The 144,179-nt window shown below is 38.7% G+C and overlaps 2 protein-coding genes across 9 annotated transcripts; one reads left to right on the top strand and one right to left on the bottom strand.

Moving 5' to 3' along the window:
• Window positions 1–2,688: 2,688 nt before the first annotated feature.
• ATP2B1 (ATPase plasma membrane Ca2+ transporting 1) lies at window positions 2,689–62,637 on the bottom strand. Of its 8 annotated transcripts, none has more exons than XM_085046334.1 (22): window positions 62,498–62,637; window positions 35,945–36,355; window positions 30,866–31,063; window positions 29,777–30,031; window positions 29,571–29,696; window positions 29,051–29,194; window positions 26,183–26,221; window positions 25,676–25,837; window positions 24,113–24,327; window positions 22,684–22,926; window positions 20,079–20,320; window positions 17,147–17,384; window positions 16,106–16,285; window positions 15,930–16,017; window positions 15,516–15,622; window positions 13,463–13,654; window positions 13,048–13,261; window positions 12,709–12,920; window positions 10,754–10,861; window positions 8,721–8,903; window positions 8,334–8,492; window positions 2,689–4,137 (listed from the first exon to the last, which is right to left on the bottom strand). In XM_085046334.1, the coding sequence occupies exons 2-22, from the start codon at window positions 36,147–36,149 to the stop codon at window positions 3,826–3,828; spliced, it is 3,822 nt and encodes a 1,273-aa protein (XP_084902460.1). In that variant the 5' UTR covers window positions 36,150–36,355; window positions 62,498–62,637; the 3' UTR covers window positions 2,689–3,825. The 8 variants fall into 8 exon arrangements, with proteins under 8 accessions (XP_084902460.1, XP_084902480.1, XP_084902441.1 ...); XM_085046354.1 differs by lacking the exon at window positions 62,498–62,637 and adding an exon at window positions 62,260–62,388 and having other exon boundaries at window positions 8,334–8,420; XM_085046315.1 differs by lacking the exon at window positions 62,498–62,637 and adding an exon at window positions 62,260–62,388.
• Window positions 62,638–62,735: 98 nt separating this feature from the next.
• Window positions 62,736–64,041, top strand: LOC146443525 (uncharacterized). The gene is made up of 2 exons (XM_085046396.1): window positions 62,736–63,571; window positions 63,890–64,041. Exons 1-2 carry the CDS (start codon window positions 62,790–62,792, stop codon window positions 63,933–63,935), a joined length of 828 nt encoding a protein of 275 aa, XP_084902522.1. The 5' UTR covers window positions 62,736–62,789; the 3' UTR covers window positions 63,936–64,041.
• Window positions 64,042–144,179: the final 80,138 nt, after the last annotated feature.

Here is a 144,179-nt window from a genome sequence, read left to right on the forward strand (position 1 = left end):
AATAATTGTATAGATTTGTAGAAGACTGTGTTAGGTGTACCTAACAGTAGTAAAGAGTCACTGTCTAGTGAGCTACCTTTTACATGCTGTCTTCTTTCAGTTGTCGAAGCCCATCCCATCATTTTATAAGCAAACCCTCATCTCTGAGCATAAAGGACAAGTAGTACCTGTAGGAGGCTTCTGTTTTAGACACTAAGTTATATCTCCTTGATGGATGCTGCAATCTCTTGAGGAAGGTGGTTAGGTATTTCTGAATACAGTTCAGGGGAGAAGATAAGCAGGAACAGCTCTAAGGCTCTTTATTCTGGCCCAGAATTTCTCATGACATGGCCCTGAATAAGCAGGCTTAACCAGTCTGGAGATAAGTAGGAGCTGGACCCTCCATGCTGGCCAGGCTCATCCAACCAAGTTGGGGTACTTCACTGAGGGCTTGAAATCTGTAAGATCAGAAGAGATGCACTGCTGGGGGAGAGGGTGCAGGTGGAAAAAAGCAGGAGCTCTTTAAAAAAAAATTATTTGCATCAGAACATTAAGATATTCTACTTTAATTTATGTTATGCTTAATATGATCTGGATTATTCTAGAACTCTGCAGAGGCTAAAACTACTAGCAGCAGAAACTGAACTTTTCAGGCTTTTGGAGTAAATTTCCAACACACTCAGCCATACACAAGTTATTCTTCCATGAATATTACGTTTGCTTGCTTACTTCAAAACACACTGGAAAACTTCCTGTTATTCTAAGAAAGCCTCTAAATGTGGTTTGTTGGTTTTTTTTTTTTGGCTGCTTGTACTTGCTACAACCCCCTACATTGACCCACTCATTTAGCATTAAGGCATTTGTTTCCATTATTCTCTCCAGACTACTCCACGATGCAGCATTTTCTTCTTCCTATTAAGACCAATACAGAAAAAATGAGTCCTCTTGTATTACCATTTTCACACCTCCTTCAGAGCCAAGATGAGGTGTCATAACATTTGCCTTATGCACAACTATAGTAGACATCCCACCCAAGAAACCACATTTTAAGCCACTCCCAATAGTAGTTAGTCTAGAAATGAGTTTATGTTCAAAGTTATTATTGCTTGACCATGAACACTATATACCATGACCTCTTGAAAGCAAATGAGCTTAAAATTGTAGCAAGAGCTATTTTATAGATTTGGCATGCATTTCAGGTTTAAATCAGTACTGTACTGACATTCAAGAATTTCAGTCCCCATACAGACTGAGATGAACAGCACTTTTATTTATTTCAGTTACAAGAAAGACAAGTAAACCTTACAACCAGAAAGGCAATGAAGGCCTCATGAGCTTAGTGAAAACCATTTCATAATCTAGGCAACGTCATGATTTCTTGAGATCACAAAGAAAGCATATCCCCCCTCTTAAAACAACTTTTCCTTATTTCTGCAAGGAAGTTTCCTGTAAGAACAGCACAGATGTTAACAGAATCAAGAGGGACCACTGATGTACAAAGCCTACATTCACCCTCCCACCCCCCACAAAAGGCTTAAGTGTAGATTTTATTCCAAAAAAGATAACATGCAGTCATGATCACATCTAGAGAAGAGGGGAAAATTAAAGTCTATTTTGAAATGAAGTCAAATTATTACTCATTAATGGAGGTAAATGGAGATACTTTTTCACACGGCAGTGTACTTCACAGGGAAAGAAAACCCTCCTTATTTTAAGCCAATGCTTATGACTTTTGTAGTAAAGAGAAAATAGCTTACATAAAAACTGATCCCCCTACCAAGCACTCTAGATAAGAACTATGATGTAAGAAAAGTGCTAGAAACATGTGGGAGAAATTACTATACAAAGTGTCAAGTGCAACCCCCCACCCTCGACCCCTTGCCTAGAATTCAATGTATTTACTGAAGTACAATAGAAAAGATGGAATTCAGGAGTGGTTGACAGTGGGATACAGTGCTACAGGTTGAACAATAGCCACTAAAGGACAAACCCGAGCATGCATGTACCCCACCACAAGGGCAAGATGTGCTTGAGCTTCCCAGCCTGCTTATTTCTGCTGTTTGCTCCTAGTATTATCTCCTTCCTCATTACCAACTTAATTCTTGCAGTCCTTTGAAGGGACCACTTCTAAAAATGTCCATAATTCTGAATTATTCGACAAAAAAACTCACTTGCTATTTTAAATACAGAGCTGGAAAAAGAAAAGATTACAACTCATGTCTTCTGTTGCTCTTCTAAGTATTAATGGCCCTATAAAACATGAGGAAGTACCAGATCAAGTACTGTTCCGTCATCCTTCGCTGTTTGAACAATACAGCTGAGGCAGACCATAACTTCTTCAGTCAATCTGTAGTTGGTCAGTTCTGGTGCATTTCACCTGTGCTTTATGTCAGTTCTCAGTCCCCCTCACTTAATCAGTCAGGGATACATTTATTACACAGTACTCACAGTAAATCTTGGAATTTCAGGCAGACCTATTAATTTCCCAGGAGTATCCTTTTGGCTCAGTGAAGACTTTTGAATACCTTAACTTACATTCATTCTGGAGGCAGCCACCATGATTCCATCTACCTATAGAGCTATTTGGAGTTGGGCTGTTACCATCTTGAAATTCCAGTTTAAAGTCAATCAGTAACACAAAAGAGTACTCTTCTGTATTTCCAGTGAAGGAGCTGAGAAAAAAAAATCTGTAAGAAACCATTGCTGCAATTTTATTTTAACAAAAGGGCAGATTTATTCATGTTTACAAACAAGTTTCAAAAACAAAAAGGAGAACATGTATGCTACCCACTAACAACCTTTCAAAATGCCAACAGCCCTCATGCTGCATGAAGGATTCTATAGATTAGAAAAAAATCACAGTTCCACTCACAGTTCACCAAGACAGCACTAAACTAACATGATTAGACAAAAACAAAGGACTAAGATTCTGATGTATTTTGATTTAATCCATTTTGCCCGAGATAACAGAAATATTTCAAGCAAGTTCCATCACGTATTGATGTCCTGCATTAAACAATCCTACTAAGTTCTGAACAAAAGTTATTCATTAAGTTTCTCAAAATTTTTAAAAATTAAACAGTTGTTTCAAAACCATTAAGTAGTAAATGTATTTAAGAAACTAATCAGGACAGAGGCCATAACTTCATTAGAACACCACTGCTCATGTTTTTTACAAAGCATTAGTGTTATCTATTTGGCTATTAGTAGTAGCAATTTATCTACAATATTTAACAAGGTAAATTGCAGGCAAAATTTAGTACAGTTTCAATAGAAACACCCTTTTCCTGAAAATACAGCAGTATTTGAAGGACTAGTTTTTTTGGTTTTTTTGTTTTGTTTTTTGTCTTCTCTGCATCATTTATAAGGAAGCTTCCCATCTATGAACAGGAACAAAAAAGTATCTACAAACCTTGTAAACAGATCTGTATCATTTATAAACATAAATAATCCAAATTATTAACAGCCAACAGCAGAAATTAAAGTATCAATTCAATGATCCAGGGCCTCCTTGCCCTTCCCAGCTTTCCCCTCAGAAAAGGATCATGATAAACTAAAGCTCTGCTAACACACTGTTCAGGACCATTCTTAGTACAACAGATGATCCACAGGTCACTTATGCTGAGTTACTGTTCATCTGTCAGAGTTCATTATTACTCCCACCCCCAGAAAAGCACCCTCCAGTCTGGCAGAAAGCTTTTTTTAAAAAAATAAATCTACATTCGTACAAGTGTGTCTTCTGTTGAAGTCCAAGACAAGAATATCATCTTGTCCATCATAATGTGTGAAGAGACCCAGTTTCAATTTCTTTACAATGCAGCTAGTGTGTTAACATTCAGCTTACAATCAGAGTGATGTTTCCAAACTATGTAGTGGGCTCCCTGGGGATGAAGAGGTAGCAGACTTGTTCTTGTCTGTTGTAAGGTGAATTCCACTGTCAACCGCATTGTTATTTCTATTGGGAGAGGGAGGGGGACTAGAGTTGCGTTTTGTTGGAGCATCATCTTCAGCATCAGTATCATCAATAAGGGGAATATGAGGCTCGGAGTCTTCTATTCTAAACTCAGGATGCGTCATAAAATTGTGAATTGAACTTCGTGTCTCAGGTTTCTCTAGCCCCTCGTACAAGGAGCTACGAAATGCATTCACCACTCGGATCTGTAAACGAAGGAAAAACATTGTTAAAATGCTGCAGATTTACTGGTAATGGCATGGTTCTTATGAGTTTGAATCCACAAACAGCTAGACATGAGTGAATCAAATTTGTATGATGCAGTGGAACTTGCAATAAACTGTAAAAAATGAAGAGCGTTTCAGTAGAGCACTGCCAGTCTACACAGTAGGAATAAAAAATGGTGAAAGTACTGCAAAAAGCTGAAGGGCCCTAAAAACTCAGGTATGGCACTAGAATTGTTGAATGGGCTAAGCATTTTTCAGAAGTGAGGTCAGCAAATATTTACTTATTCACAAATTAAATAAACCTCAATGAGTGTTTTATTGAATATTTGGGTGAGATTGGAGGGAGGGAAGGAAGGGAGAGGCTGAAAATAAGTTACGGGGTAATAGGGTCACTAATTCTCATGCTAGGAATTAGGATGTCAACTGACTATGAAAAAGCCAAGCAAGTGTAAGCCAATGTCACAATGAACAAACATTTACGAAGTCATGCAAAAAAGGATACCGCTGTAACAGCTGTAAATATTCGAGTATATAGCCATTTACCACGCTAGAGAAAGCTCCTTGGTGAACAGTGCTTTGAAAACTTAAAACCAGAACTAGGAAATTGAGTACTGTAGTGCACAGTTTAGTAGCCAGGACAGGTTGTAACTTTGAAGAGATTACTTAAGTAGCGCCAAGTTTGAGAAAAGCAGGATGATCAGCCTTTGCTCGAGTCTTCAATTTACATTGAATTCATGGATGAAATTCCCAGGCTGAGGACTGTTTCACGTCTTTTTGTTGTTCAACTAATATTTTTCAAATCAGAAAGCTAAGCTAACAGAATCCATAAATAAACCTTTCATAGTTAAATTAGATAAAGTACAGCTTTGTTTTGCAAATAGCGCATGTCCAGGTTGACTTGAATTAAAGCTTCCCAAACTATTATTTGAATGATGAAACCAGCTGCCCACGCACCCCTTCTCCCATGCCCCATGTTTCCCTGACCAACTAGAGAAATTCAGGATTCATTCTTGAACTGATAAAACAAGTAAGACAAGGCAGAAGTCAGTGACCCATTTGTCCAACACTTTTGCCAAGATAAAGTTTCCCCCTACTGTTGATTCAATTCTCAACATCCCTACCCTGAGCAAGTCTCCGGCAGTGTCAAATAGTGTTAAACAGTAAGCAGCAGAGCAACTCTGTAGTAAACAAGAATGTACTGTTACAAACAGCAAGTCAAATTTAAAGCTTTTTTTAGCACGTCCAAGATGACTTGTTTCAAGCTGAGAAATACATCATGACTAGTGCTTCCAGAGTTCCTCAATATTTTAAAAAAAAAAAAAAAAAAAAAAGTGTGACTTCCAGGTGAAGGAATGAAGCTGGAAGGTCAAGCATATCAAGAGCAGAGACTTCAAAACAGCTAAGATACACCAAGGAAGTTCACTGTAAACAGAAAAGGCTCCCCAAAAGCAATGTGTTAAATCAAATTGGTTAAAGAGAACCACTGCACATGATAAAGTCTAGTGTCCTGACTGTGTTCTTTGACCTCTAGAAAAAGTGTTGTTTCCTCACCTCTGCTCCCTCAGACCACTTGCACAAAGAATTTTACTCCAAAGCTATCATGTCCCCATTTTTGCACTACAGGTCCATGCTGAGCCCTATTAACCATGGAGGCAAGGGAAGAGGGCACAGGGGAGAAGGGGACACAAGGATGAGGCACGCACTCAGGGGGAGGACATAACTACCAGTAAGGGGAGGGCAGGAAAGAGTGAATGCACTGGAGAAAAGATTACAACAGCAGCCAGTGCTTTACAGTTCATCGCATGAAAAGAATGGAGCACGCTGTCAAGGCGTTGGCGCATTATATGAGGTTTAAACAAGTCCAGCCAGCTGCCTAAACTGTCTTGGCACTTACCAGGAAAATGAGCAGTGACAATGCCAGACAAAGTTTGCAATGCCTTTATTTGGCATGTTGCAACCCACTGGGCCAATTATGTGGCAAAATGAAATATGAATGTCTCATGGGACTGTTTTTTCATTGCTTACAGATGAGAAGTTAGAACATCAGCAGCAATGAAAAGCAATTCTGGCTTAAGAGGACAGCTGTAATTATAATGGAATATAAGCATACCCACAATAAAGGCTTGGTTCCCATGCAGAATCTATACTACACAAGTGGACTAGACACTCCAGCAAGCCCAGGACCCTCAGAGCTCAGCCACAATGGCAAAAATCAAACTTTCAGCACTTAAAAAGGGAAAATCTAGTGTTTTGAAGGCTTTATTTTCAACCACTCAAGTTAATTAAACCAGAGGGATAACTATAAATAAATCATGTAAGTAGGGTGCAAACAAGACAACTTGTTAAGTGTAATTCATACTGTCATCAGGCCTTCCTCATATTAGTACCAGAATAGCAAGGAATGCAGTTGGCACTCCAAATCCTCCTAACTAGATGGCTGCTTAAGAGTTACAACCTTACTTCATAGGAACTATTTTCCAATAAACAGCTCCAAAAGAGAGACAATAGCACATCTGCTTCCTATTAATATATATGTTAGTTTTCAAAAGTTGTTTTTCCGGAGGGTGAAGGAGAAGGCTATATTAGTGACGATAAGAAACTAGTTCTTTGCTATGGTAGCTCTGTATCTGCAGTGGTCATTTGATGCAATGAGATGCTGCAGTGCCCAGTAGATTCTGCTCAAATAGCAGCATGGAATGACATTGCTCTCTAGAGAATTCTGAATGTCTAATTAATGTTCTGGAGTGTAGTTAGGGATACAGGTTACTAATTAGCATTTTAACTAGGAGATGCAATCCTGTGCATCCGTAAGCACTGAATCTACTTTTCACGTTGTGTTCTTGAGGCATGCAAATTTGTGAGCTGAGCTTCTCAGCACTACTGCAAGGTAGGGAAATACCTGTCTCACCAATGGAGAACAAATACAGAGTTAAATACTTGTGCAAGCTCACACGCAAATTCTGGTCGAGCCCAAAAATAGAAAATAAATTTTAAAAATATCTGAAGAGACCATTTCACTTAAGACAGCTCCTGAAATTAAGGGTCTTCATCCATCTGGTAATCTGAAAGTTTAAGCAGGGAGGGGAAGGGGGAGAAGAAGCCCTCTCAGAGTTATTTTAAAAAACCAATTACTTAACCCAGCTCTAGGAAGTTAGAGAAGAAAGTTAAACACGCATTAAGATGGAAAACTCTTAACAAAGATATAGACTATCAGTATTCAACTACAACTGCTATGCATCTTCTGGCTCCAGAGTTTAGGACTACATCCAAGAGTAAATGAATCTCTAGCCTCTACAGAGAGGAAGGCTGAAACTGAAAGGCCACTTAGAGCACAATATAGAGAGAGAGGGCAGAATTGAGGTGAGACAAACTTCTCTTTCACTGATGGCTTATGAACTGCTCCCAGAAGAACCTAGAGAGGAAAAAGAACCCTTCAGATTTGAATGAAAGTTTCACCATTTAATGCTTTAAACTTCTTTCCTTTTTACATTAGCTAGTTCATATTTCTTCTGACTTGTATGCATTTTAGAAGCTTTGTTTCGCCACCTGAATCCTGATGTTGAAAAAGCTGTTATTCAGTAAATAAGGTCCAACGAAAGCAGAGATTCATAAAGTTCCTCACAGGCTACAAAGAAAATTCATTTAGTGCTCCATATTCTAACTACATTGATATTTTCAACATACTATTTGCTTTCAAATCAGCTTGCTTAATTAAGTATTGTTTGTGCTGCAGTGCAAGAGACCTATTTTTGTTGACCTGGGTCCATGATTATCCAGTTAATTCACTTATTCAGTGTAAGTCACCCTAAGAGGCATATACTCGAAAATTTACAACAGTTTTCCCTTTTTATCTTAAAAATCCCTCTGTACACGAATGGATGAAGGCACAGGATGTGCAGGCTCACAGCTTTCGCATTAAAGTCTTTTGTTGAAACTGTTCCACCTGTTCTCAGCCCTCTAAGAAAAAAAGAGTCTTGAGGACTCCACTTTGTGGGAGAGCTCTATAAAAGCCTGAACGGTGATTTTAAGTACTAAGGAGAAAATGAGAAACGTTAGGTACGTGAATTAGGAAATGTTAATTTCATGCACTTTAGGAACACACACTCACACCCCACAGTAGTAGAAGCAGTAGTAGAGGAAAACACTACATGTGTAGGGGTAGAAATATTTGTTACATCATGGTGCTGGCTGGCGATGGAGGGTTGCCGCCTTAGAGCCCCCTGAATGGTACTTCCACTCTGGAAAGCATTCACTACATCCATCTGCAAGGAATCAGAGATTGTGACAGCTTGCTCAGCAAGAGAGAGAGAGAACAAGAGAAAGGACCATCCCATCTATAACACACAAAAAGTAAAGAAAAAAGGCACTTTTAAAAAATAGAGCAGATACACAGGCAAGAGTTGCATTTAAAGCTGAAGAAAACAGAAGACCCTGAGGGATTACACATCCATCCATATCCCCTTGACAGTCTCAGTCACACCACTTAGAGCTGCCACCTTAGTCAAAGATGGAGAGATTTCCCTCCTAAGACCCACTGCATCCTACCTTTTTCAACACCATACCTGAGTTTGTATCCTGTTTAGGCCCCTAAACCACAAGATCTGACCACGACGCAATTCTCTCTCAGCATGATCAATCTCCTCTACATCTTCTGCTAGTTCCTCTTCAGGAATCTCTTCCTTTTGTGTTCCATGACCAGCTTCTTTAAGGAATTTCAGACGGCTGGTTGGAATTGTTGAAATCAACTAACAGTGAATGAAATACATAAGTCAGGATTATTCTTTTTTTAACAACAAAAAGAAGTAATACCAGTCTTGAGACTTAACATGATAACCTGTATACAATTAGCAAAGTTGAAAAAACTAATTACATAAACAAGATGAGTGTATCAATGTAAAACAATCACTCCAGTTGAATAGCTGCAAAGCTGTGAACATACTTACTACCTCAATTGAGGTGTGAAATTAAAGTTGGACTACAAAACAACCTTGCCAGGGACAAGGAATTCCACATTACTTGACAATGCCAGGAAGAAGCAGTACTGAAGCTACAAAAGCCATTAGTCCTGTAGATTGTACTTGTATCTAGAGCTTTTAGAGTTTCATCTGTTTGATAAGCATGATGCGTCACCAAGTGGGACCTCCATCACCTACAGTAACCACAGTTAATTCAGAAATACAGAAGAGACATTCATTCATTTGTGACCTGGAAGATATCAATCCATTTGTAAGGTGAGTGATCTTTCCAAAATTTTATGTACCTCAAGCTGTTACTTTGCTACATGGTGCTTAGTAGTTTATGTATCTTAAATTAAACAAAAGCTGCATGTGGTTAAGGGGAGTAATTTTTTGATATCTCCAATCTAGCATATCCAGATCAATTCCAAGACTGCTTTCCTTGATCATCATAAACCTACAAGACCATTTCTGCAGCTGCAGGGGAAAAAGGACTGTTCTAAAAGCAAAATAAACAGCCCTTTATGTTGAAACAGCTACTATGAATGCTCCCAGCTCACACTTCAGTTTCTATTATTCTCAGAAAATTAAAGCTCTTTGACTTTAATGAGATGCTAGAGCAGCATGAACTGCAGCAGGGAAGCTTTGCCCTTGCAAGGCTCTTTGGGTCAAAGGTACTTCAAGCCATCTCAATTCTCTTCTAGGCTACTTTTAAACCTCAGAGTGGCTCTATTTGATTTTTTTTAAATAATTAATTTTCCAGAGAACCTTGCTAAAAAGCTTCATCACTTTTAGAATATGCGTCTATGTATGTATTTACAACTAAAATTCATTCTACCAATTTTATGGTGAAACATGAAGTGTCTTTTACTTAGTGGAAGGAAAGAAACTGTAATGGAAAACTCTTCATGTGGTATGAAAAGTTTAGACAACTATGTCATTAAATAATAGAAAACTCTGTAGCTCTAAAGTTTCACGTAAATAAGCTTGCTGCTTACAAGCACTGTTGTGCATGCAATAGTAATGACATGCTGGGGGGAGGGGGAAGGGAAAAAAAAATCCAAATGCAATGCCTTAATAGGTGGGAGGACTTTTAACTATGTCATAATTGTGCAAATTAAGATTAAAAGAAAGTTGGTTTGAGTTTTTCTGCATTTCTTGCTACTCCAGGAGGTTTTTAAATCAAGCAAGTACTAGCAAGTTTAACAATCCTGATTTTTCAAGAAAACCATTAAGCACTGAGTTAAATATATTTTAACATTAACTGTTGTTAAAATAATGTTAATGTTATTGCAGCTTGTATTCTTACAAAAATTTCTGGTACTCAAGTCTGGCTGAAGATATAATTTCATATTTAAAAGGTAACTACAGCTGCTTCTAGTTAAAAATTCCTAAGAAAACCAGCCACATCATCTAGTTATGAAATGTAAAAAATTGACCAACTCTGAGGAAGGAATATTCAGCTAAGGACTTTCTAGTTATTGAATGAGTCAATTTTAATTAATATTTACTGTTGGTCTCTTTATATTCCTATAGTATGGCTTGAAAGAGAAAGATCTAAATGCTAGTGTATTTGCATTTTCCATTTGAAGTATACTATTGCAAGTAGATATTTGGCATTTTGAAAGATGCTACTTTACCTGGCCCCAAAGTAATGTGCCCATGCCCAGGAAAATGGACCACAGCCACTGTTCAATTGAGAGTTCTGAGCAACTGAAAGGCTTCCCACCAAACTGCACAATAATTATCTGTGAAGAACATAATTAAACATGTATCAGTAACCCATTACTAGAAAATTCCCTGATGTGTTAAGATAACAATGGACAGCTCTACAAGAGAACATACGATTTCCCATCGATTTCCCATCTTCCCATGCTCTTCCACTGTCAGCAGTTTGAGCAAGTTTCCAAACCTAAGCCATATTCTTATGCTTTCCAGTGTTTCAAGAACTACCCATTTATTCTGTAAATGTAACACTCATAAAAACCTGTTGTGTCCTCAATTTTGCATGGTTTTTCCCCTTCATTTCACTATTACAGCATGTTTGGATGCTACAAATGTATAGTGAATACTCTTCCTATGAACACCCATCTTGGAACTAAGTTGATTCATAAACTTGTATTAATAGAATTAATAGATCCATAAGACATTAAATATCCCAGAAGTAATTCTACAGTATATTATTATGTATCACATCCATGTTAAATATCAGACTTTAAATCATCACATGTAGTAAATCTTGGGGGAAGGGGGCAGAGATCTCAAAAGATAAATTAAATGAGCTCTACTGACTTAGCTATTACAACAAGCTGTCCAGGCCCTAATGAGCAAAGTATCTCTCTGCATAGGAATTATATGCATGAAAGTCTGCCCTGGAGAATCAACAATTCGAAGTAGCAGGGCAGGCATGAAAAGGAGACAGTATTGAACATTAAGTAGGACACCTGACAGCTGAAAAGGCAAAAGAGTATCTTCTGGTTTTAACTCAGAATAAAACACTGGGATGACAAATCTGGAGTTGGGAAGACATTCACCGTGCCAAATTTATAAAGGGGACAAAACAGCAACCAGGCTTTGCTGCACAACAGTCAATCTGCTGCATCTGCAACCCTGAAAGTAAGAGTAGCTTTCTTAAGAAGCATCATCTATAAAAATCTAAACCTGAGAGAGTATGTGCCCTGATTTAACGTGAAGCAGTGGTGCCTATATTTCCAATGCTTGAACGGATATGAATTCCATCAAGTTCATGGAATACCAAGTCTAAAAATAAGCTTAATGTGTAGGTTGTAATTTCCAAAATAACCTGATCCAAAATGAAAATGGATTCTGAAATTAAGTATTATACTGAGTTGTTTATTATTTCTTCTGATTAATTAAAGTGAAGACTATTTAAAAAGTGAAAATATTTCTTGTAAACTATTTTCGTAGATTCAATTTTAACTTGCTGTTTCTCAACACCAGCATGTGAACCCAATCAATTGAAGATACTTTAATTTCCTTTGTTAGCAGAGTTAACTAACTAGCTTAAGTGCCCCAAAAGAAGGTCCTTGGATATAAGGTTTGTTTCACTTAAAACAGCACCTCTATAATATATACCAGTAGGTATCACTAATTTCTTTGCCAGTAAGTTAAAAACTGATACTTAAATTTCTAAAGTTTATTCATGTCCTTATTTCATTAAGGAAATAAAAGTTGTATCTTTTCTATAATGGTTTAAATAGACTCTGGTTGAAATGCACAGGCAGATATTAACAAGGAAGATTTAGGGGCAAGGGATGAATGAAGAGATGGCACATACAGCTCCTTCATGTTTTGCCAAGAGACTAGAACACTAACATCAAATTGAAGGACTAGAAAATTCAGAAGGTATCTACAGCTACAAATACTACATTCCAGTTTTACCATTTTCAAAGAGGGCTTACCTGAAAACAACATCAAGCTGCACTTACAACTGACTTATTGTGTGCTTGACACTGAAGGTTTTTCACATTGCAGAAATTAGCTCTCTAGCAGTGGTTGATTGGTATTTCCAAGGTAAGCAAGTACATCAGTGTACTAAATGCATTTTCCCTCCACCCTCCAAGAATCTGCTTACCTGCACAACAAATGTCCCCAGCACAATAGAACAGAAGATAGCGTTGTTAAAGATTCCTTCAAAAACATTTCTTTCACCATGAATTTTTCGGGCATTAATTTCATTAAAAAGCTGCATCATCACAAATGTATTAAATACTATAGTATAATGCTCTGAAGGAGGAGCATGCAGAGGTGCATTTCTTCCACTATCGATATCAAAAATTTTCTCACCTGTGTATAAAAGGCATTTATGGACAGCTTAATTAGTGTCTTTACACACATACTACAACAAAAAATATTAGTTTTAAAATCTCTCTACAACATTCAGAATAACTTTGTAAAGCCTCAGTATTCTTACCAGCAAACAGGAGCGTGAAGACCACTACAAGCTGGTAGAATGCGTGACCCAAAATGTTCTTCATCATTGTACGAGAAATCAAAGGTTTGTTTCTACCATAAGGCTTTCGCAACAGAAGAGCTTCAGTGGGTGGTTCTGTTGCCAGGGCAAGAGAAGCTAATGTGTCCATTATGAGATTTACCCACAGCATCTGCACGGCTTTAAGTGGAGAATCCTATAAAGATAGATACATAAACCCTCCAATAGAAGTGCACAAATTACAGCTATTAAAGGCATTTATTCTATAATATTGGCATGTTCTGAAGAGCATTATGTTCTTTGGACTACTATTTAACCAAAAGTTTGAACTCAAGAGTTAAACAGTCATGATTTTTTCAACCTGCATTAGCTGAAACAATCCCCCACTGCTACGTACTTGTGTTATGCATGCTCCCGTAAAAGCGACAATTACTGCTACTACATTGACAGTAAGCTGGAATTGAAGAAACTTGGAGATGCTGTCATAGACGTTCCGTCCCCACATAACTGCTTTAACAATACTTGTGAAGTTGTCGTCTGTAAGGATAATATCAGAAGCTTCTTTAGCTACGTCTGTTCCAGCAATACCCTGGTAGAAAAAGAAAAACGTGAAATATTACAGGATGCACTGACTTTTTATGCCAAAACCTATTATCTCCTTGGTCAGCATTCACTTGGAAGCACCACATCTGAAGGACTCCTTCAATGTGAGCATCTAAAGGCCTATTGAAACAAGTTATACTTTCAAGTACTACTCAAGCATGGGAACAGGTAAACAAACAAACAAAGTACTGTTGCCTTTAAACAAAAGACCTTAATAGAAATTTGAGAGTTAACAATAAAGACGCTCTAAGTTCTCCCAAAGAAACGTTACTGAACCCTGTTCAAGCTGAAGGCCACCAGATGGTGCAGTGCTACAGCTCAGGCTCTGCCCTAGTCATTTTTTTGTGTGGATTCCAGCAGCAGGCAACACATGTGCTTGGAACACAGTAGAATGATAAAGATTACCAAAAACCTTTTGCAGAAGGGCATTAGCATTAAACAGTAGAATATGCAATGCCAATGTATATGTATTGCAATGCAACATGACATTCTTAAATTTTAAGCACCTCCAGGTCTCCTACAGTATCCAAAGAATTGTATTCTGTGTAATATCCACTTCAAAGATCTTTAATTTTCTTTTGGCATTCCAAATGCACTAAATCAATAGCAAATTTAATGATCCTTATTCTTGATATATTATTTGTCGAGGAAGTGAGTCACCTGCACAGCAATGTGTACACCTTAAAAGGCTCCCTCAGATGTCAAATAGTGTATGGTATGTTTTAAGCGCTCTTTAGGTAAGCAGTTGGAGAAGATGATAGTTTCTTACACAGATGAACACAGACAGCAATTGCAGGAAATATTTAAAACAGATAAAATCTGCCCCTGACAGTGGCAACTATAGTAGCTATATCATGGCAGAACACAGATACTTGTTAAGACAAGATTGTTACAGTCTAGCGAACATTTCATTTGTAGCTGTCAAATTTTCAATTATGTTTTGGAAAACTGTTCCTAGAGAATGGTGTGAAATCTCTTTCTTATTTTTTCACTCAGGAGTAGAATCTGAGTCAGTCTTTCTGCATGTGGTATAGGAAGAGTGTGGTCTTAATTTTTTCTTTCCCTTCAAATGCTTTAAGACTAGTGACCTGCCAGTACCAAACTGTATCTATTAAGACTGAGGAGGAATCTTGTGGCAAAAGGAAGCTTGAGGAATCTGTCTTACCATGTGTCTTGAAAGAAAGAGAAGAAAGCTCCAACCTGCATACTTAGGGCATGAGTCTGTCTGGTGTTAGCACTTAATAGCCAAGACATGGTTTGGTAGCCACGGGAAAGGGTAATTGAGAAAGCCACATAATCTAACAAATCACCCAGACAAGAGCAGATCCTACACTGTCACAAAATGCTGTTGCTTCAGTTGTATTCAGATGTACTAGATATATGCTCCAAAGCCATTTTAAACATCAACTGGGAGTCTCTGTCATTATCGTCTCCCTGTTCCTATGTATCCTTTAGTGGGAAACAGATGATTGAGCTCATTCCATATTGCATATAAGCTTTACTCAAAGTCAACACAGTATGCTATTTACCACCTAAAGTTACTTTGTTTTATGTTGAAAACATTTCAGAAATCTTCAGTATCAGTAATTCTGTTCCAATGCTTGGCAACAAGCTTTTGTGTAAAAGGTTTTTAATTTACAAGTAATTAGAAATCTGCATTTTTAAAATTTTATTCAATGGTGAATGCCACAAGAACATTTTCCTTCTAATAAAAACACGGTTAAGTTGGAATTTTGACTTCATTAACTCTATTGTATACTAGGCTCATGAAACAAGGTTCTTTAAACTTAAGTGATTTGATAAGTTATTGATAAAATATTGGGAATTAAAAAAAAATAAAATCATACCATAGCAAATCCAACATCTGCCTTCTTCAAAGCTGGACCATCATTGGTACCATCACCAGTTACTGCTACAACTTGCCTCTGGTCAAAGACAGTGCTGTCAATTATACCTACAATAAAATAACATAGAGATGTTACAGTTCTAAATTGACAACAGAGCAAAGACTTACCTGAAAGAGAAACCCAGTCTTGTCTTCCTCAGTCATAAAAAAAACCCCAAAAATGAAAACAAACCAAAAAACCTGAACAAAAAACCCACCAAAAACCCCCAGACAAAAACAAGTCACTAAAAAAAGAAAAAAATCAGTTGGATACACCTTCATTGACATTTCCCATTGTTCAGTCCTATTTTTCTTTTCCTAGAAGCATGCAAAAAAACCATCTAGCTTTACTTAAAATCTCAGAGTTTTAACCTACCTTTTACTAGAGTGTGTTTGTCAGTGGGAGAAGATCTTGCAAGAACACGAAGCTTTGGCCAAATTTTATCTATTCGCTCTTGCTCTATCTGCAGAAAGAGTATTGGTTATATTTTACATGGGTAGGAGACTTAAAACATCTGTTGGTGTACTTGACAATGCAGTCAGTATACTTACCTCTCCTTTTTCATTGCGTATTCTCCTGTTAAAGTCTTTGCCCTCTAAACACAGGAAGTCTTCACCAGGATTCAGAATACCACATTTTAATGCAATAGCACGAGCAGTGTTAATGTTATCACCAGTGACCATACGTACAGTTATGCCTGCACGCTGACACTTTTTTATTGCATCAGGTACCTGTAAGCAAGAAAAAACCCCACAGGCTCAGGGACTGTACATCAGTTAAGAAAATCTAGACACGTGAGTGAAAGGAATGTTTATGCTTCACTACAGGATAACTCTTTTAAAATGAAGACTATTCTCATGGATCATTTAAAAAAAATTAAGTAGCATACCACAATTCTTTTCCTAAAACCCACACAAACAGCAATTCTGGCAAGAGGCTTTGTGTCACTGTTATGTCAGTTCCCCTTCCTTCTGCAATTTTTCAAATACTGCAGTATTCAAAAATACCACAAAAAACCTCATGACATATCAGGCTGTACTGAGTACAGGCATTTCATTTATGGTAATGTGAAATAAACTACAGCTCATACTCCACTATTTCACCCATGACTTTTACTCCAAAGTGACAATAGTGCAGACCAGCCCCGATTTCCATGTGCATGTGGCATAAAAACTTTCACTATTGAAAAACCTTACACCTCAACCCCAAGGCAAACTCCTTGCCCTCACTTCACAGGTGACAACCTCACCTCATGAGAAGCTGGCAATAAGCACAATGGCTAATCTTATCCAAACCAAAAGTCCTAATATTCCAAGTGGTAAAAAATGACAAGTTGTTACATTTGCTGAGACCCTGCACAGTAAGCACCTTAAGTTATTAGTTTGTACAGAGCTTCAGTAACACAGCATAAGTGACATTAAGTAGTTTTAATCTGCTTTTATAGCTCCATTAACTTTCCCTTTAAGAAATTAGATTTTCATTTATTAACCATGCTTAAGGCATACAATAGCAGTTCTGTTTCTTGTACTCTGCATGATGAAAAACATGAATCCCGGGTAACAGAATCACTGCAGCTTAGCTGCTGAGCCTACCTCAGGTCTCACAGGATCTTCAATCCCAACAACAGCAATGCATGTCAGACCAGTAACAATATCATTTTCGTTGTCCCACTCCGGCTCAGGCTCCCCTGCTGGAAAGTCTCTGAATGCCAGGCAGATGGTTCTGAGACCTTCAGAAGCCATTGGCTCAATTACAGTTTTCACAATATCATCACGGTCCCTAGGTCTAAATACCTTTGGTTCTCCATTAGCACTCAGTATTTTGAAGCACCTGGAAAGCAAGGTTTAAAGAGTTATCAAATTTTCACCAGAAGTTCAGACCACTCTTTGGCATATTAGTCAACTCCAGTAAGTTTCCATAAGCTTTGTGTTCACTAGGCTCACAGACACAGGCACTAAAAGCCAGTAGCAGTATTTCTAAGGTAATCTTCTCCATATACACTTTTATTTGTTCAGTTGCAAAACATCCTTTCTGTAGAAAGTTAACTGAGCTAGTCATCCTAGAATAAAAGTAATGCCCAATGAATTTCACATATAAACATCGGTTACCTCCCAGAAGTGTCCATTTCTCCACTGGATGTAAACAGATTGGTGTCTGCACTGGTTGAGTCAGGCAATTCAGTTTCAAGTTCCACAAAATAATCCCACCTTGTTAGCAGCAATACAGTTTCAGAAGGAAGTACACTTTCAGAACATTCATGAACTGCTTTAACTGCTGCAAGCACCAAACTCACAGCACTGTAAGCAAACTCAGGTACTGCTAAGCCTTAGAGCAGGCTTAAGAACAGGCATGTTTGCAGCCCTCCCCTCTCCCCCTCATTTTAAGTGCAGAGAATTCAGACAGCATCTGGCAGGTGAGGCAATGTGAAATATTACATATAAGGGACTAGATTCACTGCTATGCACTCTAGCATTTCAATACATGCTCTCTTAGCTATGTTTCTTCATGCCAAAGATGCCACAGCTTTCACAGACAGCTTATATACTTTACCAATTTTGTTGCCATGAATATAACGCTACCAAATATTTTAAACAAGAAATTTAGTCCTGTTCATGTGTTCTTCACAAAGTTTTGCTATAAAGTAACACCACATGCACTAATTTCACAAATAAAAGAAAAACCAAAAACAAAAACCAAAAACTGAAATAATTCATTACTTCTATACTTCTATTAAATATCTAGTTCAGACCTTGCAGATCTGCAAAGATGATTAATATTACAGCTAATTGTTTAGCCCAAAGATTTAGGGAATTCCCTAAAAGTTTGCACTTTAAACAAAATTAAAATGAAGCAATCTTTTAAGTGATTCAAAAAACCTATCATAAATTAAATTTGAAATCTATGTGTATTTCCTAATGCTGGTTATCTGTTCAAATGCCAGTAATCATTAAGGATATCTAGTGTTAGCCACAGTCATAAGGCTGGCAACAAATTTAAACACTCCAAGATGACTAATTGCATGTAAATAAGTTCTATGCAAAGACTGCATTGAAACTCACTTCAAATACTTGACTTAGTGATAAGAAGAAAGTTCTCTACTTGCAAAAGCTTTGGCATTTCTTCCACACTTATTAGTGACTCATTTGTGTCTTATAAATGTTCATATTCAAGTTTCAGTATGCAAGTGTAGTCATATATGTTATAATAGAGAACGAGCAGCACAACTGACAAACCAGGTTACAAGTACTGCACACAAAGCAGCTTTTGATGGCTAAGTCTTTTTCCAATTCAGTGCATACTCTGAAGTAGTTTCCTATTTGGATACTATTCCAATAATACCCAAATCAGTTTTTTTGTTCTTTGCCAAATGTCCTTTTTATTTATTGTATCTCAATTATTAAGTCAAGTGGACCACATGACTTTGGGATGAATGAGTTCTAGTGATTTCTACAGTTCAATTGCCCAATATTATAAGTTGCGAAGTATTTCAGTAGGTAGAAGTAATGTGAATATAGGCATACCTATTCACTGATGAGACTTGGCTTAAAATTTAGCTATGCAAAAAAAGCACAGATTTTAGGTTCCATACCAAGAGAAACAAGAGTCCTTTAAAGATTGGCTTTTTGTTCTCTGCACAAAATTTGAGGATAAGGAAGATTAAATCTTTTTTCAGTAGAGAAAAGATTCCTAGATAATAAGTACTTTCCTAGATAGTGATTTGAGGAGCTGTTAGCAAGCAAGAAAGTAAATGCAACTGATGGACATAATTCATGTGCTAGTCAGACTAGAAAGAGTTTGACATTATAACCAAAATGGGCCTGGCTACCAACTGCTGTTCCTAGAGAACATGATGCATAGCTTTGACGTCTCTCCTCACCTAGTTAGGAGTTACCACAGCTGACTTCACACCTATAAAGGTTTGTCCCAGTGGTGCCTAATCGCCCACTAAGTCTAATCTCATTCTGATAAATCCTTTATAGATGGGCAGATGGATAAGGAAGCAATTGCTTTGTCACATTAAAACTCCTCAAGCTGATCGAACATTTAAGTTCAACATCCTGTTAAAATTATCAACCTGAATATAAAGTTGCACAGTCTAAGCAGTAATACGCTAAAAGTAGTAATTTTTCAAAGGTACAAGTCCTTCTTGGAATTTATGGATATCGACTGATGGGATTTTACTAGAAGACAGGTGAGCATTTTGATCAATAACACCTAAAAGTAAAATACTTTAACTAAAGCATCATGACTCTCCTTTTTTCTTTTTGAGGGGTAGGGCTGTGGTGTTTGAAGCATAGTAAGTAAAGTACTGATTGTCCATCTTGCTGCAGAAAGTCAAACAACTGAAGGAGACAAGCTGTGAAGCTCCAATCACAAGTGTATAGGACTGCTGCACTTATTTGTGATGAGAGAGACAAGTATTTCATAGACTGTGTCACAATGCTCTTTAGCATGTCAGTCTTCCCACCTATCACAATATTTAGCCAAACTTAAGTGCTGAATCACAAAAGCAGTTGTCCTTACTTTTTAAGAACTATCTCAGAGGCACCTTTACTGAATATCCGGAAACTGCCATCAGAGTTTTTTAACACAGTACTCATCGATTTTCTAACAGAGTTGAAGGTGTACACTTTGTACAAATCCTCTTCTGGTATCTCATTTCTTACGTCCTGATAATCACGTTTTAAATCCAAGAGCAATCCCAGCAAGGCACATTCAGTTTTATTTCCAACATGACGTGGTAGGCCACCTTCTTTTTCAGGAGGCTGCAAGAAGAACAAGAACCATCACTGATTGGGTTAACTTATAAACCATTGAAGAACAGCACTTAGAAAACAAGGAAGGACAAGCTTAGTTCTGGGATGGGGAGGTTTTATTTTTTCAGTAATTACTTTATAAATTTCTATGAGTCATGATCCAAAGTCATACTGATGCTTTTTTAAGTAACTTTTGTACCTGTTTAGGATCTTTCAGTCCTTCAGAAATCACCCATTAAGTTTGTATTAATCCCAACATGACCTTTCTAAAAGGCATTTTCCATTACTTGAAATATTTATCTGATCATTTGAGTGTAGACATTGAACAATCATTTCGGATTTTAAAAGTACAGATAAGTTCACATATACTGACTTAAGCAAGCTAAATAGCATTATTTCTGCTAAATTAAACTATCTTCTCCTGTAATAATTCTTCAATGACTTAGACTATGATCACATCACCTGTTGGCCTTCTTCTGAACAAACTAAGTCTTTAAGCTTCTTAAGTCTCACTACAAGTTCTGTTTTCCAGGCCATGGCCTATTTAACTGGAAAGAATTCAGAAACAAGTTTCCAACCCTTTAATTCCAGAAAAAGTTTCTTACCACAGCAATGTGGGATATGCACACAGTAATCCTATAAGTAAAGGAGTATTTCCCTCAAAATATTTGAGCTTATATAGCTATAATACTGCAGTGTTTTTTGCAGCAAAATAGGGAGAAGCATTTACTCAATCTGACATGTCTCAGGTGGCTAGAGCTGAACTGCAATCATCATAAGTCAGTGGTCCATTTTCATTTTTCAGAGCTGCATGATTTTGAATTTGGCTGTACTGAATACTTGCACTTTCAAAATGCTCACTTTAACATGCAGTTAAAGACATCCAGTTCCCAGTATGAGAAATGTCAACATCTAGGAATAAGTACATCCATGGCACACAAAGATAATACAGAGACTCAAGCACCTGACTTATGAGGAGAAGCTGAAAGGGCTGAGACTGTTCAGTCTGGAGAAGGTAACACCCTGGGGGAAAAGCTGATCGGTGTGCATCAAATGCCTGAATACAGCAGGTGGGTGGAACAATGGCAAACACTGCCTAGCCAGACTTCCTAGTGGTGCCCAGTGAGGGGACCACAGGCAATGGAAACAAACTGAAGCTCTTGAGATTCCATTTTAACATGAGGAAACACCTTTTTACTCTAAGTGTGATCAAATACTTGATCAGGCTGCCCAAAGGTTGCAAAGTCTCCACCCTTTGAGATTCTTAAAGCCTGAGTAGACATAGCCCTGAGCAAGGTGCTCTGGCTGACCCTGCTTTGATCAGGAGGAATGGATCAGAGGTCCCTTTCAGCAGTTTCTGATTCTGTAAAGGAGACTAACTCTACTTCAGTGGATGTAATTCAGTTAAAATTGTAGCAGTAAGGGACTTGGTCAGTTCACATGCACATTTTCTTGATATGGAAAGAGCTTTAGAAAATAGACTATGAAACCCCTCACATGTTGAAACTCATTGTAGTATTTCCATCTTGTTTCAGAGAGATCAGTGGTGTTAGACTTCATATGCTGCCTCAAGTACTGCTATTGTGGAAATTCTTCCAGAGGTACCATTTTTGCTGGCTGATATGTAGCTTTTGAGCTAAGTTTTCACTGCTATTTGTGTACAAAGCATCCATAGTGGAGGCCTCTACAAAATCTTGAAATGCTAATTCATTTACTATATCCTAATTATTATTTTTACTGCCTTAAAGAATATAAGTTATGCAACATGTTGGAATAACTACAGCAAGGAAGCTATGTTCAGAGTTTTAGAAAATAAATCACAAAATATTAAATAATCCACTATTTAAAATGTTTAACAGTCCATTACTCCTTTTATTTCCAAATATCTTGCACATTTCAAACAACACTTTGGCACATACATTACAATTTTAAAGCTTACAAACTTATACAACAGTATCTGGGAAAAAAACCACATTAAAATCCTCACCTATGCTTACCTTTTTTCATTACATTCTATTTAATGTACTACTCTTAAATATTTATTTTGAAGTAGAATTCAAATCCAGCCAAGATACTCTTCAAGTGGGGTAAATAGCCCCACTTATAAAAAGAAACTTAGGCACAACTGTGAACTTAAAAGGAAATTATCTTCCTGAGATTATATCTTTGAATTGTCAGTTCTAACTGAAATAAGCTATTTTTTCCATTGAGTTTCAAATGAATGGTTGTGCAATTTACAGTAGGTACAAAATACCTTACACTGCATTGTGCCACACAGTCACACTGAAACTGCCATGTGGCCATCAGACAATTTGCATCTTTTGAGGAAGATGTTCAGTAACCTTAAATGGAATGAAGAAATATCCACTTACCAGTATTTTGGAAGTATAAGCACAATTAACAGAAATTCCTGTCACGAGATAAGCCATAGTTTTCTCTGGAATAGCTTCTGGTTCTGGAATTTTTTTGTAATGTTTTTCATTGATGTAGGCTTGGACCACTGTCATTCTGTTCATAGTCAATGTTCCCGTTTTATCTGAGCAAATGGCTGTTGCATTGCCCATAGTTTCACATGCATCCAGATGTCTCACCAAGTTATTATCTCTCATCATTTTCTAAGAAAACAAAAGCAGTTAACAGCAATCCATGACCATTACTTCACTTCAGAAATTCTCATTTATGGAGTCCAGTCTTACACAGCAGATTCAGAAAACACTCAGTCATTAAGTTATCTGGCATCTTTCAGAGGAAGAATTTGCAGCTGCCACTTTCAGTATAGATTCCCTTAAGCCTATTATGTCACAGTAAACTTCATTTTGAACAAGGTACATAAATACAGTCTCAATCTCCTGTATCTGCCTGTCACACTGACTATTGGTACTATTCAGACTGTTACGAGCAAACCATTTACGATGATATTTAGAAATGGAGGAGAGGTAAGGTTTGAGCTTTACCTGACACAATGTTTAAAAAGTTTTCCTGCTTACGAGAAAAGTCTAACACAGCTTATTTGAACTATCTGAACAGCAGATAATACAGATTTCAAAGATACTAGATTCAGACTTATAATGAAATAAAAACTGGGAGCCAAAAGTTTCAACTAAAATAGTGAGGACTACACAAGTTTCATAGGTTAAATATCACTTTAAATTCTTTACTTAAGAGGCTTGTATAGTGTTTTCACCTCTAAGAGGAAGATGAAGTCCAAATGATACGATGAGGGCACTACTAGTTAGTGCTGTAAGTTATTAAGATTTAGAACACAGCCTAAGCATACATTTTTACAATTACATTTTAGATAAATAATCAGTCCCAGCATGCTGAAGCAGTCAGAAAATGAAGAACACAAAAGAGATTAAGTTAAGAAACGCTGTATAATAAACAGAAAGCTAAATATTTTACACTATTCAGTCCTCTAAAAATCAATTGGGAAGCTTTTGTAGCAGTTGCTTAACACATCAGTTAGGTAGAAGTTCAGATTTACAGAGGAGTTTTGTTATTTACAAACTCTAAGGCATCTATTTATTGTAAGCAAATGCCACAATGCTATGTACTGAACCCATTCACCTTATTTGGCTGGTAATGGTCACTGGCAATGCTCACTACTCTTGATACTGTGTATTCATTCAGAGATTAATAAAAGTACTGCAGGAGAAGTCTTATGCATTTCAGGAAAAGAAAAGCTTCTTTCCCAGTCTGTTATATTTGTATATACGTGATGCAGCATAACTCAGTTTGCATTTAACAGCTGATGAATACACCCACCTACCTTTAAAATCTATTTGCCCTCTACCCACTTACCTTAACAGAGTAAGCCAGAGATATAGTGACTGCAAGTGGAAGACCTTCTGGTACTGCCACCACCAAGACTGTGACTCCAATAATGAAGAACTTCACAAAATACTGAATATAAATTGGTGTACATTCAGCAAGCCAAGGTCTCTTCTGAACCCAGAAGGTATCAATTACAAAATATAGCACAAGGATAATGACTGTGATTGCAGACATCAACAAACCTTGTTAAAAAGAGAACAAACAGTTTTAAAAAATTATCTCAAATATTTGTCAATACAGACTGTGGGTAAGTGCAAATACTTCTGCCTTTATAAAAGCTAGTTTAGAACCACAGTTTTAAACAAGCAAGTCAAAACATTGAGGTAGTTCTCAGAGGTGTTCCAGCTTCCAGTGCAAATATTTCCTCATGCATTTCACCTAGAAATTTCTAGAAATCTTTTAAATCCTCAATTTCATTGAGAAGCATAGAGCTAATTAATAACAGGACAGACCAACATGTAAAGTCAATTGAGAAAGCAGAATAAGAAGTGAAAAAATTCAGGAGGCCTTCACCAATTGTACTGCTGACTTATTCAGTAGAGTGCTTCAGTAGTGCAGTTTCAAAGCAGGAGGACAGGAATATCCATGCATGAAGTAGATGAGTATTAAAGCTGTGTGGGGAAGTACAATGGGTCAAAAAGTAGATAAAGGAAAACAAGACCTCTTGGAAGATATGAAAAAACAATTTTGGACAAGGACAGTAGTTCACTGTAAACATAATGGAATCTGTTAACCTAATTGAAAAACTAACATTGCTATACATAACTGCAGAGTGCTACAGGGAAAGGTTTAATTGGTCTGTTTCAGGCTGTGACTGTCTAATGACTCAAAAGCCAGCCTGTCTTGAGCTGTAGGTTGGGCTACAAGTCTTCTTGAAATTCCTTCCAGCCTGAATCTTTCAACAATTCTACATGGACCAAAATAAATCCTGAAATCTTTGAATTAAACCACTACACACTAGATAATATAGCCTAAAATTTACACTGAACTTCAGTTGGTTTAGTCTACTTTCAATCAGCAACACTCTACCAAATGTTTAGACAAGCAGCTGAATATTTGCTGATAGAAAAGTAGGAAATCAATAAAAATGTTACATATGATCAAGGCATATGTTAAGTGGAAATTTCTAAGCCCCTGAAAATACTAGAGATAGCCTGGTTGACCATACCACATTTTCCAGGTTTCACTCAACTTCCAGTTCTCTCAGTACACTGCTAAATGCCAAATCTAATCTAAAAAAATCTTTCATAACAGTTGTCCAATGTTATGAAGCTGGAATTTTCTCTCCTAGAACCTGGCACTTGAAAGCCTGAACCTATTTAAATCAAGGAAAAACAAAAGTCAGCCACATGACATAGCCTGAGAGGCCATCAGCACACTCAGGCACAATAGCATACTTTCATGCATTAGAATTTTGAACTTAAGTAGCCAGCCTTGAGTGGTTTGATTAATTTATCTCCTAGCAAACTATGCAAGTTCCAAATTTTTTTAACATGACATCAGCATAAGAAAGGTACTGAGATGTTGTACCTGCTTTGCCAATCTGAACTGCGAGTTTTGTGAGTTTGCCTTGGAGAACTGACTTTTCTTTCTTTGGCAGGTTTGCTTTCTTCTTGTCTTTCTCATCTCCATCACCACCATCCTCACTCTTCAGTGGTTGCATTTCCATAGCTGCACCATCCTGAGCTTTAGCTAGAAGTTAAGATCAAAAAATGTTTAGCCATTTGTGAGTCTCCCAAATCAACGATACTTAAAAAGTTTAATATTCAGCTCCACTAAATATAATAATACTGAGTATTATCTTGTATCCAGAGAGGCCATATGACACATGAATGTTTAAAGAAGTATTGTGCATAGGTGCTAGAATATCAGGTTCATTGAAGCATTTGTTTTGGGCAGATTCACTTACACCACCTTTACCATAAACAATTTCGATCTAAGGATTCAATATGCATTTTTATAGGAAAGTCTGTACTCATCAGCTAAACTCTTGGAAAACAGGGACTTGCAAGAAGGAATCAGAGAACCTGCATTTACCTTTGTTACGGTTTTCAACAGCTCCATCTTGCTTTTTACCTGTCAGAGAGGAGAACAATTTGTGTTTTAAGTTGGCTGTGCAGAATACATTTTATATATGTTTTTATACAATGACCACATTACTCTGATAAAGCAAGAAACAAGAAATTAAAAAAAAGAAAGAAAAGTAAAACATGTGAGTCAGCTCATGTCACTTTTTGGACTTCACTTATCCCATACAAGACTGCTGCAGTGTTAATCTACCATGGCTAAGTTTGCACAAATTGCTGATGCTGACACTTATGGCTTGTGAGGAAATCTTTACAAAAGACCTTCTGACACACTTTTCTAAAAAAGATATTTGTGATATTAAAGTGATTCAAGTAGCCTCCATCTTGCTCTGTTCTTCCAATACTTGCCACCAGGACCTGACTACCTCTGTAAATGAACTGCAGGATCTCACTTTGAGAATCAGTTCTTATGTACAGCACTGCAGAATCGACTGTAGTATAAAATATTCATAAATCCACAGCAAAGCTTAACAGAGGTACAGCACTGGCTTACTAGATCTGTGCTAACCCTATTTACACAAACATAAGCATAATCTGTAGGCAACATACATCACTGTGAGAATAGCTCAAGATCATAATAAAATATCACTCCTTCCTGTGTTCAGAAATGGAGCTCAACAAGAGGTCATAAAGAAGGACAGTGAAATGGACATGAAAGTGAAATATCAAAGGTATTTGGAAGACCAGCATTTCATATGTTGTTTTTTGGGGCTTAGCAAGTGACAAACTTTACTTCTAAGTAGAGAAAGCAAGAGTTATAATCACAGTGAGAACCTGAAATCGAAGCACAAAATTGAGGAACTTAGGACAAACCCCAGACATTTTCAGTATCACTGGTAATTCACAAAGTCTTTGGCCCTAGGTTATTATGTAGTCTGAAATTTCCAAGAGTACTCAGGTAAAAGAAAATCAAATTATCAAGCAGCCTGTCTGGCATGACATTTAGAATCTCCACTACACTATTACTGCAGACACAGTCTGATTTCTATAAAGAAGATTTCCCCCAAGCGTTCTCACAACAGCTGAACAGAAACAAAAAAAGCATGTTCATGTTCTCTGGAAGATGCCACTTCAGACTTCTGAAGAACTCATCATTGTTTCCCAATTTTGTATTTGTTCTTTCCTAGTTCCCCACTTCCTCTTACAAGAGCAAAGTTCTACACTTGAGTAACTCCTTGAACATGCATTTGCTTTCACTCTGAACCAAGCCATATACAGCCAACTAAATATAGTCCCTTTAATCTCCTTAACATTCACAGAGAAGCTAATTTAGTTTAACCTGAGTTCTATCAAGGAGAATCTTATTAGGCACCCAACTTAAGGGAAAGAGGAAGCTCTCTATCTTGGGAGACAAAAAATCCCCACAAGTGTTCAGGTCCTAGGATACACCAAAACACTACTTGTCAGAGACTTCTGCTTTTAGAGTTATAAACACTGGCAGAATATCTATATAAACTATAATCCTCTCCGTATCTCCTGCAGCAGCTGGTTCTGCGCTTGTTTCCTTCTCTTTCCCCTGTAAGGGGAAGAGCAAAGGATGGCAACTGTTTCACACTAATCCCTGCAAGTGTTGCAGGTCAGCTTTTACTCCTCCATATCATGCTTGAGCTAGAAACTAACTTAGAACTTTCAATTCTTCTTGTAACAATTTTTTCTAACTTGTGAAGAAACTCGCTACTTTTTTTCAAGTTTCAAGAAGGGTCAGAATTGCAAAGTACTTGTGGGTTAAGACAGGACAAAAAGACTTCAATCCCAGTTCCTGCACAGAGCACAAATTTCAACAATTGCCTATTTAGTTTGAAGGTTCCTGAGATTCCTAAACATATTTCTCTATGACTTTCCATTATTCTCTCATAGTCCTCTGATTAAAAAGTATATTTTGGTTTATATTTCCTTTTTTTTGGTGCTAGTGCCAAGAAGTCCCAGACTCAGTCCCATTCAAAAGACTTCACAATGGTTTAATGAAAATTTTCGCTGTCAGTGAAGCTCAGTCCTGAACATGCCTCGTGAGCACTACTATGGAAACATTTCTGCTTAACATTTCAAAGCTTTGATTCTCAGGAGAAAGGCTAAGGTTAGATAAGAGACTTTATAATAAAGAAGACAGCCCATTTCACTCCTCACAGAAGGGCTCCAATATATGCTCAGTTACAAGCCCTCATCTCTCCAAAAAGAAAGGTTAAAGAGAAGTGCATTGAGGATTTGCCTTGGGTATGCCTCCGAGCATTCAAAACTTCCAGCTCTGAAGAAAAGGAGTGGCAGAAGAAGCTGTCTGCTCATTTTTTTAATCAGAATCAGTCTCATATATGCTTAAGTTATCACAAGCTCAGCAGTATGAAATACCTAAGCTTTTCCCCTTCAGGTGTTATAGAAGAGCACCCTATAAGGGGCACTTTCTCTGTCACATGCAGAACTAGATACTTATTAGGTTGAACTACATAATAACTTGTGTGCCATAAAGAACTATTTGTTACTGGACATAGGTGAACCTTGAAGTTACACAAGATGACAGTTTAACTATTTATACACTGTCTGCATGGCTGGCTAAGAATTGCAAACTTTCCAAACTCCAATTGATCAATGAGATCTGAAGTTTAATTTAAAAAAATCCATGTGACAAGTTAGTAGTAGTGGGGCACTCTCAGGTCACTTCACCTAAGTTGATTATTTTTTTCCCTGAGAAATCTACAGGAGGTATGAGTTTTTAAAAATGATTTCTAGCTTCGGATAACTAGAACATGTTTTCTTTCAGTAACATTCAAAAGTTCACTCCACTCCATTCCTCCCCCACCACGGTATTTAAGATTATTATGCCTACTTTTCTTTTCCTTCTTCTCTTTTTCCTTTTCCTTCTCCTCATCATCTCCTCCAGCCCCAAGTAAGGTAAAGATGATTCCAGTCTGAGAGTTCACACCCACAGCAGTAACCACCATTCTTCCAGAGCCTTCCATCACGTGTGTCCCTGAAAGATTGAATTGGATTTTCCACTGAGACTTGAGCAGTTGTATAGCAGAGTACCAAGTACTTTGAGGAAATAATTTCTCAAACTTGACATTGACAAAACTGTGAGATGTGTGTAGGTACCGTTGTGTTCCCCTAAATCTTTAACTGCCAAAGCAGTATGAAAAGCAAACCCATAAGCACCTACACAAAATGTTTGTCAGTTTTCAGGGTCTGGTCACTCCAACAAAGTTTTGTACTTGTTGCACCGGTTTGGGATACTTTTAGGAATCAACCTAGATAAAATACAATTCGCTTGTTTTAACCTCAAAATTTTAAATAACCAGTTTACCCCAGAAACAAACCCCTTGCTTCAAAAATTGTCAAACACTACACACCTGACAGCAGCATAGGATCTCTGTCCAGAGATTTCTTAACATGGTCAGATTCTCCAGTCAGCGAGCTTTCATCAATTTTGAGGTCATTTCCTTGAATGAGTACACCATCAGCCGGTAAAAGGTCACCTACGAGAGATCACTGGGTATGTTGACTGCAGTTCCTTTTTTAAAAATAAAAGAAAGTTCAACTTTAAAAATATGTTTACCATATTTCACTTGTGCAATATCTCCAACAATTATGTCAGCTACTGGTATTTGGATGACTTGGCCACCTCTGATGACTGTGAATTTCTGTTCTTGTTCAATTCGGCTCTGCAATCCCCGAAATTGTTTCTCTTTACTCCAGTCATTGAAAGCTGTTACTAATACCACACAAACTACAGATAGGAGGATTGCTGCTCCTTCAATCCAACCTGCTTCAGATTCCTCCTCTTCTTCACCAACATTTACTGATCCACATACTGCAGAAAACAGGTTTTAGATTTAAGAAAGTTCACAAAGATATTTCAACAATGAAGAAAAGTTTTGGCAAACAGAAATAACTAATAGTTGCTACACATTTCCTGTGTCAGCCTTCTCTGAAATTTTAACTTTATTTTCCATTAGGGTAACACACAAAGAAGCTAAAGAACCTGAAATCTAGAGCAACTTGAGGAAGTTAAACCACCCTGCTTATCTGAACATAAGAAGTTGATATAGAGAAATTTACCTCTCTGTATTATCTTGTTAAATGATGGCATAAGAATGCCAGACTGGTTAACAACCTTGTGCTTTCTCAACATATCCCACTTTACATTGGTCTTAACAAGCCAAGTATCATTGCAAAAGTTCAGTTAAACAAAGGCCCAATCCCTTTATTTTCTCTTTAGAAGTATAATCATAGCTTCATTTCTTAAATTAGAAAGTTACTAGTGTCATATTGCAAATCAAGGAAAATTTAGGACTTGCTGACTCCCCAAAGAAAGTCCATGACTGCAAATTATAAACTGCTTAAGTATTTGAAAAGCTAAAATAAAAAAAACCACTCGCACAGAGACTGAACTTAAAACAAGTCCTTTTTCCCACTGCTTGCAATTTACCTTTGGTCAGAATAATAACAGATCATGACCAAGGAAATCTTATGTTGCCCTTTTAAGGCAAGCTAGAGTTTTAGTAATGTGCTCTCAATAAGGAACAATAAGCTGCTTTTCCACTGACTTACTGTCTCCCATCAGATTTACAGTACAGGCATGTTGGACCAGAAAAGTCAGTAGTATAATAAAGGTAGATAGCTACTTTTTTAAAAGTTTACTTACATGATTCATTTCCTCCTGGAGGCTGGTAAAAAGAAAGGCCCAAGGATACTACGGCTGCAATTTCTAATATAATTAGTGTAACGTCCTGTAGTGCTTCCCATACTAACTGAAGAAATGTTTTTGGCTTTTTAGGAGGTATAAAGTTCTTCCCAAAAACTGCTTCTCTCCTTTCTATATCTGCTGGATTTCCACTTAAACCTATTTAACAATAAGACAAAGTTAGTGACATTTACATGCATTTCGCGCTCACATTAGTGCCTGAGGTTTCCCACTCATGGAATGGAACCAAGCCCCACTCCACATTTCAGTAACAATACCAAAAAAGCCATATCTCAAATATAACTACATAAGTAATACCCTTAAATCAGAGTCACTATAGAAAGCCAGCTATATTTCTAATTCTCACCTTGCCAAAATAAAGTTGATGGTCTACCTGCTTAATATGTCACTTAATATGACATAGGAACAGAGTAATAATAGCACACATACCTTTGTTCAAAGTAAACAAGTTTGCAAGACAAGATCATTAGTAGAGTTACTACTACTGAGACTGAGTAGCACCATAAAGCTTTAGCAAGACCACAGCCCGTGAAGGCAGCTCTGGTTCCCACTGTAGGGATTCTGTATTCAGAGACAACATCCTAGGATCCTAAAAGTAATGTAACATTTATAATGAGATATTTATTATAATTAATAATATAACTATTATAATTATCATATTAGCATATTAATTTATTATATAAAATACTAGTAAAAGTTGTTGAAGCTCTGCAGGCATCATGTGGAAAGATGCAACCACTTTATGATGCTGCTTCCACCTGGAGTGGTGGTAGTTATTTGCTCTTCTAAAGCTTCACTTTCCACCTTCTCTCACACAGAGAGCCCATGTTTAGCACTGTGCAGGGTCTGTCACCTCAGTTTTGCACCTATCTTTACTCTGAAATGGCATATTTGAGTCCTCCTCTGTCTCAATTCTTGTACCATCCTTAAGGGACACTAGCAGACAAGAGTGAGGGCCCTACATGAAAGGCTACTGCATGTTTCAAGAGCCTGCCAAGACCTTAAAACTAAAGGAATACCAAATATTTTCAGTGCAACGTCATGCACTCAAGGTCTTCGGTGAGCACACATCCTGCTTACTCCTCTTAGAAGTTTCCAGTTGACCAGCCCACCATTCAGAATTTGCTTATTTTTCAGAGCAAAATTGCCCAATTTCTACTTATGTTCAGAGCAAAGGTCTGGACACTTCAGCCATATTGCCCCCAAGGTTATGATCTGCACCTGTTTAAAGTCAACTATTTTCTTAGTGGCAATTTCTGTAGCAGCTAGCCCAAGTGCTTAGTGATAAAGGCATTGCAAACACGCTAGGTATTCAATAAGAACAGTGGTCACTGCAGCCAGCTTTCATAATATGGGGGGTATTTAACACCTCTAACAGACACTTCCCAGAATCATCACATATTTCAAGACACTTTGAAAAGACTACTGAACTGCAAAGCTCAGTTTCAAATGCTAACAACTGCTATGTAATCACTTAACTGGAAAGCAAATTATGTGCAGATCTTTTCAAAAGTGAAACAAATTAAACATGCTCTGTGTATATAATAGATTTATTCTAACACTCTTTAATTCACCTTGAATTCATGTTTTTGAGGGTTTAATATAAGGGAGAAACTGTACTCATTAGCCAACCCCTACACTTCTTGCAGTTCAAGCTTTACGGTGCTTACCTTCACTCTCAACTCTAAGAGCACAGCAAGACTATTTTCAAAATTAAGCTATAAATTACAGGATCTACAGAAACTCAGGACAGAATGGCCATTCCAAAAGTCTGGGCCATATTGCTATTTTTCAATAGATACCACTTTGCTTTTAACATGGCAGAGTTTAGAAATTTATGTAAATAATGTCAGCAACATCCCTTTCTTCCTCCCTTCGCAGGGTACCACAGTGCAGAACCATATACAGCAGTATATAGAAGTATACAGCAAAGGTCTTTGAAGAGTAAAAACGTTTCCCAATGAGGCTATATAAAGTACAAGCTACAATCAGAACCACTTAGTGAAGATTAGTAAATAAGCCTAGCAAAGACAAAAACCATTTGTATTTTTAGTATGCACCATAATACACCATGCACTATTACTGAATTTGCTACATTTATCACACAGCTGGCAATTTCACAGTTCATAATCTACAGTCCTGAGGTCAAAACTACTGTCATTATATTCTTCATTGTATGTCTTCACCAGGGTAATTTATGTTATTAGGGGTTAAGTTTGAAAAATATTCAGTGAGGTACTAGTTAATGCTTCATATACAAATTTTATTAGAAATAAGTTACTACACAATCAAAATTATGTAAACCTGTGGAAATATCTATATCTGCCCAGAATATAAGAAAGACTTTTGCTACTAAAAATATGTCAAATATTCATTTTGCACATTTGTATACATGTAAGCAGTAAAGTCTGCCCAGTGTCCTTTTTTTTTAAGTAATACTGATAAAGGACTGTTCCCATTTCTCATTTCAGATCAGATAGGTTTGATCCAAATTTTGCCTGAAAACAGACACTGCTTTACATTGTCAACAACTTCACAGCAAGAAACTGAACAAGCTGAACTCATCCACTGTGTACCATGTCAGAACTACCTGTACTTTTCCTGTGAAGTCAATGGTAATTCAATAGTGATAAGAGTTTTGTGTCATAAAGCATCTGATTAGGAAAAAGTGTCATAGGGCCTTGCAGGTATACACACAAGATTTTAGAGAGCTAGAATTAATGTAACACATAACAGTTTTCTGCACAGATCTTGCCTAGATTTTTTTTCCAGTATTGTCTCCTTTTCTATACTTACAGCTTGAATTTGACAAAAGCTGAGATCTAGTTCTACCTTTACAAGAGCTCTCCAGTACTACCTCTGAAAAATTTATAGCAGCTTGCCTGAGAGGCTGATTCTCTAAAATTTCATGTGGTGATTTAAAGCAAAAATGAGACCTCTGTTGGACACTGTTCTACCTCATCTTAATTAACCTTTTCTGAGCCAGTTAACATGTTCAGCTGTTGAGGCTTTGGTGTGTTTATGAGCTTCTCTCATACTAAAAAAAAAAAAAAGATGGTGCCCTTTTATCAAGTCAGTAACTGTATTTAAGTCATTGCAGTGTATATCTAAATGTCAAATCCTTTTGAAAGGGAAAGGCCTTGATCACACAGCCCTCAGTACAGCACAATCAAACTGCAGGAAAGGGCATCCAACCCTTTTGAGTTTTAGTACGCTGACACTCATCACTCGCATGTTTAACCTGTGTGTTTGCTACTTTGAGAGATGAAGTGAATCCTGCAGTACTCAAGGGATTTGGTCCTTAGAGCATCGTGGCTATCTAAAATTGTATGCCTGCTTAGCTTGTGGCAGTAATGGACCTTTAACCTTGCAGATCACTGTATAACAGGATTCAACTCTTGGTTCAATTCCTGATTGCAGAAAACTATATCCCTTGTCTCTGAGAAAGGAAACTGCCTTACAATACTATGCAACAGGTCAACAGGATAAGAGAGCCTATTGCTCCTATCTGAGATGTGTTACACTGCTTATGCACTGCAGTGCTTCACACACATGCACTGTACTTTACAATTGCCAAGGAACAGAAGTTTGTACTCCTCAGGTTTTACAAACTTCTTCATCCTGAAATTGGTCTGCTCCCATTCACTGGTAGTTCAGCCATGTCAGCTGGCTACTTTCAGTTTGGTAAGAGGAACCAGCTCATGTACTGATAATTTCAGGAGTCTGGAAATCAGGAGTCTGGCCTCAAAAGCAGATCAAGCCAAAACATGCTAAATGCAGATGTACCCAGAGGTACCTTACGGCATTAGTAGGCTCTTCTTGGTCCAAGAAGACAAATCTTTCCATCGCATTTCTGAAGAACAGAAAGCAACGGCTCTCCGGGATTAAGACAGCAGGTACTTTACTGCCACCAATATGACACCACATTGGTTAAAAGCTATGTGAGTCCTTAAATGCAGAGACACCACAATTTGCCAAAATCTTGATTTTGGTAATTCTCAATCACTCTCAACAGCAGGACTTCACAAAATGTTTCAGTAATGTTTTTACATATTTTCATCTAACTACAGTTTACTGTAAATACTACAATATGTAGATACTACAGTACCTGACACAGTATGATTTGCATCTTTCACAAATACACTTAGGAGCTTTCATTTACATTGGATGAAAGCAGTAAAAGACAGCCAGGTCTTAAGGAGAACAGGAAGGTTCTCAAGAGGGAGACTTGATAAATTTATTTACTCATTTCTTCACATTTGTACCATCTATCTTGGAGTTATAACTTTAGAAAGTAAAAGCATCATGTAGTCACACTTTACAGAATGCCACTAAGTCCAACATGGCAAAGACTCCATAAAAGATGCTTATTTCTAGAGAATAAGATCGGGTAATCACTTTGCAAACCTTCTACTAAGAGTGACAGTACATGTTAATGCTTCAAGCTATATTGATAGTTATTTTGCATAGCTCAAACAGAATCTGCAGAAATACTGTAGATTTAAAAACTAGATCCTGCTATTAAGAATTCAATGTAGCACAAATAGAAAACATGTAACCAGTTTCAAAAATTGCTGCATTAGCAAATGCAAGAACTAGGTAGCCACACAGAAGCATTAATAAGCCCTGCATTAGACTTTTAAAACCTTGGACTCTACAACAGCACAATCTGAATTGTGAACTATAGGTCATATGAACTGTTCAGAAAACTTATGCTTCCACAGTGAGTTGAACACTGCTATGCTGCATTGCTGTTTTATATGTGGATATCTGCATCAATGAACTTTGGAACCAAGTGCAACTTCACCATTAATACAACACCTCACATGCAGTTAGACCAACTGAGAAAACCTCTTGCTTACTTACTACCATGAAATATCTGTGTCTCAGAGGAACAAGAAGCAATATTTTATTGTAATAAATACTTTTACAAACTTTGTTCTATTTTAAAAAATAATTTGCTGACTACGGCTTTTCTTAAATGGAGTTTCCTCAGTAATAGTGTTAAAATTGACTTACCTTCATTTGGTGAAGTTTTCAACTTTGCACAGATGCCATGTACATCACCATAGCATTCCTGTATTTTTTGCAGAGCATCTGCAGCTCGAAGCTCCATAAGAGAACGGAGCTCTGCAAGAGTAACTCCAAAATCTCCATGATTAGCTTCTTTTACAGCGTTTTTTACGCCACTATATGCAACTGAGTTGTTTGCCATGTCACCCATGATGCATGCAGTCTTTAGTGCAGATAGTTTCCAGTAAGGAACAAGACTTCAACTTAAAATATTTCCAGAAGGAAAATAAATCCTTTGGGTATGAAGACAGTCAGGAGAGCAGACACATCACCCAAGCAAGAGACCCCGTCTGGAGAGATATCTTTGAGGTTGTCCCATGGTGCGTTCTGTTCCCCAAGCCAAAAGGCATGTACAATCTAGGGAGAGAGTAAATACACATTCAGTTACATAACAGTTATACTGAAATGCATTCTAAGACAACCCTTACTCTTTGCACTGAGGTTATAGGACAAATTTCTTTTTAATTTCCTATAATATTTTTACTTTGTATTCCACTGGCAAGAGTGACAAGGGACAAAATGGATGTTTCCCATCCCAAAACAACCTTACATTACTGTATTTCCTTAAATCATTAACCTTTTAACAACTGTTGCCTTTAACACTGGTATTTTCCTTCATATGCCCATATGGTTCACCATCAAGCAGCAACCTTTAAAAACACCTAAAATTAAACCTGTTGCCAGGGAAATGGAGCTTGTAGCATTCACAAGTGATGTCACATGGGAAAAGAACACACTCAAGTTGAAAATCCTTATTTTCCAATGACGCTCTAACCTCAGAGTTTGCAAAAAGCAAGCTTTAGTGTGTTCCCATTAATTCATTTGTGCAAACCTCAAGAAAAACAACTTCAACGCTAAGCTAGCCCACACAAAGTACTTTTGTCCTTTAAGTAGGATTATATCTTCACGCAGACCTAGGTCTTAATAAATTTTTCACATCCATACAGTTTCAGCCCCACTTCAGCCCATTTCATCACAACTCCAGCCTTCCACAGTATCTCCATTTAATTATTTAAACAGAGGGAAAAATTGCACAATACCACCTTCCTACAGAAGGAATAAGGAGACAGAGAGCAGCTCTTCAGTCTGATTATCAATGCATTGTAGCTGGGAAATTACCATCTAGCCACAGGACTCTGAACTTGCACAGGCATTCTATATATAATCCCCGCTCAGCTGACACATCTTGCACGTACACATATCCACACCACAGTGCAGTGCACACACAAACTCTTCATGCCTATTTGAAGACTTACTGTGTGCCAAAAATAGGCATCTGATCATGTAAGTCAGCTTTATTGACATAATGGAGCACGATGAGCATGTGTAACAATGTATTCTCCCATAAAACATTATGACTGCCAGGCTCAGATGAGTAATAACTTGGACACTTCCAGGTCAACAAGACCCTCAGGTGTCACAAGCCTGGGAAAGGCAAATAGTTATCAGTGACTGCATTGCTTTACAAAGGCAAAGCATCAGCAAAGGAAAGATTTCTACCTACTGCCCTGCCAGGTTAGAGGACTGTTTGGCTGAACTGCTGAGTCTATACTGAAGTAAAGTAAAAGCACCTAATTACCAGAAATTTAAGGCCTTGCTTCCAGGAAAGACCCAGATCTCTGCTCTGGAAATAATCAGTTTCAGCTATATGAAAGCTACCATTTAAAGCACCATGCCATGGTACTTCATTTGCACTGGGAACAAACACTGACACTGTAAGCCCCTGAACTGATGTCACCCAGCCACAAATGACAGTCTCACCTCTGGCAGAACTACAACTTCTACAACTGCTCTTCTCTTCCCATCATGGGAGATTCTGAGAAAAGCATTGTCTATGGCTGTTTTCCAGAGAGTGACAAAAAACATAAAGCAATCAATATTCATACGCATAAAACATTCAACATTCTGTAACATCAACAAAGAATTTAAAAATTACTTTAAAATCTTAATTGTTTTCTCTGTTGCAGGAAAATGTTACAACAGTTGAAGTGCCCATGGTGATGGTGTTAGCCTGTGTGCCAGGGTGTAGTTGTGATTAAGACTCTCATGTGTTCTGTTAGAATATCCTGCAAGTGAAGAGATTCATACAAACCATGCATGAAAGAGTTTTCATTAAAGACACACCACATTGTTATCTCATGCCCAAAAGCTGGATGTTGTTGTCCAGCTGGTAGCCCAGAAGGATTTATCAGCTGGCATCTGATCATAAGCTATGACAGTATAACAAGAAGCAGATCAGGCAAATGAGTTTGTATAGCTATGGAGAAGATGCTGCAGCAGCTAATTAGGCAAAAATAGACCAAGCAGAAGGCCCCACAACCAATTACATCAAACTTGATTCAATTTTAATTAAGAAGAGCTCTGTTCAAGCCTCTAGCAGGAGCCTTGTACTTGATGCCCAAATACACCCAAATCCAAGAGACAAGGATAGGAAAAGCCACAGTTCTACTCACTGCTCACTTGCCATTGAAAAGTTTTGAGACTCTCTCTCCATACAGAGGCATATTGAGTGGGCAAGACTTTCATATGCATGTAAATTTAAGGGCAGTAACACTGCTTAATCCTAACTCAATGTGCTTTGCACCCCAGTTCTAGCCTCTCTATGCATCTATATCAATTTTTACTAATAAGTAATAATCCAGTGAATAGTCATTACTAAGTTTATACTGAAGGGGGTTCTCATATGCTCCAAAATGGCATCCTAACATAGCAGTGGGCCCTTGGGGTTCACAGGCACTTTTAATAGGCATGCATTAACACTACAAAAACAGTGCAGTTCTACAGACCAGCTCTAGTAGTCATAAAAAATATTTGGCGCATCCATATCAGGAAAGAACTGTGGAAAACTGAAAGGAACAGTGTGAAGACTTCAAATTATGAATACTGAGCAAGTGCAGCTTTGCTCCAAATGACAAAACATTGATAAAACATCATCAATTGTTACACAAAATCAAACCAGGATCTGCTTCAGTAGCCCTTTTTTACTAGACATTTCAACAGAAAGCACAATAGCCTCTTGTCATATAGGTACAGAATGGACTCAGTTTAAGATAAATTTTTCTGTGGGAATCAGCAAAGAAACTTTCTTTAAGAAATATCCTTAATACAGTTTTGATGTAAAATCTCGCAACATCCAATCACTTCCTGTTACAGCAAGTTCCAACAGTCCACTTTCGTAATATCAGCGGTGATGCATAATGAAACCATTAACAGTACAATTCAGTAGCATAAGTGTATTCTTAAGCTACACAGAAAATCCAATAGTATTTCTCTTCTCTGCTAATGAAATATTTAATTTGTTTTTACCAGTGCTCCAGTTTTCAATTATTGCATCAGCCATTTGAAATAATTGAATAGTATGAGCTCTAAAGTACTACAGTTTGAAGCAACTCACCTTAAACTTCCAATCTGTTAATCTCTCAAATTCTAAATTCAAGAAACAGTTATCAAGCTAAAACTCATTTATATACCACTGCTGAAATTCCAGCCTTTTTAAAGTTTAATTCAGTTGAAGTTATGTGTTAGATATATCAACTTTTGGATGATCCCTTGTTTACACATCACTGAGACTAGGAATAACTTTAAAAGCTATTCTTTATCACACTCAAGTGGCTAAAAAACTTGAACTGCAGAGGCATCTTTCAGTAGCAGCACATAATCTCAAAGGTAGGATTCAGATACTTATGTAAATCTCTCCAAGAAGACATTGCTGCTCTTTGGCTGTAGTATCTTCACTGGCACGTCCTGTCATTGTAGATGCTTATGAGGAGTACTGTGGCTCAACTTCCTTACCCAAATCAAATTACTATGTATTGCTAAGGGAGTGTGCTTTGTTACCCAACAAAGACATTAATTCAAAACCATAACCCATGAAACAAAGGTTAGATAATTTTGCCATTGTTGGAAGTTCAACAACCTCGTAAGCCAACCTGTAGCTGGACTGGAGAAAGGAAAAACTCTAAACAGAAGTCTACATGTAGAGATGCTTCCAAAGCATGAAGAGACTATAGATTACTTCTCTATTTAGTGCCACCAGAACATTCTGTGGTGACCAAGCTAGAAGCTGCAACCTGTGTTCCTGTGACGACACTTTATACAGAGATGCACATTAACTTCCTGCCCCTAAAAGCTGCTACTATCAAGGCATTTTTGAATGTTTATTATGCTTCAGCAAGGCCTCCAGAAAAAATCCTTCACAGGTGAAAGTATTTCATAATTAGTGATTTAGTATTCAGTGATACCCTCCATTTAAAGGAAAACTATAATCCCTGTTCTACAGCCATTAAAATTAAGGCTGCCTTGAAGAGATAGTTTGTTGGGGCTATTCACTGACAATGGTGAACAGCAGAGCTTAAAAGTGGCACAATTATTATTGCCCAGATGCACAGGACCTAGCATACCTTAGAGCCCTATCCAAGCTTTTCCTATGATCACATTTACATTTAATACTTGCTCACTAACCTACAAGGAAATGCAATTTTCTTAACCAATATTAAAACACTTAAGCAAACTCATACTCAAGAGTCAAAGCTCCAGAAATTATAGCTCCTGTGTCATTCGATTTAATTTATACTTCTTCTTGAACAGTATGCATTCAGATATTGAGCATTAGCTGGTTCTAGCATTTGACCTTCAACAACACACTAAAACTGGGCACTGTAATATAGGAAAGGGCTTGCAATGTGATTATCTCAGGAAAGCCTTTGTTTAATCTAATTAGTTCAATGAATACCAGACAGATCTGCATACCAAGAGGTTGTTGTTATAAAAACTGTCCCCATATGTTTCAGTTGTCATGCCTTTTAACCTGCTTACAGCTTTTAATATACTGAAAAAATATAATATGCTTTTGCATTCTTTAGTTTGGGTATGCTTCACAGCTTCAAGCCATCACATAACATTGCAGGGGTGGGGGGAAGAAAGAAGAGGAAGTCATCTGTAATGTTATTGTAATGGAAAGTAACTGTAACTGAGAAAGTAACCTGGGAATCACACAGAAAATGACTGAGGTCTTCTGCTCTGCAGGGTCAGCCTTCTTACTGTGGGAGACATGCTCCCACCTATTTGACAGGCCACAGAAGCTCACCAGCTATTTCACAAGAAATATGAATGAAAGCTAATGAAGCAAAAGTTTAAGAGGACAGTAGCCATTTACAAGTCACTACTTCATAATTGAAAATGTGCTTAACTGAACAAATAGGAGTTAAATCATTTCAGTGCCATGCTATTCTTTTAGTGCAAGCATCTCAAGACAGCCTGGTTTATGAAGAGACAAGTACAAGCAGACGGAAGAACTAAGAGGGAAAGGGCACAAAGCTATTAGCATACAATCTTCAGCCTTAAATATGCCCAACAGTGTTACAATGACAAGTTTCAGTTATTACAGCTTAAGTGCTATAAATGGTAAATTCATTAAAGGTCACGACTTTTGCTTAGTTTTTAAAGAGAAATCTGATTTCATTCTGAAGCCTAATCTCCTGGGAAGCAGATGTACTTACCTATGTGAAATAAAAACTGGTCTAGATTCTACATTGGAACTAAACACTGTATTGTCCCTGCTCATTGAAGGGAAGCTGGACAAGATGACATTTAAAGGACCTTTCCAACACAAATTATTCTGTGATATATAGAACTTAATCTAAAGGATTGCTGCTGCCTACTGTGATTGACACTTGTAGTAACAGTTTCATCCATTGGTGTTTTCTTTCACTTAAAACCCCAAATTTACCTCTTATTGAAATGATGGCTAACAAATTAGGACTTCAGTAGTCCGGAGTCAGTTTGGTAGTATTAAAAAGTAGCAGTGTTCACACACAGATTTCTGCATCGTTTTTTATGAAAAGTTTAAACTAATCATTAGCTTTCTGAGGTAACTAAATAGATATTACTAATCCAACAATAGACAGATTGATACAACAAGAAGGGCTTCAGAAACACCTATTAACATTTTCAAGGACCATCAGACTTTGAGACATACTGGAAAGCCCCAGAGGACAAAACTACTGTGATCATCATTACAGAAAGCATCAAGTGTCCCATGTGTTTGAAATACTAGGATTTCATAGTCTGCTATTTCATATTACATTCCTGGATTGTCCACAAGAAACAAAACACTTTAAGAAAATAACGTGTGAAAGCACCAACTTTTTAACCACTTAAAAACACTTTTCTGCAGTCCACAGCTCTAATGAACACTCAGGCAGCTTCTTCCTTCTCCACCCACAGGCCCTGAAGCTTCCTCCTCCGTACTTCCTTTTCCTAGGCTCATCTACTTTCTGCTCTGTGATAGCACCTTAAACAGAGAGGTACAATCGAGAGGACTGTTTGCAGTACAAGGTTGTTCCATTTCAAGACTATAATCCCAGTGAAAAAAGTTCACTCTGTCCCATCCAGAATAATTTTGAGTATGTTTAAGTACCTAAAATTCATTTACTGTGTGTCAGCTTCCTCATCTAACTTGAGGGGAGTGAAGCTGCCAAAATTTGGACTAAGGCTGAAGGCAATCCTACTGCTGTTTAAAATGAAAGAAAAAAAAAAGTGCTTGCCCAGTGGTAATCAATATTTTCCTTTCCTTTAGATCCTTCGAGTCCTAAGTACGATGACTGAGGATTTCAAGCCTCTTAATCCTGCAGTTTGGGATAATTATGCTGTAAACCAAGTTCTATTAACAGATCTGTCATATTAATAGCTTAATGTATAAACCCAGAAGTGTGCCTTTTTTTTTTTTAGAATGTAGTAAAGTCATCCATTGACAAATATTCACACTAATGATTTGAAAACAACTTACCACGCTTTTGTCATCAACATTTATCAAACCATATCGACAAAAATGACAAGACAAAGCTGAACTCTTTCAAAAAAAAGATAGGGTGGTAGCATGGCAACCTACACACTAAAATTATGCATCATAAGGCTGCAACAGAGTTTACTGACATTCCCAAAATGTTCTGGTCACAAACCCTGACAGGTGTCTGTTAAATGAGGCATATGACATCACTATAAGTAAAGGTAAAGTGAGATGGTACCAAATTTCATCTGACAGAGATGGAATCGGATTCTGGGATTTCAGTTACTTGTTGCATTTAAAGCTCAGTGCATGCCTGTAAGCAATGCATCCAGCTGGTCGTTTCTGGCTGTAATTATGACTCGCAGCAAACTACCAACTGACTTCACTTATTCCTACAAGTATATTACTTGTCTCGAGAAATCTTTTCACCTTTTTTTCACTGAACTTATATTTATCATTTTGTCCTGATTTGAAGACTCTCCATTTTTTCCTTTCAGCAAGTATTCTTTTATGCTAGTATCCATTTTAGCAGAGCAGTATGCTTTTAACTGTGACCATGTGTCATGAAACCCAAGAGGTGTAAAAAGCTCTTTAGATTTATGAGTCTTCAGGCAAATGGCAAAAGTCCATTCTTACCTGATTTTTTGTTTTATTCAGAAAACTTCAAGAGAATTTTAAAATTAGCCTTAAAACTACTAGGAAATGCCTATGAGATTAAGCCTAATGACTTCCATAAAGTAACCCTGCATATGACCAATTCCTTTCCATCAGGGCAGTAAAATTAACTTAGCTTAAGTTTTAAGGCTTTTCATCCTACTTTGGACTAGTTTACTTCTATGTACAAACAGTGCCACAAAATAATCTATATGCTCATTGACCTATAAACAGGTAATATAAAAATAGTAATATTTATGTAATAAAGGATCCTTACCATCCTGACCAAGCAATGGTCTGAAATGTAAAAAAAATAAAACAAAATCCTCATCTCTGGTCACCCATCTCAATGAGCACACACTATGATGCTAAATTGGATCTATGTTTTGTCCTCTTGTGGCTAAAGTTTAAGAAGCTTCCATCTTGTCCTGTAACAAGCCAGTGCAAGAACCTTCATCTTCAGATTTTTCACAAGCCTACTGGGAATACCAGAACACAGTATATCCCTATCCTCAAACCTTTAAAGAGCCTTACTTCTTTAAAAATCGGTATTTTGAAAGTTATGCTAACTTCCCCCGGATGCCACTAATTCCTGTCTGCCAAAAATACACCAAATAAACTGGCTAAAGAGTAATTCTGAGAAAACCCCTTTCAAAAACTGAAATTACGTTTGCCATCTTCTCTTCTTAAGAAGATAAAGGGTTTTTTATTCAAATACTCTAACTAGTCCACACTTGAGCAGCACCTTCAGAAATACTTTGCAAGTTTGCTGCTCCTGCTGGTGGTGACAAGAGATTCAGGGGTTATTTTTGTTAGTGTTTTCTTTTGTTTGGTGGCAGGTTTTTTTGCCTCAATATTTGAATGAGGATCCACTCTACAGCTTTGCATAAACACAAGAGTGAAATCTCTTGCAAAGTTCTTCATTGTTATTATACTGGTCATTGTTTTAGCTCTTTTTGATAAGTTTTGAGAGCTTAGCTCACTAATCCAGTTTTCTGGGCCTCCTCTTTCTGTTACAGTGCAAGAAGCATGTTCAGTTGGTTTCACCTCATGGTACTATCTGACATTTTACCATTTACTGAGGTTACATAGTGCTCTATCCTTCAGGAACATCTCCCATTTCAAATCTGTTTTTTTCCTCATGATAATACTTTTCCATCTTTCTGAAGTCTGACACCCACTTAAAGGCTAAGTTGCCATGCTCCCTGCACTGTCACACACCTTTAGCTACTCAGAACTTCCTCATTTCTGCAGTGTAGGTTGCTGGTCTGGGATTGTTTTACAGGCATTGAAGCATTACTGTGATGGAGCTGTTGGGACCTGTCTGCAGAATGAGGGTAAATTAACTGCTCTGTGATCAGTACACACATAACTGTCCCTGGCCCACCATCCAATGTAAGGTAATAAATACTTCTCTCAACAGTTTGTTCTTTAACACAGCAAATGTATAAGCAGTGTTAGTAGACAGAATGCACAAAGCTGAGATTCCCATCATAGCACTTAGTAAGTCTAAGAAAGCAGCAAGTCTGTCACATCCTCAGGTGACCGAAGTTATGGCTGTGCTACAGTGACAAGGTGTAACACTCCCACTCAAAGAGGTCCTGAAGCAGCTCTCATTATTTGACACTGACAACGCTGCAACTTACACCTGCCACCCTTATCCTTTTGCAGTGGGAAAAGCCATCAGCTTTGCCAACTGCATTAATGAAGAAATAGAGTATGGGAAGTCTGCTGTTGCAACAGCCACACAGGCAACCCCAGGCCAAGAACAGTAACCTGTGTGCTTTTCTACTCTTCTTTACAGCACCTCAGTCACTGAGAGAAGGTACTTCATTTTGGGTCTTGCTCTAAGTCTGTCTCTCATGGGATATACAATACTCCAAACGGTTTTGGCATTTCTTCCTTTACTAATTCTTTTTTTCTTTTTTTTCCACTGCTCTTGTTTTCTTCATGCACTTCTTTGATCTTTAAAAAGAGACATTTTTTTTTCCTAGCCATGAAATCTGCCCCACTCCAGGGCCCAAGGAGCAAAAAAGCACTATGCCATGTTCCCAGGTCTCCACCCTCCCACTAGCTGTGATAGTATCCATGCATTTCATGTCTCTACAGTCTGTGAGTGGGCTACTTGTAGCTGTGTGGTGCAGAAAGCTGTCATCCAAAAAGGAACTCCCCTCTTGGTGAAAAAATTTAAATAGCAGCATTTCTACTGTCTGAACAAGTTTTTCCACAAGACACCAGAAAGCCTTATGTATTTGTATAGGTCATACAAGGAGTGTGGATATGCCACCCTAAGGGACAGGACACACATTCAGCTAATGCTAGAAGCATCTTTATCGTGGAACTATGTGGCTGCCACCTTCAAGATAACATTAAATCTCCCCTCAAGGAAAGGTTCATCTTTGCTGTGCTACTTCATGTCAAGTGATTGACACTAAAGAAATAGTATGGTACATCACTTTTCCATGAAGGGCAGACACTGTTTGAACTGAACAGCAAATTCACCAGACTGTCAAACAATGGCTCAAGCAGATTTAGTAAATTTAATTAATTTCTCATTTTTGGTAGGCTATATAAAATTGCTATACAATCTGGCTATGTGCCATTAACAATCACAGCTTCATTTCTAAAGTCTTCAGGTGTGAAGAACTTCATTGTGAGTAACTCTTTAGGTTTCTGAGATTACAAATACATCACTGAATGATTAATTGATTAGCAACAAAATCAATTCAAGAAAAATGCAAATGAAACCATGCTCCATGATACTATTTAAAAGTCCTGTGCCACCCAGAAAAGGAAATCCCTTCTCCAGTTTCCCATAAACCAAAGGTCTTAAGTCTTCAGTAGCATCAGTGGATCCTAATGCACTTTGCAGACAGCTCTGCTTCCAGTCTAATCAGCAAGTATTCAAATTATGAGATGAGCTGGGTGTCTAATTTAGCTCTGGCACAACTCCCCTAGGTAGAGAAAGGCCATCCCTTGAAGAACTTCATCACAACCAGCTGAACCTATTCAGTGCTGAGGATCAGCCATTAGATTTCCCTCACTCCCCTGCCCTATCAAAGCACAAGGTTAGCAGAACTAACCTGGTAAACCAGCAGGCACTCAGATGCCTGGAGCACAACTACCACTGCCATACACAGCAAGGTGCCAGTCTCCTGCTAAGGCAGCTCTGAATTCTCAGCAGTAATTGCTAGAGGCTAGTTCGATAAGCTTAAATTTCTCCTTCCAAAAGATGGCGTCTGGACTGAGAGCCTAATGCATTTAGTCCAGCTGCAGCTGACCCTGAGGGCCAAGAATCTACCCACCTGTGAAGACTACAGATTATCATTCTGACTCAGCAAAGTCAGACATATTTTGTTCCTTCTGAGTAAAGCTACTTCCCTCGAGTGTTTTACACTGGCACTTAGTAACAGTGTGCAACTTTTGCAAACATTTTGTTTCCAGCAATACCAAAAGCATAGAGTACCTTTGAAGAAAGGGAATTGGGAAAGCCAGTATCAGCTTCTCCACTCAAGCAGCAGACTTCAAGCATCCCTCTGAATTTGTGTGTGTTAGCACTGCTGATGGCACAAACTCTAAATAACCAAGATTTGTATGTTTGGCTCATGGCTTCCAAGGAACTTCCTCAAAGGACCAGCACCATTGCACATCTGACTACAGCACACCTTGGCTCAGCACAAGTTTCTTTCACCATACAGCTGAGCAGGGCTCACAGACCTTGTTAAATCAGAAGCCAATTATATTTTTAATCTAAACCCTGCAACTGACAAATTTCTCTTATGCAGCATGCAGGTAAAGCACAGTAAGGAAGACCAGAGCTTCCTCTAGCCTGAGGCTGGTAACACTCAGGGAAATGCCTGTTTCCCCAGAGGAGGGAAGTGACTGAAAAGATCAAGTATCATGAAGAAAACAAAAAGTGATGCAGCACCATGAAGAAAATATAGCATGAATTATCCAAACTCCCAGTTAGGGACTCAGTCTTTCTGAAGGTAATTTTGGGAGATTCCTTCTCTGTTCCTATTGCTCCCCTTTCCTAAGCAAACTCCTGTCTCCCTGTTTTCCTCAAAGGATAAAATCAGCTGGTTTCTCAGCACTTTCAATAGACTCTTAAACCTGAAGGACCTGTAGCATTTGGAGAAGGGAAAGAAAACTACTAGGAAGCAGCTGTGCTAGGACTGTACTCCAAAAACCTGCTTTTCAGTCCCATTAGGTATGATTTATTTTAACTAGTTTGTCAAGGGAAATATAGAAAGAAGCTATCTGAAAACCTTTATAATTAAGCATTATTTTAGTAGCTTTTCCAAAAAAACCCTACCTGAGGTAGACAAGACTCAGAAAAAAACTGGTGCAAGTATGAAGTCTGCTAGTAACAAGTGGCAGACTTGTAATTCACATTTTCAGACCTAAGGGTACAAAACAGCAGTAAGGGAGATTAAGTGAAACTCATTGAAGATTCCTATACAGTGAAAACCAACCATACACCTTGTCTCAAAGTTGTTATGAATTTGGCTAATTTAAGCTATGCACATATTCAAATCTGTACACCATGATAAGCAGATTGACAGCCAAGTTCTATTGTGGTCTCTAACATAATAACTTCTTTGTTTGATTTTACTTCCATTATTTTACAACATTTGTTTTCCAATTCCTCCTTTTCTCAAGGAAAGGGATCCTTTAAAAGAGAAAAAAATATATACCAACAGACCACTAAATCTCCTTCATGTTTATTCAGACATAGCAATACAGCTTATAAACAAAGTTCCCAGTTCACCTTCAGGAAAAAAAAAATGCATCATACTGAACATTTATATGTAGTTTTGTATGTTGCACTCAAGACTTGTTACCAGAAACTAGTAGCTTGCCCTAGATTACTAATAGCAAGTTGCAACTTAGTGCGTCATACCCCTGCTGCAGGAGGCACATTTTTGCACATGTATCCACTGCCTTTGAAATCTACTGCTCTAACAAAAACAGCATGAAATTAGGGTAGAGGCTGGTTTGTTTGGTTGTCTGGGGTTTGTTTGGTTTTGGCTTTTTTTGGGGGGGTGGGGGTATGTGGGTGCAATAACTAATTTTGTTGGTATTTGAATAGTTTAGAGCAGTTATCTAATTAAAGGATGTCAGCAATGTGATCAAACAGTATACAGTCAGAATCCAGAATCAAACTAAGTGTAAAGGAACAAACAATCTTAGGCAGTTACACAGCTGTCTGTCAAAATCACAGTCTAGTTTGATGTGTGATGCTTTAGGCATATAATTAAGTTAAACAGCTTTCAAGACAGCTTTCTTCCTTAAAACTGAAAAAGTAGGTAGTTCCTAAAACATTACCTTGTTGTTCAGCAATTAAAATAAAATTAAAATAAGCCATTAGCTGTCACAAAGTATTTTTCAAAGAGCAAATATTTTCAAGTATTTAAATAATTGTATCATGGCAAGATTTCTCACAGGAAGCCTAAACCAAGCTATTTTATTATTTTAAGATATCTTAAGATCAGGAATCTCCGACTCCTTAATTTGGAGATTTCTGAAGCATACTATTAGACATTCCTAAAAAATTGATCTATTTCCCTGCGCACCTCTGCTGTTCTTGCTTGACAAGACCAGGTTGAAGGCAGACATGCTAAATATAATGGCCTATACTATGGAGATCCACAATTTTTGGTTTACTTGTCAACATACACAATTATTAAAATAGAATTTTGGACATTAACAAAAATAATGAGCATGGCAGTAAACCTCTGAATTCTGATCACAAGCCAAGTCGCAGGGATAAACTTCAAGACCTTAATCCACAATAGCATGGAGAAGAGGAGGATATTCGGTAGGGGAAAAACACTTGCTGTGAGAAGACGACTTGTTCTGACCTCTGTGTGAAGGCCCGGGCAACAGCCTGCTTTTTTGCAGCCAAACAGTCCCCTCAGGATAGCAATGCCTGCAGACATCTGCAGACAGCCACAGGTACAACCAAAGGGAAATTCAACAGGAGGAACTACAGTGGCTGCACCGAATTCTTAATTGAGTTTGCACAGTAGTTTTACTCATCTGGAATATTTGACAGTCATGAATTATACAAGTAAAATGTCTGGACATAAGATTGCTTTCCAGGAAATGCACCTTGCAGGGTCAAGAATCCAGAAAATATCCTCAGACTTCACAACCAGGAGCCAGATTCCACATCACAAGGCTCAAGGGTTCTTGTTCAGGGAAATTTTGAACTAGCAAATGGTAGAAAGCTGGCTTGGCTCATTATTCTGCTTATCTGGTCACTGACCAGTATGCCAGGGTGGCCAGTATTATCCTTTTGGTCCTCTGAAACTGTTAAACTGTCACTGAACTACACAAACTAAAAATCACTGGCACAGTAGTATAGTAGAGCAATAATATCAGAAAATAAGGTAACAATGAACCACATTGGCATGTAAAGATATCTATTGACTTTCAAGTGCTATTGTTTTGATTAAGTACATAATACCTATATATATATGTGTGTATATATACACACACCAAGACTTCATTCAAGCCCAAACTTCTTCCATTCTGGCTGATAATTTTTATATCAAACATCTCTTCACACAAAAAGAAACAAGTAGTCTCAGAATAAGCAAATAAGTGTGTATGGCACTCTAATGTATGGAAATAGGTAAGTTTTCTTCCCCCACATGAGACTTCTAATCATACCTCTTTATGAAAATATAGCACACAATACCTATAAAAGTAGGGCTTAGATGTATGACTAGGTGTACAAGTATTTTAATGGATAGCCCCATCCAATTGTTGATACACAAAAACAGATCAGACTACAATTACAAAGGTATATACAACACCGGTGTTTACCATTATCGCAGGAGATAGCATCTGAGACACCTGATTAGCTTTCAGTAACTATTTGTTGACCCATTTTTCAGGAAAATCCCTCTTCCATTCATTAAACTGTTCTTAACTCAGAATTTCACACAGGCACATTTGTAAGAGGTGCTACTCTGCTATTTAAGCTCATGAAAGCTACTTTTGCAGAGCCAGCAGAGGGAGTACAGACATCATTTTACTTATCAGCTGTGAAAAAGATACCTTGTAAGAAAGAACTAAAAGAGCTGTGCCTGCAAATCTAATGCACTTAGTTTAAAGCATGCCAAGAACTTCCTCAGTCTTTCATAGACATGTATGTCAATGGGCAGTAGAGTTGGTGTTTTGTTTCTGATCCTGAACCAGCTGTCACATCTTAAAAGTCTCATACCTGATGAATGGTAGGAGCAACTCTAACAGTACTAACAAGTAACATAAGGCCTGATGCCTCATATGTGTAAAGGAAAGAAAAAAAATCCAACCAAAATACTCAACAAGAAAAACCATCATACAGCTACAAGTCACGTTTTTATTCCTATGGATTCTGCTGTTTCTCAGTGTCAGAAAAGCTATGCCCTTTTGGCTGTTAAAAAGCAACTTCACCTGGAAGACAAGCTGAAAAACTCAGAGTTCAAGGTGATCACAAGCAAAGGAGCCAGGAAGGCTCATAGCAGTGTTGGACTGGAGGGTAAAAAACAGTGAACCTTTCTGCTGGCACTCACAGAGGCACACACCTACTGGCAAATCTGGTTGTGCATAGCCTCTGAGGCAAGAGCTCTGCTGCTTTAACATTTCCATTGATCAGCCTGCTTTGGAGTTGTCAATTATGACTGAACAGTGTTGACACAGTGTCGGCTGTGGAAAGTGTTGGAAGGAGGAATAGGCTTGGAGCAGACAGATTGATAGCTGGTTGCCATCTCATGGAGGTGAACCCAAAGCTCTAGGCCAACGTGAGACAACATACCTGCCTGGCAAAAATGCCACAAATAGACATCCACTTGCTTTTTAGACTGCAAAATTGACTGGATTTTTTTTTTTCTTAAATAAAGTAAGCATTTCCTAACTTGTTGGTAAGAGGCTAAGCTAATATAAAAATTCTTTCCAATCTTAAGCATTTATCAAATAAATTTTTGGGTGGCTGTTTATAAGTTTCACTATTTAAAAGTCTGTATATTAGAAACTCACAAGTGCAATAAAAGTCTTTGTCTCAAAGTTTCTTCCAGAAGAACAGCAAAACACTCCTCCTCCCAAAGAAAAGATAAATTTCCATCATCTTAAACTTCATATGAACTTTAAAAAGCTTTGACAGCTTGAATCATTAGATTTTGATTACTACCTACCTACCAAAGAAGAATGTGCCTGTAGCTACATAATTTAGCCTTCACTTGTTTCAAGTTTTAAAAATAGAAGAACCACCCTTCAGCAAGTTAGATGCCTGTTTCTTCTCCCCATCTACAGGAAAGTGGTGCTCACTTCTCAGCTTCATTTTCACATAGCAGATTCACAAAATTAGTAAGTCAGAGTGGGCTGAACTGGCTCCCATCTTACAGAACTTACATGATAAAGTTTTACCCTTAGCATGCAACAAGGCCACCTTACAGTTTTGGTGTTGAAAATCAGGCCTCCAGCAGTGCTTTTTTTTTTGCATGTTGTGCCTGGGCGGTTCCCCGGACTCCAGCTGGCCTGCTCAGTACATTTTATATAGAGCAACCACAGCAAGAAAAGCCATGCCTCTTCCATCCACCACAAACATGGTGATGATCAAATATCAGGATGCATCCCAATCACTCTGATCATCCTTCCCTTCCCCAAGTTATTGCAGTCTCTTGTGGCAGCAATGAAGTTCCTGCAGCTACATGAAAAACTCATCCAAACAGGAAAAATGTCTTCTTTTTTTTCAGGCAGACTGGCTATCTAACCAGACTCACCACACAGATAATCCAGTACCAGTGCCAACTCAAAACATGACACAGAACTACACTGAACCTGCTTGAGTTCAGCAAATATGAAACCATACTGGCAGGAAATACACCACAAATTCTAACTCATCCGGCAACTGGAGCCTTGCTAAGCTCCCAAATAACTATGTTTATAACACACTTTACATTTGAGAGGCTGACATTAGGCTTCTAATCAACAAGTTAAGACACATGATCCATTTACATAAAGTAAGTAGGGTGGGGGGAAAAAAGGATGAAAAGCCCCTTGAAACATGAAACATGAGCATTCTTCCTCTTGATTAAGTTTCTACAGCAAATTCCACAGAATTTTACACTTCAGAATTATTACAGCTGCCCTAAGGGTCTAGAGAGGCTTGTTATCTGTTTTTAACCTGAAAACCTTCCATTTACTACACAGTTAGACAACTACTGATTCTAGCATTAATTCACTCCTTGAGATTTATTACTTCAATAATTGGTAATAGACAGCATGCAGCAGATGCTAGAGCTTTTTTAGGATTCAATGTTGAAATTGTGCTCTTCCCCATCACCTGTTTTCACCACATTGACAATCTATCAAAAGTTCACAAGCCTGTGTGCATTTCATGGGTTAAAAGTTTACGTTCCTCCCATCATAAGCAAGATTCACCTAACCAAATGGAAACACCTACCTCTTAGGTACGCACTGCAGGTGCTTTTTGTAAATAGGCAGCAGATAAATTAAAACACGTATATATATCAAAATATTAAATTTAGCCACCTAGGACATGATCTAAAATAGTCACACAAATCTCATCTTAGATGCACTTGTGTCGCTTCAGCAACAGAAGGAGCCCAGAGTGACTAGTTTCAGTTTAAGACACTTATGTAAGTGGCCAGGATTGCTCTGCCGAAGTTAAGCGCAGTCGGCTGGGCTGAACTCGCAGATCAAGCAGCTGCACTACCATGTCAGAGCAGGCAAGAGGAAGGATGTGGCTTCACAGTTAGTTTAGGAATACCCAAGTCTGTGCTCCTGCCAGAAGGTACAGCTCTGCGCCAGCACCACCGCTCACCTGACCTCAAGGTCAGGGGACAGCCCTAGATGAGAACCAGTGACAAGAAAGACAGCAGCAACACCAGCGGTTCCTCCTGAAGGTCACACGGTGACAGGGACTGCCCCTTCCAGCCAGCACAGGCCTCACCAGCTCAAGTCAATCATGGAAGCTCTTCTCCACACCCCCACGCTCATCCTGGGAAAAAGAGTAGCCTAGCTGCACTTGCTCTGCAAGGCCCCGCTAGGGAATGTCACCTTCTTTAGCCTTCCCCCTTCCAGGTCAAACAAAGCCACCTCACTCTACTTCTCCCCACACACCACAGGACAGCCCCTCAACAACAGTCGGGAGAGGTGCAAAACAAGGCACCATTTTTGGAGGTGGCCTCACAAGCACGACAGGAGGCAAAACCCACTGGTCATACTCTTGCTCATGATGTCCAGCATGGGCCAGTCCTTGCCAGCACAGGAGAGCCCTGCAGCTGGCTCAGGCCCCTTGTCCTGCAGGGTGGCTGAGACCTTTCCTACAGGCATCCTTCTCCCCACCAAAGGGTACAGGTGCCAGGCAGCCTCAGCTCTCCTGTTCCCCTCCTTTTAGGAATCTGGGCCATGCAGTAGCCCTACCACCACATCACCATTTTCAGCAACTGCCAACTGTGATGGTGAAGAGAAAAGCCTGTCAGAAGTGGTTTTACTTTGTCAGCTCACTAATGCTCTGGAGGGGCCTTTGGCAGATCCTCATCAAGAGCTTGAAATTTGTCTGTTTCACAATCACTGCCTTGAAGTAACATTTGCTTTGTCCAGTTCAAAGCTTTTTGCCCACGGTTACATATATAACCTTATTCTCCATATTTATTTTTGTAGCCTTAGATTTGACTATTAACAGAAGACAAATATAAGGCTTTGAGCCTATGCAAATTCAGGGTTGCAGTTTTGGAATGAGAGGTACAGTTATTAAAAATGTTACTACTGCCTTCCCAGAAAATATTAATTACTCCCCTCAAGCACCCATCCCTTGTATTTTTCCATCTGGTAAACCAATTTCCTATGTTTGGAGGTGGCACAGTACAGCTTTAGGGTCACAGACTTCACACAACCAAGACAAAGTTTTTCAAAACTGTTTTGCTAATATGGTTTTAAGAGCTGCTGTCCAGTGCCTAGCAACACTAGGATGAGCAAGGAAAATAGGAAGCCATACACTAATTGCTCACTCACAAGCAGACTGAGCATGTACCACTGCTTTATATGCTGGTATTTAATTTTGGATGTGCATGTTTGTACTAAAGTTCTTTCAAACAGTCCCCATAACCTGGTACACATTGCAGAGTGACTGATTTTATCTGAAGGATAAGTCCACTGCAAGTGCCTCCACTACAAGTAACCAAAACACATACAACAAATCCAAGAAGAAAGAGACCATGCTTTTCTCAAATCCTAGAGAATTTAGTGTTTTGTTCCTAAATCTCTTTCCGCTCACTTTAGAAATCCAGCTCTCGTTGCAGGCACCACGACGAGAGCTACCTATTATCAGAATGCATCTGAAAACAGACCATGTGAGGATGGTCAGGATGTTTCACTGTACAAAGCAAGCTCATTGCAGAATATGAAAAATCACTGCCACTGTTAACTTCATGGACTTCAAAGCAGAAGTAGGTGAACACGAGCTGAAATTATATGTGATATTAATAAAGCAGAAGTAAAGCAGTTGTGCTAGCAGTGGTAAAGCACCTTCCCTACCATCTCCAGCTGTCAGTCTCAACTATGCATATTTGAAAGCCATCTGCCACAGACCCTGACAGCCAGTTTAAATCATTTCATGTTTCATACAACCTCACCAGTGAGGCTGCTAGACACTGCTCTAATTTAAGTATTGATTTGCACTGTATTCCATAGGCTTCATGAAGTTCTGCACCAGCTGCACTCCCAAGTGAAGAAAAATTGGCAGACCCAAGCAATGTAAAGCAATTTGAAATGCAATATCAACACTGACAGCAGTAGCACTTAGATGGAAGTGAAAAAAACTCCTGGTCAGTACACTTAAGATCCTGATCTACTCTCTACTATATCTAAATAGCCAGAAGAGATTCAAAAATTCCACCTTTTCTCAGACAGCTGAAGGGCTAACCATACCTGCCACCTTTTCTACCCATTTCTTGTTACTATCTACTCAGTCTTAGCTATGTAAAAACATCAGAAGACAAGTCTGGACGCACAACACAACAAGCACATTTTTCTTTGCCTTCACTGTGGTATCAGAAACCACCTAGGCATATAGTTAATGTGCCTAAACCCAACTATATTTTCTGGAACACCACTAGTTGAAGGCTGGCACTCAAACCCCTTTCCAAACTACTGTCAGAACAATAACTTTAAGTTCTCCTATGTGAAAAGGTTAATAATCTCCAGGGAATTATTTCACATGGCTACTGCACAAGGAGGAACATTCCCTGACCATGAATTCAAAGATTCATGTTGCTTCCCTCGTGTGAGCCTCACTTCTCACCTTGAAGAGAGCAGTTTGAGCACAGAGATTGTGTAACAAATCATCTAGTGGTGCACTGAGTAGATGCAAAGGAGCAAAGATGGCACAAAGGAGGGAGGAATTACTGTGGTTAGTCTAAGACAGGATGGAAATAAAAGTAGCCACGAGGCCTCCTCAGCCAGCCCATGAAACTTGGCACTCATGGTGACAAGCCAAATAGGCAATTACAAATGATGCTCTCTGTCCTCAGTCTCTTGGATCATGCTGATCAACTACCAGCTTCAGGAGGCCATCATAAAAGTCTGACATAACTTTGGAATATTAAAAAAGCATCAAATGTATTAACAGAAGTGACTAACAAATCTTTTTATGGTGACTTATAAGAGTCCCATCTCTTGAAACAACTACCATACAAAACCAAATGTTTTCCAAGGTTTTGGAGAGTCACAGTGACCACCTTCAACTTTTTAGAAAACTCTACAAGTATTCTGAAAAAAAAAAAAAGTGTGATGTGGCTACAAGACTTTATTGCTAGTGGCATAAGCTCCTTATTTCAACAAAGGCCATAGCTCTATGGCTATTTCTTTCTACAGAGGAAAAGCTCCACCAAACACAGCTACCAACTCTTGCTCCTATCCCCATATGGAGCCACCAGTTGTTTTGATTTATTTAAAATCCAGACAGAAGCCAAAATACACACCACAAGCAACACATCCTTGTATTTGCAGAGACACAGGGGCAATCCTGAAAGAGCCTCGCAGACAAGCCACCAGTCACTGGTCAAATAACAAGTGCAAAAAAAGTTATGAGATCTCTGCATAAGGACACATCTGTAACACTCCAGTGAAGAACACTCGATTTTTCTTTCACTGATGTATGTAATGTAAAGATTATTAAGTTCACCTTTGATTCAAAATCTTAAAATTAATATTAAAGTTTGAGTTTTAATGAAGACAAACAGAAAAAGAGCACATCACTGTGAACCTCGGGATTGAGTTCCAGAAGTCAGATTTGTTGCTTAAAGCAGAATGGGTTGAACCATCTTTCCTGCTTTGAGTTGGGGTTTATTGCTATAAACTATGCAGAGTATGGTACATCCTGGGTCTCCTCTGACCAGACACTGTACACCAAGTAGTGAGAACCCAATAGTGTTGTTTTCCCTGCTGCTACCTTATCTTTCTGTGAATATAAGGGCACAAGTAAGGGTAGCAGATTACAAGTGATAGGCTCGCAGAAGTATGTTTTAAGAACATGGTGTTTCCTGTGCTCACTGGGAATTAAGGTGATGTTCAGCTCATATGCAATATTAAAAACGAGACATACAAGCCACTGAAATCCACTGTAAATGGGAGACCATGCAGAATCTTACCTAACTCTCTTCTCCAAAGCAGTATCAGATAATAGCCATAAACCAAGACTACCTCTAGTGATGAGATTGGTTATGTTGTAAGTGACAGGACCAGCCAGACTTAGTGGCGAGCACCAAAGTTTATCAACTGTCACCCTCAAAATGCATCCATGAACCCTTTAACTGCACAGTACAGTAGCAAACACCATTAAGGAGGAATATATATTATCTTTCTCAGTACATTCCCCTTTAAAGGCAAGGCAGATGTTATTTGTATGCCTCATAACAGCGATTACATTTTATCTCTTGCTGGACAAAAAAAAAAGTATTTATTTTCAGAGCTATTCTGATTTTTAAAGTGCCTCCTACATTTCCCTTAGATTTCTTCTCCCACCAGACCTTTGAAATACCAATTGAGAAAGCCTCATATCTACTTCGCAATTCACCAAAATTAAACTAATAACACCTCCTGCTGTCATCTGTCAGTTAGGGTAAGATTTATAAGTGGCAGCAGAAATAATTTTCATAACTTTACTGGAATATTAATAGCTTGAACAAACAGATCCTTCAAAGATACTCTCATATCAAGTGAAATCTGTCATGAAAAGTAGAAATTCCTTTTAATTAATTGTATTTGAAAGCCTGATAATTCAAAAATAAAATACAAACTGGACAATACTATGTATTTGTGCTGAAATTACATTCGGTGCAACTGTGGCAAGATGGCTTAGTCTAACATTTTACCTGTTGATTTCATTGTACATGTCACCTCCTGGAAATCCTCCTTCTGTAATGCTTATTATCATTGCTTACAGCTTCTGTCTGAAACTGTTGAACATATTTTTATTTTTTACATGCAGTAACGGATGTTTGGGGGGCTCCATGGACAAAAAATTCTTACTTAATCACTCTGCTGTTCCATAATTTAACATGATCTTTTCAGCTAATTGAAGCCTAAGTTAGGAGAACACCAACATTAGTGATTGAAGTAGAGGGATCCAATCCTTATAAAGTCAAGTTATTTTGATTTAAATCAGTAATTCTTAATGTTTGTGAGAAATACCCATCCTCTACATCCTCTACATAAAGCATCATAGGTCAACTTTTCTTTTTCAAACCAGCAACAGTATCACCTCATCTCTGCTGCCTTCCTTGTTCTTCAATCTGTTACACTTTGTAAGAAATAAAAATGTCTTCAGAGAATATATAACAGGTATGAATAAAACACCCAGAAAACCTACTTTAGACTGTTGCACACACTCCAGAAAGCCAGTAGGCAGAGCTAATCCTTGCTTTTTAGACACAATACTGCAACTCCTAGATTTTATCTAGTTTTTAATTAAAATACTCTATAGAGAAAGATCTGTATCTCCTGAACTGCAACTTTTAACAAGTATTGTTATTATTACTACTACTCATTTTAAGACAAGTAGAGAATACTGGAGAATACAAATTTGAGATTATAACTGCTATTTTATTGATACTTTTGTAATAAAGTAAGCATGTATCTCTATAACTAAGATATCTTAGTTTCAGGCAGTCTTCCTTATTTCTCAAAAGGTATTTACTTTTAAATCCCCAGGACTAATCATAGCTATTTGTCATTCTGCAATAAATTTCGCCAACCGAAACCTGACTTCCACTCTGAGCAAAATGCAAATCCCTTGTTGCACTTGCGTTATTTTCTCTTTAAAAACAGAAGAGAACATATATGAAAATAAACAGTGCAAACACTGAAAGACATTACTGAGGTCACATTTCAGTGGTAAAGAATGTCATTAATATTTAGTCTACCTTAATGGAAGAAATTCGAGTTAGAAGATACTTTAGGTTATCTTGTCCACCCTCATGTCAAGGGAGACTTGCTTGCTATGGCATGTTATCGATTGTTTCGCCAGGTCCATTTTGAACTTATCAGTTAATAGTATCTTCCTAGCCCTAAAATCTTTAATGTTGGTGAAGCTAATTCTTCCAAGCATCTGTTTTTGAGGTCGCTTTAGTAGATCCAGCCTATGTTCTTCTTTTTTAGTACCACCTTGTGATTGTCTCCCATTTATCATGTTCTTCTTTGCAAACAAATTCAAACAATTAAAAATAAAGAAAACAGTAGTAATTACAAGACTTTTGTGCCTTTGCTACAGGACAATTTCAAGCCTCTCAATTTCCTGTTAAGCTTTCCACAACACAGTTTAGAGGATCACAATCTAAAGAGCTAACAGAAGGTCTCTATATTGCGGTCCACAACAGACTGACTTTCTAAACAAGACTAACTTTAGACTACAGTGGATTTTAATTTGCAGGATTAGCCCCAAATTATTAGCCGAATATATATTTCTCAAACGGGGATCCTCTCCTTGCACCATTTTCTATCTGTAATACAATTTTGTGTAAGAAACCGACACACAGTTTACTCAATGCTAATGTGACAGAAGTCTTGTTTTGTGCTTTATATTCCCAAATGCATTTGCTTAATATGCAATAGTAGCAATATATGTGCATACAAAGAATACATCCACAATTCCCTTTAAAATTAGTTTTGACTTCTATCATTTTAATTATCCAGATGGAAAATAGCATTGTTCTTTGAGTGGATAGAAGTAGTAATGTTGCTGTTTAGCACCTACATAGGAACATCGATTGGGAAAACCTGCAAGTGCCTGCACGCAACACAGAATTCACGTTTCCTGCAGCTAACCCAACATGGGTCGGTTACCATAATCAACAGTAGGAGCAGCAATAAACCGAACCACACAACGATGCTGTTCCAGACCGAAAATTTCACATTGAAGTGTCTGAGTTTTTTTTACTCACTGAATTCAGTGACCACTTTTTCCACTGACACCGAGAGTTTCCATTCATTATGCCATAAGTATTAAAGTCCTAGTACACTGGAAGCTGTTCCTGCCAGAAGAGCCAATAGTTTAAAGATACACAAGTTTACTTCTATTGGAATTCACAATTTGTGGTGTTTGGAAGAAATCCTTGAAAAGCGCCAACAAACAGGGGAAAAAGTGACCCTGGCTATAGCTACCACCTTCTGGACACACTGTATAGTGAACCAAGGAATTGGCAAGTTATCTAACTAACACCTTTTCAAGCACCTAAACCCATTATTTTAACTAAAATTCATTAGGACCCAGGATTGTTTTAGAGATGCAGCAGCTTTTCTACAGGCAGTGGTTTTCCAAAGGCACACTCACTTCATTCCCAGGAAGTCAAAACTGCCAGCCACTAATGATGGGAGATATTTCACAAGCATAGTGGGCTTGGAACTTGACTTCTAAGAAGGGACATGATTTGAATAGTCACCTAGCTAGTCACCCCTCAAGCACAGTGAGGCGAGATCCCAGCAAACATTCTCCGAATGACAGTTTCAAACACAGCATAAGGTGTGCTAACATCAGCTCCTTCTGAAGAGACCCTAAGAAGAAAGCCTCAGCAACTGAAGTTACAAATTTAAGAATGCCGTATATAACAGATATTTAAGGATTTCAGTAACGTGGATCTTACAATGACAAGACAAAAAGCCCCCGAAATTTTGTAACTGCATGTCTCTCGTCGTCACCCGCTACAGTTTAAAAAGTCAAACGTAAAAAAGATTTATGCGGAGTATGGAATATGCATAGCACTGCATAAACTACTATTACATCTGTACTGATACACTGCCCCTGAGGCTGAGAGCCCTGGGACAGACTCACCCACAACTCTCGGGTTCCAAACGCTTCTCCGGACTCAGGCTGAGCCCCCTACTGCCCCTGGTAAACACCGTTCGCACCGCCGCGTTAAAGAAAGCACTCCCGGGGACCACCGAACATCTCTGCCCGACAGCTTTTCATGAGATCTTCCTGTCGAAATCCTAAATCCTTCCGATTTCAGCCTTTACCGGTAGACCGAGGGGCTCGGCAGGAAGCCCGGGCAGACCGTGGCGCGGACACCCACCCCACTCCGCCCCACTGCTGGCGCTCGGCAGCGGCCAGCCATCCCCGGCGGAGGCTCCAGCCCGCTCCCAAACTCACGTGGTGCGACAGCCAAAGGTTACACGCACCGCCGGGACGAGGATGACACCGCCGTTGGAGGCGCTTCCCACCGCGGAGCGGCCCCGCGCGGGGCCGGGCTCACCCGCGGCGAAACGCGCTCGGGGGCTTCGCTCTCCCGGCACCCCAAGTGGTGCCGCATCTCTTCCTCGTCCGCGCCGGTCGATGAGCAGCCCGGCCAGGCATCGATAAATCAAACCAGCCCGCCCGCTCCGACGGAAAGCTGCGTACGACTCAGCGGCGGCCAAAAACACCGCCCTGGGGGCGCGGCGGGCGGGCGAGGGAGGTAGGGAGGCGGTGGGGGAGGCTGCGCGGGTGCGGGTGCCGGGCTCCCAGCCCCCGCGGGGCGGCGAAGTGCCCGGGATGTCGGTGTCGTGCTGCCGCAGCGGGCTAATCCCGGCTACTTAACCCGGCGGGCGGCGGGGGCTGAGCACCACCTTAATCCGCAGCGTGTGCGCGCCCGCCCGCCGGGAGGTGCGGGGCCGCGGCGTGCCGGCCGCGGGGTCCCCGACGGTGTGGCGGTGCACTCCCACGGCGGCTCAGCCCCGCATCCGCTACCCTCAAGGTCACGCCGTGCCCCGGCTGCACGGTGGCGGCCAGGTGCACGGTCCGGTTACCTGCGGGGAGAACCGGCAAAAGCCCGGGAGCGCGGCAACCAGCCCCTCCGGCCGCGTCGCACCCCGAGCGAGCCCGGCCACGGCCCGCAGCCCCGCGGCGGGAGCGGAGCAACGCTGCACCTGCCGCCACGCCGCTGCCCGCCCCGGTCGGCCAGCCGGGAGGAGAGCCTCTCCGAGCCGCGCTTACCTCGGCGCCGTGGGGCCGACAGGAGCTCCAGCCGGGGGCCAGGACGAGGCGCCCGTGAACCTGACGCCGCCCGCCCGCTCGCTCTCTCGCTCGCAGAGCGCACAAGGTCCCCGCGCTCCCCGCCCTGCCCACGGCCGGCCGGCCCCGCCGCGCCGCCCCCGCCCTGCGGCCGCGCGAGGAGGGCGGGAGAGGGGGCGGGGGGGTGAAGCGGCGACCGAATTGGGGAGGGAGGGAGAGAGGGAGAGAGGGAGGGGGCACCGGCGCGGGGAGAGCCGGGGGAGGAGAAGGAAGGAGGGAGGGAGGGGGCGCGGACCGCCCGCCCCGCCCCCGTCGCCTCACCGGCAAGAATCGGCGATTCGCCCTCCTCTCGGGCGCTCCCACCGCCGCCGCCGCCGCTCCCCGGGGCCCGCCCGCCTCCGTTCCCCCGCACGCACCGGGCAGCGCCGAGCGCGCCGCCGAGCCCCTGCGCCGCAGAGCAACCGCTACAGGAGCCGGGCGCCACCGGGCGGGGCGGGGCGGGGAGGAGCGCGGCGATCCGCCCGCCTCCCGCCTCCGCCCGCCCGCCGCGGTCACTCACTTGCCCGCGCCCGCCGCCCCCTCCTCTCTCGGCGCCGCAGCCGCCGGTCCTCGCCGCCTCCCTCGCCGCCTGCGGAGCGCGGCCCACGTGACGGGGCCCCTCGCTCGGCCGGAGAAGGGGGGTCCCGACGTGCGGAGTCTTCAATGGGGGAGGCGGAGGCGGGGCCCCGGTAGGCACGGCGCCCGCGGGGGCGGAGCGCCTCGCCACTGCCCGCCCGCCGCCGCCGCCACTGGCGGGCGGGAGGCTGACGTGCTTGTTTCCATGACGTCGGCGGGCGGGGCCGCGGCGTTTGATGGAGCCCGGCGGGCTTCGGGGGTCGGTGACTTTGCCACGAGCGGCTCCCGCGGGGCGGGGCGGGGGCGGGGCGAGGCGGGCCGTCGCGTCCCTCCGCCCGTGGGTCGCGGGCCGCCGCCAGCGGGGACGCGGGCCGTCTCGGAGGGGCGGGGATCCTCCGGCGGCGGGAGAGGCCGCGGTCACACGAGGGAGGGGCGGCCGCCGACAGGACCGGGGCGCATCGGTCGCTCCGGGGGGCGGGAGCCGTGTCGGGGGCGGGGGCGACGCCGTCGGGGGAGGCGCCCTTAGGGACCGCCGGGCGCCCGGGGCGCGGTCCTCCCCTGCCCCAGGGGGCGCGGGGCGCCGTGCGGTGCCGTGCCGTGCAAGCTGTCCGCCGGGCCCGGGGCGGTGTCCGCCAAGGTCTCTGCCTCCCGAGAGCAGCCGGTGGGATCCGCGTTGGCGGCCGCCGAGCAGCGGGAGCGGGGAGCACGGCGGAGCCCGGGCGAGGCTCTGTTGTGTCTGCCGGGGTGCGCTGCGGCACAAGGTCCCTGTTGCGTGGGGCCGCTGGCGGGTCCGGAGAGGCAGGAACGAGCGTGTCGCTCGCTGCCCGCGGTGGGGATTAGGGAGCTCCAGATCTAGCCTCCCGTCAGGCGTGTCCGCCTCTTGGGGAACCCTGACAGCTCCCTCAGCAGAACGCGGAAGGTTTGGGGGCCGCAGGTGTTCAGCGCTTCCCAGTCTCCAGCCGAAGGCACTTCGATTGGAGAAAGAAAAACAAATGGGGTTATCAACGTTTGAGCCCAAGTGAGTTGTCCGGGGAGATGTTGGAAGTGAATGACAGCCCGGGGAATTAAACTGAAAATGAAAACCCTGATTTCAGTTCTCTTCCAATGCAGTAGATCTCCCACCGCCCCCCCCCCACCCCCAGAAAAATACCCATAGATAAACTGTCTATCATTCTATAACCGCTATGTGTGTTTTTCTGAGCTGTGTTTCGACATCCTCCCCTCTCCTCTGTTGGACATGTCGCTGGAGTGACTGACCAGCTGTGTCCCAGGCTGTCAGGTTCTCTAAGCCTGCCATAAATACCCTGCTTCTCCTTCATTATCGTTCAAATCCCAGTGCTGCAAAGGAAATGAATGGAGAAGCTTATGCAGCTCTACAGTAGCAGACCCGAGATGATGCAGAGCCTAGAGGGTTAAAGCAACAGGATGAAGTCAGCACAAAGCAGCCCACAAGGACAGGCAAATAAATAAATCATCCTAACTACGCTATTATTATGGCTTGCCTGAGGTTCATTGTCTCTTTCTTTCTTACCTGAATGTCTGTTACATTTTTCTCCTTGTTCAAGAGAAGCAATCAAAAGAGACTGTGAGCAGTAAATGGCTCCTGCCCATTTTGGATGTTGCTAAAAATACTACCTTACCTCTCCATATCTAGAGGTCAATTGAAAAATCAAAATAATGAGGTAAGCAATCCTTCAGACTGTTCTGTTGAGGAGATTTCTTGCATTTCTTCCCAGAAGGAGAATGTAAAACTATCTGAACATACATAAAACAAATTCTCATGCATTTTCTTTGCAGTTCAGCATTCTCATCTGCACTGATGGCTGTAGCTCAGAGAGGCTTCCTTCCCCAGGCACTTGGAAACTGCATTTCTCAATACAGCTTTATAAGACTGGCAGATGTGTTCTGCACAGTTCTGTCATATCTCCTAGCTCTCGGGCAGATAAAATTAGCTTTGATACAGCTCAGAAAGAGATGATGTGTTTAAAGCACTACAGTTTGGGTACATGTCTGTACCTGTTTCCGTTTATCTTGAGGAAAGGCAGTAGGTTGGGCTTCAATTCTTTTTCTATGAAATGGGAATTATGTCGAATTTTCTTCACAGGAAGGAAGAAAAGGTGGGAGGGGTACACAACGTCATTATTTTTTATGGTAGAATTCTCTAGGTGGATACATTTTTCAAGGCACACAATAGTCACTTAATGTTCTTGCATTGATATACAGGGATAGTATAAAAACATGCAAAACGTTGACTGAAAATAAAGAGAAATTTCTTATACCTCCACAAAGTCTTCTCCCTGAGGATTTAAATTTTTTTCAAATTATTCCTCAATCTCCAACACTCTTCACGATTTTTTTTTGGTGAGAAAATAGGTGCTCCTGCTGTTTCTCAAGATTAAGACATATAACTGACTAAAAGAAAACATTTGATGTAATATAGGTCACAAATGGTATAAAGTGAGCAAAACCAAGATGCACAAAAGAATATTTCTGGAGACCTTTCATTTGACTTTTGAGGAAACAGTACCATTTCAGGAAAATTCAGAGTGGTTTGCAGAGAATTTGGAAAGACCAGATTTGACAAATCAGTGCCAGTACCTCAACTCATTCCATGACCAACATGCTAACAACACAAGCATCACATATTTTAATAGGCACAGAAAATGTGTCACAGAAAATTTAAGTGGATTGCCTGCATCTGATCTACCTACTATGAAACTTATAACATAAAGAGTAAGAATTAGAGAATTTGGATCGTTACAACATTTGACTAAAAATTAATAAGGTGACCAAAGTTTGAGTGCCCACCTCACCATCGTGTAGCAACTAGGGGACTATTGGAGAAATCTCATGGTGGGCTTTATCTGAGAAGAGAAAATAGAAAGCAGGCTTTTCATAGTTCATGTATATATCATAACATTTTTAAACTGTTTTCTTGACTACTCTGCTACTGCTGATCCTGTTCAAACTCAGTCACTTTATTAAATTGGGTGTAAGTGGAGAGCACAGACTAAGCAGGAGAAGTTAAGAGAATATTTGTGTGTGAGCAAGGAGATATGAGTGTCTAAACCTTACACGGGTTTTTCAGAACCGAATATTTCTGTACCAGGTACACTTCTCCCTATAGTCAAACAGTAGTTGTCTTTAGTTGTCTTTCTCAGCTCAGCACTGCTGTTTGACCAGTCTCTTCAGTCCGCCATGGAGAAGATTCCTCTTTTCCATGCTCCTGGCTGATGCCCCGAGCTCATTCCTGACAGGTCCTGGAGGCTGCATCTTGTGATTTTCCAGGATCCTGTATCCTCAAAGAACAATCTGTTGCCTAAAAGACTAAACAGCCATCTAGATAGGCAAACAATAGACCTCTCACTCATCTTGTAGGTGGAACGATGAGCAAATTGCTCTATCATTTCACCCATGCAGCGTAGCAATGACCTTGTGTAGCAAAACAGAATCACCATTTCGTCCTGAAATCCTCCACCCCACCCTTAGAAAAGAGGCCTATCTGCAAACATTTGCATTTTTATCAGCTCAAAATTCTTTCTCTTCACTGTTCAAGATCTTAGGATTTGCGCATAATGTGCTTCCCCTCGAGAATGCATATGACAATTTCAAACAGTTGATTTTTTTTTCTATTCAATTTCCCTCCCAACAATTTTGGATTAACTTTTTCGTTCAGTTTTATGTTCTACTGGGATACTGAAGGATGGGGAGAGTGAAAGATTCGAAGAATAAACAAAGGAATGTGAGGAGTAGCAGTTATTGCACAAATCAATTTTCATGTACATTGTATATGAAAAGTATCAGAAAAAAAAATACACTTGACTTAATATATTAAGTGTTTCCTCTTTACATGTTCTTTTCAGGCACCAGTGCAGCCCAGCAGCATTACAGCCTCAGAGCACATAAAAACATGGAAAGGTATTTCATGAATAGGGGCATGATGTCTACATGCAAAAAAACCCAACAAAAAATAACAAAGCATGAATTGCGGAGTTGATGGAGACTTTGACCAATTAAAGGAATTCGATCAGGCATGAGAGAGAAGGGGAAAACAGAGTAGGGTGCAATAGCAATAATTTATACATCTATAAAAAGCAAGCAAAAATAAAACCATTTGGGAAGACTTTCATGATAAAACATAAATCATTACAACCAAGTATGGATCGTGACGATATAGTGTGACCATGGCTGCCCCTTAGAAAGTGAGAAATGACTGGTGAATGGATGTATGTTATCACTCTGTAAATAACTACTAAAATCTGCATCCAGTGAGTATCCAGTTACCTCCGTGGAAATGACTTATCCTACATGACAGTTCCCCAGTTTGGAGTTGATACCTTCTCCCCCATAGCAAATTGATCCTTGAATTCCTAAAGGATAGTCAAAGTTTGAAGCAAGGCTGTTCCGGAAGCAGTTTTGTCCAGTTCACTAGAAGGGTTTGTTAAAAATAAGCTTCTGTTTCCATTTCCTGGGAGCTGTTTTTAGACATCAACTCGCAGTGCCTGTCCTTGGTATGGACATGCATTGCTCAAGCAGCTCACCTATCACCTCAAAACTCAAAATGTAGGATTGCCTATTATGTTCATCAAACTACAAAAGTCCTTTTGGGGGCTCATCATATGCTTCGTTCTGGATTGAAATAAAAATGTTAATTCATTAGGTTTATGATACTGCGGGTGCTTTTAAATATGTTGCTTTTTAAGGCTTCTCTGGTAAATTTGTCTGATGAAGCTGTGGCCTTATCTTTGAGAGCCTCTTGTCAGCTGATGTTAGTTTGTGAGGCTTCATTGATTTTTACTCTTTTTTGTGGACCTATTCCAGTTCATGCTGACTGAATATCTGGTTTGTAAATTGTAATGTTGTGTTCCTCTCCTCTTTGATCAAGTGACAAGGGTTTTATTTATTTTTCCTCCTCTCCCCAAGATAAGAAGGAAAAGAGGTAACGAAGCTATCTCTCCCTGAGGCTAACATCAACATCACTGACCGGTCTGAGTCACACTCCTGACTCACAACAATTGGTTTTAGGAAGAGTAAATGTAGCTCCTCCCTGATCTCATCAGTGCTGGGTAATTTTCTTAAGGAGAAAAATAAATTGTCTCTTAGCAATGCTACTTCAAAGTCCTTTGGATAAGAAAATAGATAATTCAGTTAAGATTTAGGTTCCTCCAGCAAACTTTAATATTTCTGCCCCTTGGCGATTGTTCAAGATGGGTTTGAAACATTTAAGAGTCATTAGAGGTAATAGTTCCCATTCTGCATTTCTTTCAAGGAGGAGTAACAGAAAAGATGCACTACCTTGTTTCTACTACCTTAGTCAAGAATTAATCACTAAAATGATAAATGATAACCAGAACATAGCCGAATAAATTATTTGTTTACTTTGTTGATCACATACAGCTCTAAATCATCTTGTCTGGTTTTAAGATACTAAGAAAAATATGCCACCTACCTAAAATTACATTTAAAGAGTATTACTAATGACCTACTTCACATGAATTTTTTATTAGTTTAAACCTCTGGGCTCAGCCTTGCAAGACTAATGTTGTTTTTCAGATTACAAATACAGGTCTGAAGATTATTATGGTCAGAATTTGAATATCTATGAAAAGGTGTGGATATGAGATATCTAGTATCAAATCTTTGAAACAAATCACTCTCTACAGTAGTATAAATTATAGAAAAAGTATTACATAAAGTATTTATACTTGTGTATATATAAATATTTATACTTATTGTATATATACAGTGTTTAGGCGTAGACTGTGGGCAGTCAAAAGAAGAAAGTCTTGCCTTGAGTGTTGTCTCTAATATCAGGTAATAATCCAGTCACAAAAACTAACATAAGAAGATATAAACTTTTAAAGATAATTCAAAATATTGCTTGTCAACTCATAAAAATGAGGAAAATTAACTAAGGTCTTGTAACGTAAACTATATTTGTATTACATACTCCTAGAAAAGATCAATAGGACTTTCCTCTAAGTTCCCTTTTGTCAACAGGATAACATGTCAGCCTTGTACTGAGCTACTGGAGCTTGAACATATGTTATGGGTACATCTAGTAATATACTGCTGTAGGTTATCTTCAGGCTACAACAGGTTATGCAGCAGTAAAAGCAGTTTGTTCTAGGAGAGAAGTGGTTTAAAAGATAGAAAAATATTTTGTATATGACAGCAGTCCAAACACTGATAATTTTATTATCTTCAGTTCTGACTGGATTCATTGAGAGCTGCACATGCTTAATCATTTAATTAATTAATTAAGTTAATTAATTTAATTAATGCCCTTTTTAGTAAAAATATCCTGGATTACTACAAGGTATTCTAAAATTAATATATGTAAAAGGCTGTTAGATCTATTCAATTTTAGGTTAACAATAAAACTTAAATTTGTTTGTCTATTGTGTTTCACGCAGCTTGATGTTAAAAACAACCAGGTAATTTCACCTTTCAACCAGTTCTCAGTGCCTTTCACATTCAAGCCCCCAAGCTCTGGCACTGCCTTTAATACTGTGCCCTGGCACTGTCTTTTTTATTCAAGCCATAGACTCTGAGTGTTCCACCAAGAGAGCAGAACGCCATCAGTTGGGATGTGAAACTACAGTCAGGAATAATTGTATGAGATGGCCTTGACAGCATAGGTAGTGACCTTTAAAAATGTTGCAGGACCAGCTGGCCATAGGAAGAAAATAACTGTGGCTCCTGTAATGGATGTAGGGCATGGAGTTTCTTAAGAATAAGGTTTGAGTTGCAGGGTTGAAGTGCCAGCACTATCACAAGCTGTTTTAAAAATTACACTGGGACTTAAGCTTTGATCTTTGTAATCACTGTATGTTTATCTGCCTCCCACCTTTCTGTGGTTCTGCTGAAGTTTGTGATGCTCTGTGTAAGTACAGGGAAATGTAAGCACTCGGAAAAGGGTTAGGAATACCCCTCAAAAATAGTGTTGGTATGCATAAATATGTATAAAAATATATGTATACATGTGGAGATCTTGCTTTAGAAGGGAACTCTAATCGAAAGAGATGTCCAGCTAAACAGTATTTTAATTATCTAGAACAGTATTGTAATTATCAAAACAAATATTTTTTTTTAAATTGTAAGCCAACAGTAAAATGACCATAAATTCTGTCAGTATTAGCAAATCCATTCTGTTACCTACACTAAAATTGTTCCTTTCCTTATTACTGTTTTTTCCTCATGCATATCCCTATCCATTTTAATTTTTCTGTAAAGACAAGCAAAAATATCCATTATAGAAAAAAAAGTTAGGAGATAGAATGGTTTTAGATGGGAACCATACAAAATGTTGTTGGTTTTTGCTTATTTGTTCATGGTTTTGTTTATTTGCTTTTAAAAAGGAAACAGAACTCTTATGGTAAACCATGGATGTTAACCATAAGAAATTAAATCAGCAAGAGTTAATTAAGACCTCTATAACCAGAAAAAAGATAGTGTTGTTCAGATAAGGTTTGTTTGGGTTTTTTCTTTTCCTCCGATCTCTTCCTCTTTTCTAAATTAGATAAAAACTCCATGAAACATTAAATTGGCAGGCAAGTAAAGCTGAGATAAAACACCACTCTTAAACCCATAATGCCAGGAAATTCAGAGATGTAACTTTAATAATACTCTTATCCCATACTGCAGTACTTTTAGTGTGTGGAGTTTCTCATTGTTGACTGAGACAGATTAAAAAAAACATAATTTTTTGCCTCCTCTCAAAAATTTTTGTTTTGAGGTTGAGGGGTAGAGATTTTAATAGTTTACTACAACATTTCTATTTTCTCCTGCAATATGTTCTGCACATTGGGATGTACTCTTACAATATTTTTGGTTTTATGGTTGACAAAAATAAATACAATGACATGAGAAAAATTAATTAATATAATATATATCTCAAACTTGTGTTAGATGAGGCTTTTTAAAATATATTGCTGTTGCAAGCTCCAAACAGAGCAGGTATGTAGATTGAGTTTGTACATGCCTTTGCAGGTTTAGGACGTAAACTGCCTAAAGGAACTCATAAAATTGTATTAGTTGTGTCAGGGAGTTTCTACATCTCTCTCAGCATAGGCATTGCCTTCCATGTGCAATATTAAAAAGCATTTTCTAGAACTCCAGTGTGTCCTTCCAAAATTTAAACAAGTGCACTGATTTGCCATCCTTACGAGGAAAAGGAATGTCAGTTGGGTTTTTTCTCTTATACATTTAAGCTATATTTCAGTCCTGAAAGGTATCAAAGAAACATTTGATCCTAAACCTCATAGTGTGTGTCATTTTCAGCAGAGTTACAAGGATCAGCAAGTATTTTTTAATACAGAAATCACCAGGCAGGTCCAGCTTATTTTGTTGTTCAGTTTTCCCTACTTTTTACCTATGGCCCATTGGGTGGAAAGGACAAACAGCTTTTCCAAGTGCTCAGCTCTTTCGCAGAGGGGTAGGAAGGAGTGAGGAAGGAAGAAAATGAATGACAAAGTTCTAGTTCCACACACCCTTACTCAGCTAGCACTTTATACATGTTAACCTATTGGAGTATAGAGATTTAGAAAGACATTTATAAATTCTTCAGAGTAAGGAGAAATTAGAGGGGTAAGGGATCTCAAGAGGCTCCTGAATCATTATATCTTAGATATTCATTAGTGGACTGGTGCAACCCAGCCATCTCCTATTTTCAGGGCTGTTTTTAGAGGAACTCTATCAGTCTATTGGAATTAAAAACTAACTGAGCAAAAAATACAAATAATTACTCATATAAAATCCATTCACCTGTGTTCCAATTCCTTTAGTCTGTATTTTCAACCATCAGTAAAATAAGAGGTGTAATAAATCCAAATGTACCTAAATTATAAGTCCAAAATATTTTATTAGTGTTTATGACAAATATTGCACTTTTATGCCATAATCTGTATGGCGTAGTATGTTTCCACTTGACTTTAATGACAAAAATTTTGGGGAATTGTTGTTGTTGTTATTATTATCATTATTAGTTTTTAAACAAGATTCTTCAAGTTTCTGTATGCTTCTTATACAACGCTTCTTCCTTCCTGACAGTGACTATCTGTTCTCTACTTTCGGCTTGCTTTTCTATCGTTTTTTCTAAATTGTGTACATTTAGCTGATGACTGGAGCATCTGTTTAATTAATACAATGATTAAAGAATAGTTGCCATACTTTGCTGTGCATCAATTGTCTTAGGAGAAATAATTTGTAGTATTTATTGCTTTCATTTAATTATTTTTTGATGTTCTTATACATGTTATGCATAAATCTGATTACAAAGAAGAAAAAATCAAAGTATAATCAGGTGTCCATGATGAAGAAGGAGCTTTATGTTGTCAAAATCACATTCCAGAAGGAGTAAAAGGTGATATTTGTGAAAATTGTGGAAGACATATCAAAGTTTCATGAGAATTCAGATGAGCTTAAATGTTTGTATGCACTGATAAGACAATATGCTTGCTTTTTATTGTGATTAAAAAGGAAACAGCCTTCTAATGGATTGTCAGTGCAAGAGCTTTTTAAAAAGCTAATTCACTAAATGCCAGATAGTACCAGTTTAGGAATAAATAAATAAATAAAGCAATATTCACCAGAATGAACACAGCAGAGTCAAGCTTCTCATAGTCTAAAGAAACGCTGGGAGGAAAATATCCACATTTTGTTATTTTCTCCTCCAATATTTGCTATTCTCCATAGCTAATATTTATCCTAACAATGGGTTTAATATCAGTTTGATAAAGAGAAGATATAATGAGAGAAAATATTTATCAACCATTTATAATATCAGTTTGTTCTCTAAATTATAAAATTCAAATGTCCTTACTAAAGTTTACCATCCTTGTTTTAAAGATAAAATCTAATCTACAAAGAGATATTTGTTATCCTTTGTTACACTTTAAGCTTCATATATTTTTCACTCATTAAATTTAATTTTACAAGTTAATAACAGTGCTGTATTTTTATTAATATACTTTGATATAATTGCTACTCCCTATTTAATGATATTATAACCTTGCAATTAAACAATTTGCTTTACCCACAAAAGGTTTCCCTGATATTTCCTTTTCTTTTTAGTCCACTGAATTGCTGCCAAATCTTAGGTGAAACTGTTTGCTTTTTCATCACACTCTCTTTTCCTTTTATTTAATGCCCACTTAAGTGTTCTCCTGAACTTTGGATGTTTGATGACAGGTTTGCAAGGTTCAAAACATTTGATTTGCTGTGCACTGCCCTTTGGAAATGAAGAACACATAAGAAAAAATAATGTTGTCTCTGAAGACTTGAATCAAATATAAATTGTCTTTCACAGCCAATATAAACATATGAGGGTTATGCCTCTGCAGAATAATGATGAAATGCTTTATAGGACAATAATTCAAGTTTCTGTTTTTGATGGGTGGTTGTCTTTCTTTAATTGTACCTGTGTGATAAAATAAGTTATGTGGTCTTTTGCTACTAAGTTTTGTAATCTCTCATGACTAATTTATGTAGTCATTCAAGAGTCCTGTCTGTAGTGCTATGTCTACTCATCAAATCTGTAATCAGCTCCACTTGTACAATGGTTTGAAGTGCTGAGTCACATCAGCATTACAGACTATCTGAAAGAGACCACTGCATATTTCTCAGGTTTTTCAGAGGCTCTCTCTCCTTGTGTCTTGTGAGAGCTACTTTATCCATGAAATACCTTTTTCTCCACTAGCAGCTTGAAAATCTTTAGAGCATCCCACTTAGAAGAGGTGACTTGTACAATGTGATGATAACATGCATCAGCTCTTCTTCAGAGAAAAACAAAAAAACCAAAAAAACAACAAACCCCACAGTGTAGGTAACATCACACTGAAAAACTTTCAAAAATTCTTTGCTAAAAATTATCTGCAAGATTTTTGATGTCATGGGGAAAAAATGGTAGGGAAAGAATAAGGAAAGAATTGACAGAGCGTAAAGACCCAAATCTTGAAAATATAAATCTGATATCTACCAGAGCTGTATGAAGGGAGCAAACTACATTCTGTTTCACCCTTACTTCTCCAGGAAATATCATCTGCTAAAGCTGAGAAGGAAAACTTGCCTGTATGTCTATTTGACCATAACATTTGGTTATTTATTAATTCATTGCTCTTTTACTTGTACCTATTCATATTTGCAGTTCTTCAGTAGCCCATAAGCAGTAACCAGAACACATACATGACAACAAAGCATACCTACTCCAACTTGAAATGTTTGCTAATGGCTAGGATGGGTTCTTAAGTAAGTTTTCCCACCTTTTGTTCAGTTTTTACATCAAATACTGCATATTACATCCAAATTTTGATAATATAAGGCACTACTTTAGCTGAATGGCCTCTATGGGTAAGGCAGAAACATTTTTTTATTTTCTAGGGCAATTAATTAGGCATCTACACTGTCACTCCTACACTTAAATTAATCTCCATATGTTCAGTTATCATAGATGGAAGAAAAAAAGAAACAAGAGAATGAAATGAAAACTCATCGACACAATTCTGCAATGTATTTTTCAGACACCTCAATTTCTGTCAGCATGCTGGAAATTCATAACCTTTTAATTACATGCTTAGCTAATCAGCACACTTCATAATTTCCACACAAACAATGGCTTTGTCAATTCCCATCAGATATTTAAAACAGAAGGGGAAAAAAAGTAGTGTCACTCATGAGATTTTAGTGCTTCTGTTCCATGCAGTTTAGGGTAGTTACTATTTACCCATGAAATGCTACTTTTGATTTAAATAGTACTTCTCAAGTTACTTGTTTTGTGATATACTGTCTTTGGTTCATTTAACTTCTTGTTTCATTTCCTTGCTAATTTGGAAAACAAAATCCACACTTGCTTGGTAATTTTTCTGAATTGCTGGAGTTCTAGTTGGAGACCCTTTTAGACCACTTTTTAAATTGTGTTGTATGTTGGGCGGACTCAGGTGAAAAAAGAAGTACGGCAAGAACATCCGAACTACTGAAACATTTTAACACAGCAAATGTTAAGAACTTGCAACTAGTGAAATGTAGCAATATTTATCTGTGCTTATGTATCCTTGGCCTGATGCAGCTGTTTCCTTTATGCAACATTCCTGCATTTTAAGGCATTAAAAATGTTCCCAGCCAAAAGTTCCCACCCTTGCCTTCAGCGTTTGAGTTGCACAAGACTCAGTCTGGCTGATGAGTACATAAGAGGGGACAGACTTTGCTGCTGTATGGGATCAGGCTGGGATGGAGTTCCTTTTCCCCATGGCAGCTCCCGTGGTGCTGTGCTGTGTTTTGGTGCTGGGGAGGTGTTGGTAACACATCAGTGTTTGGCTGCTGCTGAGCGGGGCTGGCACAGCACCAAGGCTGTCTCTCTGACATTCTCCTCTCACCGGAGGCTGAGGGTGGGCCAGTTCTTGGGAGGGGACACAGCCAGGACAGCTGACCCAAGGTGACCAAAGGGACATTCCATGACATGTGGTGTCTGCTCAGCAATGAAAACTAAGGGAAAGGGGATGGGGACGCTTGTTATAATGCTTGCCTTTTGGAGCAACCACTACACATAAAGCCCTACTTCCCAAGAAATGACTGGACGTCTCCTGCTGATGGGAAGTAAAGAAGAAATATTTTGTTTTCCCTTGCTTCTGTTCATGGCCTTTACTTCTGCTCAATAGGTTAGGGCATGATGCTACTAATGTCAAGGTTGTGGATTTGATCCCTGTATGAGCCATTTACCTAAAAGTTGTAGTCAATGATACTTTTGGGTCACTTCCAACTCAGAATATTTGTGACCAACTTCCTTTTTCTGACCTGTGAGGTTTTTTCCACCTTCTTTTTTTAATCCTCACCCTGCCTTGCTGAGGAAAGGGAGTGATAGAGTGACTTGGTGGGCACCTGCCATCCAGCTGGGGTCAACCCACTACAACCATATGGGCACAAATCTTTCATGAAGGGCTGTCCAGTTAGCAAGTCACAGACTCAGCCCTTTTTCTAGGCATGTTTATGTTGCTTACTACACAGGTCTGGCTGTGATAAAGAGTTCTCCCAGCTTTTGGAGAGGGGTATGACAAACAAATACATCTACAGAGGCAGCTGAGCTGTGCTGATACTATCATTCTTTGCTCTATAGCACTGCAGTGCATAGCAGGTACTTGAAACCCATTGTTTCAAGTACCCCATATGAACCCTATATTAACTGGTTGACCTGCAAGATTTTATAGCTTCAGTAAACAGAACAACATTGAGGAGGAAAGAGTTCAAGGCTTTATGTAAAGTTCTGCTTGATATGCCTTATCTGTAACAGGAAAGTTCTGTGACTTTCCTGTTTTCAGGTTTCATTTTTAATTTCAGCATTTTCTTAAGTCTTGTGATCTTATTTCTTCTTCTTCTTCTTCTTCTCCTCCTCCTCCTGCTCCTTCTCTTTCTCTTCCTCCTGTCTTTCTCCCTTTCATACCACCCTTCCTCCCTTCCTCTCTCCTTTTTTCCTTCTCTCCTTCCCTGTCAGTAGAACCACTAAGGAATTCAGTGAGATTTCTGAATTGATTGTAACTATATAACTCGACATTAAAAGAATTGTTCTTCTGTGTAAGGGCAATGAAAAGAGACATTTAGTGAGAAAATTTCCATGGAAACAATATTTCAGTGGCAACGAAAAATGTTTCTCACCACAACATGCTAAAAATAACTTCACAAATAACTTCACAAAATTGGACAATTTTTTTATTGATAGCATTTGATAGATGAAAAACCATTGTATTTTTCATCCAGAGGATAATATGCCTCATTCTGAGTTCTGCATCACCAATTTTTAATAGGATAACTTTGCATTTGCCAACCTGCTTTTTAAAGCCTATTCTGATGTTAGTTATTCCTATTCATCTAGACAGAGTCATTATAAAGCAAAGTGGACTACATTGTGTACTTGGTTGTATGGCACTTGCCACTTTCCAAATTCTGTGTTGTCGTTCTTTCACAGCAATGTTAAAATCAATTTCCCTGGAAAAGAGCCAGCAGCTTGTATCTGCACAATCTTTGCTATTGCAAGGAAGCTATGTCTTCTTTTACCCTACTCACAATTTTTGTGGAAAGGTTGATTGACAGTTCCCCTAGAAGGTACAATAGAGCAGTTAAATTGGATAAGCAGTCTTTTGTGAGAACTCTCATTGTACCATATATTTTGCTGTTTCTATCATTAGGCTTATGAAATTCCCTTTGGGATCTCAGTTTTGTGTTAGTATCTCCAACAGCCACGTACATCTTTGGTTGTTGGCTTCTTTTTTTCCCTGCATTTAATTTTCAAGTACAAGTATGAAAGCATATATCTGTGATGATTTGTGTCTCTATGTAGCTGTTTGATACTGTAAGGTGTACACAACTGGGTTGCAGACTGTAACTGTTTTATCTGTAAGCATTGTGTGGTTGTACTTGTTTTCCCATGGCACTTTACTATTTAGTGAAGTAAAATTTCAGTATATACTATCTGTACAGTTGGTTTGTGTAGCTAACTGAAACATTGCAGCCACAGAGAAAGGACTTAGTTTCTGCGAAATGAAGTAGAACTGTACAGCTCACTTCATCAACAGATTTGTGCATCAGGGCTTTGTGGTCATCTGATGAGTCTTGTCTGACAAACAGACTGGAAGGCTTAGGACAGAAGGAGCTAAAGTACATGCAAACACCTTTTCATTTTTGTCAGCCTATTCAAGGAGAAATTGTCTGCAAGAGCAGTTTGAAGGAAAAGGAAATGTTCTGTCTTGTTGCTGGTTGCTGGGCCCTCGGAACTTTCAAGGATGTATGGGCTTGGAAGTCCTGTATTTAGACCTGCTACTTATATAGCAATCTATGACTATTTTGGTTTTCTCCTTCGAGAAGGTGAAACTGTGCGCTTGAAAAGGTCATGCAGAAGGGCAGTTGCTCATAATTTCTGTGTGGGTTTTCTTCTGTGGAAGGTGAGTTTAAACTTGTGGTAGTTGGAACTGGATCTTGTACAGACATAGGTGGATTTTGACTATTAGAGGAAATGTTAAATAGTTAGTCCATGTTCTCAACTAGAAAAGTAGCACTTGGATTCCATCCAGGTGATGGAGGTTTCAAAATGGGAGTCACTAACTGCATCTTCTCAGTTACATGAGAATGTCCACGACTGGGCATTTTATTTGGTGTTGTAGCAGAGATTAATACAGTTATATTGTGGTATCTTGTGTTATCTTCTCTGCCAAGTACCTCTCCTCTATGGCTATTTGGGTACCACTCCCAAGAAGAAGTGTGTCAGCAGCTTAAGTGCCTTAAGAAATGACTAGCATAAAATTAGGGAAACTATCTAATTAGGGAAATATATAAATACTTAAACATGAACAAAGCCTTTGGGAAGTTAGTGTTAATAGACCAAGATTACACAGCCTCCTCCAGTCCTTGGGAAAGCAAATTTAATGTTCTTTTGAACATGAAATTATGGCATAAAATAGTTTGAGATGTAAGATGGGACATACAATAATGAAATAATGATAGCTTTGTCATATTGACGAAAATGATTCTACAGATGAATGTATTTTTCTTCGATGTTTTGTCCGTCTATGTAGTAATACTTGCTTTCAGATCAGTGCAACTGAAAGTTGAATATCTGTGTACTGGTGGGAAAGAAAAGACCTAAAATTTGTATAGTGAAGAAGAAAATGAGACAGAACTCTGAAATTAAAGTTTGACTGAAATGACAGATTGGAGGGGGAGTACATACTCTTATTTACAACTTTCACACAGAATGAAATGAACACAAGAGCTGAGATCATTGAAAAGGGCCAAAAGAGAAGTGAAAAGAAAATGAAACCAGATTTAAATGAAATTTTTGGGTTAGGTAAGGACAGCATGAATCCTTGATAGCCATACTGCACAGGGTTTTCAGGATCCATCCATCTTGACAGTCTGAAATGCCTTTAGTCTACGTGGCCTTTTCTGGAGGAGTCAATTCTTTTTAAAATAGTCTTAATATGCAGGTTTGTTGTAAATATGTTCTAATTAGGTATATCTGCAATGATTGAATGACTTTAATTTCATTGTTCTTGGAAGTTTTGTGGCAATTGCACTAGTGATCATGCTTAAAAACACTTTCTTTGAGTAGACCATCTTCATTGCACAGTGGATATAATAAATACCCTGAGCTTCAGCATTTGCAGTCAGAACTTCTTTTAAATGGATTTTGGAATGTCAGATTGAACATACCCTCCTGCCTGTGATCCAAAGCAGTCACCCATGTGAAAGGTTTTCAGCCTCTATCTGTGCTCTTGGCTCCACTGGCAGTGTAGGTCTTGCACAGTTGATTTTAGCTGACTGTCAGTGAGCAGTTTGCTCCTGTTAAAGATATTGGTAGCAACTTAAGCAGAATATGTAGACCATAACTCAGAAACTGTCAATTTAAGAAACTGTTACATTGCAGTTACCTTATATGACATATTAAATAGTATGCAACATGACAGACTTGAAATGGGCATGTAGTAATGAGTATCTTATGCAATAACTTTCATAACTAGATCCCTTTCTTTGTGTTACCTAAGTCTAGATCCAGAAAAGCATATATTTATGTTTGTCTTCACTGATAGTTCATTTGACCCCTCTAGAGACCTCCAGCCAAGACCTAGTAGCCATTTACATTACATATACCTAACCTTTACCTTAGCAAAGTCTAGCTTCATACAGTAAGATGTGAATGTCCTCCCCAGGGGCTAACCTTGTTCCTATGGAGTTTGGAAAGTGGATCAATGTTGAATGCTATTTATAGAATGCAAATGTAGGTATTTAATTCCAAAATCTGGGAATTCAAACTTGCCATTGCCTGTCACCTGTGTTGTCTGTTTTTACCAGTAGAGTTCTGCAAGTGGGCATAGGTCTGACCTGAGTGTGCTCAGAGGTACTGACAAACCCACAGAACTGAAAGAATCACTAGAATGCATAAACTAGGAATTGGCTCTCAAATCATCTAACCCACTGCATGTATTCAGAGAATGCTACTGAAGAAAAATACTCTAAACCCCAACTGTGATGATAAAAGGGTTCCCTTTAACTGCTAACCTGATGGTTAAACCTCTTGCCTGTTAGACAGGGCACATGACTCTTGCTTCCCTTTTGTAGGAGATTTCAACTTGCTACTTCCTGTTGCAAGTCTGAAGATCAGCCACTAAGATATTCAGTATTGGTTTCTTGTAGCTTCTTCTGATGAAGGATAAGAATGAAAAGTCATTCTGTGTAAAAACAGTGTTCATGGAGGTGAGGCCACATCTAGGGTGCCAGCAGCTCTGGTGGGTGCCTGAACATATGTTGCAACTCTGCTCCAAGGCTGATAAGGAGGGCTCCTTCTGCTTGGGCTGCTTCAGTTTTTCAACTCATCCATTCTTCTCACAAAGGATATGAGACTTTCCTTGTCCTGTGTTTCCCAGAAGTGGCTTTTTTCTGTTCTTGTAATGAGGAAAAGATTTTTGTTTTGAAGTATTCTGTAACATTGCTATCCTATTTGAGATAGGTTGGTTGTTTTCCTTATGTTTATATAAATAAGTGGTCAGTGTTTTATTCAAAGCCAAAGTAAAGCTGAGAGGAGACACAGTCCAATCTAAATGGAAGGACTGCAGGCACTATTAACTCTCCTCCAGTGTGGCAGCAGATGTTGCTTGAGAGAGTTGGGTCAAACATTTCTAGAGATCTAACCCTCCTCAGCACAGGAAATTGCTGCAAAGTGGTCCCAGTGCTGCTAACAATTGTTTTGGTCCTCAGGTGCTGGCAGAATTTAGAGCCTTGGGGTAAACAAAGCTGCCAGCATTTTCAACACTGTTATCTATTTAGAGCAGACCTAATCAACACTGCTTAAAATGCTAGAGCCGTCTGTGCTCTGTTTGTGCTATAGCTCCCAGCTTTACTGAGTAGACAAATTAGTCAAGATTTTAAGTTTTGACATGGTTTAGAGCCTCTGCAGCTTACAGTGTAGTAACACATTTAGCTACTCCTTAAGAGCTGGAATGAGGGTGAGAAGCATGGGAGGTTTGGAAGGAATGCAAGGGGTGTGTGTCATGTTTTTGGCCCTGAAGTAAACCTGCTCATAATCTTGGTCCAGGCAGAATGCTGCTGTTTGAGAATTGCCATCAGTTGTCATCAATGATGTAACACAACTCTTCTGTTATAGCAGAATAAAGATTATTCTATATATCTTTTCAATTAAAAGTTAGTAAATTAACTGCTCTTTCTGACCTTAAGGTATACAATGAACCAGACTGTATAAGTATAGTCTTGTGGATTCCAGTTGGATCAGAACACACTTTCACCGTGTTAAACTACAGATAACTCTATTAAAACTTTTTACTTATGTTCACTGTGTCCATTTCTTATCTTCTGTGACATAAATAATATTTTGATCTGTAAATCCTCACATATGGTGCTTTGCAATGTAAACCACATTTTTTTCGATATGTGTTGTACTGCAAAGTAGAAAAAGACCTTTTAAAAGTCAGAGATAAGGAAAAGATATTGTTATAAAACACAACTGAAAACTGCATGGTGCCTTCTATTATGTCTTATATGAACATAAAAATAGTTTTTAACATAGGGTAATGAGGACAGAAAGCTCGGTGAATGTTCTTGGCTATTTCAGTAATACCTTGACTATCTGATTTGTTATGTTTGCTTTGGTTTTGTCTTACTTTTACTGAATATTTCTTATTTATTAATATTAATATATTAATAAATTTTATTTTGAGCTTTAGTTTCCTTTATGTTATTTGTATATCTTTCAAACTATATTTTGTCATAGGATTATCAGAGTGTAAACTTTAAAGTCTTGATTGGAATTCTTTCTGGCTTGTTAAGTAAGATTCTCAGTTCACTTCAACTGGCATTTCTCTTTCAAGTTTAGGATAACATTCCTAAAAATGGAGATTTAGTCTACACAGAAATTATTTGTCACTGACCTTTTGTATTGCTACTCTGCCAAGTTCAAAATACTGCAAAGTTGCCTTTTTTTTCTTCAAATTTAATTTGTGGCTAAGTTCCCACCACCGTATATGGTGTCATTGTTTCACTTATTCTATGTACTTTTGTGTTCTTACTAGATTTAGTGCAATGATTGAAAACAGAAAAGTTCTAAGCATACTTTGTGGGGTAGTAAAGCACTATTTAATTTCTGGCAACATATTATAGGTATTATCTCAGCTGCATTGAAAAAATACTTAATATGGGTAGGAGGAAGGAAGATGAGAAAGCGACAATCTTGCTCTCCCTTACATGGTTGTAGAAGACAGACAAGGGTGTGGAAGGAGCAAAAAACATCTCTTTTACAGCCTGTGTAAAGATTTTGGTAAGACCACAGAGTAGCTGCTGTCAATTTGCTCATCCTGAAATAGATGTTGGAAAACAATAGAGAAGTGGGAAAAAAGGTCACTAGCTGGTCTGATGAATGAATATTTTACCTGGCAAAAATGTTCACCAGTTGACTTCCCCTCCTCCTTTATTGGCACACAAACTTATCTCAGGAAGATGCTATAAGTAGCAGAATACTTCCACAAAAACCCTCAAGCAGGTTGAGTAACTGGTTTATTCTTTCATGCTTTGCAAAAAATAAAAAAACCCTAAGCATGGTTCAAAGCATGGACATCTTCCAAAGGTAAGCTTTGGACAGCACAGATCATGGAAAAAGTTCAGGAAGAGGAAGGCATGAACAAAAACTGGGCAGGGTAGTAAAGGTGCAGTGAGGAATTGAGTTTTTAACAGGGCTTGAAAGCAAAGAAAGATGCTTGGCTGACAATGAGTGAGTTACGAAACAACATTAAAGAATGTAAAAGTTGAAAGAGGCAGAAAGATAAAAGAAATGAAGAAAGAAGCTGAAGCTGAGTGTGGGGACACAGAGGGTCACTTGAAGTTTTACAGTTCTATTACACTTATTATTTATGTTTTTTACCCTGTCAGAATCTTCATCTCTTTGGTTACCTAACTTTTCAGTGTCTTTCTCCACTTTTCTTTCCTTTTGGAATGAGCTATGTACTAAACATTAACTTCAATATATTTGTGTTTAAAGCCACTAGGCAGTACCATTTCCACTCCCTCTTTTCCTTATTTTGGTAGTGTAAGAGAACTTAAAAGCAATTTTTTTCTGTCTGTTCATGAAGCCAAAATGAACAAGGTTGAGATCTGAGACTTGTGACTCAGAACCTGAATAGCAACTCCTTTTTCACTGGTAAAAAAAAAATTACATTGATCTGAGACTTGGCTTGGCAGGTTTTACATTTTCATTAAATATTGATACTCAAACATCATCTTTGTTTACACTGCATGCTGCTTCATCTCGGTTTTAAACAAGGTGGATTTTCTGCAGATAGTGTTGAAGTCAGAAGTTCATAACAACTTATTTATCTGTGATAGGAGTTTGTCAGTGTGTATTGAACAATATGGATATATTCTGGTGTTGGTAATGATGCTTAAAAGCTCTGGGATTTTTGATATCAGATTTCTGACTCCAGTCACCTTAGAGATGCTTTTAATTAAATCATAGTCCAAAAAATAATCTGCATAAATGTCATACTAGGTGTGGTCAATGCACTAGGGTATGAACACCAAGGATATCAACATTTGAAATGGATTTAATCTGCAGTCTTGTTCCAGTTTGTATTGTGTTTGATTTCTAGTGAAACATATTCTGGTGATTTGAAGGAAAAAAAAAAAGTTGCTTGTGTATATAGTTCTTAGGTTTGATTTTCCTGTTTTCAATAAATTAAAAAATTTTCTTTTGTATTTGTATCACGGATAGGGAAAGGCAGAAAGAAGGCTGAGAGGAAACAATTTTAAGGTGTTTAGAAGTACCATTTTTAGCTATTGTGAAGATAAGCAAGGTCCTGCTTGTGTGTTCAGGTTCCCAAATCAGGGTCAGATCCTCCCTTGAGGCTATTAAAACAGGTAAGTTGGCAGCTCTTGGCTGCTGCTGCCCCGTGGATGGATGTTCAGGAACTGCTCAACTGAAGTCACTTCTAACATGACTGCAAACAGATTTCACTAGGGGTACAGTGGAAAGGGGAAGAGCTGCCTCCATTTTACTTCCCCGTGTTTCTTCTAATAAAATCACAAGAGAGGGAATTAAATCAGCATTTTTTCACTTCTCAGTGATATCAGTACCCTGTGAGTTCACAGGAATGTAAAGTTCAGAATATTTACAGAGTCAGCAATTCGAGAGGCTGTGCATATGTCATGGTGATAAAGTTTGCATGTTGCTAAATCAGCATAGACTTACGTGGTTCTGACTGCCACACAGCTGAGAGCATGGAGCTGTGTCATGAACACATATACCCTGCTACAAGGGTATATGACACCAAAAGCATGTCAGAAGGCGTAGGCAGATGTAACTCCCTTTTATCTCTTCCCATAGCCACCCACTCAGAGCTCTTCTTGCTTGCCCTGTGTGCATACAATAATTTTGGCTTACCCTATTGTCATCTGCAGCACTAGAGACACCTATGTCATGCCATATATAATCACTTCTTATATATAGAAATCCTGGCAGATATTATCCATTTACTAAAAGGAAGCTGGTTGAGTCTGCCGCAGTTTCAAGTTGCTGAGAAACACACAGATTATACAACCGAGAAACACACAGATTATACAACCACAGCCTCCTACCACCCTCCTTTCAGAGGGCACTTGAATTGCTCCAGACATCATCCACTTTCTGCACCCTGCTGGACTGGATCCACTAGTTTTCCCTAAGAGGGCAAAACTAATCCAAGATACAGAGGTACATGTTAAGCAAGCTTGATGGACTATTGGAACAATTTATCAAAGGAGACTGAGGATTTTCTATTCAACTCTTACAGGCTGTTTTTCTATTTCATAGAGTTACCATAGTTCAATCAGAAGCTCTATCCAGAAATTAGTTGGATTAAAATTGATGACCTAGATTATCATTGTGAATATATTTGTTTTGTAAACAGAGTCCACGCAATAATCTGCTTATATCTTGCTGCAAAGAATAGGTAGGCATCAACATAATTTAAATACAATAAATCCAAGCATAAATGCAAACTGCAAAAATCATCCCTGAAGTCAGTACACCTATTCTCATGTAAACTGGCACAGGTTTGCAGTGAATCACAAGCAAGTCATAAATACTGTTTCAAAAAGAAAGAAGTAATATGGAATGTTGATATCAAAATCAAGGAGTAAAGGTGAGTTACTATTACCGGCTCATTTTGTTTACCACAGCAATGACTGGCTATGGAGGGAAAAAATTACTTAATAGTTTTTCATGAGTAAGTTTTTCCATTGTATCTTTTATGCCCACACATAGCAATTGAAGCTGCAATGAGTTGTAAAATGGTTTCTGAGATTGCATGCCACTGGGGCAGAGGTAGGTGTGTACCTACTGAGGCGTGGGGCTGAGCTCTGTGGGGCTGCCATGCAAGGAGGGATGCCAGGACACCCCACTGTCCAGGGGCTGCTCCTGCCCTGGGCTGCACACTGGGCCTTAGGACCCATCCCTAGCACCAAATCTGTTTATTGGTGCTAACAGAAGCATAACATTTGAATGCCAATGGTGTCAGTCAGCAGACCTGAGACAAGTAAGAGAAAGAAGGCTGAGTGAAGCCTGGATCTTCTGAGCTTTGAAAATGGGCAATAAATTAATTAACTTGCACAGGACTCACAGGAATCTGGGCATCCAACAAAGAGGGAATTGGTTGTTGAGTCATTCCTTCCACAGAACTAAATATCTGGTACAGCTAATGCCCTGAAGACCACCACCATCTCTTCCACTTGCTGGTATATGTCTGTCAGGGGGAGAGGGAAAGGCAGGGTGAGAGCTGGGGTATCATGCACAAAGCAGACAAATCTAACTTATCTGTCATCAATTCCATGTGTTTGGTTTATTTGCATGTTAGCCTTCGGCTCTAGGTTCATTAATTAGTTGTTTGTTTGGGTTTTTTCCCCATTTTGTTTGACACTGCTGAGAGATATCTTGCATCTGTTTCTTAAGCTGAATGTTTTGCGGTGAGAAAATCCTCTCTGACTGCATGTAACATGCAAACTCAGCAGCTCAGCTTTTCTTCTTCTCATGCTTTCCTGAAATGTCAGACAGCAGCATTCAGATCTGTACAATGACAAGGCAGGAATCAGCCTGAAAAGAGATGTAGTTCTAGTTTCTTTTCAGCTGAGTGGAAAAAAACCTCGACTATGTTTTTGGTCACTTTTAATAATGAATTAAACCATGTTTCTGTAAGTGCATGTGAATTGTGCAACCCTGACAGAAGTAAGGTATGGAAATTAATTTAAAAATCAGCTTGACCACTACTCTCCAACAATGCAAAACTGGTTGATTCATCTGGGTTTACACTGCTTCATATTGCCAAATAAAATAAAGTTAGATTTGATAAAAACTAATATATCAGATAATCATTTAAATGCTATAACAGAACACATTCTCTTGTATTATCTGACTGTTTGCATATTTCCCTACTCTTGGGTGTGCATCCTAAGCTATGTGATAGCAATGGGAATTTCAGTTACTGTCTGCATTACTGAAGAGACCACACAGTTTTGTTTAGACTTGAGAGAAAATAGTGGTCAGAAAGCAGTACTAGATTCAAGAGATTATGAAAATTGTATTTATAGCAGTTATGTTTGACTGGCATAAACTGTATAGTTGATCAATGCCCAAGGGGAACACTTCTCTTTTCTGGCACAATTTATATGTCATAAAAAAAAAACCTATGAAGAAAGAAGTGAGATTGAGCTGACACAGACAGAATTGTGAGTCTGAGTGACCTCTGAATGTTCAATATGGTTTAATCTACAACAGTATACAGTAAGTCATATAAAAATTAGCATAATTTCTTGACTGCAGTAAGTTCTGTGTTCTCTACCCTCAATCATGAAGTCCATGGTTTGTGTCCTGTCCAGGGTAGCATGGAGGAGAGGAGAGGGAGTTGGGTATAAAATAAGACCACAGTACATGCTCATAAGCAAAAAAAAATTCAAGTTACTAAGACTTCAGTGGCTTTAATGGTTTCTTTAGTCCCGAGCACTGGTGCTACAAAGAATAGAGAAAACATGCATTGACTGAGAATTCATTTTGCAGATGTGTGAACTCTTTTCTGCAAAGTGCTGTTTGATCAGTTTTGACCACACCTTTCCTGTCTTCTAAAAAAAGCTGAAAATATAAACGAGGAATTGTGGTTAGAAACTGACAACACTTATTTGGTTGCATGGTTACAGGCTGTGAGCATATAATGTCTGTTAGGGTAAATGGATTTATGTTATTATCAGCTCTCCGTGTTTTGTGAGGCTGTTTCTAGGTACAGTTTCTAGAAACTGTTGTGTAGGTGAACAGGGACTTAAACTACAATTAGTGTTTTGCTGAACAACAGCTGAGTTTGATCAAAAATGAAAAAGAATGACTGAAATAGTAAGTAGAGCTCTATATGCTGAGAATGAGAGTAATGTTTATATTTTACTGTAATTTCATTGGGACACTAATGGGATTTGGCTTTGCATTTTTGAAGGAAAAAGAGAATGAAAGATGTCTTAAAATAGCAACTGTAGAACATAAACTGTGCAGAACTGTCCCTGAATATTCTTAATATCTTGAACTTTGATAGCAGGACAGAGTTAGCATGTCTTTAGAGCATACCTGCACTTTAGGTTAACCTGGTTTGGATGTGGTTAGCATTCAGTATACATGAAACAGCTGCTTCCATTTACAAGCATTTCACAATCTGAAAAGTAAGTACCTTCAAAGAAATGGCACAGAGAGCAACATCAGAAATTTGGGTCTTGAAATGCAGTGTAGACTCAGGTATCTATACTAAATAGAATAAATTAAAATAAATAATATAGGAATAGACCTGCATTACCAGAACAGGGTCCTCAAATTATTAATGAACCTAAGTTTCCTGGAAGAAGTCCCACGCAGGGACACACAGTTTGGTAGTTAACACAATATCCTGTGAGGGGGAATGGGCTACTCAGCTTCAGCTCCCTGCTGGGTACATTGCAGGAATAAAAAGTAATGTAAAATTCAGAAAGTTTCCTGGAAACAGATGATATAGTAATCCTTCAAACAATATGCTGTTGATTTAGAAACAAAATGGAGCAGCAGCTGAAATGAAAGTGAGGCAACAGGAGAAAAGGTCACAAACACTGTTGTGTAAATCCTAATGGTATTCCCAGATTGTTCTAACCCTCATTGCAGTCACTGATAAGTGTGCTGGTTGCTCTCAGAAGGATGAATAGAAGCAATCTGGGTGTGGAAGCACTGAATCTGTCTAGCAGAACTTCTACTCTTGCTTTGATTTATGAGGGTACAAACTACACAGAGGCTCAGTAGATCCCTAGATTTTGCCTGCCAGCGGGGAAAACATTGACTTATCCTGTTGCCATGATGTGTTCAACCATACAGCTACCAGACTTTCGCGGCAGGCCATTTTACTGTGCAAACTGGTATGACACTCATTGACTGAAATAGAAATAGGCTGATTTATGCAGAAGGTGTCATTTGAAAAAGAAAATCTTGCAAAAGTCTTCACTGATTATAAAACTCTTGGGGAAAAAATTCAAGCAGGCCAATGAAAAAAAAAGGCAAAAACATTTTTTAAGATTATTACATTAATTTTGCAAAATATCAATATACATACTGCTAAAATGAGTTGTAAAAGATGGGCTAATGACAAAATGATATATTAGATTATGGAATTAAAGCCAGGTGCTTGCTACTTTAAGAATACTTGATATTTCAACATCATCATCCATATATTTATCAGCATAGTGACTGAGAGGGCATGTAATTTGCTTCTGAAAGTACTTTTCTGCAATCCTTGGGTCTTCAAAAGCCATTAAAGCAAATTAGCCACAAAAGTCTAGACATCAAAAATAGGCTGCCAAATAGCTGGGCATGGATTTTCAAACCCATAGGTATTGTAAAACCAGATAAAAATCTTAATGTGTCCCTGCAGTTGCAATCCATGACAAATATCAGGCCTGGCAAAAGTTATATGGTAATTGAAATTCATGCAAAAAATCTATACCTTTAATAGACATTACACAATAAATTAGATAAAGGTTAATATTTTATTTATTGTTAAAGTGGCAAAAGAGTTTTGTTTGTTTGCTTGCTTGTTTGTTTGGGTTTTTTTAAGGCCATCCAGCTGTTACTGGTGCTCAGCAGAAAATGGATGCAGTTTAGTAAAGTTTGTCTGCTTAATCTAGCTCTGGTATATATAAGCATGCATGTCTGTAGAATCTGCAGTATTAAAGACAAGAAAAACATTTGGCAGAGAGGAGTTATCTGAAAGGGAGGTTACAGACTGCATAATGTTGGTAAAGAAAGCTCATACTGTTTATGTCTGCACCATATGGCCCATGTGTTTACAAAGTAGTTCAATACTTATCTCGTTCTTACCCAACATTCTCTTCCTCTTATTCTCATCTTCACTTCCTTGTTTATTTTTTCTGTTAACATCAACAGCATTGTCCATGAACAAGACAGGCATGAGAACTGGAGTTTCATAGGAAATTGTAATTCCCCTTACAGATTTTTAAAAATTATTTTTGCAATAGTCAGCATCTTGAACTACTCAGAAGTGTATACAATTTTCAAGCATGTGAACAGAAATTCCTCAAGCCCAGTTGGTAGCTGAGTTCATCGGAACTATGCTAAAAGGGAATAAGACTACTCGTGCCTAAAGAATGAATCCAGAGGAACAAAAAAATATTGTGCTAGATTATCACTGGGCTGGATTGATAGTGAGCAGCTGGATGTTAAATAGCCAACAGTGAAGTTTAACAAAACCAACATTCAACTGAAGATGGACACTGATTCAACCAAATGATGTTTGATTTATTCGCTTCTAGCTTGGCTGATGATACTGTTAGCCAGCCAAACGAATAATGAAATCCTGTTGCTGCTGCATTACTGTCCTTGCCTAAGAACAGTTGATTATATTTACTATCTCTACCCTGTCTTATATTAGATAGTTAAGATATACAAGCAGAAACTTTTTCATATTATCCTTGTGTAATCCCATGGGCCTCCACTGGCACTACTAATGCTGATGAGAGAGGCAGTGCTGGAAGCACCAGAAAGATGTAAACCTCTGCTTTTAAACCTATACAGCACACCAGTTTTCATATTTGCATATACATTCTGGCATATATGAGAAGATGTATCAGGCAGAGAGATGAAAACACATTTAGCAGCACCAAACTGTTAAGGATTGAGAATGAACCAGTGGAATGCCCTGCTTGCAAGGAAGGCCATCAGCATGCTTGATTGTGCTAACGGGAGCACAGGCAGTAGATAGATGGAACTGATTAATCCCTTTTACTCGTGAGATCACATCTAGATATTTCATCCTGTTTTAAGCCTCCCAATGCAGGAAAGACTTCAGTGAATTTAGCAAGATCAGCAGAGGACCACCAAGTTGGTTGGGGCTGGAGCACCTGGCCTGTGAGGAGAGACTAAAAAACCAAGGCTAGTTCAGCCTATTTGCAAGAAGGTTTCAGGGAGAACTAAGAGCTGCCCTCCGAGAAGACAGAGCCAGGCTCTACATGGTGGTGCATGGGGAGTGGACAAAAACTGTGGAGATTTATCAAAGGTTTCTACCTAATAAATATTTTTTTTACCATGAGGACCATCAAGTAGTGGTTGCCTAGAGAGGTTGTGCAGTCTCCATCCTTTGAGGTTTCCCAGGCTTGACCGGATATAAGGCTCTGAGTAATGCAGTCTGATCTCAAAGGTGAATCTATTTTGAGTGAGAGTTTGGACTCTAGACTTCCTGAGATCCCTTCCAATTGGAATTATTCTGTGATTTTATGATTCTTTGGTTCTACATGGATGAACACATTTCCTATGCTGAACTCTAAATTAAGCCCTATTTAAGCAAAGGAAAAATGGGAGACTATTCTGTCATTACTTGTGCTCTGGCCGTGATTACAAAGGTAAGATGTCTCTCAGAGGAAATTTCTCTCTGAACAAACATCTATATCTATGTGCTTCTTGCACCATTAAATGGGAAAGAGTGATGTTAAGTGCTCAAGGTTGCTCAATGAATCTGTGGCAGAGGGAGTTAGCTCAGGTCTCTTGGGCCCAACCAAATTTAGTTGTTAAGACATGGTCCTCACAGGTTTTCAGTTCTCTTATTCTACAGTATACATACTTGTGTTCAAAATGCCCCATTGAAAACAACCACCTTTAACTAAATCTGTTGTTCTAATAGAAAGAAAGGCTATTAGAAAGAAAGAATGTTGTTTCAAATAGAAAGGCTTTAATTCCTTTTTTTTAAAAAAAAAAATCCATAGACTGATTCAGCAATAGGATCAAATCATATTGTATTTAGAGAAGGGCTAACTTGTTGTGCCAATCATTTATGTACCGTCATCTGTGGTAGCCGTATAATCAAAAACTTGCTTCCAATTTATTCTAGCTCTAGGTGAGAATCATATTTATCTTTGGTTAGTTATTAGAATAGTGTATGGACTCCAAACAGGACTGGTGTCTCATTCACTGGAGGTGCAAACATGTAGAAAAGATTGTTCTGCCAGTGGAGAGTTTTCGTCATTAGCTATATATCTGGTGATTAGACATATATGACATCTATGTTTCAACAAAGCTGAGCATTTAAATTCATCAGCCAACATTTCTTGGAGATAGCTTTGCTTAGAGGTCTTTGGGTTCATACATGCTAAGCTTTGTTTAGTTTCTAAACTCCCTGAAAAATCTCTCTTCACCTTAAACCCTCTGAAAGCCACATGTAAAAAAGGCAACAAAACAGAAGTGCAATTGTTCCTTGTTTATTAACTGAGTCCTCCCCAACAATGTGGACCACCTGTCTCTTCACTGGATCTCCAGTAATACTCAAAGTCTTGCAATCTACCCATTGTAGTATGGAATTAGCTTCTTCTTTCAGCTATCCTCAGGTCAATTACTGATCACCTGAGAACTGTTCCTGTCCATTGTACTGTCATTGGAGAAATAGCAGATGACATTGATAGCATGTTGACCATTTCTATTCTGGAATCTGTAGAACCTCCTCCTCCCAAATGGTTGGCCTGCTGAGATGAAGAAAACCATAGTTTGTCATTGTTTCTTCTTCTTCTCAGTATAGCTGATGCATAACACCTTCTATTCCATTCTCCTGTACATTGCCACAGAATGAGTTTTCTTCTATTTGCCTCATCAGGTATTTGCTCCTATTCTTGTAAAACCTATCACAGAAGCACAGAGCTCAGAATAATCTAATTACCTTATCAAGAGTCCCATGTTGAGCCCTATGATACTCTATTGAGGTGACTACTGTCAACTAAAATAGGTAGTAGGTTAATGCTGGCTTAAACGCAAGTTTTTACAGTGCAATAGAGGTGCTCTGCTAATATATGTTATGTCATTCAACTTCCAAAATACCTGGTGTGATCTTTCTTTTTCAATTTGAATAATGGCTGCTACTCGAGCTGAAGAGAACTGTGATAATAATTGCATTTGTTACAAAACTTCATGGCTTCTGTCTTAGAAATTTACAAAGTCATTATGGACAGCTATGCTAAAGAATTTCACCAAGGACTTTGCTTCCAGTGCAAAGTAGATTCAGAGTTGTGATTTAGTATGCAAACTGGCTGATTAGATTAACCACTCATGCAACAAGTGTTTTGACAAAATAAAACTTGGTATTTAGAAGTGCTTTTTTTGTGTATATGGACTTTTTCGTGACAGGAGCACTGTTGATGTTTTGATTTTGTTATTGAAAACCTCCCCTTGAATTTCATGTGAAAGATAATGTGTAACAGAAACATACTCTGTTTAAAGACCAAGGAAAGTATGAAATTATTAGAATGGTCCTGGACATTACTTTGATATCCTGGGTGGAGGGAGAGGAGGGATGGAGAAGAGGGAGAGGAGGCTTTGTTACATGGAATTATAGGCATTGGTGATGAACCCCCAATGTGATACTATAGCTAAAGCCTCTGGTGTGTCTCTCAACAGTAGAAACAAAACCTCTGGCCATGGAGGTTCTATCACCTCCGTGCTGATGCAAGCAACTTCTATTGGAATAATGTGTCCATTTCATGTGTCCAGAAGGCAAGAGAAGTATTGGATACTGAGAACAAGTGAAAGGAGGAGTTATTGGGAGGATGATAAATGTGCTAGCAAAGCAGTTTTCAGCAGACACCTTGTCTGCATTTGAAGTAAAACATGTTCAGTCCTGAATTAATGAACATATTGGTTTTGGCTTGTTTTTCTGTGGGTTTTTGTTTTGTTTTGTTTTTTCAGAAAAGATTATTAGACGTCAGAATTATTTACCAAGGATTCTTCATCACAAAAGCTTAAATATAAAATAGGTTTTGAGAGGTTTTGTTTGGTTTTGCTTTTGTTTTTAAACATGCAGTAATTCAAACAGGAACAATTTGGGAAAAATCCTGTAGCCTAGTGGGGATCAGAAATATCAGTCATTATGCTTAGCGGACTGCTAGACAATTCCTAGCCTGCATAACTCTTAATTATACTAAGGGAAAATGTGGGGGTAGAGAGGGATGTTCATCCTGTTCCTACTCAGCTCACAGGGGTGATGGAACTGAAGAACAAGAAGAGACATTAAATTAGTCACTAATTTCTATTACTACACAAGCAATGGCAAGTATTAAGATTTCATCATGGGTCTGAGTGACACTGCATATATTTTTCTCAGAAGCATAATTCTTGCAAACCAGTGACTGGAATTCTCAACTTTTCTTAAAATAGGAAAACCAATATCTTCCTAACCTTCTCCTTTCAAAGAGACACTTGAAAACAATGCACAGTTTCACCCTGAAAGGCTCAGAAGTAATAGATGAAAGTACACGCATCAATAATTAAAAAAAAGTAATGTTTTGTTAAGGTTTTTTTTTTTTAGAGAAGTGATTCATAAATTTTACATTCTTGAGGTTGGTACTCCTGTCACTAACATACTTGATTAATACACAGATCTGGGTACTCTAGACACATGCTCCTTCATCTGTGGAGAATGTGGAAAAGGGCAGATGCCACCCAGTTCAGATCATATGAACAGGACATTGCTGTGGCTCCACAAAGTAGTGTCTAATACTGAAATCACCTGGGATTCTTGGTAGGGTTTTTTTTTTTTTGGTTTGGTTTTTTGGTTTTGGGTTTTTTTTGTTTTTTTGTTTTTGTTTTGTTTTGTTTCATTTTGTCGTTGTTGTTTCTGGGGTTTTTTTGTGTTTTTTTAATGCCTGGGAAAGTCATTCAGTTGCGAACTAGAATAAGAGGCTTCAAACAAACTTTCTAAATCATATTGAAGCTAAAAGCAGCCAATAAGAGCAGGATCCGAAGGATGGATTCTAACAGAGGGGAAGGCTCCTTCCAGCACTGCCTTCTGCCTTACACCACCTTCTGTCCTTATGGTGTTGACTTCACTGGGGCTTGCAATAAAAAGTTTGCATAACAGCACTCATTAAGTCTGACTGGGTCCAAAAATTCTTGCTACATGTTTGCTTCTTATGCTCCAACCTGGACCCATAAACTAAGACAATGGCTTCCTAAGGCTGTTTAATGATTTAACAAGAAGGCATTTCTGAGGAATGTAGGCTCATCAGATAAGTTAGGGACCTACAAAGTGTATGTGTCCTTAATTAATTATCAGGATAAACTAAAGATGAGATCTGAACCACAAGTACTTCATTTGGTCCTTTGCTATTGTTCTTAGAGAAAATAGTCCTTATCTTAACTCATTGAGCTGACACTGAACTGAGTTTTAATGCTGTATAACTTGTAATAATAATTTTTTATGTTGTTTCTTCTTCTTTATTTTTTTTTATCTTTGGATATTAAATATGTAATTAAAAAAATTAAAGACATTTCAAAGAATTCTTTTTTTTTTAGGAAGGGATAGCAATTTAATTCAATTTTAGTTTTCTGACTTAATTTCCAAATGTTATTCTGAATATTTTGGAGTTATTTGCATGCTTGTTTTGTTTAAGTAGACATTTTTTATTCTCATCTATTGTGGATAGGCTTTATACTCAGTTATATGCTCCAAGCTAGCAAAGTCTGAACAACTTATTTTGTACCATTGCTTTCATATATATATGCATATATATATAATCACTAGTTAGTAGTAGCAAACTAGTTTATACTCCAGCTAGAAATGTGTGATCCCTATAAAGCAGTCTGACTAGAAGATAGCTAGTGATAGCTTGGGACTTGCAAATTGATAATATGAACATGAGTTAGTCAAAGTGAGTAAACCAACTTCTGTGTAAGGTACAGTACAATATTTTTAAAATCTGTTAAATCTCAAATTAGATCTTTAGTCAGCCAAGCTTGTGAGAAAGCTTGGAGGAGAGAAGCAGTGGATTTACACAGAACAATAATTATATGATATTCCATCTTGCTAAAAGGTCAGGTCCCTGGCCTCATGTCCAGTGTTCCCAAGGTTTTCAAGCAGTGCAAGACAATGAGGAATCTGCTCTTAATACAATCCAATCCCTGTTGTTACAGACTCCTATTCCCTTCTCCTTACGGACACAAAATGCTAAATCAGGAATACACAGCTTTTGCAGCACTCATCCCCATGATTCTGCCTCAGAGAACTGTCTTAATTGGAGATTTGGATTATGAGGAAATCTGAGCCCTGGTCTTATGGATTCATCTTATTCTGGACTTGTAGAGTAGTCCTTGTGAATCTGATGTAGTTTTGGGCAGCCAGAGAAACATTATTCCCAAGGTGATCCCAGACTGAGGAAGATCAAAAAGGAGATTTAAGTCTATTAGTGCATAAACGACAATCACAAATAGCTCAAAGTTCTTCAGCAATGTGGAAATATCTGAATTGTATCCCCTGGAAGCATTCAAACTTGGACAGTTCTTCCATGTAACGGCAAGATGCCAGAGGAGAGCTTTGAAGTCAGTGCACCATTTTTTAGTGCAAGGAGTATTACGAAGTGTCAGCTCTGCCAGTGTCTGCTTCTGCTTGTAAAAGGTGCCACTAACTCTTCTGTTCCTAATCCCAGGTTCCCCCATCCTTTCACGATTACAGCCACAGCCGACCAGTATACTCTGCTGCTTCTTTCTTAGCAACAGCTGCAGTCCTGTTTTTCTATGACTTTAATAGCCGTTTGCTGTCCCTGGCTCTACTACTGTGGACAACTTATTCCTTTACCTGTAGGTAGAACTTGCCCCAGCTATAGTGCCATTGAATATATTCTAATTCTTTGAGTAATTTTAGACTTCTTCAGAAAGTAGTCTGCACCCCCCTAGTATGCCATACTCCATTGATATTGCTTTTCCAGTCTTTTCCTCATGAGGTTTTTCATTATATGGATGCAGAAATTGAATGCTTTTGGTGCCAACTGACCTTGATATTACCTAGACTAATGTTGCTTCATTCCTTCTGTTTCTATGGTTTTCTCCACCTAATTGAAATTAAGGGTCTGTGCTTATTATGGCTGTCAAACAAAGATCACCTCTTCCTCTATTCTTGCTGTAAAGCTTAGCCTAATGACTTCACAGGAGAGAGAACCAAGGTAACTGTGTGGGAAGAATTGGTTCAGAGTGAGAAATCTCAGTATCCTGGAGACTAAAAGGATTCCTCATATCCTATACTGCATAGGATTCTTGTTTTAAGGTCTTGTCCAAGGCAGGATCTCACTTCATCACACATAGTGTTCCCAGGAACAGATGATTCAATTGCCCATGTAACTGTGCTCTGGCCACAAGAAATATGCTAAAGGACTGTGAGAAGCCCTTCTTTAACTTTTTGTGCTAACATGATGTAAAGGCAGCTTTTAATGTAGAAGGCACTTGAGCGCCTATCCAGAAATGTCAGAGCTTTTTTTGAAATACATATTCCTTTCCTGTACTGGTCTCTTAAGTGCTGGATTTGGAATTCATACTGGCAGAATTGTTTGTAAATGTGTGTATGTGTATATTAAGATATTCACATGCTTCTGAGTAGTGGTGGAATTATAAACCTTAATACTAAGGAGACTAATGGATTTCAAAGCATCTAAGTAGCTACTGGAATGTTAAATTCAGTATTTCAGTTTTCCAATACTGGCCTAGTTTTTAAAATTAAGTCCTTTGTGCCAGTATTGGTCAGTCATTTATATGAAGCTAAAGTACTAAGAACAAACAAGACTCTAAAATTGGAAGAATGATGCTGTTTGTAATTTTGAGGTGACTACTTTCAGATCCTTAAATAGACCTATTTTTTTTGAGAGTACATCTTCATCACTTTATGGAAAACTAACATCTGTAAAACTTTTCAGTATGGATATCAAAACACTAAAGTATACCAAAACACCAAGTTCTTCTTGATTACAACTAGTGCCCAGAAAATTATTGCAAGTAAGACTGTGTAACAATTTTGCTTATGTAGTGTTGCATTTTGTAGTAACAGCAAACATTTCTAAAGCATGTTATTTAAATTCTGCATTTTCACAGACTTTTGGGTAAGACTTTGTATTGATTCTGATCTGTCAATTAGATTTAGATCACTTTATTCTTGTACCTTTGTTAAAAAGTATATCCACTTTCACAAAGATGTAAAGTTAGATCTGGACTGAAATATTTGCAGAACACTTAAGGGAATTAATTATCCCACCACACTGAACTCGGCTGACTGAGGTGAAGTAAATGGAAAACTCTTACATCTGGAATGTTTAAAGAAGAAGAAATTTACATGCTTGGGTTTATTTGCATTTGACCCATGCTTAGAATTTGCCACTGTAATTGAACATGTGATAGCCATGTAGTGTGCTAACTGACTTCTGTGCGTTGGTGCTATAATAAGCCCTGTTCTGTTTCATGGCCAAATTCTCTTCATCAACAGAACATTTTAAAAGTTTCAACTGAAAAATTGCAGCAGCTTTCATGTTGGAACAATTTTAGTAATATGCTGGTTTTAGACAGCTTCAAATTTCCTGGCAAGCAAGTAAAGCAGGTTGAAAAATTTTCCTCTTGGAAAATGTGGCTTTGCTGAAATAAGAACTTTCTGTGAGAAAATGTCAATTTCAATGCATATTTTTTTATTTTACTATTCAAGTAATCAAAACAAAGCCTTTCACATTTCAAAGTGACAGTTTGAAACAAAGATACTTTCCTGTTCCAAATAATTGCTTGAATTAAGAACAAATAAACAAACAAACCAGGTCAAGTTGCTCAGGAACTTTTATTCCAGTCTTAGGTGTGGTAATTTTTCACTTTGACATTTTAATTTTGAAACTTTGTATAGTTTTTCATCCTAGTTTTTTTCAATACTCAGATTTTTCATCCTGGTTTGAAGTAGAAACTAATTTCCAGTGGAAGAAAATTTTGTTTCCCAACCAGTTCTGCAAGAGACAAATCAGTGGAGATTTGCAGTAGGAGTAAGGGAGAAATACTTTATAAACTTATGTGCATCAGTTACAGTTACATGACTGATCTCCCAAGCTGTTTGGAAATAGCTCAGGAGAACACGATATCATTATCTGATGTGATGTGCCTCAGAGTTTGTGCTCCTTGGAGTACCCTTACAAGAACACTACACAAGGGAAGCTGATTTAGATTTTGCTTTTGTCTGGGTTACACAAACAAGTTCTTCAGAAAACATCTGGTTTTGAATCACTTCAAAAACCTTCCTCAGGTCTGTCACTGATGTCTGTGAGAACTGGGGACAATTTTTCCATGTGAGAAGGATGTAAAGACCTCACCAACACTTCTCATTATCAAACGAACACTATCCTGCATGATTGACACCCATTTGTCTCTTCTCTTTTTCTAGTTTTATGAAATCATATTGGTTTGCATGTGTAGTCAAAGATCTAACAATCTGAAAAATCATATCTGAGGAATATCACCTCTCTCTTGATTTCCACTTTGCTTAGTAAATAACTTTTGCTCACCACAAGCCATTCATGACTACTCTCTGTCATCCATTATAAACAATGATCTAGCCAATAAAAAAATTGTAAACCATGCCTGAAGAACATTTTAGATGGCCAGCTGAATTACTGTTATAACTAGAGATGATCAAGAGTTCTGTAGCAAATAAACGATTCTCTAAACATAGATTTTACTTGTCCTGATCACTGCTATCTAGACTTCACTATCTGGCTCCCAGAAATATGGGACTATTTTTCATTTGAGTTTTAGTCTCTGATGTTTTGAGTATCTAGATATGCTGAAAAGTATTTCTTTAAAAATAATACATCCATCTCACATATTTTGGGAAGATTAATCAGCAAAACCTGTGAATTCAACTAATTATGTCATAGTTTAAGATTTTGACTGTGGTGGTAGCAGGTCAGCACCATTTTGTGAAGGAAATAACACATAACAAATATATTTTCTGTACAGAAGTGATGCTAGAAACAGTATCAGTAAGCCTGGAATTTACCTGGTGATGTGGAATGCTGGATGTTATTGGAGAAGAAAATAAATCTGTGTTTGTTTCTGAAGGTCTTATAGTTAAAAAGATGTATAATGCTATAAACAGCTTGCTTCAGAACAAGAATTTTCATTGCAGTAGATATGTGGTATTTTCCTCATTCTTTCCTGATTGATTTTGAGAGTAGAATTTACTGTACCATCTAAAAAGGGTGTTATTAGGCATAAATAACAAGGGACTGTTCCCTTAATCATATAATAAAAGTCTACAGTTTGATTAGCCAATCTGTGTTTCACAAAATGAATCAGAAAGCAAAATGATTCCTTGCAGATAGAACACGCTCTTACGAAAGGATTTTGGAACAGCTTGTGGGACTAAGATTAAATGTCTTACACACACATATATGCCCATGCATCTTGGATATATACCAAGATTCAGGATGAAATTGCTGGAAAAAAAGTTAGCTTTCCCAAAGTGTTATAAGAGGGAAGTAGATAAATGCTCTGATGTATTGCAGTTTACAGCTGCAAAGTTTATGGCTGTCAATGCACGGCTGGGCAGTAATTAGCATGGCTATCTCTCAGTGATAGCATTTATATCTGGACCCCTCAGAGTTCATGGATGTTTTGTTTCAGTTCTACCAGGGTTGATGACAGTCACGTGTTTCAAGTTGTTGGCTCAAACTGGGATGGTCAAGAGACTTCTTGAGCAGATATGTTTCAGAAAATGGAATCTGCAGAAAGCAAGAAGTACAACACAATTCCTCCTGAGTCCTTATTCCTAAACCATATATCTGCTATGATTCTCTGAGGATTTTTGTGCTACTTATGGCCTTAAAAAAAATGCTCAGTTTCTTATAACAGAACATTTGGATCTACCTCAATTCATTAGCATTGCTTGAGGAGAGGAAGAAGCTGAATCTTGGGTTTCACTCTGCTTGGATGCTCTCGTCCTGGATTTCCAAAGGGTTCCAAAGTTCAAAGCAGAAAAATTATCTAATTTTCTCTTTCTGTAAATCTTAGAAAGATATTACCTGTATGGAGTAAACCTAATCTATCAATGGGTGTTCTAAGAGTTGGTTGACATGTCTTTTTCTATCACTGTTCAGCAAGAAGTTAAACACATTTGGGAAAAAAAAAATAGTTCCCTGCCATAATGCAGTAGGCTATTATCCAATTAAAAATTATCTGAAAAAACCACTTTTTAACATTTGTCACATTTTTTGCCTGTTTGTGATCCAGCCAAAGAATTTCTATCATTTTCTGAATGCAACCAAGATATAACTAACTGTTGCCATACCAATAACTAGGAAGAAAAAGAACCTCCTCCACATGTACTACCCACACAGATCTGATGGGCACAGTCTGTGAAATGCCTTGGGAATAAGATGGTGCAGTGACTGATGGCATGCACATGGCTGCTGCAGTTGGATCTGGCCTGGGACTTGCATGTTCTGAGTGTGTGAGGAAGTCTTTATACAACACAACTTACTCATATTTTCAGTTTTAATATGTCCACCAATTTTCCTTTTAAAGCAGCATCTCTTTCCCCCGTCCTTCTCTCTGCCTTCTTGGCTGTTAGATTGTGAGCATCTTGGAATAGCATTCAACTATTTCTGGATGATGGCAGTGGGCTTAGCACATCATGAAAACTAATACATATATATTTAAAAATGGATAAGGGTCTGAAGAAGTGTCTGAGCTACTTATTTCTCGCATGTTATAAAACAGCAAATAAAACAAAAAGCAAATCTCTGTAGTCCAAGGAAAACACTCAGTAGAAAAGAGAATGAAGAATATATAGTTCCTTAATCTTTAGATTCTCAGAGATATTAAATTTACTACTCAGTTACTGTTGTCTTGTAATGCTAATGTTGTGATATGGCTTACTGTTATGAATAAATACAGTCATTGAACCCTAAACATTGAAAAGATTAAGCCAGTTCAAGTCAAAATAAATTTTGCATGACAAGAGAGGATTTCCACCAAATGAAAGGAAATCCCGTGCTGCTTCATTTTCATATCAGTGGGAAAAAAACCCAATATAAAATAAAATATCATTTGGTTGTGGGTAATTTAAGATTTTTAACCCTTCCTTCTTCATTTTAATACACTATGAAATTTTTCTATTTTCAATGAATAGAAAGCAAAGAAAAATTTCCCCCTTTCCAAAATGAAAATTGCAAAATATTTTGACTTTTAAAAAATGCTGTTGATTTTTTTAGCTAACATTTTTAATGAGATCCTACCCACACTTGTAGATAGCTTCTGCAATATGTGCCCCTTCTTTTCACTGAAAATGCCATTAAAAATAACAATAACTTCATCGGTCATCACTGGTCATCAATAGCATGTACCCCCATTTTAACAATGGAGTCATACTTTTACATACACTTAATTATTTGCAGGGTTTTATAAATCATGTTCCTATATATGCAATATATGTGGTCATTTTAAATGTGTCTAATGAACTCTTTATTGAATTCAAGCTTTCAGCACTCACAAATATGTGTTCTCACTTAGGACTGTAAGGATTTTTATACAGCACTGTTTTTACAAATGTTTGCTAATACATATATCTTCTAAGATATTTGATAAGAAAAGGTTTAGAATAGATCTACCTCTCTGGGCAACCTGTTCCAGTATTTCACCTCCCTCATAATATAAAATTTCTTCCTCATGTTTGGTCTGAATCAACCCTTCTTTAGTTCAAAACTATTTTCCCTTGTCCTGTTGCTACAGGTCCTACTAAAATGTCTGCAGCCATCCTTCTTCTGTGCCCCCTTTTCAGTATTGACAGGCTGCAATGAGGTCTCCCTGGAATCTCCTCTTCTCCAGGCTGAGCAACCCAGAGTTTATCAGACTTTACCCATAGGAGAGATATTCCATCCCTCTGATAATTTTTGTGAATCCAACAGGTCCACATCTTTCCTGTGCTTAGCACCCCAGAGCTGGATGCAGTAGTTCAGGTGGGGTCTCTGAAGAGCAGAACAGAGCAGCAGAATCACCTTCCTTGACCTGCTGGCCATGCTCTTTTTGGTGCAGCCAGAATGTGGAAGCAATCTTCTAATCTGACTAGACATCATAGGATTCACCCACTTAGATCTACAGTGGCTCCAGCAACTCATGATGAAGAAAACTGCTCAGGGCATTTATGTCAGATTTGATAAAACTTCTGCTAAAGCATCCGTTCAAATAGGTCAGAAGTTTTAATGGTAAATCTATCAGACATTTTTTCTGAGGTCATGAACTGTGAAGAATTTGTTCCTTCTGGCTGTCAGTAGGACTGCTCTTCTGGAAAATAAAAGCAGTATTTAGCTGAGGATACATCTTTCCTCTGGGACACACACATACCACTTCATCTGATTTCAGTGGGGCTTGTGAAGTTCACCTGAGGATTAAATGAGTCCTCTAATAATTAATTGTAAGGGTTTTTAGGTTAAGTTTAACTGTTCCAGTTAGAAGTTCAAATACAGAACCATTTATAGTAGCAGACCAAGCAGCAGAAAGGCAAGAGTCTCTTTTGTCACCTGGTATAGTATCACAGATACATGCATAGCAACTCTCTGCTGAGGTTAAAGGGAAAAAGATATTAAGCATAATTTCTCTATCTCCTCACTTCTGTGTTTGTAAGAGGGTTGGCTTTTGTTTTCCATAACAAATTTCAGCTCCAGTCAAGCCAGCATCTTGTGTTTTTACATGACCTACTAAGTTACACAGACATTGATAGCAGAGGCCGAGGCCAAAGGGAAAACCTGTCCCACACTAAACCGGAGTGAGTTGGGAACACTGAATGCAAAACCTCTCCTGCTATTTCCTACATCACAGATGAGTATGAAACATTTGTATGCCTGTTCTAATGGTGCACACAATTGTGTAGGTTGGACTGTATTTTAATATTAACCTAACTTTGCACAGTTAATAAAAAATTGATATATTTCCAGATATGACAGCAGGATTTTATTGCCAATGCACAAATAGCTCCCTTCAAGAAGCAAACTTCGTAATAGGTTCAGAGTTTTGCAAATGATGCCTCAAGATCCAGTCTTGGTGTTGTATATTGTACTTTCACATAAACTCCTTCATACTGCCTTTCTGTTTACTTAGTAGAAAGGTACTTAGCTTTTGGAACTTCACAGTTTTTGGCACACTAAAAGAAACCAACCTGCTTTATTAAGTTCATGATTGAAGGAAATCACTGTAAGCCTAATAAGATTTATGTGTTTCCATTCAATGTCAGCAGGGAGTCAGATTAAATCAAGGCTGAAGGTCTCAGCTGCATTCAAACCCTTGATCAAGCTACTACTGCTTCAGTTTGAAAAGTAAGACAAGATGGTTAGACGATTTAAATAGCCCTTTGCTTTTTCAGATGGCTGATATCAGGAAAGAAATTATTTTTAAAAGTAAAAATATGTATTTCTTATAATCATATTAATAAAATGTGGTGTCATGGCTTAACTCCAGCTGGCAACTAACTACTGCACAGCTGTTTGCTCACTCCCCTACCTAACAGTGGGATGGGGAGGAGAATTGGAAAAATGTAAATCTGTGAGTTAGGAACAGTTTAAAAATTCAAATAACACTATATATATACTATACGATATATATAATACTAATACTGATAATAATGATAATAGCAACAAAAATAATTCTAGTGACGCCAGTAGTAATAGTAATGAGAAGGGAGATAACAAAAAGAGAGGAATAAAACCCAAGAAAAAACAAATAGATACACAGTACAATTGCTTACTGCCAGCTGACTGATACCCAGCCAGTCCCTGAGCAGTGATCAGTCCCTCCTGCCAGCTCCCTGCAGTTTATATACTGAGAATGATGTTCTGTGGTCTGGAATATCTCTCCAACTGGTTCAGGTCAGCTGTCCTGGCCATGCTCTCTCCTGGCATCTTGTGCACCTGCTCACTGTCAGAGCATGGGAAACTGAAAAGAGCCCTTGACTTAGGGTGAACTCTACTGAGCAACAACTAAAACAGTGTTTTAGTTGCTCAGTGAGTCATCAACATGTGGTTTGTCAAGTTTTTCAATGAGGTGGTTTAATGAAAAAAATAATTTATTTTGTTTCATATGGTCACCTGTTACCTGAAAGCCAAATTTCTTAATATAACGTTTGCCTCAATGTCTGCAAACCAAAACTGCAATCCCTGACAGTTAGTCTGGGATCTGAAACTTGTAGATAGTGGATCCATGTGTAATCAAGTCAAAAGATAAGCTGAGAATTAAGGAAGATGGTAGACATGGAAAGTTACAAACTTTCCTAGACTTTATCTGGAATAAGTTCCTTTCTAAACCATGTTTTTTTTCCTTCATTAGCTGAGACATCTTTGCTGGCTTTGTCTGTTTGCAATGCCATGCAAATGCTTGTTCCAAAAGTTGGGCACTGCTATAAAATGAATGAATGAATCAAACTTCGCTTTGGCAACAAGGTATTTCCCAGTCCTTAGTACCACTAAATGACAACCTGTAACACTGAAAGCTGGCAGTAAAGCAGACTTTAGATATTCACTAGGCATCTTACTGAAATTTTATCCTGTGTCCTGTACTGGACTTTGTGCACAGGCATCAAGCACTTGGAGTAGCAAAAAATTAAGGTCTGGCCATGTGGTTCTAGACTTTTTCTATAGTGAAAGAGGTAGTAGGAAACTGCTTCTGGGATTCTCACATGGAGTACAGGGAACCCTACCAGTCCTCCAGACAAAATGAATGTGAAGGGTAGGGAAGATCATGGATTGACATTTCATTGAGGTAGATCACTTCACATGGGAAAGACTGAAGCCTACTAGGTACAAAGACATCATTGTTGATAATGTCGTGGAATTGTCTGAACTGTAATCTCACTGCGCCTGCCTGGGATAGCCTGGGAGATATGTACTTTGATATTAGCAAAGTAATAGCTGAGAACTCTCCTTATAATATTTCAGGTCACTGAAAGCTCTTTTCCCCTCAATGAAAACCTTAAAAAAATGTGATGAGCAGATTGGCAAAATGACTCTTCAAAATATATCCCTCAGGACTGTGTAGTCAAGGATCTTCCAAAGAAGCAAAATGTTGTGGGCTGATATAAATTGTCAGTCTTCTCCTTTACTGCTACTTGTCAGTTTGTTGTGGCTGTATAATGTTATCAGTCTGCTGATCTTTGAGAACATTGATGTATAGAGATAAGAAGTTTCCATTGTTTATCCCAATCAGATAAAATAATGGCAGTCTTAAACACAGTCCCCCCTTTAATTTCAAACTCTATGGGTACACTGTTTTGTTTGACTAATGTGGGTTGTAAAAATTTGAAATAATGCAATGGCTGAAGCAAGAAATCACAAACACATTGCATTCTAGATGCAGTTGAGTGAGTACTGACTTACCATTTACGGGTCTCTGGCAATAAATTCTGTATGGTTCAGGAGTCTTTACTGCAGGAGTGTCCTAAAATATGTAAAAATATCATTTAGGAAGTAAAAGCATACAAGAATGATTTATTCTATTTGTAGGAAGCAAGACATTATATATTATATATATATATGTATATATATGTATATATATATATATAATGCTCATCATTACAGAAAAAGTGGCAAGGAAGAAGGGATGGATGTTGAAAAGAAACTCTCCCCTTTTTTCTTGTGAGTAAATCAATAAGACAGTATTTTGTAAAACCATCCAGTGAACTGATTGAGGTTTTCCACACTACTTTAGGGTACTGACCACAAAACAAAATGCATCTACTTTGTAACAGGCTGTGAAATGTCATGTTTGCATGGACCTTGTTTAATAGTGAAGGTCTGGTGAAAGAATTCCACTTCTTCCTGCCTGAATATCCTATTACATGAATGCCTTTCCTCAAGCAGTACTCTTGGCTAACACTCTGCAGTGGCAGGCCGAGCTCACACAAGTGAGATAAGACAAGTTGTGAGTGGCAGATGTCAGGAGCGAAGGCAGCTGCGTGACGTGGGACTGCTGTGGAAGAAGCAGGCTGGCTGCCAGGCCCTCCAAGCAGCAATGTGCTTGAGGTATGTGTGAACCACTGAATTCTGGGCTTCAGTTGCAGGGCTTCTCTGATCCATTTTGTGCTCACATATGAAATGTGTCTTCAAGTACCAGAGATAAAACTGGAGCAGAGGGAGACCAAGGCGCACATGTGCATCTGTAGCACTGAGCACCCTTAGATAACTTGAATGCACTCCAAACTGAGAGGAACTCATGTCTGCTGTGATAAAAGTGCCAAATGATTACGGACTAGACTGATAACTGGCAGTACAGAGACACAAGGTGGGCTCTGACATACAGCGGCTGCCATAACTTTGATATTAACCTCTCCTATCCATAACCACAGGAACCCATGGGCTCCCAGGAATGGATAAAGAGGAACCAGACTCTGTCAATGACAATCCCGTTCCTGTCTCTTCAGAATCATATGGACACTCACACTCAGAGTTCAAGGGTTTTTCAGATGCTAACTACTAATTTACAAAGAGATAGGAAACTTCTATGACTGTTAAATAAATAGCAATGACACCATGATAGCACTTCATTCTAAAATGTCCTGGCTTTAGCATATCTCTGGGACTTGCAAACTACTAAGTGGTTTGCAGACCCACACAAATGCCTGAGTGTGAGTAGAAGCTTCATGCTTCCTTAGCCTCTTTCTTCTCTGCTATCCACTCTCAGGCATCACCATTCTGCCTCCTAACCCCTTGAGTGTTTGAGGTTTTAATCTTTAATGTCTCCACACGCTGCTTTTTATTTGGTTCACAGTACCAACAGTAACAGATTAAGTGTCTTTTTTTAATAAGTTGCCATGATTGCTTATGAAATATAATACCTGTATGGGACTGCTCTGAACACTTGGTTTTGCTGCTATGAAAGAACAAAGACCACTGTTTACTGGCACATATTGTCCACTAGTGTTAGTGGAAACAATAAGCTAATAGTTTTAGCCATAAATCCAGGAAGTCTAATTCTTCCTTTGTTTTTATCATAATGCAGAATTAAGACACCTTCATACCTGTGCAAAATGCAAGAAGAGAATCCTTGTTCAATAGTGTTTCTCTCCTTCCAGAGACATTGCTGCCTGGTCCATGTTGGGCAGCTACTGCAGGTTAGCATGGGAGTGCTTGTCCAATAGATAGCTACTGCTCCTTGAGCCTCACCACCCAAAGTTTCTGAAAGCATTGCATTTATCATGGCAATAACAAATTTGCTGTGCAAGTGGCCTGTTATCACACTTCATCAGCTGGAATAAGCACACAGGTGGAGACATCGCAGTCTTCTCCATGCTAAATGTAAGGTGAGAAGGTGAGTGGAGGGAGAGAAATTGCTATTGTTTTTAGAAAGTTTGCAAAAATTATGAAAAAAGAGCCATACTCTAGGATAAAATTTGAAATGTCTTTAATTCAAATCCACATGACAATTGTAACCCCATCACCTACAAATTTTATACAAAGTGTGCCAACAGAACAATGAGGATAGAAAACTGCTGTACATCTACTTGCTTAATCACCCTTCCCTGCAGCTCTGAACAACAAATCAGACTTTTTAACATTCAAAACAATTCTTTCCTGACAAATGCTGTCTGAAGGAGCTCCTGCAGAGGAGTCTTCCTTTCCTATGGAAAGGTTCAGGAGTGTTACAGGCTACTTGGATACAAAGCTGAGGCTCCTTGGTGACTGTAAATCAGTCCCATCTTGTTAATGTCAGTAAGGCTATGCTAATTTATGCTTGCTAAAGCACTCGAACCTGCCAACAGGCACCTGGTTAAATACGTATGTTTAACCTGCTGGAGCTGCTCAGACACAATTAAAGCAGCAAGCACTCCATTAGATGCGGAATGTTACCCAGCTCAAGTCCATCTCTCCCTTCACCATAGCGGCATGAGGGTCCCCCTCCCAGTGAAGCCTCTGATGCAAACATGAAGGCAGAGTATTCTAGATACCACCAATGTGCTGTAGGAGCAATTGAAGATGGAAGTGTAAGGCTTGCTGAGACCTTGTCCTGCTGTGCCCTGTGCTGAATGATGTTATGATCTAAACTTCCCCCACTATTGTCCTTCCAGTCCTCACTTTTCCCTTCTTGTGACCTGCCACATTTCCTTGGTCTTTTCAGTTCTTGAACACATATTCATTTGGTTTATCATTACCACAAAAAAACCCAAACAAAAACAAAAAACCCCCAAACCCCCAAAAAACCTCCACAAACCTAACCTGATGTTTGCTATTGCTGCTAAAACTGCTTGCATACCTTTGTATTGTCTACTTGGACTGTACACTCTGAGCGCTGTTTTCAGCTAAGTGCTGTACAAATAATGGAGACCAAACCTTGGTTTGTCCTCAGGCATTACCATAATAAGAAAGGCATTTCAATTAAGAGCAGTATTGTAAAAATGTGACTGTTCTTAATGAAAGATTGTCTTTCCTAGCTCCTACCAACACAAACAAAGCAGAGACCAGAATACTCACTATGAACAATGCTTCAGAACAATCATATTTCATTGCCTTCTGCAGTTTCCTTACAAAATGTGCCTTTCTAGCAGCAGTTAAATGTTATCATGAAACTAAGCAAAAAGGTATTTTTCGAATATGGCAAGTTGTGCCCTTGCAGGACTGATGACAGAAATTATAAAAGAAGCATATGAAGCAACTAGATTAATGTTTAAAATAACATGTAACATGAAAGAAAAGTTAAAAACCAGAATACTGCAAATTTACAATATAACCATCTGGAGGCAAGGTAGTTCATTTTTTCTGTGGTTTTTTTCTTTGTTTTATTTGTTTTTTCTTTTCTTTCTTGATAACATCTACTTTTCTGTCTTTACATGGGACACTAATTTTATGCAGCAATGAAATACACTACTTTCATATAACTTTTTGGTAGGGTTTTAGATGGCCTGTGAGATGTCAGAGAAGATTTTGGTTGTTTGATGTTCATGCCAGTGGTTACTACTGATCTCCTGACTGCCAATTTTTTGTGGAAAGCTTTAGCCTGGGCAATATCCTTACAGAAACACATACATTTGAAATGCTAGTGTACCCATTCACATGGAAAGGGACCATAAGTGTGCATGATTTTTTCAACTAAATGCTACTCTGCTATGTTTCTTTATTAGATGGAGGTATGAGACATCTCACCTAACTGTAAGCACCCACACTGTAGATATCTCCCTTGACCGAGTTATGCTACCCCTTTTATAGTCAATGGAAAGGACTGCCCTATAGTAGCCATTTCCTTTCAGATGAGACAGATTATGCCCTGAAAGTGCCTCTTTCTCCCTCTTAACTCTAAAAGGCCATGTAGGCTACAAGCTCAGATGGGGATGTTTACATTATAGATATTTGCATTTTGTCAACTGAGTCCTTTTTTTTAGCGTCAGGTCTGTAAGGATTGAAGAAAATACACCTTCTGAAAGGCCTCACTCAATATGCACAAATTACTCCTTCTGTGCATGCCAGGCTTGGACCAGAGCTGAGTCACAGCTTCTGAGTTGGAGGCAAAACTGAAAATTTCTGTGTAATGGGGAGAACAGTCAGAACCGGGTCTGCAGCACAAGAAGGAATGAGGCAAGGTTGGAAAATTTAGAGGACTTGGCTTAATGGTCTCACCGTGTCACTCCTCTCCGCTCTCGCACCTCTCAGCTCTGACACCTCCCTTGGCTGCAGCAGGCAGCCCGGTCTGCAGCCCTCTGGCAGAGGGGATTGATGCTCTGAGCCCGTGGCCTTTCTGACACCTCTGCTGATTGCTGCTTCTGGTGTCTCTGACATGAGCTAGCTTTGGCCTGGGAAGAAAAGAGCAACACCTGCTTTCAGACCAGGTGTTCTCAGGGATAAATCCCCTTCCCTCTATCATCTGTCCAGCTGCAGTTTTTGTTTGCCACTTTCTTGAAAGACTGTGATAAATGGTAATTAGTAGAAGATAGTACAAGCAGGCATCTGTCTCCCTTAGGAACGAAGGGAACAAAATATTGTAAAGGAATTTGCTTCCCTCAGAAACTTAATTCTATTTAAAGGCCTTCCCGTCATTTCAATAACTAATCTCAGGAGGTGAGATGTGGCTTGAGAGTTATGGGAACAGTTAATTCCTGACTGCTACTTGCTCCTTGAGAAGAGTAAACCCTTCATGATTCTCCCTTTCTCAGTCTCTCTTTCACTCCCTCAAAGATGCCTGAATCTAATATAATAGTGAATATATGATTATATAATTAATTTTTTTTAGATATCATGTTAAACCTCACAAAACCAATGCAGTATTTTGTATGTCTGTGACAAAACAAACACTATGGGAATTTTGGGGGCAATCAAGTTATGGGTCAAATTCACAGAAGAGTCTCAGAGGAGACAGGAAAGCCCAAAATATTTGTTTCAATAGTTACAGAATTATGTATACCTTTCTAGTATCTAAATATTTATATTTTGCAATTATTTTATTTTAAAGGCTTTTTTTAATTCAAAGAAAACAGATTCCACAAACAACAACATAAACATATTTGGTTTCTGAGCCAGTCTGAACCAATCTTTTTCATGAAACTGAAAAGGCCATTATTCATAAAATTTTACTTAGAAAAACTGGAGGCAGATGAGAGAAACACTTTTCCCCCAGGCTCCTTGGAGACCAGTGAAGCTGCTAGTAGTTTGCTTTAATGCAGAACTGGAAAAGGGCTCTGCCTACCCACACAGTGTAGCTGTATTTATCTGAAAGTATTCCCATTATTTGCCTTGGATACAATTAATTATTTTGCACCTAAGGTGTTCTGTGGCATACCATTACATCACATCAGCCTTCTGCTTGACATCAGACTGATGCAATGTGATACATTAGGAGTTCTACCGGAGCTGTTTTAATTAGGCAAGGTATTTTATTCACTTAGTGAATATTTGCTCTGAGTTGCCTGTACAAGGCCATAAAGTACAAGCACCTCAATGCTCCCAACTAAATGTCAGATGGGGTATCCTACACTCTGCTGATTAATTACATAATACTTAGATCATTTAGCTAATCTGTTGAATGCATATCACATAGTTAATGAAAGACTTCAAAGCTGCAGGCAGACTTAAGAAATGAATCATCGTGTACAGCGCAGTCTTCATTACTCATTGCAGAAATGCATGGTTACTAACTTTGAACTGGGAGAGGTGCAAATGGCAAGGTTACCCTGCCAAACTCTGCTTGTTTTTTCTTTTCTGCCTGTTTGAGGAGTCACACACAGCAGGGTGAGGAGATAATCAGGCTGCTTTTCAGTAGGGCAGAGACTGATCCCTGAGACACTGATGGGGAAGGGGACTCATCAGTATCATTGCCTTCTCTAGAGTGCTGCAGCACCCACGAACCGGGCTCTCTTCTTGCATTGCTGTCCTGGGCAAAATTTTAAGGCACTACAAGGAAATGGTAATGCTTGCCCAAGCAGAAAAATTCTGGGATGTGCTAGAACCTGTGTACAACTGTCGGGTTTGTTTTTTTCTCTTCCCACATGCATGTACAATGATTGCAAATACAGACTGAAAAGTCGAGACATTATCATCATCATCACCTATTGTAACCGCTTGAGTAGCTCATTCCATTTTCAGAGTGGGTTTTTTTTCAGCCTATTAGCAGCAATTAAAGGTATCAGTTTATCAGCTGACTTCTAAGATGTCCATGAGTTTTTTTTCCATAACTCTGAGTGCTGGAGATTTATTCAGTTTCTCTGTGATGGTGGAAGAGAAAGGGCTGCTTGCGGCTTTTTTTTTCTTTTTTTTATAAGGAAAATACCTGGGACCATCGAATGGAAGCTTTACTAAACTGCAGCTCATAGGTGTTTTGTGATCTGGCCTATTAGGTCTGGTCCAAAAGCCTTAAGCTTGTAGCAAGACCCTTTGTTAGGGCTTAGGTGAAAAGCAAATTAGAAATAGTAAGGAAGAAAGGCATATGGGTTGAAAAGGCAAAAATGAAATCTATTTAGTTATTGTGATTTAGCTGATCAGGCAACTCTTCACTCACAGATTGCCCGTGGAAAGAAGTTATATGAATGGTGTGACATACTATCACAAAGAAATCAATGTGACATACTATCACAAAGAAATCAAAAATAGTAAAAACTCTCCTCTGGAATACATCCAGGAGACTCCAGAGTGACATTCATTACCACATCTCTCCCACATCACTGTTCTGCACCATTATCAGTGCTCATTAGCATGGGGGGTCATCCTGCCCTCGTCCACCTTTGTGGGAGGACTTGTGAATGCTCTCTCTAGCTGACTCACCGGAAGGCAGCTGGAATAGCTAACAATCATCTACTCCTGTTTTTTAAAATTGCCTCTGGCTGAAGGAGATTAAGCAGTATGTGAGCTATCCCTCTGTCCACTAACCCTCCAACGGGGGAGTGGGAACAAACATCTGAGGTGGGAGTGATAGTGTCTTATCCACTCCAGACACTTTTCGAGTTAATTTCCGTGAGGTATGTGGGATATGTAGCAAAATGTAGCATACATCTCCTCCCCCTGTTTAAAAAAAAAAATCCTGTATGTGGTCAGAACCTGAGTTTTTTATCTCATCTGAAAGATAACACCTCCAGGAGAGCATCTTAGGAGAGCAATCTAGTACTGAGTCAGAGGGAAGAGAATGAGTCACTGCAGCTCTTAGATTTTTCTTGGAAGTTTCTCACTAAAGCATTGGCCCAGTGTGACACTGTTTAGTAGATGACATCAGAGAGACTGGAGTTTATGTTAAATTCAGAATGGATAAAGGCTAGGATCCCAGGAAAATGTTTTTAAAAGAGTGGTTAATTTCTTGTGGGGCAGTTAAAAATACTTAATTAGGAGTATTAAGTGCAAGTATTCATCTTGCACTTAATGTGAAATCGGAGTAAACAACAGCAAAAAAAATCAAAAGAGAAGACTAACCAGAAATCTTAGGCTGCTAAGTAGGATACAGCATGTGCTACATTGCAGACTGTTCCTTCCTTTAGCAGTGGCACACAAAGTGAAGTCATTATAATCGAATTGTATTTGCCTAGAAAAAGTGCCGGTCTTTCTTTTTTTTTCCTTTAAAAAAATCTTACTATGCAGCTACCTGATTTTTGCAGTAAAGCTGCTTGTAATCCTGTGAAGGATCCCCCAACAACAGCAAGACATCAATGGCAGTGCCAGGTTGTCACTGTGGAGTGGTGCTCTGGTGATTATCAGTGAATTGACAATGATTAGTGACTCACTGTTGCTCATTCTTAATCCAGCCCACTCCACCACTGCTTGTACTGCCATGTGGGAAGCAAATCTAAGCACATGAAGAGGAAGAAGCTTCAGTGTTATTTTGCTGGCAGCCTTCTAGAAACCTCCTTTGCACTGTAACTGCTTGTCTGCTACCAACGGAGTTTGCATCAGGCTAAAGATTTTCTTCCAGCACTGCAGGGACTTCAGAGGGTAGACATTGTACATTAATGCCAAATGGTAAAAAAAAGATAAAAATTATTTAAGCCAGTGGACCATGACATGGACATGTGTGTGTTATGAAGATACCACATATTGTGAATGAAAAATGTACTGGCAAGAATAGCTGCTGTCAGTCTCCTGAGGAATCTCCCTGTGCTGGAGAGATCACCTCTTGTGGACTGCAGTGGTACCTACCTCAGCATCCTTAAGAAAGAATCCAAACCCAGAAAAGTTTATATAAGCTACTTTTCTCCTGCTTCAGACTTGAAGGCACATGACATGCAGACAACTGCAGATGAGCAGAAGCTCTGTTTGCTGTGCCTTGCCCTCAGTACATTACTCCAAGTAAAACTCAGATGGGGTTGAAGAGCGGTGTGGCTCCTGCCTGGCCCATGTGCCTTCTTTCACCCCAGTCAGATGTATCAGAACTGCCTGTAGGCAAATGTCTCCTCAGCAGGTATTAGAATCCTATGACATCAACAAAGGAGAGTAGAAGGGCAAAGCAGAAACTGAGGGAGTTCAGCTTCAGAAGGACTTTTAACAACCTGAGCTGGTGAAGCTGAAAATAAACCTGCAAGGGAGTATCTAATATTCACTGTGTCTCGGCTCTCTTAAAATGCTATAAAATCTGTCCCTTTCCTGCTATCCCCTTCTGCCTCTGTTGTGCCAACTTATTTCCTCCATGAAGCTGTCCAATAAAACCTGAGATTCCGCTATGATTAAGCACTCAAGGTGCAAGCAAATAGAGGCCCAATGTATTTTCAACAGGCTATTCTTTAAAAGATGGAGAGAAGCTATAGCTACCTCTACAAATGCCTGTCTTTCTAGTCTAGCCCTCATATTTAAAGCAATATTTCTCAGAAACCATACTGAGGGCACAAATATGTTTGACAGCTATATGTTCAACAGCATTATTTCTGGAAAAACATTTCTTATACATGCATGAATTTATAAAACAAGGCAAAGTGTTTTACAATCACTTTGAGGAAAAAGGGTAGGTCTGCTATAGGGTCTCTAGTCTTTGACTTTGCTCTTCATGCCAAACATATTTTGTCACATTTGCTCTCATTGCTTTGAGCTGTTTCCTGGCAAATCGAGCAAGTTCTGCTTACTGCAGCTATGCATCTTGAACAAACATGAAGTTGTTTATATGTACTGTTTTGACGGGTGGAGGGAAAGCTGGCATTTCAAGGCACATTTCAAGAGTTCACATCCAGAGTTCTTGGCACACGGGTACATCCTGCAAAGAAAATTGGTTCTGCCTCAATGGTATGAAAAACCTCAGCTATATTTAATGAACAGCCACAGGTAAGGTGGCATCAATACAGATGCCTGCCAGACAGTCTGTGTAGGTGTGTTACGGTCCAGTTTAAACACAGAAGAGCAGAGGAAGCTAAGTCTCTACAAATAAAGTAGATCAAACCTAGAAAGGTTCAAAATATACCCAAAAAACATGATCAAAACCAAACGAGGTTAGATGTTGGTGCAAAAAACACCCCCTTCTGCTGTGGATAAGCTATTTCCGGGGTGAAGGAGACCCTGCAGCTGAGCTTCTCTGTGCAGAGGAGGATGGGATGGACATTCACTGTCTCTGACCAGAAGCTTTCTCACCACAGACCCAAAACCTCTCCCCCAGCCCTTTGGTGTCAGGGTCTGTGGGAGCCTGGCAGCTGATATCCCCTGGGGCTGTGGTCTCCACCCTGAAGGTGCTAAGAACGATCTCTCTGTGACTGTATTCTTTTCTTTGCGTCACTTTATCTATCTCCATCAGCAAGCAGTCCAGAGCCTGTCAGAAGGCCCATTCAGGGCCTGGTGGTCTTCTCTGCAGCTTTTGTAATACAGTTTTGTTAAAATAGGCAAAAGTCCTTAATGAAAATGTTTAAGTCATAAACTATAACATTTTGGTCTCTGACAAGGTGTCCAAGCACAGAATGATTGAACAGTTTGGGTTGGAAGGAACCTTAAAGATCACTTAGTTCCAACCCCTCTGCCATGGGCAGGAATGCTGTCCACAAGCCCAGGTAGCTCCAAGTCCCATTCAACTTGGCTTGAGCACTTCCAGGGATGGGGCATCCACAATTCCTCTGGGCAACCTGTCCCAGTGCCTCACCACCCTCCAGTAGAGAATTTCTTCATAATATCTAATCTAAACCTGCCCTCTTTTGGTGTAAAGCCATTTTCCATTGTCTTGTTACTACATGCCCTTGTCAAATGTCCTTCTCCAGCCTTCTTGTAGGGCCCCTTCAGGTACTGTAATGCTAATGCTGCTGTGAGATAGTCCTTGAGCCTTTTCCTCTCCAGGCTGAACAACCCCAACTCGCCCAACCTGTCTGCATAGGAGAGGTGCTCTAGCTCTCTGATTATCTTCATGGCCCTCCTCTGGACTTGTTCCAACAGGTTCATGCCTTTTATGTTGAAGACCCCAGAACTGGATTCAGTACCTCCAAGTAGAGACTCATCAAAGCAAAGTAGAAGGGCAAAAGCACCTCCCTCAACTTGCTGGTCACTCTTCTTTTGCGGCAGGCAAGGACATGGTTGGATTTTTGGGCTGCCAATGCACACTGACAGGTCACATTGATTTTCTCATCCACCAGCATCCACAAGTGCTTCTCTTCAGGGCTGCTCTCAATCCATTCTCTGCTCAGACTGTGTGTGTGCTTGGGATTGCCCTAAACCACATGCAGGAGCTTGTGCTTGACCTTGTTGAATTTCAGAATTATGCATGTACTGAACGTGCATAATGTTTAGTATTATGCATGTTTAGGTCATTCTGCAAAGGTCAGCATGTCTGCTTCTGCTCAGTGATACCAGCAGCTGGTCAGCAGCCACAGACTGGAGTGATCAGCAGTGGCACAGAGCGTTACAGTGGGATGGAGACCTTGGCTTTGTGCTGCATAAATGGAACAGTGCAGATCATGCTGCCAGGCAGGAGTCAGTGGCAGAACTTGTGTGGAGTGTGGTGTGAGATGTGTCTGCCATGGTTCACTGTCACCACTCCTCTGTGGCTCTTTGTTAGCAGCTGAGAAATCTCAGGCTCCTGCTTTAGACATCACCTTGAGGCAACTAACTCCAGGCAGCACCAACAAGCGTCCCAAGGACATGTGCTGTTCTGTGCTCCTCATGCTTGTTGCAGCAGGCTCTCCCCCTTCTGCAGTTGAAATCAAGGGACAAAACGCCCATTGAAGCTAATGGGAACATGGGCAAGCCCACTTCCCATATGGTGCCTGTCAACCACGTGCTTAAGAAACATCTGATATATTTTTATTCTGATCATGTGTTTGGTATAATGATTGAGATTTATAAGTCCTGAGACTGTAGACCTTAAGTAATTCCCAAGTTTTGTATAAATATCCAGCTTTGTTCTTTTGTGAGAGAATCACATGCCAGCATGAGAACTCATATGATTTTGAGTGCAACTTAGAGAAGCCATCTGCTTTAAGGTACACTTCTAGCGCTCTACAGCAAACTCTGCAACTCCTATCAGGGCAATATTTCTTTACACAAACCTGCAGTGGAGGTAACTTTGATTTTTTAATGAATAATTGAGAAATATTAAGGTTGAATCTTATATTTTTTTAATTTCTGTGGGTTTTATATGGCTTTAGACCATCTGCCACAATGGCAGCTTAGTAATCGTGAAGCTGTAATGCTATTGATCACTTTTGTTTTAAAATGAATTTATATTGGTTATAATGTTTATTTTTTCGTAATGTTCGAAACATCAACAGAAAAACTTTTATACAAAATTTTAGCTGAGAGAGTAACCTTTACAGTTAAAATATTTCCTTTAATAAAGCTGCTATAACATAAAATCATTGGAATTATATTAGATCCTGATATCTCTTCTCAACTGATTAATATCTTGTTAGGTAGATAATTTCAATTTAAATAGGTTCCTGAACTTCAAGTAGATAACCAAAATGTTAATATGACATTATAGTGGACAGGATTTATCTGTTATGAAACACACTTACTGTTTTATGTCACCTTGACTTTGAGAAAATGTATCACATTATAACTGAAATTGTTCAGAGTACAGTGGAGCATAAAAGAAAAATGATTCTGAACAAGGCACAGGCACAAGTTGACTTTCATGCTTCCTAAGTAGAGAGGCTCAAAGAAAGTGTGTAACATCATCTTTGTTGGTTTGCTTTTACCCTCTGGAGTCATGTGGAAGTCCCCCAGCACTCATGGATTGCCGTTGAGTGGACTAGATGTAGAGAGTACACGGTTCAAGAAAGATGCAAAAAACAAAGTAACCTTCCCAAAATTTATTTATATTATAATAAACTGCTGACAGTGTCACCAAAGCAGAGACCATCTCATGTTTTCTTATCTTAACAGTAACATTCAGGAAATTTTTTTTCATTTTACTGTTTCATAATTGTTACACTTCACTATAAATTCTACTTCACATATAGGTTTCTGAGCAATAAAGAGCTGGTAGAGGAAAGGAACAGAACCTCCCAGCAGCAATGATATTCATAGGAAGCCAGAGTGAATTTCATATAATTTATTCTATTCAGGATAAAAATCAATATCTAACTGGGACAGCTAAGAACCTATCTTGAGTGGACAAAAATCTTCATTTACTTCCACTGCACCCACAGTGATTTCCCACTCGGCTGCCTAAAGCTCATTCTTCACAGTTAATAATAAACATCACTGACTAAATGATGACTGCAGTTCCTCTCCTAGAATCACAAGCGATCACTTATGTTCCAGTCAGTGCAGTTCTTCATTCAGACTGCACTCTGCATTACCAAACCCTCTGCTTGATCACTGGCTTCAGTCACCATAAAACTCACCTAAAATAAAGATGCAAACATTTTCCAAGTAGTTGTGGAACACCTAATAAACCTGAGTGTTATCCTTGTTCCTCAGTTAGTCACTGCTTATTTACCATAAGGGAAAAAAAGGACTTTGACCTCTAGAATAGAATTTCAGGGACGATCTCATCCAGAACATCTGAAAAATGTGTCACCTCAAGCCACTAACCAATTTAACCTTTACTGTGTTTCATGTTCAACAGGGAAAACAATTCCCTCTATCTGTATCCAAAGGGTACAAGGGAGATATTGATACCATTTACAGTGTATTCTGGTAGATAAGGTTTCATTTTTATCTTTGTCATTTGAAGATGCTAAGTTTAATGACGGTGTATAAAAATGGTGATCTCTTCTAAACTGGTAATGCAAAATGTGAATGGTGATGAACTTCTGAAAGTAGTTCATTCATCTACCATTAGTAGAAAATGTTGGCTTGCCTTAATAATTTGGTGGCTGAGTTAAGTCCTGGAGGATTAACCAAAATAGCTGTTAGAATCTGACAAAGTCTAAAGGTTATCTGAAAGACTTATGCACTATTTTTTTTTTTCAAAATGGGGTGGAGCAAACTCTCCATGTGCTCTGTGTTGGCTCTCCAATAGTATAAAATGCCTGTAAATCCTGACATACAATTTGAAGCATTTCTTGGACCTTTGGTAGCAAGGCACCCATTTTAAAAGTTAACGTTAATCAAGGCTTGGTTATGAGTGAGTGAAGAATGTGCCTGGATAATAACTCAATACATCTCCTTAATCTAGACAACTTGTGTCCTGCTTCCATGCCACTGAATTATCTCCTTCTTGATTATTTTCTACTTTCTTGTAATCTAAAAAATAGTTTACCCTAGAGGCAATAAAATTTCCATGATAAATGCAATAGGAAAATGTTTGCCTTCCAAATTTATTTATCTTCCTGGAGGTGCCAGACACACACCAGCCATGTAACAGGATATAATGTGCCATACAGCAGGATGGGAGTTGCTCGAGGAAGCCTGGGGCTGGTTGTGTAAGGCCTGGAGCAGAGCCCTGGGAGGCTGTGCCTACCTGCCTGCATGAAGCCCATGTACCAGAAATACTGCATGTTATGTTTCTGTCTCAAGTAATTAATTAATGAAGATGGAAATAATTAATGATGAATGTAACAGAAGTACAGTGTAGGTACTGAGGTTAACAAGTTTATCTTATTTCTCACCATCCATTATCTGTACATTTCTGTTATTAATTGGGTAAGTTGCCAAATCAAGAATTGGGTAAGTATAATCCAAAACCCATGAATCCTGCAATATTCCAATTACATTTTTGGCAATGTGAAAGATGAGTGGTAAGTCATCAATGTGATTGCTGAAGCAAGTGTGTCGCAGGTAGCACCAGAAGATCCATTCCCCAGAATAATTTTATCTTTAGAACTCCCTGTTATTAAGTGGGAATACTGTCTAAAGAACAGCAAAATAATTATGTTGTTCAAGTTCAATCTGGATGCTGATTTTATTCTTGTCAAAGTGAATGTGAAAAAATCCATTTGGTAGGCAAACTTCAGCATGACTTCAGTTTCTTCTCAAGTGTTGGTAGAAGGTGCTGAGGGCACCTCAGGAAAAAATTAGCAACTCAGTGAACCAGGTTCAAAATCTGGAGGAAAGGGAATCATTCTTATTTCCACTTCTAAAAAATTAAAGAAAACAAAATATTTCCTGTTATTAAAAACAAATTTCCCAAGAGCATCTGGACTTCCCAAATGTTTAGCATGTGGATGACTCACCAGCTTTATGCTAAGATATTATGCTGTTATTTCAGAACGGAAATACCAGTTTTGACATTTCTACATGTGGTACAAAGATACATAGCCTTTCTCCTTATTATATATTATTTCAGCTTTTAAATATCTAGAAAGAACCTTGGATTAAACATGATGCTGATTTTGCATCTCTTATAAAATTATTTTTCTCTGACAAACAATTTGGCAGAGGAATTTTGTTTTTAAAAGCCTTTATTTTTCTTGTTTGGCCAGATTCTCATTTTAGCTGAATTTTACTTGTTGCAGAAATTGAAATAAGACGAGTTTTCCATTGAGATCAGGACTTAAAATTAACCAAATGCTCTCTTGGGCAAGGGCAATTAAGATGGCCTTTCTAGAACTTCCCTGCTCACTGGGTCTTGCTAGAAGGCAATTCAAAATGCAGTTCTTCCACCACTGGCCAACAAGTCTTAACTGCTCAGAAACATAATTTTTAGAGAGGGTGGAGGGAAGGAAAGATTTAAAATACCTTTTCATATACATATATATATATACACACACACACATATATATGTATGTATGTATGTATATATATATATATACATGTATGTATGTATGTATGTATGTATATTTTGTAATTTCTGAGACCTTTCACCAATATGAGTGGTTTATAGAAGAGCTGGGGCTTTGCTTTCTGGTGTCTGTACAAAAAGCAAAAGTAAAATGCTCTCATTAAAGAATTTACATCTGCAAGACTTCATTTTGGCTTCTGTGACTGCATGTAATTTTCATGCATAAGGAATTATATGTGCTCAAGGAATATATACTAAACCCCTCAGTTTGGTCATGCAAATTACAACTTGGAGTAAAATAAACCAGGAGTCTTCTTAAATGGCTAATACTAGGAAGGTGAGAGTAACCTAGGCCAGGGAAGGGAAGGTTCATTGCCAAGACACATCTATTGCTTGTGATTTTTGTTACAATGAAGCTTGGAGTTTCACATAAAAAAAGTTGAAAAACTTAGTCCTCAGAGGTTTCTAGATCTTCAGATAAGAGTGATCTTTTGGCTCATGTAATAGAAAGACCAAGGCTGAGCTATCTTCTGCAACAGCATCTGGGGACCTTTAGGTTGACTCATAGTGACAAGAAGATGATGTCAAGATGAAGAAGGAGATATATATAAGGCTTCTCCATATCCCCAGTTTAGTGCTCAGGCTGTGCTATAAAATGTGTGCATATTTACAAAATCCAGGGAGAAGGATTTTCAATGCATGGAGACCTACATCACAAATACAGGTCTCTGTGTGCATAAAATAAGAAGCTCTGTAATTGCTGCGCACTATTTTTCATGATAAATTTGAGCCTTTCTTTAGCCACATAGGCTCTTTAATTTTACATTTCCCTGGGTTCTCTCCAAACAGAAGGAAAGCTACTTTTTACTGTAGCTGTATTTGTATCTAGTACAGATATCAAATGATTTTTCTTTCTTTTATAAAGAGCCATGATTATAGACACAAGATCCAAGAGTCCAGAGTCTATCTAGCAACTGTTAAATTATATTTTTTTCCCTGTTTCAGAAGACATTGTTCTCAACACAGGCACTCAAACAGTGGTGTCTACAAGTCTGAACAAATGAGGTATTGGTAGAAGAAGAGACCAAAGTCCTCTCAAAAGGCTGCAGCATTCACTGGCAATGTCTTATCAAAGTAAACTAGAACTATTCAGCTACACTTTAATGTGATGCATGACCTGGACATGCAGATATAATAATTGTAACTTTATAATCTCCCCGTATGTGGTCATTGTTATTTTTCTATGGCTGTGTAAATGTTGTGGTTTGGGCCCAGGTGGCAACTAACCCCCAAACAGCCACTTGGTCATTGGCCCAGTGGGATGGGGGAGAGAACTGGAAGGGCAAAAGTGAGAAAAGTTGTGGATTGAGACAGTTTAATGGGACAGAGCAGGAAGAAAATAATAATATTGATAAAATCAATAATAATAGTAATATACAAAAAAAAGTGATACACAATTCAGCTGTTCACCATCTACTAACTAGCAGCAGACTTCTGCCAGCTTTCCCGCTAGTTTATATGGTGAGTGTGATACCATATGGTATGGAATATCCCTTTGGCCAGTTTGGGTCACCTGTCCAGGCCATGTTCCCTCCCAGATTCTTGTGCCCCTCCAGCCTTCTCACTGGCAGGGCACGAGAAGCTGAAAAGTCCTTGACTTAATCTAAACTCTACTTGGCAACAACTAAAAACATCAGTGTGTTATCTACATTATTCTCATACTGAATCCAAATCACCACACTATACCAGCTTTAACTCTATCCTGAACAAAACAGTGGCAGTAAATAACATGATTGAATAAAAGAGGGACAATATTCCCTTTCCTGGGGAACAGACTGCATTTCTTGAGCCCTGAAAATCCCTTTGCATTCCCTGCTTCTATGCCTGTTATCCCTTGCAGGCTATTAGGTATACAGTTCCCTCTCAGTAGCTAATGAGACTTAAATAAACATACTGAGAGACGAACATGGCCTCTGGAGTTTAATAAATGATGCTGATTCTGGTTTCGATTACACTGGTGTAAATCTGGAACATCACCACTGCTTACAGTTGAATTACTCTAGATTTATATCACAGCTGAATTTGGTCCATAGATTTCATTTTTTTAACCCACTGGAATTTTATCATTGTGATTTAAGCCTTTTTAAAACCCAAATTTAGAGATAATTTAATAGATCAGGTTGTGTACCTATTTTTTCCCCCATATCTCTTTGCATACTGGAGTTCTAGTTTTATTTTTATGTTTTTAAGCTTTACTCTTTCAATAATCAAGGAACTAATAACATTATACTGATAACACTGCTTAATATAATTAGAAGATCAGTTTTTTTCTTAGCCCTTTAACTCTGCCCTTGAATTTTTGTTCTTTTGGCTACAAGTAATGTGCAGCCAAAGTTTTTAGGCACAGTTTGACATCTTGCTCAGGATTATAATGAAGTGATTTGATGGATGGAAGAAGCACAATGCATCTTAAACTAGTCAAAGGAACAAAGTGCTGTTTTGCTCTAAAAAAACTACTAGTGCCTTATATACTGTGATCACATCACCAGTGTTATAATGAATAGTGTGCTCAGAATCTGCCAAAAATCAAAGGTGAGTCAATGGAAAAAAGATTAAGAGGGGAGATGCAGCCAGTGAGCTCACAGGCAACACAGACCTTTGAGTACAGCAGCTTTTTACCATAGTTTTCCCTTTAGGTAGAAATGCTGGTAAGTGACAATACTCTCTACAGAAACTGAGAAGCCTTCTTTTAAGTTCTCCTTAGCTTGGACATAGTATGAGCACCCATAATTATATAAAGTATAAAGAGGAAAACTTCTGTGCATTTTAACTCTAAGATGGAGATGCCAAACATGCATGAAATGTCATGATTTTAATCTTGTTTGAAGCCGATTCAGCTCAGTAATGTTAGAATTTGGTGAAAAGGGGGAATGCAAATTGATTCAGTAAAGGCATGAGTGAGCAGGAATCTTGGATTCTTGGATTCTTGAGATCCTAAAATATGGAGGCAATCTAAGAGGACTGTGTTTAAATGCAATTGCCAGTCTTGAAGGAGGCATGATCTTCAGAAGTGTTGAGGACAGGAATCCATAGATCTCATAATAGTTACGCATATCTTCTTGTTATAATAAGAAAATGTGTGTAGGAAGGGGGAGGGGGAAGAAGATATAAAAACCTGTGCAACAGAAGCCATTTAAAAGGCAAGATTTGCCAACTATCGTTACCATAGTTACCATGCATTATAATTATAGGAGAAAGATCTGCGGTGGACTTATTTAACTCTGTGTGGGATGTATTGGTGATTGGATGATGACCCTTGTTCTTTGAAATAAAGACGAGACACAACCTCTCTCAATGCATCAGGCTCATGGAAATGAAATATCAAACTCATTAAAAATGCCAACCTGACAGTGCAATAATTAAGAATTATGTTTATTTCAAGATATCTGGTCACATTTCCAGGAGATGCAGAATTGAAAGTTTCTTAAAAACAGGAAAAAGGAGGTTAGCTGACTGCTTTAGTGTTAATTTTCAAACCCACTAAATCAGAACCTCTTCTAGAGAGCTGATACACACTTCTATTGGAGAATTAAAGTACACTGAATTAAAGTACACTGACAATTCTAGATTAGCTATGAGAATTGAACAGGAGTCTGCCTGTTAAAGCTGTATATGTAAGACTCTGTGGTTCTTTGTTCTTCCTATTTGTAAACTGGTCATTCCTGAGACATGCATGCTCTCTTCCTATGTCTCACCACTTTTTGGGTGGGCTTTTGATTTTTTTAATTTTTTTTTTTTTTTTTTGTGGTTGTTGTTGACTAGGGACAAAACAGAGAATTGAGTGCTTTTCAGAACAAACGCAACAGTGTAGGAGAGCACACATTCTCCAGCTGTTTTTCCTTGCAAATCATACTGGCCCAGATCTGATGTGGGGCTTAGAAGATGCAGAAGTTCTGGCATTGCCATACCCTATCGGATTTACACTCTTTGGATTCTTGTGCCCGGTAAAACCTATGGAATACTTGTAGATCATTTGCCTTGCCTTGCCTTGTTTTACAATTTACTTATCCTGGGGACACTGCACAAGGCAAAGGTCCATGCTAACTCGTGTGCCTAAGAACTGCTACTCATAGAAACCCAAAGAAGTAAACATTTTGAACCTAAAAATTTACAGTATCAAATTTTTAATCCTTTATAATATCTTACCTCCTCAAGCTGACGGTTTTTGCTCTTTTGGAAATTCCCTCATACATGCCATTATGAAAACCCAACAGCTGAACAAAATATAAAAAACAGTACATAAAACAGTTGAGAGAGGGATTGTTTTGTATCCTGGTGGATTTTGAGTCTCACAGCTGCATTGGCCTTTTCAGATGCTTAGATACATTTGTTGCAGTCAAACAACTGATCTTGCGGTAAGCTGGCTAATTTGGGACCTGCTAACACCGTCATTATGACAGCTCAAGCTAGCTGCTCTTGTATTTGTCTACTTCTGGGGCATATTTTGCAGCCTCTTTTGAGCTGGTGGCTCCCTCTCCTACCGCTGAAATAAAATTTAAAATGACACTAGGTGCGTCTGCAAGGGTTGGTATGCACCCCTGCAACTGTAAATATAAAACACTCTGTGCCATGTTCTGATTCATGCTTAACTTTCTGTTAGTTTGGCATTTTCTATGGCAACACTACCTTTTTCTTAGATCTCTTTGTTTCCCACAGCTTCTTCCTGAGAAAAATCATCCTGCCTGGCCTCGTGTTGTTTTAGCATGTCTACTGCTATCTCTGTCATACAAATCATTGCATACCTGTGAAGAGAAGAAACACTCTAGTGCTGCTCATTATAAAGAGAAAAATTAGTTTACATAAGGTTTCCATAGGGCTATCTAGGGCATCGAGCACTTACCACTTCCTGCTTGATTGGTTTTTAGCCCCTCATCATGGCTCCAGGGGAGGAGTTATCACAGCATCAACAGTTCTGCCACCTCCCTGTTCTGAGTTTCTCTTTTATTCTGTTGTAATTCTAAGATGGTTTCAAAATTTCATTTAGTTCTATATTAAGGATGTCCTGAACTATGAAAAAAAAAATCCCCATTCTGAAACATTTTGCTTTTTAATTCACTAATTTTTTACATGTCAGAAAAGCTCTGAAATACACTTAATCCATTTTACATCTATTATTTGTTTTCTGCTCTGCCACTGACACAGAGATATCAATCTTTTACATAGTTCTACTTTTAGGACATATTTTTAAGTTAGTGTAAATCAGAGTAACTCTCGATTATGCTGGGCTGCGGCCAGAAAACATATATTGATAATCTGACCTGTAATTTTCATTGTCTCTGTGTACTGAACATTCACTCATTATACATCTAGATTGAAATACAGAAGAGGGAAGGAAATAGTCTGGCATTTTTCTTACTGTGCAAAACAATTCTTATTCTACTGACATACTGATATGTCAAACAAAAAAATAAATCTGTTTCAGGTCAGAATTTTAATTTTTTTTTCTTTGTGATGAAGGGATTAATCATAAAGGTGCAATACTACATGGCTGTGAAAAAATATATTGATGGAAATTATTGCTATGGATCTCACAATGCCTTATTAGTCTCCATAACACGATAAAGCAATTCAGAAAAGGAGTCCATGGCACCCTCACTGTACTTCCCAGATTCTATCCTTTCTTTGCAGGTAGGCATTTATCGCCTGGAAGTATTATCTAAGGACTGGAAAGACCCAAATATTGCATACTTGCTGCATGACCATGGAGTCCACAGAATCTCTGAAGTCACTTAATACTATTTCTGCAATCTTCTGCAAAGCCTAACAGCCTGAATAAGTGCAAAATATCTTAGTTAATTTTCAGTGGGGCAGGCTGTAACTTTTGACTAATACTCCACAGTCAGGAATGACTAAATGTAAGTCTATTAGGCCTTTTTTCCAGGTGATCAGCTGTGATAGAGGGTGGAGGAACATTTATTCTTTCATTTTGAGTAGCATCCATTTTACTCAACAGAAGTGGTATCACACATTCTTCTGTGCTAAGTGTAAGGCTGTTAAGATGTAGCTGCAGACTGTCTTCATTTTGAAGTGGGTTTTCCTTTTTTATCCATAGCAGTGGTGCAATAATGAACATGAATAATTTATTATTGCTGTAAAACCAGATGCTAAATTTTTCCACAAGCAAATAGTTTGCTTATGAAAGTGAGATAAAGGGCCTTAAACTCATTTTGGACATTTTAATATGGCCTAATATTAACATCCTAATGTGGATTAAATGCTGTTGTTGCAGCCTATTGGACATGTGGAGAAGCATATGCACAATGTACCTTGCTGATAGCGTTCTGGTCAAAAACCTCACATTGAAGAAATCAACCTCACTGAGGTCTCTGATTTAAAGAATCAGATTATTTACTTATTTACTTGCATACTTATTTACTTATTTACATAAGAATCTCTTACAAATACGTGTTCGGGATTTAATCCAGCAATTCCATAATGGGTGAGAAAAGCATAGTACTGCATTGGTTTACTCTATGGGAATTATTATAGAACAGAATTTACAAGTTTAGAACCTTAAATTTTAAACTTTTCTGTGGGCATGATAATGTCCAATTGCAATTATCCAAGGAGAGAGAGTTCATTGAAGTGAGCCAATGTCAAACATCCAGCACCCTGAATCTCAGTAAGATTTGAATCTTTTTACATTTCTTTGTCTTCTGTTTTACTCCTACATCTGCAGTTTTGAATATTCAGACACAAGCTGAGAGAGGGAGTACATTATTTTGGGCTACTGGTATTTAGTTTGAAGTTGTCAATCAGCCTACAGTCAGTGTACAGTGAAGAATAAATACTGCCACAATCTGAAAAAAAAGCACTCATTAATATTGATAGAAAATTAATCTATACAAATAATCCCAAATGAAATGTTAATATTCTCAGATTTTATATTAAATTTTGGCTCATGATGACTTCCTCACAGGGTTCTGCAGTAGTGGAAGCAGAATTACACATGGTGCGTAAGTAAAAGCGACTTCCCACAAACTCATTTCTCTTGCAGTTTCCTCAAGGTCAGTAACAATTTGCCTTCAGTAAATTAAAAAAAAATGCAATTTTGTTTTGCTTTCTCTGCATCTTTCACACAATTGGATTTAGACTTAACACTCCAAAGCTGCTACTCATACAAAACAGGAACATCTGCACATGCTCAGTCTCCTGTCAACAAAATAAACTCAACCTTCAGAAACTGCTCAAAGAAAACTGTAAAAATTCACACATATCTAGTAGCTCTATGTTAACATCAGCTCTGAAGAAATATATATGATATAAGAAAATGTATAGGATACTTCTAAACAAATTGAAATATCCCAAAGAAATGGAAATATGAAGATGCTTATACAAAAACTTGGGAATTAAAAATTTAAAAGCAGTGTCATTGTCAAGTAGTTGAGAATTGGGTAGAACATTACCTTCCCTATTTTAGCAAGTAAAAGTGATTTTTTCAGAAGAAAGATTAGATGTCAGAATGACTTCAGCTATGCTGATGGTTGAAGTTTGGCCTGAGGAATGTCCATCTGGTGCCATGTTGATGTGGTGGCCACCTGTTTGGTTGGGTTTTTTGGCACTGTGGTGGAATGGCTTGCAAGAAACTGTGATGAACTGCTGAGAGGTAAGTAGAATGCTTTGAAACCGGAAAATGCTAGTTTTTCAATATAGAAAAAAATCCATAAAATGCATTCTTTTGAGAAAAGGGTTTCCTAAAAAGGGCAGTTCATACCCACTGTGAAATTTCTATCCAGAAAGAGAAGAAGTAAATACAGAACTTTTTGGTATCTCAGGGTGCTGTACCAACTCGTTTACCTGGCTGCTGTTCTGAGGAATCCTGGATGTTGAAGAACACCATGCACTAGGTATTTCCTGGCTTTTCTTTTTTAAACATGATTATATTTTTATGCTAATTAGGAGAAAACAATACAGAAAATATTTTTTCCCAATTCTTATTGGATTGTTGATGTTGCTGTTCATTAATTTTCTGCTCTGTATGTGCTTAAAATTATGATTCAAACAATTTTTAAAACTTAACATATGTTTGTTTGATAAGTTTGTTAGATATATGTGACATAGAACATTCTCATTCATCTGTTTGAATATGCAATATTTCTTCTTTCAGAAATTAGATTAATTTTGCAGTGCTAGTAAAGCAAATTATTCTACTGTAATTAGTAGAAATCAGACAAAGATGTAATATCAATCTGAAAAGTTCAAGCAGGTTTTTGAGGGCAATGAGTAGTTAATAATGCAGTCTGATCCTTGTTATGGAAGATAGTACTTCTAGCTAGGCAGTGAACTCTGCCAGAAGCAACCCCTCTGAAACCTAAACCCTTTGCAGAAGAGACATTGTTGTTAATGAAAAAGGGAGAGCAGCACTGTCATTACAGGTATAACTGAGGGATGGTCCCTTGATTTATGTTGCTATAATGTGAAACTGTGGAAATTCTGCTTTCAGAGATTGTTTCATGGAGGTTAATTTCTTGCACAAATCATTTTCTTGTTCAGTTGTTACTGGACATGTGCCCAAGTCAAGATTACATTTGGGCAGGTTTAGCTCCTTGCAGAACATTCTGTGAATGTATTTTCATAAGAAGTCCACTTATTTCTAGTTAATCAAATTCATGTTCTTGTACTAGCATCCATAACCAAAACAACTGAAGAGTGAAATAGCTATATACTTAGAATCAAGGTTTTACTTTGACTTGTTTTTAAGATTTTAATTTTTTAAGCTGTTCGGTATAATTTTAAATGGTGACAGAGAATGTTTGTGTGGGTTTGATATTAAGGTAGATATATGCTGTTTCTAGTAATGTCACATCAACTTCAGAAAGCAGTGCTCATATTTTCACTGAATGTCTATCTGGACTTGCAAAATGAACCAATATAACTTGATCTTGCAGAGCAGCTTGGTATGTGAGTCTTCTGTTGGCCTTACTTCAATACTTTTATGTGCATTGAAATCACAAGGCACTTTTAGCTCCAAACAACGATCAACTAAATTATGTATCAGTATAATCATGTTAAATCAGCAATACTCTGTTGATACAAACACAAGACCACCTTAAATACTGAAGAGAATCACATCACATGCCCTTACAGTACATCTCACAATTTTTTTACCTTTGTCTTCTGCAGAGTGGGCATTCTAAACACCTCTGTTGGCTGTGAAACCATTTTAAGCAGCACCCTGCTTCTCAGTACTAAGTCATGTGAAAGAAATAAATTGATATAGTGAAAGAAAGAAAAGAAATAAATTGACATAATCCTTTTCAGCCTTCCTTCTTGGCAGACACATACTTGAGGGGAAGGTCAATGTTGTCCACATTTTTTTAAGTCAATAATTTTTATATAACCTTCTGTACTTTGAAGGAAAGCATAATTCCTATCTCCACTTGCATTTTTACATGATCTTCTCATTAAGATTATTTCTTTTTACTGTTAGGCTTTGACCTGCTAAACAACCGTAAAGTTTGGCACTGCAAAATGCAGCTTCAACATCATATTGAAATGATGTTGAATATGCATCATTCAGTGTATGAATATATTAATAGATCATTGTATATTAAGAGGTGGAAAATATGTCCATTCCATGTTTGCAGATACAATCCTTTATAAAGCAGTGGAAACTGCCTGTACATATTGGAAGCAAAAATTTGTCCTGAATTAAAATGAATGTATTAAAAAAATCTGAGAGTACAGGACTTACAGAAAATGTTTATTTGCCTGTTGACTTCAATGTAACAATTCAGATATAGGCCAGGAAAGCAGTGACTATTTGCTGTCACCATTTGTTAGTCTGTGTGAAATGAGCGAGTAAGTGCTGCCAGTTACGTTTTCTGACTAATCCCAAGCCTGCTCAGTTACGGGAGTTGAGAATGTGCCTGAATAATGAAATATTTCCCATGCTCCAAATCAAGCAGGTGGTTTAGTACCTTGATGAGTCAGGTGTCATAACAGAAAGCACTATAACTCTTAATGCTTGTTGGCATGTCTTTGGGTAGGCTCAGCCAAGAGGACAAAAAAGGAAAGGACTTCTCAGTCCAGGAAGCTTGTTGGCAGCATAATGTGGGAGCTTACCCTGTCACTGCCTGCGCTGTGCTGGAAGATTAATGGTTATTTTATTCTGACTGCCTTCAAGTAGGAAACTGTGCTACAGCTTCTTTAAGAATGGATAAAATTTTTTATGTGCCTAGCTGTACGAATGCTCAACTATATATAAAATTCATGCACACATGTGCACAGCACACAAGTACAGACTCTTGTAAATGGCTCTGCTCCTATGGGGATTCACAAGAAAATTTCAAAAAAGTCTCACCTGTCTTTCTCTGCACCTTACAGCTATTGTTTCTCACTCAACCTTTTCACTTTGACCTTTTGTTTTTTTGGATAACATTTTTTCATTGCAAAGTGAATAAAACCAAGTAAGAACAGCCAACAACAAAGCAGGAATATTAAGAATTGTAAACCTCGTGTCTAACCAGATGTTTTTCAAGATATTTGTCATTATGAATTTTCTTCATGAGAGAGTGGTGAACAAAGTACATCTGATAAATTCCTCTAGTTAAAAGGAAGTGGAAAATATTTATTTTATGATTTCCAAGGACTGGGTTTTCAATGACTGTTTTGTTTATATGTCTCGAAGCACTCACACAGACAGAAAGAGTTTAAAGTTCTTTCCCAAGGTCTTTAAACCCAACAGTTTATTCCTCCTTTTGAAAGCAGAGGCCTTACTCACAGCTCAGACAAAGAGTGAACCTTAGTACTCTCTGGGAGAAATCAGTTGTCATGATTTTGTGGCTGAGCAGGTCAATCACACACATGAGCAAAGAAAGAAGCTCATCTTAACTGTTGCCCTTTGTCTGGATGTTGTGCCCTAGGTGAGGCTTCAGAGGCATCAGCAGACACTGGATCAGCCGCAGCCAAATGCCTGTAGCCAAACAAGGGGGTGGAATGATCCTTTTGCAATTTTCTTTGCTCTGAACACAATTGAGAACTCCCTTACTAGACTCTCATGTCAGAGTGCAGCACTCACTTGTATTTTAGAATGACTTTCTTCTAGTGCCTCACCACCTGCCTGGTTGGCCACTGCCTGGTTGGTTAGCTGCCAAAGACTACTCATAACATCCTGGAAAGGTGTATTAAAAAAATAGAGCTTCATGTTTGTAAGTGTGACTTGGCAGAAAGCATTGTCTTAAAAAAATCCCACTGCCTAGGGAGGAACAACCACTGGGTTGTACAGGGAAAGTTCTTAACTGTTGTCTAATGGCTGTAGAGATTGCAAATTCATAAAGGTAGTGAGTTGCCTTAATGTAAGTAATGTGTACCTAAAACATACATAACAAGTCAAATGTCATGGTACACCCATTTGATGTGTTTTACATTATACCCACGGTTACTAATGAATTATATATTATTATGCCAATAAATAAATAATAAGTGATGTATTTTGATGGTTCGGCTCAATGATCTTAGAGGTCTTTTCCAACCTCAGTGATTCTATGACTCTCTTCTGAATAAGCTGAAAAATGCATTCCTTATGGAATAAGCTAATATTGACAATCATGGTTAGCCTCTTGGGTGTTCAGCTGAGATACTCAGACAAAGACTAATTCACTGAAAATATGGACAGGAATATCTTCCTCTCTGAAAATGGAGCATGTTGGGCAGGCAAAAATCTACATGTCCCAAGAAGTTAGATACTTTGCTGTTCTAGTTGTTTAGTGGGATTTTTTCAAATGAGGCACAGGGAGAAATTGATTTGCCAAACAGACCATTGCTATTTCAATGGTTCATGAAATGACCTTCTTGCATGAACTGCACCTGGGATTATCATACAGAGCAGCTAAATGCATGCCCAGAGCATAATAGCAGAGGGCAGTAAGTTCACTCCAAATTCTCAAGAATTTGAAACAGTCAAACTACTTTACCTTCTTCTCTGTGCTTTTATCTCCTTAATTGACCTTTTATGTTGTTTTAAAATATTTAATACCTATCTAAATTTAATTCAAGCTACAACAAATAAGACTGTAAAAAAAGAGAAACTCATATTTGTACTATTACACTAATAGGCTTAATAACAATAATCCATTAACATCTGCAATCATAAGTGAAAACTTCATTATCATTTCAATACAGTTAATACAAAACCTCAGGTTCACCAGTACACCAGCTGTGTCCTGGTGCTCAACAACACAAAACAGCAATTCATGCAAAATTACCAGTCTTTGTTACTGACTCTTTTTCCTGGCTCCAGTCCCAAAATATTCCTGCTGTTCAGGTCTTTTGTTTCCTCTCACTGGAAGTCTTTTATTTTCTAGGAGAATATAAAAGATCATCCCCAAGAATGCCTTCAGTAGCCTTCTCACCTCCAGTATCATGCCTCTAGCTCTTTATTCCTCACAGTTAAGAGACTCAAGTGTTTGGTTAAAGGTCTCTACTGATTTGGACAATGTGGTTCTTTACACAGTGCTTCTGGCATTGCTCTAGACACGTCCACAATGTTCTCTAGAACATTGGGAGTTTAGAACATTAGGGAAAAATACTCATTTAGCAGTAACATTTTCAGACATTCTCTTAAGGATGGCAAAATGCTCAGAAAAGCAAATCAACCAATATCTAATGCTGGTCTTTGAATTAGTGTTGAGCTAGAAACTTGTGACCTTAACCATGAGCGAGGCCTGAATGTGTTGTGTACTGTGCACACCTTTCTAGGAAAAGTTCCTCAGAAGGAATTTGCCACTTAAAGACATTACAGAGGCAAGAGACTAAGAGGAGATAGGTTCAGGATTAAATACTTTTCTCCTGGGTTTGAGCCAGTAATTCCAAACTAGTCCTGTTGCACTGAACAATCACTAGAAGCTGCTTTGCAACATGCACTGTAAACCTGCCTTGGAGAGGTGACAATGATCAGTGAGTTCATGGTGCTGAAATATCACTCATGGCCCTCTCAGACAGTTTCTCATCTCTGCCAAGTAGTCAGCCAGAGAAAAGACAGTTTATGTTTCAGACTCCTGGGTTACCCTTGCATTTCCTCTCCATCTCACTCAGTGGACTGAGGCACTTGGACGTTTGCAAACAGAGATAATGGGTGTCTTCCCAGCAGTTCTTTTGGGAGGGGAGGATGGGAAAAAGAAGTAAAAATGTTTGTCTGTCAGTTGTCTGCATCTGTTATTCCCTAAAGCCTAGTGGGAATGTAAAAAGAGGAAGGATCTTCTGAGATAATGTCTTATTACGTAGCAGACCACAGATCTCAAGCTGCCATTAAGATGAGATTCAGCATTGGTAGACAACAGAATAATCTAAAATAATTATCCATTATGAGAGGATTGGCATCTTTCCTGAAAACATCCTGCACTGTACCTTGGTAGAAAGAGGACACAAACTGCCTCAATATTCTGGCTACACAGTCTCTATTTTTATTTTGAGAAGCTACAGTGTTTCCATACCTTGTGGAACTCTGATTAATAACATCCAAATGAACAATCTTTGAAGAATACAGGTTTCCCAGGTGACAGGATATATGTCTTTGTACATTGATCATTTAATACCTCATTAGAAGAGAGAATAAAGACAGTCCATTGGTGTCGGGAACACCAGAGTCTGTAAACAGTTTGGTTTTCTCACTATGTAGGTGAAATGACTGGAGACGTTTAAAGGTGTTTTAACCTCATTGGGAAGTGAATAACACTATGTTTTGATATCACTTCTAAAACAAGTATCAGAATTGTGTTTGGCCAAATAACATGCCTGTAAAATGGGCAAAACACTTGTGACTTGAACTTACAAAGGGTGGGGAGCCAGATGCTCTGCTGCAGTCTGCCTTTGTTCTGTTAGACAAATCACTTCCTCAGTGTTATCTCCTCCTGTCATTCCCTATCTTGTTTATTTGTAATGCAGACTCCTTACAGCAAGACACATTTCCTAGTAAGTGTCTGTGCAATGCCTAATATTTTCAGACCTTACTCCTTGTTCTTTGTCATGATGTTTTCAGATCTAAAGTGACTTGTACGGATCAGGTTCAAGGGTAAATTGCACAGTGCTTTTAGTGCTGCAGAACAAACTCAGGTGTGTCTGCACTGAAAATGTACTCCAGTTCATATATCACTGGTGCTCCGTAAAAATCTAAAGAGTTATAAATTTGGCTTTTAAGGTCCCACTTTGCAAAAAATCCTGAGAGTTTTTTTGTTTCTACGTAGAGAGAATTTTTCATTTTATCTAAGTTCACGTTTTCAAGCCTGTAATCATTTATCACAATGCCCAGGTTTATTAATCTTTCATTCTGGGAACTTCTGTTAATTTTTAAATTTAAGAAATAAAGTCCAGGAGATGTTCAACCCCAAACCAGCTCTGGACCTGTTATGTGACAAATGTGGGATTTTAAATTTTGTTAGATACCTAACTAAAACTTGTTCACAGAAGAAAATTTAATGCTGCAACAATGAATTGCAGAAATGAAAGATCAAAAATTGTTTTTTTCAGTTTGATTCAAGCTTGTCAGACCAAATCATTTGGTTAACAGCTTTATGACTGTTCCATTCTGCTATCGTTGCTATGTCTAAAGGTCAATCTCTTTACCCCGTAATACAGATTTATTTTGTTTGCAGAGCTGATTCAGTCTTTCCTTCCTGAGTCAGATGTAACAATCTCCCTTTGACCTTCTCTGTAGGTGTTATAGACAAAATCCTGCACAAGTTGTTAAGAAGGAATAAGACTTTCCACTTTGACTATGAATTCAACAGAAGTAAGAGAAAAAGAGTCCAGCGGCAGCATAGGGATATGGAAACATCCTACACGAGTGGGATGCTTTCCTGAGCTCTTGGGAAATAAGGACTCCTCTCCTGGGAATACAGTACGGCTGCTAACGCATTAGTTAGGCAGAGATTAGCACTTTGAAATACCATGGATTTGACAATCTTTATATAGACCACAGAGACAGCTTGATGGATGACTATTCTGATGGCAGCCTGTCATAAAGACTCTCAACAAACTTGATATTTATCCCCTTTTTTTCCACAATTTCTATTACATAATAGTAATAAGAGAGTAAGCAGAGGGTTTCCAGCCAATAGAAACAGTGGAAATCACTTAGTCTTTATTTGTATTTCCGGATTGAGGATCAAAACAATTGCTTAGATACACCATGTACATTCAGTGTCCTGTCTCTTCAGAAAATCACAGGCAGTCTCCAGTTTTTGACTGAATGAAGCACTTTTCTTACAAATGGTGCCCACAATTCAGATGATGAGCTCAAAATATGAACCTAAGCCTGCTGTTCAAGAAGGATGGGTAGTGCAGCATAACCCTACAAATACCAAATAGTCTGTCTTTTCTGTGTGATTGTCACTACGGTTCTCTTATGAGAAACAGAAATTTAAGGTATTCTTAATTTAGGATTTGGGACATCTGAATTCAATTTGCTGTGATACCTGTCATGTCCACTGGGATACTGGACAAGTGTAGAACCAGCAAAGGACTTTGTATGCTTGGTTGCTGCCTTGCAGGGCAACAGGGTGCAGAGCTTTTTTTGCAGGTAGTAATTAGTTTTCCTATCTAGTGACTTAACTCCTTGAAAAAATCTACCTTAAAAGTATGAGAACCTACCACAAGTTTTCTAGAAGACACTTTTATGCATGTCTTAAATTTTCCTCAGGTCTTTAGGTGAAATAGCTCGGTGAATGTTGTCAGGTATTGTATGTTACTGTGATTCCACTGTATTTTTACACTCATTGATTCATATACCGAGAATCTGGATAAGTGTATCTCTTCCTACCCTTTGCTTCAGCAAGGCAAACCTTTTCTTTGTGGTCATGAGTCATGCAGAATGAAGCAAAAGCTTGAGCAATCTCTCTTATAGCTCACTGTGCGCTTGCCAAAGCCATCCTAGTATGATTCCAAGCTGAAGATCAGTAGCTATTTTCAACTTGTTGTGTCTTACCTATTTCATGGGGCTGTTGAAGGTTGTTCAGATTTACAAGTGCATTTCAAAACACCTAGTAACCTCAGACTGTTATTGCAGCAGAGCTGCCCAAAATGTTTTCCAAAGCATTTCGCTGGTGCAGCAACCATCCTTCTTTTGAGCACTGCTAGAGTTTCTTGTCTTCCATTCTGCCACCTCTCACCCCATCCACCCCATTCTTCTACCTGGGAGCAAAAGTTGTGGGGAAGGTAAAGAGAGAAAGTTTATCCTATGCCTGGTTTGAACAACATATACATTGTCTACTTTTCAAAGATGTCAACTTTTTTGTTGTTGTTGTTGTTTTTTCACTACCCCTTGATAAGGCAGTTTCAGCATTCAGAGGCATAGACAAATTACAGGTCCACAGTGCATATAAATCCCAGCACAGTTGGACATGCAATCTTTAGCTCCAATATTTCTGTAAGTGGCCAGTTCCTAGAACCACCTAACAGAAAGGACATCTTTGCCCTAGGGACATTCCAGCAAGTAAAACCTGGTTACAGGGGGTTCCTGTTCCTGAGCTAAACAAATGCAAAAGCAGTGGGCACTGAATAGAAAATCTGTCCAGGGATTTGATCCAATAGAACCACTGAGAGTCAAGCACTTCTGACCAGTAGTCCTATGCGACCTATCTTGCATGTTAGTCATAAGGATCATCTGGAAAAGATATAGATATTGTAAACAATACAATATGTTGGAAAAATCTTGCTAGTGTCAGTATGTGAAGAACCTGACCTAGTCCTCCAGTCCATTCAAAATTCCTAATTTTAAAATTGTCTTACATTAACAAACGAGTGGACTTCAATGCATATTTACACACAATTGCTGTACTTCAAAAGATGCATATTTTACATTATTATTTTATGTCACTACCTACAACTAAACTTTGATCTTACCATCACTCTGCACATTTTTTATTCAAGTCTTTCTTGCTTAGAGATGGACTTTGATTTTTAATATGCTTATCTATTCTATTTACAGGACCAACAAACATACATGAATATATATGAAGTGCAAAAAAGGTTTTCCCTTTTGCACTGAAGAAACAATTTTTCAAACTGTGGTTCTGTGGAGACAGTGGAAACTGATAGAATTGGGAAAGGAAAGCCTATTTTAAAGTGAGCTTGTAAGAGCTTGCTTGTCCAGCACTGACAAAAGTATGCTTTTGCATACTGCATGCTCTGTATGTATTAGCTTCTCTCCCAGTTCTAGGCGGGCTACAACATTTTCTGAATAGTGATGGTTCTGCAAAAATAAGTTACGTTTTTCTTCTAAAATCCTGCATGGATATCAGAATTTTCTGCTGTATTTCTGTGACTGAGTTGTACATGTATGGTACTGACAAAAAGCAAATGTTAAGCAGAGAGTCCATTGGTATTTATGTTAGACCTCATTTGTGTTACATTGGAGAAGGCATTGGTAGTCATGGAGGAAGGACAGAAATCCCTTTCAAAAGAGCTCTGTCACAGAGCTCACATATTAGCCTGCCCGTGATGTTATTATCCCTTTTCTAAGCAACATTAGCAGGTATTTTGTGCATACGTGAATAATAAAAAATAGAAATAAAGAGATTATATTAGATATTCCTTGGAACAGAGACTCATTTTTGGTCTCTTTTTGCTTCCTTTAAGGAGTTCTTCTTCATGACTGTGGTTTGTGGGTAATAGAAAATTTAATTAAAAAATAATTAAATATACTGCATCTTGTTCTTGTTACCTTTTGTTGAATCAAGTAGGAATGAAAAGACATGGATTCAGATTTTTCCCAGGTATGTTATTTCAGTTTATTGTCAGATTCCCACCTGACTTTTCCCAAATAATCCAAGGCCTAGTAATCTCTTCGGAACCCTCCCCTTGCAAAAATTCTGCCCACCAAAAGGAGTAGAAAACACAACGTTATACTCAGTAATTATTCACACAAAATGAACACAGGTCAACTTTTTTTCAATATTTTTGTTAGCTTTTTCTTCCAAACCTTGTAATCTACTGAGCTTATATAATGAATTAAATGAAGAGGGCAAAATCATTATCAAATATTCCCAGCCAGAAAAGAATCCAACTTCATCACATTAATGCCTCAGCTATATTCTGCAGTTTTCATGACACAGTATCTACAAATTTGGGTTGCATGCCCTTAGTCTTTATAGCCACAACATTCAGATTTATGACAGCATAGATTTCCCATTGGAACAGATGGCATACTGCAGCAGAATTTATTAAAGCTTCATTTCCCAGATCCTTTCCTGTAGCACTTTTGCTCATTCCCCTCCTTTTCCTTATGTGACATAGCACTGTATGTCTCTGACACTGAAATTAACACAAAGTGTTAATTGTGGTTCCTTGCAAATCTGCTCTGCATAAATAATCATTCAGATTGCTGACCTGCTAATGTTCCTAGCTGGCAATCCCACAGCAAAGCCTGCAATTTCTCCTACTTGGTGCTGCTCCACCATTTCCTTATCCTGACTTCTATGTTGTTATGCATCTCCTGTGTCTGACATCAGAGGAAATAAGCAGCTGGGGCTTAGAAACATTATCATTCCAGGTCTTATGTGTAAGTATCTTGGCTTAGTAAGAAGACATATAGGTATCAAAAAAACCCAATGTGACTCGACAAAATTAGGCCAAGTTAGAAGTGTTTAGGTTTTCAGGAAGTATTACAATTTCAGTTTTTCCATAAATCAGATTTGTAACAGATGGGTGAAATGTAGGTCAGATGCAACAGACATCTTCATAAGCACTTGTTTTAATGGTTTCCTTGATAATTTCTGTCTCTCTTGTCACATGATAAAAGACGATTTATATCAGTTCATGCAGACCACTTCCAATAAACAAGGAGTACAGACTGAGAGGGCAATTTTGCAACATGAAGGGCAGGATTGTGGCATTCACTTTTGCCTTGGGCCAGTTTCATCCCGGATGCACACTGGATAAAGAAACAGCATTGCAGGCAGGCAGAATTTGCACCCCTGTTAATAAGTACTGTGACATGTTTTATGAACAAGATCACACACACACACAGAGGTAAAGGTCTTAAAATCACAGGGCATCAAAGGCCAACCAAGGACAGAGTAGCAGCCTTGACTTTGAATTTCCCACCTCTTGACATCTGAGTACCAGAGATTTAGATGTCTGCCTTTGTATTTTGAAAACAGATATATAGATGCAGAACCACCTCCTCAAAACAATATTTTGTTTATTCTCAGTCATTTCCTTTTAATGGCTCACAGCCCCTGCAGTAAATATATATATGTATATATAAGAATTTAATTGATCAGAGTTTTAAATGAGATATCCCTTGGAGCTGTGAGGGCCCACTGTATAAATCCATCCTTGCTCAGAGGCGTGAGGATGTAGCTGCTCCTTTGGAGCTTTAAGAGGCTCTGCTGCTGATGCTGTGCGTGCTGCACACACTGCTGGCTCTCATCTCATGACGTACACAGAGCTCTGTGAGCACAGCTCTGCCCCTGCAGCTGCTCAGTGCATTGCTGGCCACAGAGATAATAGAGATCTCTGCTACTTATGTGATCTAGCTTTAAGTGTCAAAATAAACATGCACAAAAAGATTCAAAATAATCTGTCATGTTACCCTTTCTTCCTGAACACCATTCTCGACAATCGTTTTCCTCACAGCTAATATATTTCCCTAAATTAGACACTATGTTTCCTGTTTTACATTGCTAATTGTGTGCCACCAGGATTTTAATCCCCAGTAAAAGCCCAGTCAAACCCAGAAATTATTTTTCTCATGCATTTCTAAATTTGCTTAGTTCTGAGCCTGAGACCAAATTATTTTGAATATTGTCAATATTTTTTTAATAGACTTCATTTGTTTATGTACTCAGCCTAGAGAATCCAGCCAGTAAAACTCTTGCATATATGCTTAATTCAACAGAATTGCCATTCATCTTAAAGGTATTCTTGAGTACTTCACTTTCTGACATCTCTGGGTAGAGCTGCTAATAGGAAATGAGAGTTACTGTTACAGAAAGATGCACTGATTTAAAAATCTCTGTCTTACAATACTTTGCAACCTGTATGGAAAATAATTCTTGAACGAGAGTCAGCCCCATGGGCCAAAGGCAGGTAAGAAATAACATTGTTTCCCTGCTGTATTCTAGAGAGCCACTGTTGTTAAGTGCAAGTCAAACCTGCAGTGGTACAGAAGAAAGCCAACCTGAGTCTTCCTCTGCAAGCATTGCATTAAGAGGGGTGCAGGAAACCTCTGGCTGGACCATAAAGACAACATGCACTGGAACTGAAATCAATTGTAATCTTTCCATGGCACAAAATAGCTCTGGATAGGATCCAAGAGGAAAATAAATTTTAGCTCACTGGTGGAATGTGTGGAACTAATAATCTTTGCTGCCAACTGTTTGTGTAAAAGGAGTGTGCAAAGTCCTATTTCCCCTCACACAGCAGAAACTTGCTAAGAAACCAATTTTTTCGGTGACACTTCTAAGCTCTCCTCTGGGAGCACTTATCCTGTAAAAGTCTATTCAGTAATTTCTGAAGAATAGCTACCAGTACTTGTTCTGGCTCTGTTTCTGGTTCTTGCTCTCTTCTCTCTTGTTGCAAGTTCATTTGATGGTTCTTCTCTAATAGATACAGTAATAATAAGAGCCAGAGACATTTTTCCACTGACAAGTGAGCTGCGTACAGTCACAAATGCCTATAAATGAAGACACTCCTCTGGTTTCACCAAAAGTCACACAGAGATGTTTGCAGCCTTCTCATCTTACCCTAAAGAAACCTTGCAATTCTCTTATCATTGTAGAGACTTAATCCAGTTTATCCCATTTACTTATTGGGTGGTCTTCCTTCTAGATTGTACAAAATCAGAGAACTATATTTTGTCTCTCTTTGGTTTTTGCCAATTGGTTTTCTCGGAAAATACAGATATACTGGTGAACTGTTCTTGACTGAAAGGGCCACCCATGTAAAAGGCTACACATTCCTCTTAATTGCAACTCCAGGCTACAGATTCATTTGACACTACAAGCAGATTGGTATATGTACTGATGAAATATAAAAATATATTCAATAGAAAATTACCTGTGTAGAGCAAATTTGTCATAGGTTAGTTACCTCACTTTTATGAGAAGTGGAAGAATGTTGTGACTTGTTACTATATCTAAGCCCTTAATGATGGGCCATTTAAATATGGTGTAAAAACTCTGCAATAAATATATCTTCGTGTTTATTGGCTCATATATTGTGGATGGAGAGAACAACAATTTTGCCTTTCTCCGTGTGCAAGAGGGTTGTTAGAAATTAACCCTTTTTCCTTTTCATATTCTCATTGTTGTAGCACACAGCAAAAAGTGCTCATGCTTCCTTGCTTGATGTTTCCCTGAAATTATGCATAGTAATGGACTATCAAAGCAGAGCTGCTCTGATTGGTAAGGACATTTTTCCAAATGGAGCTTTGACATGGCATAGAAATTGTGCTCTGGCTTCTAAACAGTGCTGATGTGAATTTGACAAGGTGCAGAGGCAGAGCTGGAGCCACAGGTGCCAGAATTGTGTCTCTTTCCCAGTACACTCACACCACCAGGAATGGCAGTGATCTGCCTTGTGATACAGCTCCACAGACCCATGACATGTTACCTCAGCTTCCACCACGTAAAAAACCCAAACCAACCCAAGTTCAAAAACCCCTCACCTAGAGAATAGAAATTACAGCCTGACAAAGATGACATTTCTCAGGATTGGCTATCTTCAAAATGCGTTTTGTTGGTCATAATTGTTGAGTCATTAATTTCCTTTCTGGGCAAGCAATTAGCACTCTTTCTCCTGGGGAGAAGATTTGCCTTTGGATGGCAGAGAGAGAGGTTGGGCAAATGATGACAGGTTTGCAGAAGCTGATCAGATGTCTAATCCTTAGAAAAGTTTCTGTCAAGGTGTTTTACAGGGGAACAGTTTCATGTCCATAAACTTCCATGCACATGTTCATTTACATACCATACAGAAACGTCAGCCAAAATCAAGATAGAGTTCATCCCTAAAATCTAATAGACTCCCCAGCTGATGCCATCTGAAAGGTGATAGAGCTATATACAGATCAATGATATTCAATTTATACTCAGAAAAACTTAATTTCTCTGCCTTTATTGGGATATTTCTTGAATAAAAATCATAAACCAATTTTTTTAATGACAATGTATACTTAAATATCTTCTTTGAGCAAGGATAGAGAGGGAGAGAAATAAAGGGAAAGACATTATTTTCCTTCACTCTTTGTTGTACATATAATCTATTTCTGTTATTGTTAAGTGAAAAGTAGCAGACATTAATAGACTAAATGTTTTTCATGGTGCATATTATCTCCTTTGTTAGTGAGTGCTACTCACTTCGATTTCAAATCCAGTTCAGACGGCAGAGCATTAATAAAGCTAACTGATGAAACAAATTCCACCTTTTATAATCTTAAGCTCTGAAAGATTTACTAAATTCTCATGTGCTTCAATCTTACGTGACTAACACAGTCAGAGGAAAATATAAAAACTGCAGCTGGGCAGACAAGATTTAGATTAAGAGAACCATTACCTCATAACAAAACTAGGAAGAGGATACAAACGTTAAATTGAGTTTGGATGTCGCTCAAAGGAGAATGTAAAGTGGTGGGAAGAGCCTGTGAACCCCTTGCTGCTGGGCCAATCTCTTTTCTTAATGCAGCTGCAGTACTTAGGTAATCAAAATAATACATTGTACATTTCTATTTCAGTTAAACAGGAATAATTGTGAATAAACTTCCTGTAAAATATTTTTCACCACTGAGCATGTCATTTCATATAGAAAATTGCCAGCCATGGTCTTCAAAGGCCTTCAGCCACATGAACGTTTTCTGTAAGGGCTTGGGTTTGACGGGTAGGTATGGTTCCTGGACATATGGTCTACAGGATGGGTAAGGATGGGAGCCTGCCATTAGGATCTCATGGCCAAGGGTAGGTGATGCTGAGCCCTAGACCATGGATTACACTATTATTTGTGGAGCAATGTGCTGGACCAAGGTCCCATCCCATGCATGTTCTCAGGGCATCCACAGAACCTCAGGCTCTTCCTGCAAAGCTGGCCGTATGCTTTAACATCTTCAGACATCAGCCCCAGGTTCTGCTTGAGAGGGGATCCCGTGGCCCTAATCTGCTGAGGAATTTCTCTGGGTAAAAAATAAATTGCTTTTCCTTTCACACTTCCCTCTCCATCTCCTCCTTCTTCCCCTACTTTTTGGGTGCAGAATGGAGGTTTGTTGGCTGAAGGGCACCTAAGGAGGGGAGGAATAACACACGTCTCTGTACCTGTCTTATCCTCGAGCTGCTGATGCAGAAGGCAGAACCACATTATCTCTGTTCTTATTAGAATCTGTAGTTAACATTCTCCAGGGGACAAATACTAAATTGGGAGCTTTAGGAAAAAGAAACTACAAGTCTCCCAGGGGTCAGTTGCTCAAAATAGGTAAGAGTAGTAGAAAAACTGAGACAATATTCTGGCTCTGTTTGCCAAGCTATTTCTTCATGTTGGTTGTTTTTGCCTGTTCCTGGAAATGCAAAGGGACCAGAAATGGTTGTGGACATGTCTGTACATGCTGTTGTCAGCTCTCCTTTCAAGTTCATCCAAAGCTAGAAAGAAGAGTAATCTGAGAATTGATTTTTGCTTCTGTTGAGCTCTGAAATATGTGTCAGATTTGAGCTTCAAAGAAACTGCTTATTCACCCACACAGGATTCTACTTTTTTATATTCTCCTTTGCAT

This window comes from Lichenostomus cassidix, chromosome 1Aa (assembly GCF_008360975.1).
Source record: "Lichenostomus cassidix isolate B80296 chromosome 1Aa, HeHo_3.0, whole genome shotgun sequence".
In the NCBI taxonomy this organism is placed as follows: domain Eukaryota; kingdom Metazoa; phylum Chordata; class Aves; order Passeriformes; family Meliphagidae; genus Lichenostomus; species Lichenostomus cassidix.

What these genes read in the sequence shown, in the direction of transcription:
- ATP2B1 (XM_085046334.1), bottom strand. Translation starts at nt 36,149, where the DNA reads ATGGGTGACATGGCAAACAACTCAGTTGCATATAGTGGCGTAAAAAAC. An exon ending in GAAAACTTCACCAAATGAAG is followed by an intron (nt 31,064 to 35,944) that starts GTAAGTCAATTT and finishes ATTGTTAAATAG; the next exon opens with GTTTAAGTGGAAATCCAGCA. An exon ending in TCCAGGAGGAAATGAATCAT is followed by an intron (nt 30,032 to 30,865) that starts GTAAGTAAACTT and finishes TGTTTTCTGCAG; the next exon opens with TATGTGGATCAGTAAATGTT.
- LOC146443525 (XM_085046396.1), top strand. Translation starts at nt 62,790, where the DNA reads ATGGAGCCCGGCGGGCTTCGGGGGTCGGTGACTTTGCCACGAGCGGCT. An exon ending in TTATCAACGTTTGAGCCCAA is followed by an intron (nt 63,572 to 63,889) that starts GTGAGTTGTCCG and finishes TTCAAATCCCAG; the next exon opens with TGCTGCAAAGGAAATGAATG.